This window comes from Eulemur rufifrons, chromosome 30 (assembly GCF_041146395.1).
Source record: "Eulemur rufifrons isolate Redbay chromosome 30, OSU_ERuf_1, whole genome shotgun sequence".
In the NCBI taxonomy this organism is placed as follows: Eukaryota; Metazoa; Chordata; class Mammalia; order Primates; family Lemuridae; genus Eulemur; species Eulemur rufifrons.
The window spans coordinates 63055220-63199398 of NC_091012.1; the positions used below are offsets into that span (position 1 = coordinate 63055220).

The following is a 144179-nucleotide window of genomic DNA, read 5'->3' on the forward strand; positions in this document are numbered from 1 at the left end:
TGACTAGGATAGAATTATAAGTTCACAATGATTTTCCCATAACACTTTAAGATATTTTTCCATTGTGTTCTAACATTTATTGTTGCTAATGGAGAGCCTGGTGTCAATCTGGTTGTTATTCCTAATTAGGTAAATCTGGTTTTTTTCCTTCTCTCTGATAAGTTAGAATTTTTTCTCTATACTTAATATTCTAGGGCTCCTCTATACTTAATATTCTATATACCCTATATTGTACATAAGGGTATGTGTGTGTGGTGGTGGGGAGAGGGTTCTCTGCTTGTACTTGGTGGCCTTTTTAATCTGAGAACTCATTTTTCTTCAGTTCTAGCAAACTCATTTATTAACCCTTTGAATATTATCTCTGCCATTCTATTTTCTTTTACATTTCTTCTGGATATATATTGGAGCTTCTCTTTCTCCTTATCTCTTAATTTCTTTCTTCTTTCCCATCCCTTTATCTGCCCTGTGGTTCTGGCAGATTTCATCTATTCTTTCATGTAATTCACTGATTTTTTTCTATTCAACTGTCTAGTCTATTATTAAAATTTATCTCTTGAGCCCTTTTATTTCTAATACTGATGTCCATTTCTGGGATTTCTTCTTGGTTCTTTTTCACATTCACTTTTTTTAATAGATGCTATGTCTTTCTTGAGCTCTTGAAACATATTGAACATATATTTTAATGTGCTATTCATATTGTTCTATTATCTCTAATTTCTTGGATGAGAATTCACTCATTTTTGAAGTCTAAAGATGACTTAGATATTTTGTAATTCTGTCTCCGGGTTAATCGTCTGGGGGCTTTTTTGACCATGTGTGACCTAGGAAGTGGAGATGTCCCTGTTGAGTGATGCCGTGGGCAACCTGTCTGGACCCTGAAGGTTTTATCCACTTCTACCCAGTTTTTATGATAACATCTTAGCTTGAAGTTTCAACACCACAAAGGTAAATTGAATTTGAGCCATCTGTGCATATCTTCTGTACCAGCTTGGAGTTCTCGCATGTCTCCATTGTCTTTTCCATCTTCTTGTAGATGCTTCCCAGATTTAAGCTTTACTAGGTCTTTGCTGATTCAGGAGCCTGTGGTCTTACCCTGTGGCCTTAAATTGTACCCACAATCCAGCATTATATTTCCAGCAGTTAAGGAACATAGCTCATTCAAGTTATCTTCTTGAACTAAGCAGATTTAGCTTCTGCTCATAAATACGAATTCCCTCCTCTGATACTTGGAAAATTGTCTTTCTGAAAAAAACTTTGCTTTGTCTTTTTTTAAAAATGTTTTTATTCAATGATTTTTAACTGGTATTTCTGGGGGTTTGCAGTATGAGGGAGTGATTCGAGTGTGGCTTCTTCTATCTACCATCTTCACTCGGAGATCTTGTTGAGATCTCTAAATTTTTTTCTTCCGTTCTCTTATCCCCTTTTAGGGTTTGGAGTCATGAGCAGGTTTAATTTTAGATGAACTGGTACCCCTTCAGGTGGGTTCACTTTTGGCTCTGCAGAGACAACAACTGCCACTTCAACTACAGGGTTTACTTTCTCTACACTTAGTATAGGAGGGATTGGGACTCTGTCCCAACCAGTTGCAAGTATCTCTTCATCTTCATCAGCCTGTTCTCATTCAGTAATCCAGCTCCAGCCACACAGACTGCAGGATTCAGCTTTGGAACAGCAGTTGCATCAACTCCTGCCCCAGTAAGAACTGGATTTTCTTTAGGGAAAGAGCAATACAGTTTCTGATTCTTTTAGTGGTTATAAAGGTAATTGTCTCTCAAAGACAAACTTTAAATTTAGAGCATGGACTGAGTAAAGAAATGGCGTGGTGTTTCTAAGTCAACTATTTGCAATTATGCTACTCATTCCCAAGATAGTTTAATAAGTTGAAGCCATCTCAGATTTGAGGTACAAGGCACATTGAATTTTAATTTGTGTTTTCCCTTCATTTTTGTGAGCCATAGGAGGAGTACTCACTGAGTTTCAAACATATATCATTTTGAAATTAAGCTGTTTGATTAATAAGTGTCTCTCTCTACAGAGATCTTTACTATAATCACCTTGATTGTACAGTTTTCCTTCCTACATCTCAGGATTTTAAAGGAGATGGAAACTTGTTTAGTGCCTTTGTAGGTAAATCCATTTAGATCCATGTCTTTTAGTATAGCACCTGATAGCCTCATGAAAGCTAGGGTATCCCCTCTGGAATTCTCCCTTATCCTGTTAAAATTATCTAATAACTTATAATTGAGTGCTAAGTAATCTTTCTTAGGAGGTGTAATTTAAATATTGAAGCATTTTTTCATGGCTCACAAAATGCATTTAAACATTTCTAAAAAGTCTATTAAAGGAATGCTTCTTGTTCAACTTTGTGATTCCATGTCTAAAACAAAAACTTATGTTGTTTAATAAACTCTGCTGGACTGGTAGAAAGAGGAAGTATAAGTCCTTTTGTCTCTACTGAAAACAACATTTTCTGAACTCCTAGTGGATCAAATTAGATAACCTTTATCGATGAATGAGAAATATGGAGCTGTGTACATGTGTTTCTATATTAATATCTGATTGTCTTTCTTTCCATATTGAGGTGAAATAACCTATAGAACAAAATCTTGTAAACCGTTCATATGTAAAACTTACTTTTACAGGAGCTAGGTTATCTAGCTGCCATTTAGTGTCAGAGAAATGTTATGCTGATTTTTTTTTCCTTTTTCTATTTAGAATAAATGCACCAGAGTTAAACTTGAGCAACACTGCTTCTACAAAACTTACAGTGATTACAACGCCTTTGGACGGGGTACCAGCACCCTTACTATTACTAATGTTGTAACAAGCAGTGCCCCATCACACTTGGTAACAGCATCCCCTCCTTTTGCTTTTGGCTCTGCTACCACCTCTGTTACTCAGGCTTCTGATTCATCAGTGAAAGAAAGCACACCTCAGACTGGGAGCACCAGTTTCAGTATTGTCTCCATGGGGAATGCTGCTCAACAAGGAGCAATTTGCAGGATTACCCCTCACTCCTGCTGATGGAATAATTGCTATACAACCAATTTCTCCTTTCAACTTTGGCAGACAGTAAGGTTTGAACTCTGCTCTCTAAAGGAAAAGCACAATATTCAAGAATGATTTTGAGATTCTTACTTGATTGACTCAGATCCGAATGTGGTCACTTCTCTTGTTGGAGGTTAGTGTTATTTATTGATGAATGAGGTTGAAAGTAAATACAAAGAGCCCCTTCTGGTTTGTAATTTTAGCTTTAGAACCAATCAATGTTTATTTTGGAAAAAGCTACAAACTTCTGAGAACCAATAGTTTGGACAAATTGGCATATAGTAATAACAGAGTTACACTGAAATGTTTTGTTCAGTTGTTTAATGCTTGTGTTTAACAAGTCTGTTGATACTTTTTTTCCTTTTTAAAAATAAAACTTCTGAAATGAAATTTATCAGGAAGTACAATAGAACAGGAAAGAACATCTTTAGAGTAGTGTTTTAAAATTTTAGAGAACATTATAATAATGTAATAATAAATCAGTTACACGGCATGGTTGAGGAATGGTATATTCCTGCTAAAATATCTTGGCTAGTAGAGACATCTTACGTGGGTTACCACTTTCCAAATTATTAGGATTCAGTAAAATAAAATCAAAATGCAGTTGATAAAGAGTTCTGGTTTATAAGCCATACAAACTTGGTTTTATTATTAGATGCCTGGGATATTTTAGAACTTGGGAAATACACTGAGTGAGATGTTAATACATTTTACTTTGCAATATATTTTATTATATTAGATATTCATGGTTACCATTTCAGAGGTTTTAAAAATAGCCAAAAAGGAAAAATATTTTCAAAATTATAGATAATATAGAAATAACTTCTTTTTTATTTATTTATTTTTTTGAGACAGAGTCTCACTCTGTTGCCCAGGCAGTGGGCAACAGTGCCGTGGCATCAGCCTAGCTCACAGCAACCTCCAACTCCTGGGCTCAAGCAATCCTTCTGCCTCAGCCCGAGTAACTGGGACTACAGGCATGCGCCACCATGCCCGGCTAATTTTTTCTGTGTATTTTTAGCTGTCCAGCTAGTTTCTTTCTATTTTTAGCAGAGATGGGGTCTAGCTCTTGCTCAGGCTGATCTCGGACTCCTGAGCTCAAACGATCCGCCCACCTCGGCCTCCCAGAGTGCTAGGATTACAGGCGTGAGCCACCGCGCCCAGCTGAAATAACTTCTTTATAATTCGTAGTAGGGATAATACCAATTTTGATTGGTTGGTATGGCATTGTAGGACATAGGAGATGAAATGTAGCATTGAAGTAATTATGATGCTAGAATATTTGGTCGCTACCTTAGGAGGGCACCGCTGGTCATCATTTTAATTGTGTATGAATGAGTTTTTTTGATGTTACAAATAATGCATATCTTTTATTTAAAAAAAGCCACCAGTAAATAAATGTTTGAGCCTTGGCTCTGTCATTTACTAGTCCTACGACCTTGAGCAAGTTATTTTAACCCCTCAGTGCTTAAGTTAATATAGGTAAAATGCTTAGAACCTTGCCTGGCATGTAATAGGCACTCAGTGCATGTTAGCTAATTGTTTTCATGAAAGTGTACATTTCCCTGCAGTGTTGAATACTTTGGATGTTAATCTCTATGTTTATTTTTTAAGCTTTGGTGGCTTAACAGTGAAAATAGTATCATCATCTTTATTTACATTTTCTTGATTAGCAGTAAGGCTGAATTCTTTTCAAATTATTTATTGATTATTTATATTTGTATGTGTGTGAGAGAGAGAGAGAGACGTGGGAGTTGGGGACAGAGAGAGGAGAGAGAAAATGAATTAATTCCCTGTTTGTGTCATTTGCTTAGTTTTATAATATGGTGCTTATCTTTTTCTCACTGATATGCAATTGCAATATCTTAACCCTTTGACATTTGTATGAGAATTATTTTTCTTAGAGTTTTATAGATATCTAAAAGATTTTAATTTTTTAAATTAAGCTTTTTATTTTGACATAATTGTGGATTCTCAGGCAGTTGTAAGAAATAATATGGAGAGATCCTACATACCCTTCACCCAGTTTCTCCCAATGTTAGTGCAGTAACTATAGTACAATATCACTATCAGAATATTGATATTGATGTAGTCAAGATACAGAATAGCTCTATCACTACAAGGATCCCATCCTCATTTTGCCCTTTTATAGCAACACCCACCTTTCTCCTGCACCCACCCCCTATTTAATCTGGCAACCATTAATTTGTTCTCAATTACTATAATTTTGGCATTTCAAAAATGTTATATACACTGAGCCATACAGTATGTAATATTTGGGGAATGGCTTTTTTTCACTCAGGATAATTCTGTGGAGATTCATCCAGATTGTTATATCTATCAGTTGTTTCTTTTTATTGCTGCATACTATTCCATTGTATAGATGATGTACCACAGTTCATTTAACTCTTTGCCCATGGACGGATATTTGTATTGTTTCCACTTTTTGTCTCTTATGATGAATAAAGCTGTTTTAACATTTGTGTGCAGATATTTTGTGAGTGTAAGTCTTCATTTCTCTGGGATAAATACCCAGGGGTTCAATTTCTGGGTCATATGGTAGTTGCATATTCAGTTTTATAAGAAACTGCCAAACTGTTTTCCAGGCCGTCTGTACCATTTTACATACCCCCAGCAATGTATGTGTGATCCAGTTTCTCTGCACCTTCACTATCATTTTGTGTTATCATTATTTTTTATTTTAGCCATTCTCATAGATAGTGATACCCATATTGTGGTTTTAATTTGCAATTTCCCTGATGGCTAATGATGTTGAACATCTTTTCCTGTGCTTATTTGTCATCTTTTATCCTGTCTGTTCATGTTGTTTGTTTGTTTTTTGCTCTTTTTAGTCAAAAAAAGAAGCATCCAAAATAGCTATGTATTATATGGGTCCTTTTTTGTATAGGAATTGGAGTAATGTCAGCAGATAATGTGATTTTACAAGACAAAAGTGCTGTTTGACTGGATTTTTTTCCCTCTTGTTAAATTTATACCTAGGTTTTTTTTTTAGCTATTATACATAATATTGTATTTTTTCATTTAGGCGTTCACTTGTTTATTGCTAGTATATAGAAATACGATTGATTTTGTATGTTTATCTTCTATACTGTAACATTGCTGAACTCATTTATTTTAAGGAGGTTTTTGTAAATTTCTTAGGATTTTCTACATAGACAATCATGTCATTTACAAATAGGAACTGTTTCATTTCTTCCTTTCTAATCTGGTTGCCTTTTTTTTTTTTTCCTTGCCTTAGTATAATAGCTTAGAACTTCCAGCACTATTTTAGATAAAAGTGACGAGAGCAGGCATCCTTGCCTTGTTGGGGGGAAACATTCGGTCTTTCACCGTTGAATATAATCTTGGCTGTAGTTTTTTTGTAGGTGCTCTTTATCAAGTTGAGGAAGTTCCCCTCTATTCCTATTTTTTGAGAGTTTTTACTGTGAATGGGTGTTGAATTTTGTCAAATGCTTTTTCTGCGTCGATTAATATGATCACATGATTTTCTTCATTATCCTGCTAATATAGTGGATTACATCAATTGACCCTAAATATAACAACCTTGCATCTCTGAAATAAATCCCAGTTGGTCGTGGTGTATATAATTCTTTTACATACTGCTGAATTCTATTTGGTAATATTTTGTTAAGGATTCTTGCATCTATATTCATGAAGGATATTGGTCTGCAGTTTTCTTTTTTCTATTGTCTTTGCCTGGTTTTGGTCAGTGTGTAAGATTGATACGAGCTTCATAAAATGAGTTGGGAACTGTTTTTTCTGTTTTATTTTCTGAAAGAAATTCTTCTTTAAACATCTAGTAGAGTTCTCCAGTGAAACCGTCTCATCCCAGACTGATTTTTGGGGACTTTTAAAATTATGAATGCAAATTCCTTAATAGTTATAGGGATATTCAAATTATCTTTTTCATATTGATGTATTAAGGTAGTTTGTTTTTTGAGGAGTTGGTTCATTTCTTCTAAATTATCAAATTTGTGGGCATAGTATTCTTTTGATATCTGTACAGTATGTCATGATATCCTTTTTCATTCCTGATATTGGTAATATGTGTCTTCTCTCTTTTATTCTTTGTCAGTATTACTAGAGGTTTATTAATTTTATCGATCTTTTCAAGAATCAGCTCTTTGTATCATTGATTTGTTTCTATTTTTTAATTTAATTGAGTTCTGATCTTTATTATTTTCTTATGTTTGCTTTGGGCTTATTTTGCTATTCTTTTTCTAGGTACTTCAGTTGGGAGCTATGGGTTAGACTTTTCTTCTTTTCTAATGCGTCCACTTAATGCTATAATTTTTCTTGTCAGTACTGCCTTAACTGTATCCCACAAGTTTTGATATGATGTATTTTCATTTTCATTCAATTTAGTATATTTTAAAATTTCTCTTCAGACTTCCTCTTTGACTCATGGGTTATTTAGAAATGTGTTTAGTTTCCAGATGTTAGGAGATTTTCCTGTTATCTTTCTCATTTTAATTCTTATAAATTTGTTAAGGTTTGTTTTATGGCCCAAAATATGATCTATCTTGGTATTTGTTCCATGGGCACTTGAAAAGAATGTGTATTCTGATTTGCTGGATGAAGTGTTTTATAAATGTCAATTAGATCCTGAAGGTTAATAGTGTTTTGAGTTTTTCTATAGCCTTGTTTTTCTGACTAGTTCTAGCAATTGGTAAGAGAAGGGTGTTGAAATTAACTCTTAATAGTGAATTTTATCTACTCATATTTCTCCTTTCAGTTTTGTCAGGTTTTGCTTCAAATATTTGGAAGCTCTGTTGTTAAGTTCATATATACGTGATTGCTAAGACCTCTTAGAGGATTGGCCCCTTTATCATTTTGTAAATATCCTCCTTTGTCTATGGTAACAGTTTTTGCTCTGAAATCTACTTCATCTAATAGTAACATCTACTCCTGCTGTCTTTTGATTAATGTTGCATGGTATATAGTTTTCCATCTTTTTACTCTCAACCTGGCTATGTTATTATTTTTGGAGTGTGTTTACTGTAGACAACATAGTTGGGTCCTGTTTTGTAATCCCCTCTGCCAATCTCTCTTTTAATTGGTATATATAGACCATTTACATATACTATAATTATTTCTATATTAGGGCTTAAGGCTGCCATTTATTTTTTATCTTGTTTGTTATGTTTTTTATTTCTCTGTTTTTTTATTTCTGTCTTCCTATTAGCTACTTGAACATTTTTTTAAGAATTCTATTTGATTGTGGTGTTTTTGAGAGTATCTCTTTGCATAGCTTTTAGTGGTTGCTGTAGGTATTATATAACATAACTTGTGTATATAATAGTCTATACTTGTCTAAATATATCACAGTCTACTGGTGTCATTTTACCAGTTTGAGTGAAGTATAGAAACTTTTCCTTCCTGTATGTCTCTTAACCCTTCCCCATTTGTAATGTAATTGTCTTAAATATTCCCTCTACGTATATTTAGAACCACATCATGCAGGGTTATAATTTTTGCTTCAACCATCAAACATAATTAAGCAAACTCCAGAAGAGAAACAAAGCCTATTGTGATTACCCATATTTTTGCTCTTTTATTTGTTGTTTCTCACTTGCTGAGGTTCCAAGATTCCTTCTTTAATCATTTCCTTTCTCTTTGGAGAACTTCCTGTAACTATTCTTTTATGGTGATCTGCTGGTGACAAACTCTGAGTTTTCATCTCTTAATGTCATGATTTCCTCTTCTTTCCTAGAGGATATTTTCATTAGTTCTGGCTTGATATTTCTTTTCTTTCAGCACTTGAAAAGTATTGAGCTACTTCCTTCTTGCCTCCATGGTTTCTAATGAGAAATCCTGACATTGAAATAGTCTTTCCTTTATTGGTTAGATGCCATTTTACCCTTAACTGCTTTCAAGATTTTTTTTTTTTGTCTTTAGTTATCAGAAGTTTAATTGTTATGTGTCTCTGTGTAGATTTCTTTGGGTTTATCCTTTTTGGGTTTGCTCTGCTTCTTGAGTCTGTTGGTTTATATCTTTCACCAAATTTGAGAAATTTTCAGCTATTCTTTCTTTCAGCTGTTATTTCTCTTTTAGCCCCACTCTGTTTCTCCTCTTGTCTCTGATGACATAAATGTTAGATCTATGGTTACAATTCCACAGGACCTGATGCTGTGTTAATTTTTATCAGTCTGTTTTTCTGCTTTGTTCAGATTGGATAATTTCTATTATTCTATCATCCAGTTTGCTCATTCTTCTCTCTCTATCCTCTATTCTGCTGCTGGGTTTTTCTAACGACCATTGCATTTCAGTTATTATAGTTTTCAGTTCTAAACTTTCTATTTTAGAACTTCTTTATATCTTCTATTTCTTTGCTGAGACTTTTTTCTTTTTTATGAGGCTTTTTTCCCATTTGTTTCAAGTGTGTTTGTAATTGCTTATTGATACATTTTTACCATGAATGCTTTAAAATCTTTGTCAGATAATTCTAAAATTTCTTTCATCTTGGTGTTGGCATCTATTGATAATCTTTTTTCCTTCAGTTTGTGACCTTCCTGGTTCTTGATAGGATGAGTGATTTTTGATTGAAATCTGAACATTTTCATATTATATTATGAGACTATAGATCTGATTTAAACCTTTTCCTTTAGCTGGCTTTATTTGACATTGCTTTGGCATGGGAAGAAAGAGTGTTGCCTTGTTACTGCAAGGTGGGAGGAGAACTTCAGTTTTCATACTTGGTCTCAGTGGACATAGGACGGAAGGGTCTCCAAGTTACTGCTAGACAGGGTAGGGATTCCTGCCCCCACCCCACGTGGTTTCTGCTGACATTGTGAGGATGGGGTTCATTAACTGCTGGCAGGGATGAAAAACCTGGCTCTGTACTTGGCCTTCTTTGACACCACCCTGGCCAGGATGTTGGGACACTTTACTACTACCTCACAAGGGTAGAAGTCAAGGCTCCGCACTTGATGTTTGCTGGCATAGGTGGGGGTAGGACCACAGTTTTTCCTGTGGTGTTTGATTATAGTAGAGTGGTTATCGTCTAAAAGTTTTCTGTCCTGCTAGGTTGCCCCTTTTCTTGTCCTTTGTCTAGAGAGAGTAGGCTTTTTTGTTGGGGCTTTATATACTTATTTATTTTGGTTTGTACCCATTGGCATTTCTGGGTTGCCAGCCTCCAAGCATGGGAAATATGAGGCAAAAAGAAAACCTGAGGAACTCACCACCATATTGTTCCTTTGGTCTTGAAATCTCTGGCCAGTGTGCCTTCTCTCCACCTTTCAGGGTCTTCTTATGTTTGTTTTATATATAATGTCCAAGGATTTTAGTTGTATCTAGTGGGAAGAAGTGAGAAAAGCACATCTGTTCCATCTTCCTGGAAATGGAAGTCCTTAAGATTTAAATTTTTGTTTTCAGAGACCGGGTCTCGCTCTGTCCCCCAGGCTGGAGTACAGTATCATGATCGTAGCTCACTGCAGCCTCAAATCCCTGGATTGCTCAAGCGACCCTCTTGCCTCAGCCTCCCGAGTAGTTGGGACTACAGGTGTGTGCCACCAGACTTGACTAATATTTTGAATTTTTCATAGAGATGGGGTCTTGCTATGTTGCCCAGGCTGCTCTCAAACTCCTGGCCTCGAGTGGTCCTCCCACCTTGGCCTCCCAAAGTGCTGGGATCACAGGCATGAGCCACTGCACCTGGCCACAATTTTAATTTTTATATTGTCAAATCTTTCATTCTTCAGGGATTTTCTCTCTAATCTTATTTATATAGGCCTTTCCACTTCAATATTCTTAATTCTTTTTGGTTTCTTATGGTTTATATTTTTAAGAATCTTATTTTTTTTCTAAATGATTAGTAAGTTGAAGCATTGTATTTTATTAAATAGACATCCTTTCCCTATTGGTTGGAGTTGCTGCCTTCCTGATATACCAAATCAGTATATATATGGTTGACTCTGCTTCTGGATTTTCTATTCTGTTCTATTGATCTGTCCTTTCTTGTTCTAGTATCACCATTTTAGTTATTGTGGCATCCCCCACCATCTTGTAATGTAAGGCCGCCTTCCCCCATTCTGTTAAAAAAATGTGGGCTATTTTCTAAGATAGTTGGCATTTTCTTATATTCTTAAACATAAAGGAATTAAGGCTGATTTTGGTATCCTTATAGCACTAGATGGAGTAAATTATGATATTGAACACTTCCTCAAGTCCAATGATTCTCAGCTGGAGACAATTTTATGCCCCCCCCCAGGGGACCAGGGGGGATATTTGGCCATATATGGAGAAATATTTTGTTATCAAGTCTGAGAAGGTGCCACTGGCATCTATTGGGTAGAGTTCGGGGATGCTGTTGAACATCTTACATTACACAGCACAGTCCCCCACGACAAAGAATTATCTGGCCCAAAATGTCAGTAGTGCCATGTCGAGAAACCCTGATCTTGTTCTATGATTAGGAAACAGACTTTGTCTCTTAAATGCTTTTCTATTTAAGAACAAGACTCATTTAACTTAAAAGCAAATCATGTTAAGTGATATTTGTGTCCTTAGTTATCTCTGGGTATGTGATTTAAGGTCAGGCCCCTGAAATTAAGCCAGTATCTGAGACAAATGATCAAGATTTTAAAATATGGGCATAAATCAAGTGTAAATTTAATTAGAGGTAGTAAGAGGTCTCGGTAGTGTGGCCAGTTACAAAATAAATAATACAAAATCAATAACTCTCCCATGTTTAAGCAATAGTAGTTAGGAAATATAATGGAAAAAGATGCCATTAATAATTTCAACCAGAAAGTATTAAATGCCTAGGAATAAACTTTAAAAAATGCACATGACCTAAATGAAGAAAACCAAAAATTTTACTGAGGAATGTAAAAGATGATGTGAGTAAATGAAAAAACCCACTGAATGTACAGATTCAATAATATGAAGATGTCATTTATCTCCAAATTAATCTATAAATTTAATGCAATTATTGTAAAACCATAATGGGTATCTTTGGGGAAGATAAAGGAGCAAAGGACTTGACAAGATTCTAAAGTTCAAATAGGGGAAGAAATGCACGAGACTGGCCATCTCCATTGTTTTTAAGGAAAATAATGATGAACTATTCGCAGGAAAATACATGGAAATGTGTTATAAGTTTATTCTCTTCCTTCAAGTTTAAAATATTATGTAATATAAAAATAAGTGAATTCTAGTGCTACAATAATTGAGATTCTGGTATGGAATAGGGATAGAAAGAAAAATCAGTGAAATATTTTAAAGTGTGGTACAGAAACAAACCTGTGTTTATGAAGGTGACACTTCAAATCCGTGGGATAGAGGATAGAGTAGTGAATAAATAAATTGCAATAGCTGGCTAACCAGGTATTAGGGGTAAGGGGATTGATTTTTGCCTAAAAAGATTAACCAAAAGAAATCCTAGGTGAATTAAAGGTAAAAAATGAAATCACATTTTTAAAGCATAGGTGAATATAAAAATATATAAATAATATTTCTCACATTAGGGAGAAGACCCTTTATTTATATATAATTTTTAAATAATGTAGTCAAATAGTTCACAAATAAAGCTATAAATAGTATAAATAGTTATATTATCTCCCATCTGCACTGTATTACTCCTGCCCCTTTCTCACACTCAGCTACCCGCTATAATTTTATGTACCCTTCCAGAGCTTCTTCATGGATTTGTTAGTAAATAAAAATACGTATTCTTATCCCTCTACCTTTTTTGGCATCACCTTGTTTTTTAAACTTATAAACTTTATACACTTATTTTAAACATTTAGAGTTTTTCACATCAATCAGCATATAGAGAGCTTCCTTAGTATTTTTTATAGTATCATAGTATTCCATGGTCCGGATGTGCTATAATTCATATATCCAGTCCCTTACTAATAGGCATTTGGGTTGTTTACTCCTTTGGTAATACAAACAGTAATGCCCATGGATATCATTTTACATGTCATTTTACAGACATACAAGTACATTTTTGTGGATAAGTTTCCAGAAAAAGTATTGCTGGTTCAAAAGATAGATGCATTTATGATTTTTAAAACATTGACCACTTGTTTTCCATAGTAGTTGTACCAATTCACACTCCTATTAGGAATCTGTGAGGCCGCCTGTTTCTTTATAGTGTCCTTAACAGAGTGAGTTACTAGTTTTGACTTCTTGCCATCTGTCATGTGAAATTATTCTCAATGTAATTATAATTTTCAATTTTCTCTTAAAAATGAGGTTGAACGCCTTTTGATATGTTTAAGGGGGGATGTCTTTTTAAACATGATGTGGAGACATAGACCATATTGGAAAAAATGATGGAAAGATTTAACTACATAAAAACTAAAAACAAAATGAAAAATGAATGACAAACTGTTGTAGGAGAATTTTTGCAACATATGACAAAATGAACAGTCTAGACATACATTTTTATCAAAAATCAGTAATAACAGTATTCTTTGATAAGAAATTGGCAGATGACATGAATAGGCAATTTCAAGTGAAGAAATTAAAGTAGCCATTAAACCCATATTATTATAAAACTTCAGCCTCATCACTTGGTAATGAATAGTAAATTTAAATTCATTTGCTATAAAATTGGTTATTTCTTTAAAAATATACATGTGATACTTCTCCTAAATGAAACATAGGGCTACTCCACTCTACACATTTTAAGTATAATGGTTTTAGGTATGTGGTAAAGTTCACGATTCCTTCCCAGCATCTCCCCTCTGCCCCTTTCACCCCGCTGTGGGCCCAGATGTTTTGGATAGCAGAGTCTTATGTCATATGTTGCCATGAATTGCTTGACAGTTGGATGCAGGCAGTAATAGATGCAAGTGCAGTTACGTATTAAGCACTTTTACCTTTTAAAGGGGAAATAGAATATCTGTAATTATGTGTTAGGGTCTAGAAAAAGTTGGTTCAGCTCAGCAGAAACATTGAACACTTACTACCATGTGTACAATGATCCATAGTGAGGGTGAAAAGATATGAACTTTGTCTTCAAGTAACTCATTAATCTTATTTTTGTCTTTATGCACTTAATTTCAACAGCTTTATAGTTTCCTTTTTAAATTTTAAAGTAAGAGGCAGGTAATCTGCTTTCTGAAAATTTATTCCAGACTTCTGTTTATTATTTTTAATCGCAGTTTTATTATGATATAATTCACATACCGTACAGTTCACCCATTTAAAGTGCACATTTCAGTGGTTCACGGAGTTATGCAACCATTACTATAGTCAATATTAGAACATTTTCATCATCCCCCAAAGAAACCCATTAGCAGTTACCACCCATTCCTCCCTTCTCCCAGTCCCTGGCAACCACTAATCTACTTTCTGTTTCTGTAGATTTTTTTATTATGGATATTTCATATAAATGGAATCATGCATTATTGGGTCTTTTGTGACTAGCTTGTTTCACTTAGCATCATGCTCTCAAGGCTCATCCATGTTGTAGCATGTATTAGTAAATTTTCTTTCATGGCAAATACAATTCCATTTTATGAATATACCAAAATTTATTTATCCATTCATCAGTTAATGGACATTGGGGTTGTTTCATCTGCTATGAATAACGCTGCTATGAATATTCATGTACACATTTTTGTGTGGATATATGTTTCATTTCTTTTTGGCATATGTATACTTAATAGTGGAATTGCTGGGTCATATAGTAACTCTATGTTTAACCCTTAGAGGAAATGCCAGCTTTCCAAAGAGGCTACACCATTTTACATTCGTACCAGCAGTGTATGAGATTTCCACTTTCTCCATATCATTGTCAACACTTGATATTATCTCTGTTTTTTATTATAGCCATTTTAATTGGTATGAAGTGGTATCTCATTGTGGCTTTGATTGGCAGTTCCCTAATGACAAATGACATTGAGAATGTTTTCATGTGCTTGTTGACCATTTGATCCAGCAACTTTGCATCTTTCTGACCATTCTTTTGTAGTCACATCTACCTCTGACCACAGCCTGGGAAGGTTCTCCACTTTAAAGGATTCATGCCATTAGATTTTCTCACCTGGATAACTCAGGATAATCTCAAGATACTTAACCTTAATCTCATCTGTAAAATCCCCTTTGTCAAGTAAAGGTAGTATTTTCACAGGTTCTGGGTATTAGACCATGTTTGGAACCATTTTTTCTATCACACCATCTTAACAATATTAAGTATTTTGATCGATAAACATGAGTTCTTTCCATTTATTTAGGATGTCTTTCTTTCAGTGATGTTTTGTATTTTTTGTGTACAGTTCTTGAAAGTCTTTTGTTAAATTTGCTCTGAAGTATTTTATTCTTTCTGAGCAATCATAAATGGAGTTACATTCCTAATTTCATTTTTGGGTTGTTCATTGTTATAATATAGAAATGTAATTTACTTTTATATATTGATCTTGTATCATGCGACCTTGCTGACCTTGTTTATTGTTCTAATAGATTTTTTATGGATTTGTTAGAATTTTCGGTATTCATGATCATGTCATCTACGAATAAAGATAGTTTTACATTTTTCTTTTCAATCTAGATGCCTTTTATTTCTTTTTATTGCCTAATTGTCCTGTGTAGAATTTCCAATGTATTGTTGAAGTGGTAAGAGCAGACATCCTTGTTTTCTTCCCGATGGTAGTAGGAAAGTATTTAGTCTTTCATCATTAAGTATGATGCTATTATACTATGGATTTTTCATTAATGCCCTTTATCATGTCAAAGAAGTTCCCTTTTCTTCCTAGTTTTTTGAGTATTTTAATCATAAAAGGGTGTTGGATTTTGTCAAATGCTCTTTCTGTTTCTATTGAGATGATAATGTGTTTTTTTAATAACAGCGTAATTGAGCTATAATTCGCATATCTTAAAAGTCACCCTTTTAAAGCGTACAATTCAGTGGTTTTTAATATAGTCATAGAGTGAGCAACCATCACTGCTATGTAATTTGAGAACATTTTCATCACCCTAAAAAGAAACCCTGTACCCATTAGCAGTCACTCCCTATTACCCCTTCCTCCCAGCCCCTGGGAATCACTAATATACTTTCTGTCTATGGATTTGTCTATTCTGGGCATTTCAAATAAATGGAATCATACAATATGTAGCCTTTTGTGTCTTGCTTCCTTCATTTTATATAATGTTTTAAAGATTCATCCATGTTGTAGTACATATTAGTACTTAATTCTTCCATTCTCAAGACAGCTCTTTGCAGCTTTTTCCCCCCTGGTTATGTCTGGTAAACTAGCTGACTTACAGCCTAAATTGTTACTCTCATGAAGCTACCTGCTTCCTCTTAATTGCTTATTACCAAAATCTCCAATTTTTTAGAGCAAGTTTTTTGGCTTGAAGGTCCTCACACTGTTTCAAACAAAGTCATTTCTTTTGGGGATAGCTTGGGAACTCTGTTGTTATGAACAGACTTTATCTCTGAGCAAAGTCTTTGAGCCAGTGCTTTTGAGTACTGGGCAGTGAGTGGCATTAGCCACTGGTCTTTCTTACCTCTTCAGGCATGTACCTTTGCCCTACAAGTGAGCTGGGTGAGGCAATCAGAGGGTGATTGAGGCCCCAGTATTCTCAGCCTGATGTGCCTGGGGTAGAGCCTCTGCCTTATGAGTGGGGGCTAGCTGAAGAAAGGGAGCCCCTGGACTCTTGGCTTTACTCACCAGGAATTTCACCCCTTCAACTCTGTGTTGAAGATCATGAGAAATGCTGGCTACCTGTCCCTCCCATTGAGATACTGTATCCCTTTGATTGGGAACTGGGGGCAGAGGGAGTCCAGTCTTCTTGGCCACTCCTGCCTGGAGTGTGGCTTCCATCAAGGTGAGCAAGGGTATGGGGGAAGGAGGGAGTTCCTTAGCCTCTCACGGTTAGATTACTAAGTTTTAGCAGATTTTCTTGAATAAATATTTCTTCATTTGCTGTATTTATTTTTAAAACAATTTCTAGCCATTTTAATTTTTTAAAAAATACTTTTTGCTTGTTATGGATGTTTTACTGGCTAACATCTGTCCATGTCAGGAAATACAGATTACTTTATTAGAAAATCATCCTTGCATAAAGATATGTTCCTTTATAGGAAGGACTCTTTGTTTGTTAAAATTTCTTTCTGTCTTGAATGCAGTAGTTACTCAGTAATTGAGGGAATTAATCAATAAAGGGAATCTATTGGTAATATCATTCATTTTCAACATTTCTGGGGAAGGATTTCCTTTCAGATAAGATTTTTATTTTCAGATGAAGAAAATGGTGACTTATGGCTGTAAAGAATGGCACACAGGATCCAATCTGTAGTCTCGCCAGTGTTATGATAGTGACTCCAGGGCTTCTTTGTGATTGAGCATGGTCTTCCTCTGTTGTGCTCATTTCACCCTCACAAGAGCTAACACAAAGAATGGGAAATTATCATAAGGATCCTGTGTCCAAAATGGAAATGGAATTTTATGGCAGTCTAATACAGTCGTTGCCATGGCACTGTTATCTAAAGGAAATTAGAACTTAAGAGTTATTCTTAAGGCAGCTTTGGGGACCTCCTAACCATAATTGTTATTCTCCTTTTGTTTACTTTTTTCTTTTCTAAAACTTCCCATTGGTTTCCTTACCTCTTTTTCTGCCTTCCTGTTTTACCTTGTTCTTAATTTTGACATGCTTATGGCTCCTTATTTCTATTTCATGTCTTTCCTCTGTCATTCTTTTCAACTCCCTCTACCTACAGACTGATTCTTTTAGAAATATTTCCCAGTATCTGCCCAGAGTCTGATTCTTTGCATATTTCTACCTTGAGTCCATGGGACTTGTTATGCTACAATTCTGGAAGTGGATTCCCCTCCTGTGACTACTTTTTCAGTGAATCTTTGTTATGATGGCGCTAGAAAGCTGGGTATGCTAAGCAGTACTTATGAACTATTTTTTTAATCAGGCTTTTGTTATACCATGTCTTATTTATTGGGTTTCAGATACCTGCTTTCTCTTGCTTTGTTTTTATTTCTCCATATAAATGAACCTTGTTATAATGATGTTTTACTTTTAAAAATTATTTTTGGTGACATATTCTTGTGCTTGTTACTTTGATTTTTAGGTTTTGGCTTCAGCATCTAGTCTTGCCAACACTACTAGTTCAAGCACCATGCTGTTTACTTCAGTATCAAATGCTTCTACCTCTACTGCTGCTACTGGGCCCTCACGTAAGTTACTCATTCCAAAGAAAATGCTATTATTTCCCATGAGACCACCTTACTCAATTTGCCAATATAAGCTATGGATCTCCTGCATCTCAGAAATTATCATTATTCTTAAACCAATCTATAACTGCTGATGTCAATAATAGCTTTGCTTAAGAGCCTAGTGGTCATGGCTTTAGCTATGAATTTTTTAATTAACATAGTTATTATAGCTTAAAATGATAACTTTAAGCATATAATCTATTAACGTGATGTTTTGAAACAACTTTTTGAAGCTATTAAAAATAGGAAGAGTGAGAGTTTTGCCAAGTATGTCTAAAGGGAAGTAGTCTTTACTACCCATGTGAATAAGATAAAATGGGAAATAAATGTTGGAGCCCTGCTATAGTATATTCTTCTATGCAGACCAGGTTTGTGGTCTTTACATTTTACCTATCAGAAGTGGAACATGACAAAGGACCAGCTGTAGTTTTGGGGTTCTAACTGACACTGTGTGATATCTCATGACCTCTCCCCCTGAAAAGGCACATCTGGATACTTCGAGCTGAGAGATGGAACAGTAATTATCTCATAACTCCAACTTCTTTGTTACACATCTTCCATTAGTGGAGTAATAGCAAATGGTGAAAGTATTGAATTCTGTAATGTTTTAAGCAATTCTTTCTTACAGATTCTTGTAAACTGTGCCTTCGGAGTATCTTATTCACAATGCCATGATGTTCATCATTAAACTTTGTTGTATTGTAACCCTAGCTGTAATATGGTTCCCCCCAAAGCCCTATGGTAAAAAGATTATTACTATTCCTGAGATTAAAACTTGCCAGGAAATGCTTATGCTTAGTCCAGCATGAATAGTGGCATATATCCCCATCCTCTTGTACAATTGGCATAGTTAAACATTAGTTAAAATTGTTGGTTATCACATGAGTTGTATTTTCTACAAAATGGACTTTAATTTTGAGACATGACTGATTCTAGAATCCTTTTGATATATGTAAGCAATATCCTTCTCAACTACAATAGATTTCATGAATATGACTATGGCTGAGGTATGGAGTTCAAATTATTAAACTAATTCCATCTTCAGTCAAAGACTTGCCCTCTGACCTTTGATAGACTTTTTCCTTCCTCTTGCCCCTGGTGTCTTTGCCTACAAAATGAAAAAATATCTGGATCACAGTATCTTTTAATTAACTTTAATGAGTTATAACTTACATATCATAAAATTAACTTCTTATAAGTATACAATCCAGTGATTTTTAGTAAGTTTATTGAATTGTGTAACCATCACCACATCTAGTTTTAGAACATTTCCCTTATCCCGTTAAGATCCCTCAGCTATAGACAACCACTCATCTATTTTCTATGTCCATAGATTTGCCTTTTCTGCTTTTCTGGACATTTCATATAAATGGATTGACCAGGGTTTTCTTTTCTTTTCTTTTCTTTTCTTTTCTTTTCTTTTTTTTTTTTGAAGTTTAACAAAAAGTTTCTAAAGGACTCTTCAAATTAAAAAGACTGTACAAATTCCTCACTGTTTTTGATTTAAAGGGTAATAGTTAATATTATGTTGTTCTCTGCAGTTGGTGCCCCAAGAACTTCGGCTAGAACACTTGGTGGTATAACTTTGGGATTTGGATTAAAATTACCTGGAGCAGGTGGAGCAGCTCCTACTGCATCTAGTAAGATTTTAGAATTATTGGGATGTACTGGGACACTCATTGGAAATGTACTACATAATAAGCAGTAAGTAGGTTATAGTTCTATAGCTTCTAGGGCTGGCTTAATGGTTTTGGCCATCTTTTCAGAGTCTCCAAAAGGTACACCAATATTGCCAAAGAGTAGAATGAGACAATGTCAATGGTATTCTTTCTGTGAGATGACTATAGTCAAAACTGCTGTCAGATTCTTGTCAACTTCTAAACTTAAGAATTTTTGTTATTAATCACAGTGTTTAATTGACCTAATATATTGGGATTGATAAAGATTTTTTGCTCTAAAAGTTAATTTAAGTTTTGGCCTGTGTTAAAGCTGACCCTCTCCGAAAGTTGAATACAGGAGTTTCCCTAGACCTATCCTAAATTTGTGTCTGCCAGTTAGGAGCTAGTTAAGTTGTAGGTAGAAGAAAACTTGGTTACCTATTGCCTATAGCTATTGTGAGCTGAGTGGTTAGGAGTCATTTGCTACTTAAACCTATCATTTAAGTCAGACTCCATTTTAGGGAAGTCTTGTTTGTTTTTACTTTAAAAAGTTTACTTAGGGCTGAAATGAATCTCTCTTCAGCCTGGCTTAAACTAAAATCAATCCCTTTTAAGCTTAAAGTAATTATTCCTAAACAGAGATGTATACCACCATATATCTTCTTTTACATGACCAACACTTCCTGAGTTTCTACTGTTTAATAGGCAAACTGGCCAACCTATGAGGGTGGTGAAGGGTCTGTTGTGAAAACTTTACAGGTTATCTTATTTGCAAAAGATGTAACACGATTTTCCCGTAAAATACTTAAAAAAAAAAAAAAGAACTGGTTCTGAGTCATTGAAATATGCATTAGCAGGCTCTTGGATGACTCTGTCATAACCCACCCCATATCTATCTAAGTCTCAAATTCCTTCCTGCAAACTGGTACTCTTGCCACTAGCCCATCCCTTCGCAATTTCATCCACCACTACCTTATGTATGTACTTACCCTTCTCCCTATCAGATATGTCTCAACCTGACACTCCAATTCAGGCTTGTTTTTTTCCCCTACTTACGCTTCCTTCTCTTCAAGTGTATTTACTTACTCAGATACTTCATCTCACAAACCAGCCTTGCAGAGCAGCTTTCAAGTGTCTTTATCTGCAAATTTACAGCCATTTGGGATTACTCTCTGCCCTGGGTATAATCAGCAAATTTTAAGAGAAGCTTGCTTTTTATAGTCTAAGAAGGTGATTATGTCCATTCCAGCATGAAGTAAGATAAACAGTTGTTGATCAGTGACAGGATAGGAAAATTCGATAGTAGGATCTTTTAAAGATAATTTTCACTATTTTATATAGTGATTTTTAAGACCATCAGAATGAGATTTATTTAAATGTAAATCCAAATTTGATATGCAGTTATTTTGTATTATTTATTGAACTGTGCTTCTCTTTTACTACACAGATAATGTAGAGTTGACTATATTAAGTGGTTTAGACCAAATTTGTAACTTGAAAAATCAGGTTGTTATAGAACCTTCATTCAAATCCATTGCTTATTTTGTCAATTGAAATATTATTATTTGAATATGCCAGAGCTAATTTATGCCTTTAAAATAGTATAAAAGATAAAGAACAAAAATAAATACTGTATAAAAGGTTAAAATAATCATGCCATTTTTTTATAAGACTCAAGATTCCTTTATGTTTAGGCTGACAGGTATTAATTTCCCAAAGGTATCACTCAACATCTTTGGGAGGTGCTTTGTTTGTCTATTTAGCTGTTTCTTTAGTGATGGTGATGGTAGTTGCTTTTTCTATTATAAATATATATATATGCATATGTACATATGTACATATATCATTTTCTCTAGAGAGAACAGTTTGGTGTTTATCTTTCCAGCCTTTTCCCCAACATGTACAAACACATTAGGTTTATTTGTTTTACAAAAATGGAATCATACGCTATGTGTGTGTGTGTGTGTGTGTGTGTGTATACGTATACACACAATCCTAGAATTTACAATTTACTCTTTCCTCTTAAGTATATATCTTTGGACATCTGTCCATGTCAGGAAATACAGATTACTTTATTAGAAAATCATCCTTGCATAAAGATATGTTCCTTTATAGGAAGGACTCTGTGTTAAAATTTCTTTCTGTCTTGAATGCAGTAGTTACTCAGTAATTGAGGGAATTAATCAATAAAGGGAATCTATTGATAATATCATTCATTTTCAACATTTCTGGGGAAGGATTTCCTTTCAGATAAGATTTTTATTTTCAGATGAAGAAAATGGTGACTTATGGCTGTAAAGAATGGCACACAGGATCCAATCTGTAGTCTCGCCAGTGTTATGACAGTGACTCCAGGGCTTCTTTGTGATTGAGCATGGTCTTCCTCTGTTGTGCTCATTTCACCCTCACAAGAGCTAACACAAAGAATGGGAAATTATCATAAGGATCCTGTGTCCAAAATGGAAATGGAATTTTATGGCAGTCTAATACAGTCGTTGCCATGGCACTGTTATCTAAAGGAAATTAGAACTTAAGAGTTATTCTTAAGGCAGCTTTGGGGACCTCCTAAACATAATTGTTATTCTCCTTTTGTTTACTTTTTTCTTTTCTAAAACTTCCCATTGGTTTCCTTACCTCTTTTTCTGCCTTCCTGTTTTACCTTATTCTTTTTTTTTATTCATGATAAATTATTAAGTGAACAGTGCAAGTTAAAAACAATAGTTTCATATTTTTTCCCCACCCCCCCTTTCCCGAGTCAGCACCTTCAAGTGTTACCACTCCCCAAACAGTGCGCAATGCACTCATTGTGTAGGCATACCCCCATCCCCTCCCCCACCCCCCACCTCAGTCTGATGTCCAATTGGTGTCGTTCCCAGATTTGTATTTAGGTGATGATCAGGGAAACCAATTTTCTGGTGAGTACATGTGATGCATGTTTTTCCATTCTTGGGATACTTCACTTAATATAATGGGTTCCAACTCTCTCCAGGAGAACCATAGAGATGTCGTATCTTCATCATTCCTTATAGCTGAGTAATATTCCATGGTATACATATACCACAGTTTACTAATCCAATCATGTATTGATGGGCATTTGGGTTGTTTCCACATCTTTGCTATTATTTTTACCTTATTCTTAATTTTGACATGCTTATGGCTCCTTATTTCTATTTCATGTCTTTCCTCTGTCATTCTTTTCAACTCCCTCTACCTACAGACTGATTCTTTTAGAAATATTTCCCAGTATCTGCCCAGAGTCTGATTCTTTGCATATTTCTACCTTGAGTCAGATTCTTTCCATATTGCTAAATTTTTGAAAATGAGATTCTGACCCATCTTATTCCTGTTTGGCTAGAGCTTTTTGTGCCAGACCCTTGCATAGGCTGCTAGTAGCATATGGGATGGCTTCCCATACAGCAGATGCACAGCCCTGGCCCAATCAACTATCAACCAGTAGCAAAGGACAGAGTTACCTAGAATAAAGAATGAATGTCTGAGCCTGTTCTCTCAGCAGGAATAGGATAGGATAGGCCGATCTCCCTTAGAATAGTCAGTGTGTGTGGCAGGCACCATGATTACGTATTTATCTAGTGTGACCATTAACCTGAAAATATTGCTAATGGGGAAAGCAAGGCTAACATAAAACAAACAATTGTGTACATGTTATATTTTTAAACAAATTTCTTGTTACAGGAGCAGCATTTATTAATTGTAAGAACATTTGAAAATACAGAGAACAGGCCAGGCGCCATGGCTCATGCCTGTAATCCTAACACTTTGGGAGGCCGAGGTGGGTGGATCGTTTGAGCTCAGGAGTTTGAGACCAGCCTGAGCAAGAGCGAGACCTCGTCTCTACTAAAAAATAGAAAGGAATTAGCCAAACAACTAAAAATATATAGAAAAAATTAGCCTGGCTGGCATGGTGGCGCATGCCTGTAGTCCCAGCTACTCGGGAGGCTGAAGAAGTAGGATTGCATGAGCCCAGCAGTTTGAGGTTGCTTGTGAGCTAGGCTGACACCATGGCACTCTAGCCCAGGCAACAGAGTGAGACTCTGTCTGAAAAAAAAAAAAGAAGAAGAAGAAGAAAAGAAAGAAAATATAGAGAACAAAAAAGAAGAAAATAAAATCTTCCTAGTCCCCACCAGCCACAATTTTCTGTACATTGTTCATTAAGTTGCTCAGTGTATAGTAAGAACCAAAAATGCTATAGAAGTTCAGAAAACCAACAGGAAACTATAAGTAGGAGACAAATGAGTTATAAAGATGGGGAACAAAGAATTTGAGCTAGGCTATGAAGTATACTTGGGATTTTTTATCTGAAGACAGCAAGGCATTTTAGTAGGGGTGCAACAGAAAGACATGTTGGACAGCAGTCTGGGATGCAGATAAAACTTTGCGAGGCTTTTGCCTATTAAATTCACAAAAATGTATGCCTAGTATTGGCTATGGTATAGTGAAACAGGCACTCTCCCCTTTTGATAGCGATGTAAATTGGCAAAATCATTTTGGTAGGGCAATTTGGCAAGATAGGCTAAAATTTAGAGCATGCTGACACTTTGATCTAGCAATTTCATTTCTAGGAATTAATTACACAGCTATAGTCATTTAAGTACGCAAAGATATAGATGTATCGAGATTTTGTGTAAATTGCAATTATTCTTTCCTTGAAAGTTTAAACTTACCAGTGATGGCATTTGAGTCTGGAGTTTTCTTTATGGGAAGAGTTTTGAGGATTGGTTTGATTTCTTTAATGGTTATATGGCTGGTTAGGTTATATGTTTTATTTTTCTGTGAGTTTATCTAAGATTTTTAGTTTTAAGCAGGAGGGTTAGTTCAGATTACCTGGCCTGCCATATATCATTTCATATTACAACAGTGGTGAGTTCAAATCTATAACTTTGAGTTCAAATTCACATTTTAAAAAATGCTTCTATAATTTTTAACTTGAATGATCAAGGCTAGCCAACTTTCTAATTTCTTGCTAACATTATACATTTTATTTTCCAGCTACAACTTCAACGACTACCACCACCACTGTCACCACCACCACTACTACCACAGTCACCAGTGGCTTTATCCTGAACCTAAACCCACTGACATCAACTGGGATTAATAACACTGAACTTCTTACTTCAACTGTTAAGTAAGCCTATTTATTTGAAAATTAGTGTGAGTTTCATTTTATTTATCATGTACAAGGCATGATTTGCTTATATAGTTTTAGAATAATATTTGAAAGTTAGATAAATGACTAAGTTGAAGCAACAGAGAAAGATTTCTGTAGCTTAGGAAGTTAAACAACCAATAGCACACCTTTGCCTTCTGAATACCATCATAATACAATCATTACTATGACTAAGAATAGCTACCATTTGTTGTGCAATTGCTGTATGTTTAGCAAGATGACAATGATTTACAAACATCATATCATTTAATCCTCACAATAACTCTATGAGGTAGGCACTATTTTTGTTACCGTTATATAGATGAGAAAACTGGAGCACATACAGATTTTATAATCTGCTCATGGTCATACACTTGGTAATGGTTAAGCCAGGATTAAAATTCAGGCAGCCAAACTCTGGAGCTTACATTCTTACATGCTGCTCTCTAATATTTGTTTATTTTTTTAATTAAACTTTTTATTTTGAGACAATTGTAGATTCACATGTATTTGTAAGAAATAATACAAAACATCCTCTGTGTTCTTTATGTCATTTCCCCCAATGATCACATCTCATTATACTACAATATCTCAATATTGATACAGTCAAAATACAGAATAGTTCCATCACCACAAGGATTCCTCCTGTTATCCTTTTATAGCCACATCCAGTATCCTCCCCTCCTTTCCCTAACCCTGGGCAACAATCTGTTCTTTTTTTCTATAATCTTGACATTTCAAGAATGTTATTCAGATGGAATCATATGTATGTGACCTTTGGGGATTGGCTTTTTTCATTCACCATAATTCCGTGAGATCCACCCAAGTTGTATGTATCAGTAGTGTGTCCTATTTTATTTATGACTAGTATTCCATGGTATTGTGGGTGTACCATGGTTTGCTTAATCATTCACTTGTTGATGAACATCTTGGTTGTTTCCAGTTTTTTGGCTATTATGAATAAAGCTAGTATGAACATTTGTATATAGGTTTTTTTGTGAATATGTTTTATTTCTCTGGGATAAATGCCCAGGAGTGCAGTTGTTGGATGGTATGGTGGTTGCATGTTTATTTTTTTTTAAGAAACTGCCAAACTCTTTTCCAGAGTAGCTGTGCCATTTTACATGCCCATCAACAACGTTTGAATGATCCAAAGTATCTGTATTCTCACCAGGATAGGATGTTGTCACTATTTTTTATTTTAGCCCTTTTGATAAATGTGAAATGATACCTCATTATGGCTTTTTTTGTTTGTTTGTTTTGTTTTTTCCTCTTTTTTTATTTCAGCATATTATGGGGGTACAAGTGTTTAGGTTACGTATATTGCCCTTGCCCCCCCTGCCTCCCCGAGTCAGAGCTTCAAGCGTGTCCATTCCCCAGACAGTGCTCATCACACTCATTACGTATGTATATACCCATTCCCTCCTCCCCACTCCCATCTGCCTGATGCCCAATGAATGTTATTCCTATATGTGCACTTAGGTGTTGATCAGTTAAAACCAATTTGATGGTGAGTACATGTCGTGCTTATTTTTCCATTCTTGGGATACTTCACTTAGTAGAACAGATTCCAGCTCTATCCAGGAAAATACAAGACGTGCTATATCACCATTGTTTCTTATAGCTGAATAGTACTCCATGGTATACATATGCTACATTTTATTAATCCACTCATGTTTTACGCTTCGTATGGAACCAGAGAAGACCCTGTATAGCAAAAGCAATCTTAGGCAAAAAGAACAAAATGGGAGGCATTGATTTATCAGACTTCAAACTTTACTACAAGGCTATAGTAACTAAAACAGCTTGGTACTGGCACAAGAACATGGACCAGAACTGAGAACCCAGATATAAAACCATCCTCATATAGCCATCTAATCTTTGACAAAGCAGACAAAAACATACACTGAGGAAAAGAATCCTTATTCAATAAATCGTGCTGGGAAAACTGGATAGCCACATGTAGACGACTGAAACAGAATCTACACGTTTCACCTCTCACAAAAATCAACTCACTGTGGGTAACAGACTTAAACTAAGGCATGAAACTATTAGAATTCTAGAAGAAAATGTTGGAAAAACTCTTATAGACATTGGCCTAGGCAAAGAATTTATGAAGAAGACCTCAAAGAAAATCACAGCAACAACAAAAATAAATAAATGGGGACTGATCAAATTAAAAAGCTTCTGCACAGCCAAAGAAACTATCACAAGAGCAGATAGACAACTTACAGAATGGGAAAAAATATTCACATGCTACTCATCCGATAAAGGGTTGATAACTAGAATCTATTTAGAACTCAGGAAAATCAATAAGAAAAAATCAAACAACCCTATCAAAAAGTGGGCAAAGGACATGAACAGAAACTTTTCAAAAGAAGACAGAATAATGGCCAAGAAACATATGAAAAAATGCTCAACATCTCTAATCATCAGGGAAATGCAAATCAAAACCACAATGAGATATCACTTATCTCCAGGGAGCATGGCCTTTATCAAAAAGTCCCCAAAAAATAAATGTTGGTGTGGATGTGGAGAGATAGGAACACTCATACACTGCTGGTGGGACTGCAAACTAGTGGAACCTCTGTGGAAAGCAATATGGAGATACCTCAAAGAGATACAAGTGGATCTGCCATTTGATCCAGCAATCCCATTACTGGGCATCTATCCAAAAGAACAAAAGATATTCTATAAAAAAAACATCTCCACTTGAATGTTTATAGCAGCATGATTCACAATTGCAAAGATGTGGAAACAATTCATTATGCTTTTAATTTGCATCTCTCTGATGACTAATGATATTATAAGAACTCTTTGCCTAGCCCTAGATCCCAAAGATTTTCTCCTATTTTTTCTCTAAAAGCTTCATAGTTTTATATTTTACATTTACACTCATGATCCATTTTGAATTAATTTTTGAATAAGGTGTGATTTTTAGGTTGAGATTAATTTTTTTGTCTATGGATGACCAATTTTTCTAACATCATTTGTTGAAAGGCTATCTTCCTCCACTGAATTGCTTTTGCCCCTTTGTCAAAAGGCAATTGGACATACTTGTGTCAAATGCTTTTTTGGCCTTAATTGATATGATCTTTTAAGATTTTTTTCTTGATCTTGACGAACTGGTAGATTACACTGATTGATTTTCAGATGTTCAAGCAGCCTTGTATATGTGTAATAAATTCTACTTGGTTATGGTGTATAATTTTTATACATTTTTTGGTTTGCTAGTATTTTGTTTGAGGACTTTTGTATCTAAGTTCATGGTAGATATTCGTCTGTAATTTTCTTCTTTTTTTAATGTCTCTGGTTTTGATATAAGGGTAATACTGGCCCTATAAAATAATCTGGGAAGAATTCTCTTCTGTTTTCTGGAAGAAAGTGTGTAAAATTGGTGTTAATTCATTAAATGTTGGCATTATTCTCCAGTGAAACCTTCTGGGCCTGGACCTTTCTTTTACAGGAGCTTTTAAATTACAAATCAATAATTCTTTAATGATTCTAGGACTATTCAGTTTATCTAGTTCATCTTTGATGAGCGTGGTTGTTTTTAAGGAATTGGTCCATTTTTTCCAAGTTGTCAAATTTATGAGTGTAAAATTGTCCATAGTATTCCCTTATTGTCCTTTCAGTAGCTGTAGAGATATTCCTGTTTCATTTCTGATATTGGTGGTTTGTAGCTTCATCAATTTCATTGATATTTTTCTAAAGAACCAGCTTTTGTTTCATTGATAGTTCTCTATTTTCCTATTTTCAATTTCATTGATATCTATTATTTTTTTTCCTTCTGGTTGCATTGAGTTCATTTTGCTCTTTTTCTAGTTTGTTGAGGTATAAACTTTGACTATTGATTTTGACCTTTTCCCCCTAATGTATGTATTTAGTGCTATAAATATCCCTCTCAGCTCTACTTTAGCTGTGTCCCACGTATTTTTTGTGTTGTGACTTCATTAGCTCTATATACTTTTAAAATTTCTTTTACAAATTCCTCTTTGACTCATGGATTATTTAGAAATGTGTTATTTAATATCCAAGTGTTTGGTGATTTTCTTGTTTTTTTTTTTCCATATTGATTTCTGATTTGATTCCATTATGGTCAGAGATCATGCTCTATATGATTTCAGTTTTTCAGGTTTGTTTTATGTGTGAGGATATGGTCTGTCTTAATGAATGTTTCATGGACACTTGAAAATTGTATTTTCTGCTATTAGTTGGAGAGTTCTATATATATCAATTAGATTCTGTTGCTTCATTGTAATTTCAGATTTTGTATCTCTGCTGCTTTTCTGTGTAATAGTTCTATCAGTTGTAGAGAGTGGCTTTTGAAGTCCCCAACTATAATTGTGGATTTGTCTATTTCTCCCTTTAGCTCTATCAGTTTTTGCTTCATGTATTTTGAGGCTCTGTTGTTTGGTTCCTTGCACATTTAGGATTGTTAGCCTTCTTGGTGCCTTGCTTCTTTTATCATTATGTACTGTCCATCATTGATTCTGATCATTTTCTTTGCTCTGTAATCTACTTTATCTGATATTAATATAGCCATTTCTTTTTCAAAAATTAATCTTGCATGGTACATCTTTTGCAATTCTTTTATTTTCAACCTATGTCCTTATATTTGAAGTGAGTTTCTTATAGACAGCATATTTTTTATTGTTTTCTTCACTGTGCCAATCTCTGTATTTTAATTGGTATATTTAGCACATTTAAGGTAATTAGTGATATATTAGGGCTTAAGTCTGTCATTTTATTATTTGTTTGATACTTCTGATTTTTGTCTTTATGTTTCTTTTTTTTAAACTTCCTGTGGGTTGTTTGAATTTTTTTGAGGGTTTCATCTTATTCTGTTCATAGTATTTTTTAAAAAAATATATTGCTTTGTATAGTTTTATTACTGGTTGCTCTATTTATTACAGTACACATGCATAATTTACAACAATGTGGTCATATTCACATTTTACCACTTTGAGTGAAGTGTAGAAACCTTACTTTCTTTTATTTCCCTTTACCCTCCTTATCTTTTAAGTATTAATATAATTATCTCAACTATTTCCTTCATATACATTGAACATCACATCACATAGGGTTATAATTTTTGCTTCAACCAATAAATATGATTTAAGAAACTCAGAAGATGTAGAATAGTTTCAGCAGAGAAAGCAGAGCATTGCCTGGCTCTGCTGGTCAGAGGATCAAAGATCAGCTAGCTGCTCAGCTTTATTAATATAACCTGGCAGGGGAATTGGAGTTCCTCATGGTTCTGCCCAGTGGGGGATGCTTACTGTCTTGTGTATACAGACAGGGGAATGGATCACTGACCAAGAGCTGGGGGGAGAGAGAGTCCTTTCTCTCTGGCCATACCCACCCAGAAAGGAGCTTCCTTCATGCTGAGCTGGGATGGGGAAAAGAAGGTTCAGACTGTGGCACAGACTTTATCTGTTCTTGTGGTGATTTAGTGTATTTCTTAATACGTCTTTACTTGCTATATTCCTTTAGCATAATTTCAAGAAACTCTGAGTGACTGTTTTTAATCATCTTTACCAGTTATGGTTGTTTTTTTCGGGGAGCAGGTATAAGAAACTCCTCACATACTATTTTCTTCTCTGAATCCTCCTGTGTTGTTCATTTTAAAAATCCAACCATACTTTTAAAAGTATGATCGTATCCTGCATCCTTTTATTTTTTTTAGTGCAATAGTAACTCCCGTGATGACATATGGACATCTGCAGGGTCTTACAAACAAGTGGAGCCTTGAGCTAGAGAAGCAAGAGAACTACTTTCTTCACCAGATGACCAAGGTCAATGATTGGGACTGTGCATTGATTGAGAATGGTGAGAAGGTAAGAAGATATTCTTATTAATCTACCTGCATTGTACAGGTATTTACAGATGAACACAAGAGAATAGACTTGTGTTTTGTGGTTCACTTTCTATTCCAATATTGGTGAGCTTCCTGAAAGTATTTTCCTTAGGTAATAAGTACCCTGTATTAGGAAATCTTTCATATTTGAAGTGTATTTGAAACATTAAATTGCTCTAAAATTATTAAATAAATTCAAATATTTACATTATTGTATTCTTATTTCTCTTTATAGATTACTATTTTACATAGAGAAGTGGAAAAAGTGAAGCTGGATCAGAAAAGGTAGAACCTTAGATTTCCTGGGTTGGAAGATTAAAGGCATCTTTTTGTTCAATTTTTTTTTCCTTGTTGTACTTTATTGACTTTTTTTGTTGCTCCAAATTCCTTTCATTAACCCTTCTGTTGGCTTGTTTTATTCAGGTTGGAAGTAGAAATAGATTTTATCCTGTCACAGCAGAAGGAACTAGAAGATCTGTTGACTCCTTTAGAGGAGTCTATGAAGGACCAGAGTGGGCTTGTTTATCTGCAGCATGCAGATGTGGAGCGTGAGAAGACGTAAGTAATTGCATAAAGATCAAGGAATGGGGCAGGACTTACCTACTATGAGAGTATTCCAAAAAAGGGAGAAAAAATTAAATTGGAAGGCAGGGAATAAAAATTGGTAGGTAAGGGCAAGTTTTTATACTTGACATTTATCAACTTGTTTATCTTTTCTAGATGCTTGAAAATGAAGGAATCATTCTGGCAATTTTGTTTTATAGCATTTTTGCACACTATTATTAATCTCAAGTTTATACATGTCTGCTGTAAAGTTTTTATATTTGTCAAGTTTGTTCTTAAATTAGAAACACAAATTTTATGTGTGTGGTGTCATAGTATGGTGGGATATTTATGCCCTCCTATTTATATTGACCCTTTTAAACCTAATGTTCATTCAATTGCTTTAGTGATAAGTCGTTTGCTATTTTAAAGGCAATTTGTTAATCTGGGGGCAAACTGCATAGCTTTCAAACTAGAATGATTTTGTCAATGTCTTAGGCTAGGTATATTTTATTTGTATACTATTCAGTCTTTACCTTCTGTCGATACATTGCCAAGTTTCCCACAGTAACTTTATCTCTCTGAAACTGAGATTTAGTAATCAGCCAATTTATAAAGTATTAGGAGAATTTGTATGAATGTGCTACATCATCTAGATTGAGACTAAATCGAACTCATTTTCTCAATGGCTTGTTATGAGTTAAGATTGAGCTTATTTTTTAAAGGCTTGCAAATTAACTTTTTTGTAGGGACACTAAATGTGGTAAGTATAGGTAATCTGTACTGACCCTAGTTCTCTTTCTGCTTTTGTATTTCAGCTTTTGTGAATTTTTCTTTGCATTGCTTTCTATGCATTCTATCGGTTTTTTGAAATATGTAGTTACATTTTTGGTCGTAAGATCCTTACTGTAGTTTGAAGAAAACTTTGAAACATTAGTTACTTTCCAGATGCTCTTTTATAGTCATATTTACATTATGATAAAATCTTCACCAGAATCTTTAACAATCTAGAAAATCAATTATCTATAATTACTTTGGCACAGAAAGGCAGTAGATAGTTACTAACAAATCTAATTGAATCATTTCTTTATACACATTAAGTTTGAAAAATCCTCTGGCCCTTTAATTCTCATAAACATATTTATTGACTAGGTTGGTGTGTGTGTGTGTGTGTGTGTAGTCTGGGTGGAAATCGTGAGAATTTAGGCAACTAATCAATTTGTGAACTTAGTAAATTTATCTACCTTTGATTATTGTGAAGCTCATTTATCAAAACATCTTTTGTTGCCTGGTAGAGTATATTTATATAAGGTTTTCCTTTGAAAATGTGTGTATTCAAGATCATTGAAGACATCTTAGCATTTACTGAATATTACTAAACACCAAATAACTTCTCTTATATATCTGAATGTCCTCTGGGTATATTTTGACACCTAAAAAGAGTTCCTTTGCTCTGCAAATCCCCAGAGCATTGGTCAGAGGGCAAATAGGTGACAGTAAAAATGGCACAGTGAATAAAAGTCTTCACCTTTGGGTTCTTTTTAGAATATGGTAATAATAAGGTCACAGATGCTGTATCTAGTACCATTGGTCATAACTGAGACCCACTGAGAAGGTAGGGGAATTGGGGCAAATCCAGTTGGTGGAATTATCTTTGTATGTCAATAACAATAGATTGTCGTCATAAAGAAAAAAATTTCTTATTAATCCCTTTATTTTACCTGCCTTTTCAGTTACAAATTAGCAGAAAATGTAGATACTCAGCTGAAAGGAATGGGCCAAGATCTCAAGGACATTATTGATCACCTGAATTCATTTGAAAATCCTGCTGACACTACTGACCCGGTGTGTTTACTGCTTTACGTATTTAGACAACCAAGATTTAGAATGAAATTAGCATTCTATGGTTCCTTTAGGTAGTCACCTTCTCCTGTCCTCTATATAGCTGCTTACCTGCCTCTAGAGATACGAAGCTCTTGGATGTGGTTAGTGTAGCAGGAAACATTTAGAGGCAGAAAAGGTTGTGAGCTTTCTGTGGTTATTCCTAGGAGGGTGAAAAAATGACTTTTTCTGAAATCATCAAGGTTTTCTTCCTTTTTCTTCACATAACTAAGTATGTCCCTGTACTTGTTTTTCTGTTCATTTACTCATTAGCTAGTTCATTCTTCTTTTGACATACGTATTTACATACTCATATAAATGTTAGTAGGTATGTTTGAGTCTGTTAGACATACCCAGGAAATCTTTAACTTATGGTTAGGTTATATTTTAAAAGTTTGGTAATTAACTATTTGAGATTTAACATATATTTTTCCATAGAAACTTTATTAAATATAGTTATTAGATTTCCACCTGCCCCATAGAATACTACTTAGCTCATAATATAAATGCATTATATCATTGGAAAATACAGCTGGAGCTCCAATTGAGTTGAGACACCATGAATTAATTTGGTGGTGAGAAAGAATTGTTTTTCTTTTTTCTTTTTTCTATACTCTAATTGAAGAGCTTATTTCCTGTACTTTCCCCTATTGTCTTAGCAGCTAAATGGAGTCCTCCTTTTCCCATTCCCTGTCCATAGCAGTAATGGTAAGAGGAATCTCCCATTGTGGGAGCTCCCATTGTTCTTCCTATAAAGATAATTATAATTAGTAGGGGGCCAGGATCTGAGTAGGTGAAGATGAATGACATATATAAGTGGTGATTATTCTTTGGTAAGCTCTTTGTCAAATTATGTATAGACAGTTCTTTACATACATATTACCAGCTTTTTTAATTATAAAGACACAGTGCGTTATAGCTGTGAAAGCATTAGAATTTTGTTCAAGTCCTTTAATCTTTCTGGGTCTTAGTTCCTTCTTTTGCAAAATGTCAAGGATGGACTAAATGATCTTAAGTCCCTTCCAGCTATAAAAATTATGCCATTCTCTACTTTGGGTGAATCTAAAGTTGAGCAAAGGCAAATATAAAATAATCTTGGATTATCCCTGCCATCTCCCTGTGTTCACACAGATGATCAAGAGTTTATAAAATACAGATTTTCTTTTAATCAATGCAGGGCTCCTTTTTTATTTTTACAGACCCAAATGAAGGGTCAGTGGCCATTTCTACTGGCTCTATCTTATGCTGACCTGAAGCAGAGGGAAGCTCATATATGACTTCTTCCTTTCCGCAAAAAACAGGCTTTGGATCTTCCACTAAGCTTTTTTAGGACGGAAATCCTCCGTCTCACTAGAAGATTCTGAATCAGAATGAAATAGCTGTAGAGCTTGGGTAATTGAAGAGCAGAGTTGCCAAATATGTAGAGAAATCTTTTCTCCTTTATGGAATGCTTTTCGTAATGTTTTTAGCGCCAACTGCCATTGCTGCAGCTTGAACTCATCCGACGGTGGAAACCAATCACAGTGTTTGAAAATTAAATGTAACAATTCCTCAAGATCTTTCTTTTTGGCAACTACTCCAGTCCTCTTTAATAAAGCTCACAACAATTCCACATATTAAGAAGAGATAGTCTTTCTCATTATTTTATTCTGGGCAGAATATTAATCTTAACTTACTTTGCCCTAGAGATTTTCACTTACCTCTCTCTGGGTAGACGCACACGTGACTTTTAGCCTTCTCCAGGTCCCTTGCGACGCAATACAGGAATGTTCTTCCTTTGAAGCAAAGCCTTTTGCCTTCAAGACCCTATCGGAAAATCCTGCCGACTACTCCAATTTGCGGGGAGTTAGCTACGCTCCCAGCAAAAGTTCGGGTCCCTCAGACAGGGGTCCTTGCAAAGGAGGAAAAAATAATAGGAAACAGAAATAAAAATAATACACAGAGCCAAAGATATAGATTATAAAGTAAAGATTTATAAAGATAGACAAAGCACGGTGCCTGGAAGGTTATATCCCTTTCTGCGGAAATGCAACCCAGACTGAAGTTTTACATGGATACTTACAGCACAGGTACAAGTTTTCGGTTGCCAAGGGTAACAGAATTTACATAATAACAAGTAGTTTGGTTTAGGGTCAAAGTCTTCTAAAAGGCTACTACAGATCCTTCAGCTAACTCTATCTAGGTGAACAATGAGTTATAAAATCTTCTTAGGGCAAACTTTTAAGTTTTATGGTAAGGCTATTAGTTTAGCAAAAACAGAGACATCGTGGCTCTAGTTATTGTGTATTAGAACAGAAATTTCGGAAGTAAAACATGAGCTGTCTCTTATGCTAATTACTTGAACTGCAAGGTTCTGTCTGGGCCGGGCTCGGGCAGCATATCTTACTGATCAGCTCTCATCTCCGGTGGCCTGTCTTTGTTGCTCGGCTCCGGCATGCTGGCATGCCGTGGCTCCATACAAAACCTGCTTTGTCTTTCATAGCAGGTGAGGGCCTCAAGCTTGGGATGCAGCTGCTACTGACCATTGGAATGCCCTCCTGAGGCGAGGCAGCTTTTGAGATGCGAACTAACATGTTTACATTTTCCTTTAGGGCAAAGCCTTGCAAGACTCCTCAAATCATTTCTGTCTCTAAAAATATGTGGGGCATTTCTATAAATCAATATTTCTTAGGCTCAACAAATCAAACATTAGATTACTATGACAATTCCAAAATTCAAAATTGTTTGTTGTAATAGAATTTTGATGCATAGATAAATCTATGGAGATTTAGACGTGAAGCAGAGCTGATGTATAGTCCCTCTGTGTTGAATTAATGTAATAGTATTCTCAACAGAGTAAGTAAAAGGAGACTGTAATTCTGTCTTTATCCTTTTTCTCTACTAAGACTTAGATTGTTTTACTTTATTTTAGTAGTGGGTAGTAAATGGTTTGAGTCTTTTTGTTTTTCCTGGCAGGGGTGATTGGGATGTTTAGGGTGAGTGAATAAAAGGGTAATTGCTGCCTTAATGGCAGAACAAAAGAAGCAAGAAATCAGCAATAACTCATCTCTTTTCACAGATAGCATAAATCCTTGGGCAGAAAGCTGGAAAAACATTTTCTGAACAACAAGATTCCTATTGTTACAATAAATAAGATAATGTATTGTAACCACATCAACAAAGCTTCATTACTATGGGCCATATACTAGGGTAGAAAAATAGCAGCTTTGTGTTCCAGTGTTCATGGTGATGGGATTTACCTGTTTTTATTCTCCCTTTCAGGGGTGGATGGGAGAGAACACCTGATATCTAAAATTTTTATTGAGCAAGTTCATATTATGCTCTGTGTTACTCAGTCACATTTTCTTACAAAATCCATAAAAACATTAAATCACCTATATTACCAATACCCTTCTAATATATTGGTATATTTCTTTCTAGTCTTTTTGCTATGCTGGTAAAAATACTTCTTTTGTTTTAAATAGTACTAGAAACATACCTATATAGATTTTTGTATTCTGTCTTCAATTAATATTCTTTCAGGGTCTTTTCCCAAAATTTTCACCATAGTTTGAAAACACGAGTTTTAATGGCATGCTAAGATTTTGTTAGAGGTGACTTTACCATAATAAATTTAATCATTGTTTAATTGGTAGAGAGATTGTTTCCAATTTTTGGTTGATATAAAATAGTTCTGTTTTATTTAGATTTGATTATTTCCTGTGAATAGGCTCCTGGAAGTAGAATATACTGAGTCAAAAGTTATGAATATTTTAAAACTTTTGATATATATTGTAAAAATGTACATTTTGAAAATGTAAGATGAGTCAATTTATATTACTATTGCCTGTATATGAATGTACCTATTTTTCCCACATACTTGAAAACCGAGTATTACCATTCTTAAAAAATTGCTGATTTGGTTGACAAATAGTGCTATTTTTAATTCTTTATATGAATTTCTTGTCTTGTGAAATGTTTCTTAATGTTCTTCATTTTTGTACTATGGTAGTCAGTTTCTTATTGAATTATAGGTAGCCAGTTTCTGACAGTTACAAAATAATTAGATTGAACTAATACATAAAGGTAATAAGCATTGCAAATATGAAATAGCAAAAAAAGCCATTAATATTTAGTACATTCTCCATTCATTTTTACCAGAAGAAATTGAAAGTCACTTCCTAATTTCAATTTCTTATGTTTATTTTGTGTTTACTACTTCAGAATATTCATAATCTAAAAAGTCTTGTATGTATTTTTAGCTCCAGCAGATCTGCAAAATTCTGAATGCTCATGTGAACTCTCTGTGGTGGATTGATCAGAATACAGGTGGGAGTTTATTTGTGTGCCAAACTCTATGTATTGCAAGGAGAAAATGTGATATAAGTCAGGTTGTGTGCTTCATGACCACACTCACATTAGAGTTCAGTTGTAGGAGTGTTGCTTAACTCATGGTATGCCTACATCAGTTCTGAAAAATTATAATTGCTTATTTTTATAAAATGAAACACAGATAGGATAAAATAGAAATTAATGAAAATAGAAAGTGGATAGGAATGGGATATAAGGAATAAGGATAGAAGCAGGACTTCAGAATATATCTTTTTATACAGTTTTGACTTCCATGTAAATGTTTTATATACAAATATTAGAATTAAGCCAAAAATAATGTGAAGAAAGACAAATACTAAAATTGAGTACATACTGAAACCAAACAAACCTGTGTAACTAATTTATAGCATAATCATTCAGTTCAGGTAACTTTTGAACATAGTGTGCTTGATAATGTATCCTTACTAGGATGTGGTCCTAAGAATAAAAAGAACTGCAAAGAAATCTTAAACTTTCTTAATAGGTTCATTATTAGTTTCAGAATTATAATACCATTATGACTACCATTTCATATATATTGTAGAATAAAGAAAATGCATATTAATGATAATAGAAATCAAGATTTTTCATTAAAAGATCAAAGAGATACAAACTATTTTTCCTTTCCTTCTTTTATATTTGTAATATAAATTTGAATTGAGAATACCAGTATGCATTCCTATTGTTCTGTACATGGAAAGGGCCTAGAAGCAATGACAGATACCCAAGAAGCAATGAGCATACCCAATACCTAGATCTTGGTTTCTAAATACTATTCTTACTGAAAGGAACCAAATCTTCTTGGGAAATGCCTGATTTCAGGTCTCAGGCAAGGAAGTACAGGGTGAGCTTGAGACTTATTGTGCAAGAAAGGAAACATTGTTCAAAGACTAATGAGGTTATATCAGAGCACAAGATTGTGCTTGAAAAAGGACTCCTGCTGGCCACTTAGGGTGGTTTGAACCTCAAAAAGAATAACAACAGTAACAGATTATAATACACTGAGGGTAAAAAAAAAGAGTCCACAGTGATACTCCAAAAAAAAAAAAAAAAAAAAAAGAGAGAGAGAGAGAGAGAAATGGGAGGTATAGGGATAATTATAGAAGGAATGATAGAATTAGAAAACCACCATTAAAAAACTTTCAACAGAACACTTTTATTAAGCTCACCTGGATCTTGGATACCCTACCTCATTTATGAAATATCACAACTATTAGTTATTTCTTGGCAGAAAAATATCCTAGCAGGAAATGGACCAAATACGGACTATAATTTACTGAGTTAATATTTTAAAAACAATTTTATTGAGGCATAATTTACATATAATAAAATTCACCCATTTTAATTGTACAATTCTATGAGGAAAATCGCTATTTTGCAGCCCCAGTATAATCGATTTAGACAATGCTAAAACTAATGAGTTTAAGATTGTTGGGGAATAGATATTTATGTGATCTCTAAAGTATCACTCCACAGATTATTTAATAATGACAAAGGAGAAAATGTGCCTTTACAACAGGGCTATCTGACATGCACTATTTTAATGAAGTGATCAAACCTAGCCTCCCCAATAGTAGGATAACTTGACATTATGTGCCTCATGCTGACATGATAAAAAGTACACAGCATCACTTATGTAGTATTCTTATAAAAAATGTTTAGCTTGAATCTAATCATGAGAAAATAATCAACATTCTACATGTGAGACATTCTGAAAGGTGATGTAGTATTCTGACCCAAAATGTTTAACCTGAATCTAATCACAAGAAAATAATCAGACATTCTGTGTGTGAGACATTCTGAAAGATAATTGGCTTGGACTCTTCAAAAAGTCAATCAGTGAGTCATGTGAAACAAAAAAATTCAAAACCAAAAAATTAAGAGGAAAGTCTTAGGTGAAAAGAAACATAACATTCATGTCTACCATGTTGACCTTGATTAGATACTGTTCAAAACCAAAAAGAAAATTTAGGATAATTGGGGGACTGAATATGGACTATATATTAAGTGATATTTAGGAATTGTTCATTTTCCTAGGTGTGATAGTTATTATGGTTATGCAGAAAAATATCCTTATTTTTAGAAGATACAGGCTACATTATTTAGAGAATTTTCATGTCTGTAGTTTACTTTCAAGTGATTCAGCAAAAACCATTTGCAAAGAGAAATTTAGCAATTTGTGGCAAAATGGTAACAGTGGGTTAATCTAGGTAAAAGGCATACAAGTGTGTGATTTTTTTTACTATTCTCTCAACTTTCCTATAGATTTAAAATGAAAATTGGGGGAAAATCATTTTGATAGACTTTGCCTAAATATGGAATATACTGAGACCTCGAGGGTTGAGACAGATGAGACCTAGTTAACCAATCAGGGTTACTATTTCTAAAGATGTGGCCTTAAAATCATACACATTTTTTATTTGGCATTTGGATTCTTCATTTTCCGCATTAATGAGGTTATCAACCATGAACTTCTCCCTCCAGACATACCTATATCATCATTCATCTTTACTTCCTTCTCTCCTGTGTTAGAGGAAGAAATGTCCTATCCCTTTCTAAACTGTTTTCAATCATCTGAGGGAAGTATATTGTATATTTCTTTAATATTTAAAAAAATTACCTGATAGGGAGAGGTTTCTGAATCAGATAGGTAGGGTAGGGATCAAGTCAAGGCATTACCACTTAATAGTTGTGTGACCTTTATTATGACTTAATCTGAGTCTTTATCCTCATTTTTAAAATGAGGGATAGTATCTACCTTCTAGGGGTTTTGTAAGGCTTAAAAGAAAACAATGTCAGCAAATGGTAATAGAAGAAGTGGTTACTGGTGATCAGAATTTACTATGTATATGAGGCGGGGTGAGAGAAAAGAAGGCTCACGTGGTTCAAAAGGTAGCTATTAAATTGAGTCTAGAGAAGGCAATTCCAGGTAGATTATCATTAAAAACCACTTACCTAGAGAAGTTTTAACAACAGCTGAGATATGGGAGAATGTCAGTAAATGAAAAACATTGAAGAATGAGATTATACAAAGTTTGACTCATTTATCTTCCTGTCCGTTGCATGTTTTTCTATGGTCAGCAATGTTTCTTGGGTGGAGTTGAGGGGGGTTGTCAAAATGTAATTTGGGCTATAAAGAAAAATTATAGTGATTTTTCTCTTGCTGGGGATCCTCATCATAAATGAAATCTCAAGGCTTTCAACCAGTGTTTCCTTAGTAAAATTAAGGTTGTTAGCGTTGAAAGGGACTATGTCATTTAAATGAAGAAACTGTGGTCCAGAGAGGTTGAATGACTTCCTTAAGAACATGGTTAATTAGTGGCATAACTAGGACCAGGATCCAGGTTTTCTTATTACCAGAATGGTATTCTTTCTTCTGGTATGCTCTGCATCACACAATGTAAAAAAAAATCTTAGTCATGTACCTAATAGTAGAGGACAAAAATTTTCAGAGTATGATAGTACTTTGGGTGGGATATAAGTTTTAGGTGTCTGGGTAAAGAAAGTTCTCAGTCAACATAGGATCAAAAGAATAAGATGATGGAGTGTAATGATTACTGGGAGTTACTTTTTTGCTAAATATTCATTTGAGCTGGAGAACTGATGAAATTTCGTATAGGTTCTCAACTGACACAAAGGAGGCCATGATAAAGAACGGGGAAAAGCCTGCTGGGCTCCTTTTTGTCATTCCCACTCAAGGAGCCTTTCTTTTTCATATCAGGAAATGACATGATCAAGAAATGGAGAGAGGCAGGACTTAATTAGGGTGTCTAAGAGAGGTTGTTTTTGTTATTTTATTTTGCTTTTTAACAGTTATTTGGATCATGCCTGCTGAAATGGTCTGTGGGCTGAAAAGTTTTAAGATTAAGCTCAATGAATCCATTTATTCACATTCAAATAATAGTTATAGAAAAGCTAATGAATGTGTTATTTTAACAATACAAATATTACCTTTTTTACTAAAGAAAAATCTTTAACATATATGAAGTCAAATCTTTATCTCAAAACATTTCGGGGCAATGTTTTTATGATTTAATATCTTTAATGTCAATACAAATTTTTTCCATCATAAAACATAGCAACTGTTACACTAATAGGATCACATATTTAAATAAAACATCAGCTCTTTCAAAGTGAGTTGGAAATGAAACATTATACTTTAAATATATTAAAATATTACACTCTCAAGCAACTTTTCAATGTCCATGAATAAGTTACAGAGAATCAGGCCCCTTTCTTCCTCTAACTCATGTGGAAACCAACAGTGATGGGACCAAAGTAGAAAGGGATCAGAGACAAATGTAAGAGTATTGAATTAAGGAATGAACATGTGCAGATAGTGACCAGTTTTAAAATTTGATATTTATCCATTAACATTGTTGGTACGTCTTTTCCCCCTGATTAGTGTAGATAATTGAAAGTTAATAGTAACTATAGTCAAATACCAGTTTCCCCTCTTGTCTTTCTCATTATAAAAATTTACAGTATTATTTCGAGGTTGGCTTGATGGCAATGCTGCAGTCACATCTGTCTTCTCAGTTGGCAGTCATTGAAACGGCGGCAACTCCAGCTCTTTTGGGACCACTTATGACAGAGCTGGCAATCCATCTGAGCCAATTCCTTACTTTTTTTAAATATATGGAGCTACTTCCCCTAGAGAGGAGAGGTGGGGTAAAGGATATGCATTTTCTGTTTCTTCATATACCAAACCATTTTCGTGTTCATTAATATTTATCAAACACCACAATGAAGGAATGGGCAATGGAAAATCTTATACTTGTCATTATTTGAAAATTCACTGAGTGTTTTCATGGCATTTTACCTCTTTCATGAAGTGTCTCAAAGCTTCAAGACTAAAATATATTTCATCTGTAATCATTGCAGTCTCATATGGAATAGAACCACATGATTATTTGATAGCTGCTCACAACATTTAGGCTGCTATTTATGGCACAAAGAATTACTCCTTAGAGTAACTAAAAATTCCATAAGGGATCTTGTAATATTTCCAAAATAGAGTCCCATTAGTACTGGGCTGAATGTCTATGAACACCTTATTTTTTAATTTTTTTTGAGACAGTCTTGCTCTGTTGCCCAGGCTAGAGTGCCGTGGCGTCAGCCTAGCTCACAGCAACCTCAAACTCCTGGGCTCAAGTGATCCTCCTGCCTCAGCCTCCCGAGTAGCTGGGACTACAGACATGCGCCACCGTGCCCGGCTAATTTTTTTCTATATATTTTTAGTTGTCCAGCTAATTTCTTTCTATTTTTTTAGTAGAGACGGGGTCTCACTCTTGCTCAGGCTGGTCTCAAACTCCCGAGCTCAAACAATCCACCCGCCTTGGCCTCCCAGAGTGCTAGGATTATAGGCATGAGCCACCGCGCCTGGCCAACACCTTATTTTTTTGATGTAAAACATTCTTAGTCATCTATCATGATATAACTAATTCTTGCATAAAATGCCTTTAGGATTATTTTAGAGAAGCAGCTTTGTGTGATATGTCATAATCATACATCTGTTTTTATCCAATTAATATTGTTTGAGGAGATCGTTTTAAATTAGATATTTTTGGTGTTGGATTTTTTATTAGAAGCCTTGGTCAGACAAGAAAGATTTTAAAAATATTAATTACTTTCAGCTTTCTCGTATCTGAAGAGTATCAAATGCTGAGATCCCAAATGCTGTCAATTAAATTTCGATTAAAGTGTTTTCTTCCTCTTTCATTTTCTAGAATAGAATCTGATTTTTACTGATTTACTGATCAAGTTTTTTTCATTTGTTTGTTTTTTAACCTCTTCTTTTTCTTAAATTCTTCGGGAAATTCTGGTGGTGTTGGTTGATTGGTGAGGTCATCTCTTCTGTTCTTGAGTGTAATGTTCCATTTCAGATACCTGAGAAGCAAATGCCCTTGTTCTGCCAGAGGTGTGGCAGCAACACAAAGACATCTCTGTTTGTGAGGTTCATTTTTAGGGTCTCTTATGCTCTAATAGAGACACTTGGTTCTTCCCATTGCAGTTAATTAAAAGGTGTTTTATGTCTTTTCATTGTTTAATGAGCCACTTGCTCATGTCTGCTCCCCTTTACAGACAAAATAGATTCATTGTCATACCTTTGTCCCTTGATTCTGAAGAACTTCTTGTAGGTTAGATTAGGGTACTAAGATTAGAATGTAGCAAGTCTTCAGCTTCTGTTAGGAAAGAGTATATGATGGTTAACATTCTCAGAGCTCCACTTCCCAAACTTCCTTTTCTGTATGTAAATCCAGATTTGAAATACACTCAATACATCTGCAAAATTAGATTTCTCACTAATCCTACTTATGTACATTTTGTGCCCAAGTGAATTTCCTCAATCTGGAGAGCCTCCCCAGATGAATTATATGTAACATAATTTAAATTACTCCCAAATAGCAGAATATATATTGTTTGTGAGAAAGATAGATTTTTCTTGAAAGCAATTTTCTTCCTGTTAGTGACTAAAAAAACAAATTTAGTACACTGGAGCCTTACTATAATGCTGTTTTGGGGGCCTATGCTCAATGACCACCTCATAGATAAAATGACCTGGATGGTATTTCACCAGTTAAACCTCCTCAGATGGAATTCAGCTAGGCTAGTCTCATTCTGAGCACTTCAGCGTTTGAAAGGACAAAAAATAATTGTTGTCCTTGTGCTTTGGTGCCAGTTAGCTCAGCATAGTACTTTTTATTTAAAAATTTCACAGAACTTGACAAACAGGTGCACTGTGATAGAAAAAGCACTGTTAGATGGGGGTCTAACGATACAGATCCTAGTATAAATTCTCATTAGCTTTGGCCTTTGAGAATTTACTTAACCTTCCTGAGTTTTTAATTATTTGCTCCATCCCAGGGTATTGTAGGAATCAAATAAAGTAATGTGTAGAGGCATTTGAAAATTGAAGTGCTGTATAATTGGAAGGTGTTATTTTATTTTATTTCATTTTTTATTTTTTGGAGGTAGAGAAAGGGTTTTTTTTATTTTAAAATACCAAGGGGGTACAAATGTTTTTGTTACATGGCTTGAGTCGGGGCTATAAATGTGCCCATCACCCGAATAGTGTTTATTGTACCTGTTAGGTGGGTTTTTACCCCCCTTCCTCTCCTCTCTCCCCTGCTTGATTTCCAGTGACTTTTACTTCCCTCTATTCGCTTGTGTGCCCATCGGTTAGTTCCAATTTATTAGAGAGTACATGTGGTGTTTATTTTTCCATTTTTGAGATACTTCACTTAGGATAATGATCTCCAGTTCCTTCCAAATTGCTGCAAAAGGCATTAATTAATCCTTTTGGTGGCTGAATAGTACTCCATGGTATACATATACCACATTTTGTTAATCTACTCATGAATTGATGGGCACTTGGGTTGATTCCACATCTTTGCAATTGTGAATTGTGCTGCAGTAAACATTTGAGTGTGATAAAATGACTTCTTTTCCTTTGGATAGATACCCAGTAGTCGGATTGCTGGATCAAATGGTAGATCTAGTTTTAGTTCTTTGAGAAATCTCCATACTGTTTTCCATAGGGGTTATACTACTAATTTGTAGTCCCACCAACAGTGTATAAGTGTTTCTTTTTCTCTACATCCACACCAGCATCTATTTCTTTTGGACTTTTTAACAAAAGCCATTCTAACAGGAGTAAGGTGATATCTCATTGTGGTTTTAATTTGCATTTCCGTGATGATCAGTGATGTTGAACATTTATTCATGTGTTTACTTGCTATTTGTCTATCTTCTTTTGAAAAACTTCTGTTCACATCTTTTACCCACTTTTTAATGGGGTTGTTTGTGGGGGTTTTTTTGCTGATTTGCTTGAGTTCTTTGTAGATTCTGGATATTTGCCCTTTATTGGATGTGTAGATTGTGAGTTATTTTCTCAGAAGGTATTATTTTAGATGCAAGTTGAAACCAGAGTAGTTGTAACTCTAAATACAAAGCACCTACTATGTGCCGAGGCACTGTGTTACTCAATGTAGGAGGTATAAACATCAGTGGCACCTCTGCCTTGAACAGGTACAGAGTGAGTGGGTGGAGTATGGTAAAAGAAAGACAAGAAAATCTTTAGTTCGTTTCCTGGAAGAGATCAAATTTGAAATGAGATGAATAAGTAATATTTCAACAGGATGACTGAATGAAGACCACTTAAAATGTAATAATTCTACTACCATGACTCTGCCTCCAATAATTCAGAATACTGTCTTCATCCTTTCCTTTTATACCCTTCCTTGAAATGTATTTTTTATTAATGTATTTTTTTATTAAATGTATTTTTATTATTAATTTTGCATGAAGGGCAGTGCTGTACACAGGGTATCTTGTCACTACCTTAATGTATCAGTGGCAACACCCAGATGTGAATTCTCATGACAGAGATGGAGTTTTGTACATCTCCATAAGCACTCTTCTTCACATTCAGAGATAGTTAGCACTAAGAATTCAAGTATATTTTTTTTGAATGTTACTTTAATTTTTATAAATTGGATATCTTCTTAAAAGTAGCTATGACTACTGGGAAAATAGTTTCTCTCTCCCCCGTTTCCTCTCCACCCCCTCATCCCTTCTCTCCTCCCTCTCACCCTCTTCCCTCCCTCCCTTTCTGAATGAGAAATAAACCTTAATTATGTTAAGTTCCTAAGATTTCAAGATTGTTTTTAAACAGCTGCATACCCTAACTAATATAGAAGGTAGATTCTACAGTAACTAAAACCTTAAAATGTAAAATTGGCTTAGCAGGCAGGCAACAAAAAATGAGGGAACATGTGGTGAAGGCTGAAAAGATGGCCTAAGCAATGAGAACAGATTTGGTAAAACTGTTGCCTGACATAAATTGGAGGTCATATTATGTGGCTATTGAACTGGCACTTCTAGGAGAAGAGGTTGGGAATCAAAACCTTATTTGTGTGTGTTGGTCTTTTTTACTTTGTGTGTGTGTGTGTGTTCTGTACAGTTTTATTACATGTGTAGGTTTGTATTATATATCAACCACCATAGTCATGATACAGAACAGTTCCATACCATACAGTTTTCTCATGTTCCCCTTTTATCACCACATCCACCTCCCTTCCACCACATTCCCCTGCCCCCCAGTTCCTAACTCCTGGCAACCACTAATCTATTCTCTATTCCTAAAATTTTATCATTTCAAAATATTATATAAATGGAATCATATAGCATGTAGCCTTTTGGGACTGATTCCTCCCACTCAACATAATTCCCCAGAGATTCATTGAGTTGCTGTGTGTATCAATAGTTTGATCCTTTTTATTGCTGAGTAGTAGTCCATGGTATGGGTTTACCACAGTTTGTTTAACCATTTACCTGTTGCAGGACATCTGGGCTGTTTTCAGTTTTTGGATATTATGAATAAAGCTGCTATGTGAACATTTATTTATAGGTTCTTATGTGAACATAAGTTTTCATTTCTCTGGGATAAATGTCCAAGAGTGCAATTGCTGGGTTTTCATGTGTTTAGTTTTATAAGAAACTGACGCATTGTTTTCCAGAGTAGCTGTACCATTTTATATGCCCACCAGCAATGTATGAGTGACCCAGTTTGTGTCCTCACAAGCATTTGGTGTTTTTACTATTTTTCATTTTAGCTCTTGCGACAATTGTGTACTGATATCATTGCAGTTTTAATTTGCATTTCCCCAATGGCCAATGATGTTGAACATCTTTTCCTGTGCTTACTGTATCAGTATATCCTCTTCAGTGAAATGTCTGTTCATGTCTTTCAACCATTTTCTAATCGAATTTTTTGTTTTTTGAGACAGAGTCTTGCTCTGTCACCCAGCTTAGAGTGCAGTGGTGCCATCATATCTCACTGCAACCTCAGACTCCTGGGCTCAAGCAATCTTCCTGCCTCAGCCTCCCAAGTTAGCTGGGACTGCAGGCATGTGCCACCATGCCCGGCTAATTTTTTTTAAATTTTTTGTAGAGACAGGGTCTTGCTATGTTGCTCAGGCTGGTCTTGAATTCTGGCCTCAAGTGATCTTCCTGCCTCAGCCTCCCAAAGTACTAGGATTATAGACATGAACCACTGCACCCAGCCCAAATTATTTGTTTTTTACTGTTGAGTTTTGAGAATTCTTCATATGGTCTAGATACAAGTCTTTTTCAGATATATGGTTGGCAAATATTTTCTCCAAGTCTGTAGCTTATCTATTCATCTTCTTAATAGAATTGTTCACAAAACAAAATTTTAATTTTGATGAAGTTGACTTCATCATGGACTTATCCATGTTTCCTTTTATGGATCATGCTTTTGGTATCAAGTCTAAGAACTTTTTGCCTAACCCTATTATCCCAAACATTTTTTCCTATATTTTTTTCTGCAAGTTTTATCATTTTACATTTTACATTTAACGATGTGATCCATTTTGATTTAATTTTTATATAGGATAGAAGGTTTAGATCAAGGTGGGGTTTTTTTTGTTTTGTTTTGGGGTTGTTTTGCCTATAGATATCCACTTGTTCCAGCACCATTTGTTGAAAAAGCTATCCTTCCTCAATTGAATTGCTTTTGCAACTTATCAAAAATCAATCTGTTTTTCCATTCTTGAGATACTTTGCTTAGAATAGTGGTCTCCAGTTCCTTTCAAATTCCTGCAAAAGGCATTAATTTGTCCTTGTTTATGGCTGTGTAGTACTCCATAGTATATATACGCCACATTTTGTTAATCCACTCACTAACTGATGGGCACACAAGTACACAGGGGGAAGTAAAAGTCATTGGAAATCAAACAGGGAGGATAGGGGAGGAGGAGAAGGGTAAAACCCAACCTAATGGGTACAATGAACACTATTCAGGTAATGGGCACATTTATAGCCCTGACTCAAGCCATGTATCAAAAACATTTGTACCCCCTTAACATTTTGAAATTTTAAAAAATCAGTTGGGCATATACGTGTGGGTCTTTTTCTGAGGTATCTAGTCCATGGATCTATGTGTCTTTCCCCCAACCAATACCATACTGTTTTCATTACTGTAGCCATATAGTAAGCCTTAATATCTGGTAGAGTGATTCTTCCCACTTTAGTTTTCTCTGTCAAGATTGTTTTACCTTCCTTAAAAATTTTCTGAGATTTGATAGGAATTGCTTTTAACCTATAGATCAATCTGGGGAGAGTTGACATCTTTACTATGTTGAACCTTCCCATCCATGAACATGGTATGTCCCAAAATTTATCTAGGTCTTCTTTGATGTCTTTCATCAGTATTTTGTAATTTTCATTATTCACATCACGTACATGTTTTGGTTTTGTTAGACTTGTACCTTAGTATTTCATTTTCTTTGTGGTGCTTGTAAATGGTATTTTGTTTCACATGTTCATTGTTAATATGTAAAAACACAATTTTTGTGTGCTGATCTTATATTCTTTGACCTTGCTGAACACAGTTCTAGGAGTTTTGTACATATGTGTGTCTGTGGATTCCTTGGGATTTTCTGCACAGGCAGTTATGTCATCTGCAAATAGGTACAGTATTATTTTTTCCTTTCTAATCCGTATGCCATCTATTTTTTCTCTTGCCTTTTTGCACTGGCTGGAACTTCCAGTACTATGTTCAATAAGAGTGATGAGAGCAGACATCCTTGCTTTGTTCCTGATCTTACATGGAAAGCCTTCACACTTTCACCTTCAGTATGATGTTAACTATAGGTTTTTTTGTAGATGCCTTTTATAAGATTGAGTTAATTCTCCTGTGTTCCTAACTTGCTGAAAGTTTTTACCATGAATTTTCCACTGGATTTTGTCAAGTGCTTTTACTGAATCAATTGATATAATCATATGCTTTTTCTTCTTTAACTCATTGATATGGTGGATTACATTAATACATTTTAAATGAATCAGCTTTACATATGTGGAATAAATTCTACTTGTTCATGGTTTATAATTCCTTTTACATATTGTAGGAGTTGGTTTGCTAGTGTTTTGTCGAGAATTTTAAATGTATGAGAGATTTTTATGTGTTCATGAGATTTATTGGTCTGTAGTTTTGTTTGTTTTTTTGTACTATCTTTACCTGGTTTTGGTATTAGGGTAATACTGGCCTCTATATTTTAGAAGGATTTGTAAAGAATTGATATTAATTCTTCTTTAAATGTTTGGTAGAATTCTTCAGTGAAACTATCTGGTCCTAGATATTTCTTTTTGGGGAGTTTTTAAATTGCAAATTGAATTTCTTCAATGTTTCTAGGACTATTCAGATTATCTGTTTCATCTTGGCTGAGTTTTTCAGCTTGTGGTTTTTTTAGGAATTGGTGCATTTCTGCTAAATTGTTGAATTTATAAAGATAAAGTTGTTCATAAGATTTCCTTTTTATCTTTTTAATGGCTATACAACATATAGTTGTATACCCTGTTTCTTGATATTGGTGATTTGCATTTTCACTATTTTACTTTTTTTCCTGTCTTTCTACAGGTTTATTAATTTTATTGATTTTTTTCCCAAAGAATCAGCTTTTTGTCTCATTGATTTTTTTTTCCTATGGTGTTTCTGTTTACAGTTTCATAATATCTACTCTTTGCTTTATTATTTTTTTCCTTCTGCTTGCTTTGGGTTAATTTTGCCCTTTTTCTACTTTCTTAAGGTAGGAATTTAGATTATTGATTTTAGACATCTCCTTTCTAAATAGTTCAGTAGTCCCCTCTTATCCACAGAGGATATGTTCTAAGACCCTCAGTAGATGCTTGAAACCGCAGATAGTACTAAACCCTATGTATACTATGTTTTTCTATACATACATAACTATGGTAAAGTTTAAGTTATAAATTAAGCACAGTAAGAGATTAACAATAATAGCTAATAATAAAATAGAAAAATTATAATGATATGCGAGCATCACTCCTCTTGCACTTTGGGACCATTATGAAGTAAAATAAGGGTTACTTGAACATAAGCACTGCGATACTGTGACAGTCAATCTGATAACTGAGACAGCTACTAAGTGGCTAACGGATGAGTGGGTAGTATATACAGTGTGGATATGTTGGACAAAGGGATGGTTCACATCCTGGGCAGTACAGAGCTGAACAGTGCAATATTTCATCACGCTACTCAGAATGGTATACAATTTAAAACTTATGAATTGTTTATTTCTGGAATTTTTCATTTAATATTTTCTGACTATAGTTGACCACTGGTAACTGAAACCACAGAAAGCAAAACTGTGGATAAGGGGGGACTACTGTATTCTCTCTCTTTTTTTAATTTTTGACTCTTATTTATTTATTTTTTAATTTCAGAATATTATGGGGGTACAAACATTTTGGTTACATATAGTGCCTTTGCTATGCCCAAGCCAGAGCTACAAGCGTGTCCATCTGCCATACAGCGTGCTCTACACCCATTAGTTGTGAGTTTCCCATCCCAACCACCCCCCCTACCACCAGCCCGGCACCTGATGAATATTACTTCCATGTGAGTGCCTAAGTGTTGATCAGTTAGTACCAAGCTGATGGCGAGTACATGTGGTGCTTGTTTTTCCATTCTTGTGATACTTCACTTCGAAGGATGGGCTCTAGCTCCACCCAGGATAATGTAAGAGGTGCTAGTTCACCATTGTTTTTTGTGGTTGAGTAATACTCCATGGTGTACGTATACCACATTTTATTATTTTTTAATCCCAGTTGCCATCTCCAACTACCAGTTTCACTAATGGTTCTTGTACTATCCATTACAAAGCTCCATGTTAACAAACATCTACATATAGACATACCGAAGGCACCTCAACTTACATTTTTCTAAAACTAAACTTATTATTTTCACCCTCTTCTGTTCCTCCCAGATCTGTAACTCCTTTTCTTTTTCTCAGCTAAAGATTACAACTATGTACTCAGGAATCTAAAGCAGGCTATTTTTATTTCTTCAGTAAGTAATGATTATACTTCCTAAATAACTCTTGAATCCTTTCTTTTCAGTAGATTCCCACAGCCATGTTTCTATTTCAAGCTTTCTTTGTCTCTTACCTTGAAAGTAGAGTAATTTTTAAGTTTATGAAAAACATCAGCTCTTTGTACATACTCCATTTTCCCACTCCCCAGGGGCAATTATTTTATTTTGCCCCTGGGGCAAATAAATTGAAATAACTTTCAATTATTTTAGCTGGGTTTTTAAAATTTTGTATATCTCTAAATATCATGTATGCTGTTACTTTTTAGTTTTTCCATATTAGGCCTTCTCTACTGACTTTCCAAAATGGGAGGTAAAGATCTAACTCTTTTATATCATACACAGACACACACACACATGTATATGTGTGTTCTATGCACATACACACATATTTTCCTCATTGTTCCTATATATGTGTGATAAATTTCACATAGATCAATATTTAATATTTGAATTACGATTACACAAATATTATTCACAGCCTGATTATGTAGCATACTATATCCTCTTTCTTTTACAAGTTTTGGTTTTCCTTTGAATTTTATTTCCTCGTTTGCTTAGTTTTCTGCATACTTACCAGTAATTTATTTTCCAACTCCCTGCTATTAATATAAATCTATCAATTGCATCTTCTTGGATTCATCTCTCCCAGAGTCCTCTAGTCTCTATTCTTCCATCTGTAATTGCTGCTCTCTTGACCTGCTACTCAGCTAGGGTCTCGTTTCCACAGCATTCTTGTATTCTTTCTACTTTCTTTGCTGGCTCTCCAGTTTCATGGCTCTCACACTTCCTGTTTCTTGGTTTATTCCCTTGTTTCTGATATAGCCCATATTCCAGCAGCTCTAGAGAGAGTATATGGGAAGTAAATTTTTGAGACCTTGCATGTCTGAAAATGTTTATTCTACCCTCACACCTAATTGATCATATTGGGTATTGAATTCTAGCTTGTAAATAATTTTTCCTTGAACTTTTGAAGTTGTTCTGTCATCTTCTAACTTTTAGGGCCATTCTGATTCCTGAACCTTGTATGACCTCTTCATTTGCATGCTTTATTTTTCCCATGGAAGATTTTAGGATCTTCCTTTGAGTACTGAAATTTCAGATGATGTGCTTTAGTGTGGATCTGTTTCATCCACTGAGCCTGGTACTGGTGAGTTAAGGAACTCGTTTCTTACAGGTTGGGTCTGTTTTCTTGAATTAGATTTCTGCTAATTTCCTTCCCTATGTTATCTCTATTCTTTCCGGAAATCATCTTAATCTAATGTTTGATGCCCTGGACCAATCTGAATTTCTTTTCTGCCCTATTTTCTCTTTATATTTTTGTTAAATTTTCTAGGGTATGTACTCAACTTCTATTCCAATCTTTCTTTTGATCTTTGATTTCTGCCATAATTTTATTTTGCAAGAGCTTGTTGTGTTTTATGATTATATATGTGTATGTGTTTTTTAAATAGCATTCTGTTCTTATTTCATGATTTCAGTATCATCTCTCTGAGGATATTAATGAATTTTTAAAATATATCCATTTTATTCTTTCCAAATTGTTTCTTTCAGCTTTCTTTATGTTTTGTTTTGATCTTTTTCATGTTAGAGGCTTTCCTCAATTGTCTGGTGATTCTTGGTTGTCCTTTTATATTTAAGAATGATACACTAAAACATTTTGTAGGTGGGGCTTATTAACTTATAGGATAATTTGGCTAGACCTTTTCATTGGAGGACCTCTGACTATTACATTTAGCATTTGTCTCTTCAGCTGGTCAAATACTCTGAAGAAGAATCTTCCAGCTCCTGGTTAGAGATTAATAAATCTAGTGGTTTTTTTTATTTCAAAAACTTATGAGGGTACAAACATTTAGGTTACATATATTGCCTTTGCACCGCCCGAGTCAGAGCTACAAGCATGCCCATCTCAGACAGTAAGTCAGTGTTCTGGAAACTGTTAGAGAAGGGACTGAAGGCTTTAATGTAAAACTTATAGGCTTTCACGTAATTCCTTGTAAGTGTTCACTTAATTTCTGGTTTTGGTACAGAATCCTTGCCCTCAGTTCTGCCTGGTGTCCCTGATCTGGAGCTTATTTGGTTCACCCTCTCCAAAGAAAAATCAGCTGCCAGACTTGGGTAGGGAAAATCACCCAGATGTAGGATATGAAGGAGAGAGGAGTCTGCTTCTTCATTCATAATCCTGTCTTCAGCTCCACTTTCAGCACCACTTTGAATTTCCTAGTTCTACTAATTCCATATCTTTTCCAGGGTTCTTCAGTATAAATCCAGTTGCAATTTTTTTTTTTTTTGAGACAGAGTCTCACTCTGTTGCCCAGGCTAGAGTGCCGTGGCATCAGCCTAGCTCACAGCAACCTCAAATTCCCAGTCTCAAGCAATCCTTCTGCCTCAGCCTCCCGAGTAGCTGGGACTACAGGCATGCACCACCATGCCCAGCTAATTTTTTCTATATATTTTTTTTAGTTGCCCAGATAATTTCTTTCTATTTTTAGTAGAGACGAGGTCTCGCTCATGCTCAGGCTGGTCTCGAACTCCTGACCTCAAGCGATCCTCTCCCCTTAGCCTCCCAGAGTGCTAGGATTATAGGCGTGAGCCACCACGCCTGGCCTCCAGTTGCAATTTTCAAAAGTTTATTATTGTTTCCTTTCTTGTTGTCTTTTTTTTATGGTTGCTTTTATCTTTTTCCTCTTTTTATTAATAAAATCGATTCACTGCTATTTTACAGGTGTTTTGAAATGTAACAGTGGTAAATGCATGTGTCTAATCTATAACTAGAGACCTTAGTGGTCTCCTTCCCCCAGTCCGCTTTTACCCCATTCAAATTCACTTTCAAAATATTGTCAGTGTGATCTTTATAAAATGATACTCCATTGTAGTCATCCCTTTATTAAAACCCCTCACTAGTTCCCATTGCCCAATGATAAATTCTGGTTCTTTGCATGTTATATACAAAGTACCCAATATAACCTAACCGTTCCCTGTTTCTCCAGCCTCAACTCTAAGAAGTATTTATGGTTTTGTAAACACCTGATGTTCTTTTCATCTTCCATATTTTTGGATATTCGGTTTCTTTTGCCTGGACTACACTACCTGTCATTGTCTGCCTTGTAGCTGCTCCCTTGTTAAGATGTAGTTTATAAGCTATCTCTTCTCTGAAGCCTTCATTTATTCATCATTCTAGTAGTTATTTATCCCCTTCTTTGTATCCATGCCATATTCTATATAATATAGTGTCAGCATTTATCATATAGTATTGCAGTTATTTATTTACATGTCTGTTTACTGGAATTTGAGCTTCTTGGTAAGAAAATGTTTTAATTATTTCTGTATCTTCAGAATTTAGCAGTGCCTGGCATGAGCTTGGGGTCTAATATATGTTTTTTATTTATTTGTCCTCTGACATGTACACAGCACACTTTATTCAGTTTTTGAGGGAGAAAGAGATACAAAGCTGGCAGACTTGTACCTGAATATCTTCCCATGTTATTAAATATTATACATTTTAGTGGCTGCTAAATATTGCATTATATTGATATACCATGATTTAATAAATAGCCCGTTGTTACGTATTGGATAATGTTTCCAACTTTTTGCTGTTTTAAATTACACTACAATAAACCTAGCTGTAGGTAAATGTTAAGGTATATCCATGATTACTGGACAGAAATAAAATTCTTAGAAGTTAAGATGCTAAATTAGGAGTAATGTCTGTTTTAAAGGCTTTAGATATATATATTTCCTTCCAGGTAGGTTTCACTGCTTTATATATTCGCCAGAAATTCATTAGGGTACCATTTTTCTATACTCTTTCCATTACTACTACTTCTATAATCACCAGCACCACCATCACCATCATTATGATCATTCCTTACCAAAATTTATAGGTGAAAATAATATTTTCCTAGTTTAATTTGCATTCTTCTGGTTACTAATGATGTTGAGCATTTAAAAAATGTTTATAAACAATTTGTATGTCATTTTATAAGTTGCCTGTTTGTGTTTTTTGACTGTTTTTCTGTCAGGATATTTTTTTCTCCTACTGTCCCAATTGTTTTTCTAGGAGAATAAGAAATATATTATAGCATTGTTTGTGGGAGTACATTATTTTTATGTTATCTAATAACATTTACAACTTAAAAATAAAAAAATTAATTACAGTAGAAAGCTGTATTTGGGTTTAATGACTAAATCTCTTTTTATAACCTTTGAGTCTTTACCTAAAATATTTGCAATAGGCTAAGCTGATGAAAACACCTAACCCCAAAACAGAATGGGACTAGCTGGAAGCAGTTTCACCAAAATCTTTTGGGGGTAATAATAATTTTTTCAAATGCTTTCAAACACATAAATATGTCATCTTAACCAATGGCTCTTCAGCTAAGGCTATAGAGTTATGCAAACATCACACAATCCAGTTTTAGAACATTTTCATTATGGCCCAAATTTTCTCTTGCCTGTTTGTGGTTGTTTCTCATTCCTAACTCAAACCTCAGGCAACTAGCAATCTACTTTCTGTCTTTAGAGATTTGCCCTTTCTGGACAGTTTATATGAATTGAATCATATTACATGCAGCCTTTTGTGTCTAGTTTCTTTCATTTAATGTAAAATTTTCAAGGTTCATCTATGTTGTAACATGTATCAGTACTTTATTCCTTTTTATTGCTGTGTAGCATTCCATTGTATAGTCATACCATATTTTGTTTATCCATCAGTTGATGGACATTTGTTATTGTTTTTTAAAATACAGTTTTTTTTTGTTTTTTTTGTTTTTTTTGTTTTTGAGACAGAGTCTCGCTTTGTTGCCCGGGCTAGAGTGAGTGCCGTGGCGTCAGCCTAGCTCATAGCAACCTCAAACTCCTGGGCTTAAATAAAATACAGTTTTAACTCTTACATTTAGGTTGATAATCCATCTTGAGTTGATTTTTGTATATAGAAGTGGGGGTTCAATTTCATTTGCATGTAGATATCCAGTTGTCCCAGCACCGTTTGTTGAAAAAGATTATGCTTGCCACCACTGAATTGGCTTGGTACCTTTATCAAAAATGAATTGACTATAAATAAAAAGTTTCATTTCTGGACTTCGTTTCTGTTTAACTGATCTCTATGGGTATCCTATGCCAATACCGCACTGTCTTGCTTACTAAGTTTTAAAATTGGATAGTCTAAGTCTTACAGTTTGTTCTTCTTTTTCAAGATTGTTTTGGCTATTCTGGATCCTTTGCCTCTCCATATACATTTAAAATAACTATTTCTATAAAAAAGAGCTTGCTGGCATTTTCACAGGAATTATGTTGACTCTGTAGATCAATTTGTGGAGAATTGCCATCTTAATATTAAGTCTTTCAATCTATAAACATGGAATATCTCTCCATTTATTAATATTTAGATATTCTTAGTGTCTCTTAGCAACATTTTGTAGTTTTCAGTGTACAGGTCTTATGCTTTGTTTGTTTAGTTTATTCCTGAGTATTATAATTCTTTTGATGCTATTGTGAATGGAATTATTTTATTTCCATATTGTTAGGTACAATTAATTTTTAATGTCAAAATGTGTATGGCATATTACTATCATTTTACTTCAAATATGATGTATAATTTAATATGCTGGCAGGAACCAATCAATCAGTTATGTTTATCATGGGACCAGAACTCTGGGCAGTGAGTGCCTAGGTGCAGTTTTTGCCCTTAAAGAATAAAAGTCCTAAAAAATTTAAACTATATTAATACAGGAGTAGTCCTGGGAATTCAATTAGAAGACATGACAAATATTTATAGTAAGGCTCTCTTAATACTGCTGACTTGTGTTTCTTGACATTTTATTGATTTTTTAAAATTGTTATAAATATACTCCTTTGCATTTAATATGTATCAATCAGCAAATTAGTAAATTGTGCTTATGTTGACACTTCTGGTATCAAGTTAATGGTTTGTTGTAGTGCTCATTTGTGCTTCCATCACATTAAAAAATGTTATTTAGGGAAAAAAATTGCACCCTGCAGTTATTTATTACAAAAATAGGATTTATTTTGCCATGCTCAACATACACTGTTCTTCTGGCCTTTTAGTAGACAGCCAACATTTAAATCACTTGTTCCTAAAGCATGATCTTGCACAATGTCTCTATGTTATAAGACAGAATGAGATATTATACTTTAAAAACTGAATACCGTTAGAGTTTTTCCAATTGGCTGAAGAAAATTAAATAAAGTACAATTGACCTTGAACAACCCGGGAGTTAGGAGTGCTGACCCTCTACACTGTCGAAAATCCGAGTATATTACTTTTCATTCCTCCAGCAGTTAACTACTAATAGCCTACTGGTGACCAGAAGGCTTACTGATAATGTAAACAATCAATTAACACATATTTTGGTATATGTATTATATATTTATTCTTACAATAAAGCTAGAGAAAAGAAAATGTTATTAAGGAAATCTTAAGGAAGAGAAAATATATTTATTATTCATTAAGTGGAAGTGGATCATAATAAAGGTCTTCATCTTTGTTGTGTTTACAATGAGTAGGCTGAGGAGGAGGAGGAAGAAGAGAGGTTGGTCTTGTTGTCTCAGGGGTGGCAGAGGTGGAAGAAAATCCACGTATAAGTGAACTCATGCAGTCCAAACCTGTTGTTCAAGGGTCAATTGTATATTGTTTAAATTTTTTAATTTTTCTCTTGTAAAATTTTTCTTTCTTCTTGGGTACCAGTTATTGCTTATTCACTTGTAAGCATTAACAGACACTAAAGCAAATGGCCAAGTTTATTTGTGCATGTTAATAGAAAAACTCAGATTATCATGCTTACTTCAACAGCTTATTTTTACTAGCAGAAAATTACTGTTTTATATGGTAAAACTAATGGTATTTTGTGGTCCTCTGCCCCTGAGCAAATTTAAGAACCACCAAGTTAAATAAATCATTAGAAAGGAACAGAAATATAAATATAGTCAGTGTACTTGTTTGCTTATAGGTAGCTAAGACCCACCAAAAGCTATACCCTCAAAGTAATGACCACCCTGTATGGCACTTTTAGGCTGTAATAAGTAAAAAAGCAGTTAACACTTCATTCCAACAAAACATAAATGTCAAGTAGGCTTATTTTGCCTGAAAGTTAGGGAGAGCATAAAAAGAACAGTCTTGGCCACTGCTTTCATAGTTCAAACAGATAGATGAATGCTTTTTTCCCCTGCTGTATTTTCTAAAACTTAATGCTATTAAAATTGATACATAAAATTTCATAAATTATATGTTGAGGGGAGAATGTAAGTTATTATGTTTGTGGGATATTTTGACCTCAGATTAATGATTGTGTGACTTTTCCCCCCGTATACAGGCATGCTGCAAAGGAAGGTAGAAGAGGTAACACAGGTTTTCGAGGATTGTCATCCCAAGGAGCGGAAATACAATGTCAAGATTGCTTTTGATTGAATACCTTCAGCATGTTGTTTTTGGATTATGTATTACCTACAAATCCTGATGTTAAATAGAGTAGTATTTACAGTTACTATTTACTCTTGCTTGCAATGAAGCATGCCTGTGGGTTTTTTTCATTTAAATATTGTGCTGTTGAGAATTATACTGTAGTTTTGCTTTTTATATTAGTAAATCACAACTATATTAGCCCCCTTTTCTAGGCAGCAATCTATTAGATGTTGACCCTATGTATGTAATTTATATCACACTCCTAAGTTCCACATCCTACCACCAATACACATCGTCCTAGAGCCATGTTTACCAAAATTACATGACAACCAGTCTTTACTGTATGCCTGTTACATCCTTGTATAGTGCTAGATACTGTGAAGTCTCTTCTCCTCAAAGTAACTTACTGTCTGGTTTGAGATATAATTAATGCCTGTCTGTATAAAAACAATTTAGACAATACAAAGAAGTGTGTTATGAATTATAGAAAGTGTGTTACAGAAATTCAGAAAAGGGAGGAAAAGTAAGGGTAGATTTGAGACTTAAATTCGGTTATTTTTTAAAGTGTAAAAGGTTCAATGAATTCAGTTATTTTTGATGTACAGATATCTTGCTGTTTTATTTGGTTTTAGCATATGATTTATAGTTTTTGGGCTTTGTGTGTTTGTTTTCTTATTTGTTTTTCAAGAAAAAGCCTTGTTATTAGCTTTGCAACAGTCTGGTCTCTTGTGTTTCATGTTTCACGTAAGTCATAAATAAAGGTTATGTTCTAAAAAAAATAACAGTGTAACACCAAAATAAACTACTTAAAATTTTTTAAGTGACTAGAGCTCAATCACCTATAATGACTGAGCAGATTTTCTGTTGTACTCACTGCACATGACCATTCTTACCAGAAGAAAATATTTTTGGAATGAATAGTACCAATGATTAGTCTTATGAGTAGACTAAATATCACAACTTACATGGCCTCTGTTTTTCCTACCCAAACTTTTCCAAGTAGCAGCTTCTTATCAGGTAAGTTTTTGTTAACACTCAAAGTTATAGAATGTGAAAATAATCTAGAGACCACATAATCTTGCAGATGATTTCTGTAGATAACACAACTTTTGAGTATAATCTTGAGTAGTACCTAATTTTTAAGCTCAGTATTGTTACTATTATACCCTAGATAAACACATTTTTCCCATTGGTTTTAGAGATTTAACTCTTGTAAAGTAGCTCCATGCTTAAGTTCCACATTCAGTAAAAAGAATATAGTGTATTGGAGAAAGCACCAATTCTAGTCTTGCCCCTGCCTAATTTGGATGGACAAATAATCTCATCTTGGGCATTATCTTTATCCATAAAATGAAAGAGTTGGGACCATATTGTGGTTTTTTCCCAACTGTTCTGTGAGAAGAAACTAGTTTTCATTTCTCTGAAGTTTTGAGACTCCTCTGTGCTTTTTCACTATTAGTGAAGTGCTTACTGTAAATTCCTAAGTAAAATAAAGAAAGAAGAGGCTGCAGTACTGCTTGCACTATCTTACTGTTGCATTATCTTCACTGGGAGTTCTAGTGTTTTTTCCAGTACATAGAAGATGCGAGAAGATGGCAAGTGGCTTCCAGATTAATCTAGTAATTCTGTAAGATTTCATGGGGGATCTCAATGTACTGTATAGAATCTGGAGCCTTGGTCTAAATCATCTCTAAGGTTCCTTCTGACTAGTTCTAACGTGTCTAGAAGACATGAGATTGTTGAACAAATATTAATTAAAAGATCAGAAATAACCCATTTTGCCAGTAATGTTAATGCACCATTTATTTTAGGCACTGGAGTCTTGAGTCCTTCCTAATCATCATTAACCAGCTAAGATATTAGCTCAAGGGGAATTCTTAAATTTGCATTGTTGACACTATCCCAGTACATAACCTATCTATCTTTTTTTGTCCTTTGAAAAGATGCTGTATTTATTCTCTATAACAGCATTTATGCTATCTCATTTGGGAAATTTGAAAGACATGCACAGTTGTTTACTCTTAATACTGGATGAGTAGATTCAAAAGATTTTTGGTTTTAACATCTTCTTCCATATCTTAGAATTATAATTGCTTCATAATGTATTCATCAGAAGTGTGCTGTGAACAAAGCACCTAAAAAGAACAAACTCTGAAAATGTGTATATTAAGGAGGAGCTTCTAGCTTAATTAAACTAACCTTGTTAAATTGTCAGAAAGACGAATGAGGCATATTTTTCAATTTGTCAGAAATTCTTCTAGGGGTGAAATTGTGAAATTACCTCATGGTAAGATCTCTGTGCCCATGTATAACATATAGAGGATCTCAAAGCTTTTTACACACTGTCTGATACCTTTTTAAGGTGGGGAGAGGGATGTTGTGGGAAATGGATTAGCTATTATTACACAGGTAGTAAGTTTGGCAGAGCTAGAAATAGCCTGATTTCCTTCTAGTGCAATTTTCTGAATGTTTATCCCTTTGTACCTACCACTTGGGCTGGCTTCAATCATACACAGGTACTTAGAGTACTTCTTATGACCTTACTTTCCAGTTGCAATTCCACGGTTATGTAAGTATGTCTTTTAGCCATTCATTCTCCGCTCATTCCACCTAGTGGATTTGTAATGTAGTGTGTGTCACTTCAGTACCCGTTAGGCTGTATATTTTATTAGAAGTTGTACACAAATTTGGTGTGATGGTTTGGTCAGTGTGTTATTTGTTCCACCCTTTGCCACCTTCCCAGGGACAAGTCCACTAGCAAACTTGGTGTATTTTTCCATTTCCTTATTGACAAATGTGTCAATTTGGTTGAGCAGCAATATTTAGCTCTACCACCACATAGGCTTTATCTGACCACATTTTGTTTATGCTTACATTCAGCTCTTTGCCAAAGCCATGGAGTGGTACATGTTATGTCTACATTCATTCATCTATTGTGCTTCAAGAGAACAGTCATTTGCATATGACAGCTTTTGGGTAACTAATACTTACCACAATATTTTCAGTCTGCTAGAATTTCTCAGGAAGTACTAAAATGTTTTCCAGTAGCCGCTCTTTGGTCTTTTGCTCTAACTTGAGCATGGCAATACAAAGCAGTTTGAATAAGTCTGAACCTACTGGATAATCTTGGAATATTTACTCATGGATGACCACCCAATCATGGAGTGACTTTAAAATCATTCTTTTGTATAATGCTTTACAGTAACCCTATTCTTCCAAAGAATTTTACTGAAACTCTCATAATCTCATAACTTGCCAATACCAAAGTTCAAGTCCAGATTGCCTCCAAAACCCTACAGTGCTATATTGTCAATAACTGAGAATTGAGATTCAAATCTAAGCAGGGTGGCCTGCCCTCCCACCCCCAAAATCTTTTTTCCCCAAGCTCCTTGTGATATAAAAAGAGTTCTCTTTAATTAAAAAACTATTGACTAGGTAATATAGTCATGTGGTTCAAAATTCAAAGGGCACAAAAAGATACAGTGAAGAGTTCTTCCTGCCCTTGTCCCTTGGCCATCGAGTTCCCCTACCTGGAGATATTGACTGGCCATTTGTCTGTATGTTCTCCCAGAGATATTTTGTGCATATACAAGCAGACACACACATATATATCTGGAAGCATACTATACACATTTTTCTGCACATTACTGTTGTACTAAATTTATTTTGGAGATTGTTCAATAGCAGTCCATAGAGAACTCTGTCATCTTGTACCTGCTACATGGTTTTTCAACGAATGATACCTTTTCATAATATCATGTTCTTGGATACTTGTTTCCAACATTGTTATAAATGATGTTATAATGAATAATGACACATATGTACTTGAGGATACTATTCATAGACGCTGAATTACTGCTTTAAAGGGAATGTGCATTTATGATTTCTACACTATCCTCAAGTTGCCCTCCATAGAGGTTGTAATAATTTATATTCCTATCAGCAATGTATTGAGGGTAGTTGTTTACCCACAATCTCAACAAGTGTGTTATCAAACTTTTGGATCTTTTCCAATCTGGCAGGTGAAAAATGTTATTTTGGTGTACTTTTAAAAAATAAACTTTAATTTTTAGAACAGTTTTAGATTTACAGAAAAATTGCATAGTACAGAGTTCCATATACCTATGCTCAGTTTCCCTTAGTGTTAACATTTCATAACACTAGTACATTTGTCACAGCTAATGAGCCTTATTATTAATTAAAGTGCACAATTTATTCACATTTCCTTAGTTTTTACCTACTGCCCTTTTTCTGTTCCAGGATCTCATCCAGGATACCATATTACTCTAGTCATCATGTCTCTTTTGCTTCTTCTTGGCTGTGACAGATTCTCAGACTTTCTTGTTTTTGATGACCTTGATGGTTTCAAGGAGTACTAGTAGTCAGTGTACTTTGAAATTTTCATCTCACTTATAAGTGAGATTGGACATCTTTCTTTTCATGTACTTAAGGATATTTGCATTTCCACTTCTGGGAACTAAGAGCCCGAGCTTTTAACCACTATGCTATACCTCTCTCTCGATTCACCATAATTATCTAAAACATTCAAGGGCCTGCATACATACAGACTTCTGATTCTGAATTGAGAGAACTCAGAAGTCTCTGTTATAGATAAAGGAGAACCATTAGTACAAGAGATATGGTCAGACTCCGTGTCTGATAGCTTGGCTACACTGCAAAGGATAGACAAGAGGCTCGACTGGAAACAGCAGGTAGGCCAGATAAATCCTTGAAAGAGAAGCAGTGTTGATAGGGATAAATTCGAGAGAAACTACAGAAGAGCCAGGATTTAGTGATACTGGATAAGAGAGTCAAGAAGTCAAATCTGACTCCTAGGTTTATAAGCGGGATAATTGGGGCGTTCTCTCTAACCTAGATGAGAAATTAAAGAGACATTCGGACAATTTACAACATACCGGTCACTCAATACCTAACCTTTTCTTTCCATTTCTATAGCTCTGTGCTACTACAATTCCCAGAGCCCCACGCTCCACCACAATCTCCTTAGAGTTCGCCGCACAGAGTTCTGGGACTTGAGGTCCGCGGCCAATTTCCCAAGTTAGCGCTAGGGGCCTGTGGAAACATGAAGAGGTAAGGGCTTGTCTGGGGAGCAGGCGGCAAAGGGAGCTCTTTTCTACCTTTTACTTTGAAAATGGCTTTTGTTACTTTCTGTTTGGGGTATGTCGTGTTCTCGTGATGCGGTTTCGTGTGAGCGGGAAGACAAAGGGGAGGGGAGGAGGAGAAACGGGCTAGACGGGCCTGCAGCGTGAAGTTCAGGAAGGGCCGCCGCCGCCGGGCTGGTTTCCATAGGAGTGCCCTCCTGGTCCAGGCCCTGGGAGCTGGCTGGGTGCTGTGGCTTCTTCCTGTTTCAAACGGACCGGCCCAGGCAAAAGGGTCTTGGTAGACAGATTGACCGCGCTGGAGATTCCCAGGCCATCTCCTCCCGGTCCCGCCCTACCTCCACCTCAGCCTTTGAAAGGGGGTCAGGGGTGGGCTTGTTTATTTGCAGTGTCTGTGTGTTAAAGAAGACTTGCTCGGGCCCCGAAACCATATAGCGCTTTCAAGTCTTAAAGTAAGAAAGTGGTACTTTTATTTCTGCAAATTTAGAAGGAAAGTACAAAACTGGGTCGATGTATCAATAGGATATAGGAATATAAGAAAGGCATTGCTGCAAGGGGTTCCCCCTACTGGTTCTGCAGTAAAATGGCCGTTTGAACCTAGGTGGTTATTGTTGGGAGCCAGAGCCTCACGATTACTGACAGTACAAAAAGCCTTTTTAAAGGATCCTCATTAAATTAGTTTTGTATTCACTGCGCAAGTAGAATCATCACTCTGGAGGAGTGCAGTGCATTTTAAATACTTACCGATGTGCTCTCCTGCACTATCAGTTCCTTGTGTCTTTTTACAAACCATTTCTGATTTTTCCTGCCTGAAAATAATCTTTAAACATTTTTATGAGGCTATATCTCATCCATGCAAAATAATTTATATAATGTGTATATACAGTTTAAAGAATAATAAGAAAGGCGTGCATCCACTGCAAGCTTAAGAAGTAGGACATAGTTCCTTATAAGTCCCCTGTGTCTCCTCTGTGATTACTTCTCTTCCCTCCCTTCCTTCTCCCTGAGGTGACCACTATCTGGACTTTTGCATTAATCGTTCCCTTGTGCTTTTTTGTTGGTTTGTTTTTAAAAAGTAGGTTTTTAGCACATATATAATTTTATCCCTAAACAAAATGTTCCTAGTTTTATCCATTTATCAACTTCATACAAATGGACACATATTGTATGAATTTTTCTGTGACTTGCTTTTTTTTAACTCAGTATTTCTTTTTGTGATTCATGTGTGTTGATGTATAGAAACTTTAAACTTAGCAAGAACTTTTTGAATTTGAAGTAATAAATAAAAATTGAGATATTGAAAAAGAATTTTTTAAGACCTTGGGTCTAAAGATATTTTAGAATTTCCCAAAATAGGGCCAAGTCTTTCTAGAGCATGGGAATCATGTTTATAATTATGGGGGTTTGTTTTTCTAGGCCTTATAACCCCACTACGAAAGGGCTATTTTATAAGGAAGGTATTTAATATCTATTTTTTTCATGGAGTTAACTCATTTTTTGTGTTTTTTTTTTTTTTATAATCTGTTGTTGTGTGCTTAAATGGCCCTGTTATTTCATTACACTCTAGTTTTCAATTATTTGGGGTTAGTTAGTTCATGCTAGCCGTTACCTAGATTTCTACACCGTAGTGCCTAGGCTATAAAATGTTATGACACTCTTCATATTTCTTTCTATACTCTCCTCTTTGAAGATATTTTCCTCTCTCATAGCTCCAGATCTTGTCAACACAGATGACTCAAGATTTCCACATTCAGCCTCAGACTCTCAGCTATACAACAATTCTCTCATCTCTCACTTTCCTTTGAGCCAATCACTCATTCTGTACCCTCAGACTCAATGTCTTGGAAGTATTCCTGATACTTCATGCTGGTGTTTCAATTGTAAAAGGTAGTTGACTCAACATGGCTATAACAATACTGACTTTCCCTTTCCCAAACCATTTATTCCATCTGAAGTTTTTTCTTTCCTTCTTTGGTACTATCGTCTTAGTTACACAGCTTGAAATTTGGGGGCTATCTTTGACTTGCTTACCCCACTTTCAAAAGGCCTCTCTCATCTAACCCTTCCTTTCCATTTCCACTATTACCACTCCAGTCTGGACCTTCATCTCCTTATACTTCAATAGTTTCCTAACTCGTTCTTCTGGTTTCCTCCCTTCAAATCCATATGACATGTTATAACCACATTTATTTTCTTCAACCATCACTTGCACTGTGTCACTTAACTGCCTGATAAATTACTTTCTAATACCTATGCATTTATTAATAGGTCCAGGCCCCTTAGTTGGTGTATTTAAGGCCATTTACTGTCTGAGTCTAATTTACCCCTACAAGATCATCTCCCAATACTCCCATAAATGAATGCCAGACAAATGGAACTTCTCATTATCTCCCAGTAAATATTTTTATCTCTTCATACTCTCTCTCCCTGCTCTCCTTTTCTTCGTCACACCCAATCCTTTTGAAATCTTCCTTTACCACCCTAGCTCCCGATTATCTCTTTCTTCTGTGAATTCCTACTAATTTGGCATATGCTTCTCTGTGTTACTATTCATTTGGTGTTCTCTCTCTCTCTTCCCCTCTCTCCCTCCCCGCTCCCCCACCCCCCAAGCACATGCACACATCACATACACACACATATATTTCTTCTCCTTGAATAGATTGCAGGCTTCTTGAGGATAGGGACTATGACTTGAATATCTTTGACTTCCATCAGTACCTAGCACAGTGCCTCTGTGTAAGTAGGTATTTAGTAGTAAATGTTTGTGGAATGAATGATAAAGGGCAATGAATATTTGGAGAAGTGTCTTTAAACAAATGGGGTCACTAATGGTAGATAAGAAATATATTTTGAGACACTATCTCTTCTACTTTCTGTATATATTCTTATATCTACTCCAGGGTAAACAGCTGTGTGAAGAGTGATGAGCATGTCCTGGAGGAGCTGGAAACAGAAGGGGAGAGGCAGCTGAAAAGCCTCCTTCAGCATCAACTTGATACCTCTGTCTCCATTGAAGAGTATGTATTGATTTTGCAGATAGAGAGTATCGTAGACCCTCACCTCCAGGTGACAGATCCCTCTTAAAGCCGGGAAGGAATGATCCTCTCCCACCACCCCCTTCTTTGGCAAATTTCTACTTATTAGGTAGGGTTTTGTTTCTGTGTCACTTCCTCTAGGAAGCTTCCCATATCCCACAAATTCTGGGCCAAGTACCTTGCCTATGTCTTCCTACAGCACCCTGTATGTCCCCTAACATAGCACTTAAAACCCATTATTATCATTGCCTATTTCCTTGCCTCTCTTACATTGTTTTTCCACAAAAGCAGGAGCCATTTTTATTTTTTTTCTTAAACTAATGAAGCCTTAGTACCTAGTACAGTGTCTGATGCATAGTGGGCACTCAATAAATACTTGTTGAGTCAGTCATTTATTACTCCTGGATGAGGGGACTATCGGTGGAGTTCCACCTTGTTGCAGTGGTACTTCAGTTTAGAAATAGGATGTGAGAGAGAAATTACTGATGAGTTTCTTTGTACCTCTAATAATGGTGAGCCCCCATTTCTGTGAATTGTAGTAACCTCAAGATGTTCTTACTCTCCTCCTGCATGTTTTGCAGATGTATGTCTAAGAAAGACAGCTTTGCTCCTGGTACTATGTACAAGCCCTTTGGGAAGGAAGCAGCTGGGACTATGACTTTGTCCCAATTCCAGACTCTGCATGAGAAGGACCAGGAAACTGCTTCTCTCAGGGAACTAGGGCTTAATGAAACAGAAATCTTGATCTGGAAGAGCCATGTTTCAGGTGAAAAGGTGAGTGGGGCAACTTTTTTTTTTTCCTAGAGAATACACAGCAGGATCTCTTCATTTTGGCATTGAGAATCTTTTCATTTTTAGTTCTCACAAAACTGAGCTTTGTGTCTGAATCTTCTTTGGTTTTTAGGATAGGGACATTGGTAAAAGAGAAGCTGTTCCTTGACTTCTTAGGTAACATTTTCTATAAATGTTCATTTCTGGGCCCTGATCATCTTCTTTCTTGCTTGAGGCATCAGATCATCACTTTCAGGGTATATTCTCTATGATATATGCCATCTCATTTCTCTGATTGTAGAGGACAAAACTGAGGGCAACTCCTGAAGCAATACAGAACCGTCTTCAAGATATTGAAGAAAGGATCTCAGAGCGTCAGCGCATCCTTTGCCTGCCCCAGAGATTTTCAAAGAGCAAACAGCTGACTCGACGAGAAATGGAAATAGAAAACTCTTTATTTCAGGGAGCTGATCGTCACTCTTTTCTCAAGGCACTTTATTACCAAGGTATGTAATCCCCACTGACTTTGATATGTTCTTTCACTGAGAGAAAGATTTAACAGCAGAGCATTAAATATGAAGAGTTAGTGAAGGGAGCAGGGGAAAGACAAACTATCACTACTCTTGAGGAATGTACAGTCCCATGAGAGAGACAAATATGTACACAGTTATTTGCATGACAACATGAAAATTGCTATTATGGAGATTTGAATAAAATGCTGAGGGAGCACAGAACACAGAGTGTTTAAGTCTAGTTGGGGGAGTCAGAAGTTCACATTGCTACTAAGTCTTGTTGGATTAATAGGCATTTGTCAGGTAAATAAACAGGAAAGGGCATTACAGATAGCGAGTGAATAGGAACAGGATTCTGAAAGAACCTGGTGTGTCTTGGAAATAAGGAGAAGTTCAGTGTGGCAGGAATACAGGGCATGGCAGAGAATGACAGGGGATGACACTGGAAAAAGAGGTGATGCTAAATTGTAAAGGGTCTTTAGGCTGAACTATAAACTAGCACAAAATAGATAGATAAATAGTACGTGTCTTAACCAGAAAGAATTAGTTTAACAGCTAAGTTTTACTAGGCACTGTGGAAGGTGCACAGTTTATGAAATGCTTCTGGAGCTTGTGCCAAGTACGGTCTGGTTAGAGAGAGAAACATAACATTTAGTAACAATGCTAGATTTAGTTGCTAAGTGCTGTAGGAGTTCAAAGGAGGGAAAGGCCACTGTGTATTGACGTGGTTGAAGAAGGCCTCTCAGAGGAGGTAAAATTTAAATGTTCTTTTAATACCACCTATTCTTTAGAAAGAAGAGGGAATGGCATTTCACTTGCAACAGATGGTGTGAGCACTATGGAGTGTTTGGGGGAGTTGTGAGAGACAAGGGTAGAAAGGTAGCTAAAATTATGAATTTTATTTGGTGGGTAGTATAGACCTATACAGAGTTAGTTACTCAGTTAGTTAGTTTCAATATAGTTAAAGGTTTTTGATCCAGGAGTAACATGATAAAAGCCATATTTGAAAATGATTAATCTGGTGGCAAATAAATAGGATTGGAGAGAGGAAGAACTGCAAGCAAGGAGAATGATTAGGAGGTATTACAGTCATTTAGGCATGAAGATCTGGACTAGAATGATGGCAGTGGAATTGGAATGAAAGGTAGATTTAATTGTAAGAGATACTACAAAGGAAGAATTGATAAAATTTGTTTACTGAGAATGAAGGAAGAGGGTCATTGAAGAGGAATGTGTCAAAGATAATCCAGGTGTTTCAAGGTTGTGTGACTTAACAATGAACAAAATTAAGAAAGCTTTTATGGGGAAATTTTGAGGAAGGATGATGAGTTTTATTTTAAACATGTTGAATTTGTGAGAATGTTAGGATCATTAAATGTAGATATTGAGGAGACAGTTGGAAGATGCAATAGTGAAACTCAGGAGAAAGGCCAGAACTAGATGGAATTGGGAATCGTCTATGCGTAGATGATAAGTTAAAGACATGAGAACATTTAAATGATTTATTAGAGACAGAAGACCATAGACATGGCAGAGCAGTGGTGAAGGAAGGAAGGAATGAACAAATGAACAGCCTTCTGTGGAGAGACATTATAGCATACTGATTAAGAACATAGGCTCTGGAAGCAGACTGCCTGGGAAAATCCTGGCTCCCTCACTTACTAGCAATAAGATACTGGACAAGTTATCTCTCTATGCTTCAGTTTCTTCATCTGTAAAATGAGAATATTAATAATAGCTATGTTTTAGGCTTGTTAGGAGGATTAAGTGAGGTAATACATGTAAATCACTTAGAGTAGTACCTGTTATTTGGGGTGGTGGGGTGGGTGGTGTATGGATCTGTTCTGTTTCCTATCTTTGAAACTCCTTGCTTTAAACCTTCACAGCATACCACAAAAAGACAAGTGCAGACAAGTACATGACCTCAATGAAGAGGAAGATAAAATTAGGCACAAAAGGCAAGTCGAGAGTTTTCTTACAGTGTTAGATTTAGGAATGTAACCTAGGGTCCCAGACTTCTAAGTTGAGCACTTATTTAATTCCAGTATATGACAATGTTTATAGGAAATGATCCAGAGGGAGCATATTATGCTGATACAGAATATTAAAGAGAGGAGTTAGTAGAAGTTGTAAAGCTTTTACATTTAGTGTTGTTGTTTTTTTCTCTGTACCTTTAAGTTATTATACCAAACATAAATTGACCTTAATGATTTTTAGATCCTATTTCACAAGTAATTCTAAATATTTTTATTAATCAGCAAAGTATACTTATTTATGATGATGGCAATGATAAGAGCTAATATTTTATTTTTGAAATGAACTTACAATAAAATTGCATGGGGCTTTTTTTTTGGTGTACAATTCTGTGAATTGTAAATCATGTAGATTCATGTAACCACCACCGCAATCAAGATAGAGAACAGCTCCATCCCCCTAAAACACTCCCTCATTGTTATATGTCATTTTATAAGTTGCCTGTTTGTGTTTTTTGACTGTTTTTCTGTCAGGATATTTTTTTCTCCTACTGTCCCAATTGTTTTTCTAGGAGAATAAGAAATATATTATAGCATTGTTTGTGGGAGTACATTATTTTTATGTTATCTAATAACATTTACAACTTAAAAATAAAAAAATTAATTACAGTAGAAAGCTGTATTTGGGTTTAATGACTAAATCTCTTTTTATAACCTTTGAGTCTTTACCTAAAATATTTGCAATAGGCTAAGCTGATGAAAACACCTAACCCCAAAACAGAATGGGACTAGCTGGAAGCAGTTTCACCAAAATCTTTTGGGGGTAATAATAATTTTTTCAAATGCTTTCAAACACATAAATATGTCATCTTAACCAATGGCTCTTCAGCTAAGGCTATAGAGTTATGCAAACATCACACAATCCAGTTTTAGAACATTTTCATTATGGCCCAAATTTTCTCTTGCCTGTTTGTGGTTGTTTCTCATTCCTAACTCAAACCTCAGGCAACTAGCAATCTACTTTCTGTCTTTAGAGATTTGCCCTTTCTGGACAGTTTATATGAATTGAATCATATTACATGCAGCCTTTTGTGTCTAGTTTCTTTCATTTAATGTAAAATTTTCAAGGTTCATCTATGTTGTAACATGTATCAGTACTTTATTCCTTTTTATTGCTGTGTAGCATTCCATTGTATAGTCATACCATATTTTGTTTATCCATCAGTTGATGGACATTTGTTATTGTTTTTTAAAATACAGTTTTTTTTTGTTTTTTTTGTTTTTTTTGTTTTTGAGACAGAGTCTCGCTTTGTTGCCCGGGCTAGAGTGAGTGCCGTGGCGTCAGCCTAGCTCATAGCAACCTCAAACTCCTGGGCTTAAATAAAATACAGTTTTAACTCTTACATTTAGGTTGATAATCCATCTTGAGTTGATTTTTGTATATAGAAGTGGGGGTTCAATTTCATTTGCATGTAGATATCCAGTTGTCCCAGCACCGTTTGTTGAAAAAGATTATGCTTGCCACCACTGAATTGGCTTGGTACCTTTATCAAAAATGAATTGACTATAAATAAAAAGTTTCATTTCTGGACTTCGTTTCTGTTTAACTGATCTCTATGGGTATCCTATGCCAATACCGCACTGTCTTGCTTACTAAGTTTTAAAATTGGATAGTCTAAGTCTTACAGTTTGTTCTTCTTTTTCAAGATTGTTTTGGCTATTCTGGATCCTTTGCCTCTCCATATACATTTAAAATAACTATTTCTATAAAAAAGAGCTTGCTGGCATTTTCACAGGAATTATGTTGACTCTGTAGATCAATTTGTGGAGAATTGCCATCTTAATATTAAGTCTTTCAATCTATAAACATGGAATATCTCTCCATTTATTAATATTTAGATATTCTTAGTGTCTCTTAGCAACATTTTGTAGTTTTCAGTGTACAGGTCTTATGCTTTGTTTGTTTAGTTTATTCCTGAGTATTATAATTCTTTTGATGCTATTGTGAATGGAATTATTTTATTTCCATATTGTTAGGTACAATTAATTTTTAATGTCAAAATGTGTATGGCATATTACTATCATTTTACTTCAAATATGATGTATAATTTAATATGCTGGCAGGAACCAATCAATCAGTTATGTTTATCATGGGACCAGAACTCTGGGCAGTGAGTGCCTAGGTGCAGTTTTTGCCCTTAAAGAATAAAAGTCCTAAAAAATTTAAACTATATTAATACAGGAGTAGTCCTGGGAATTCAATTAGAAGACATGACAAATATTTATAGTAAGGCTCTCTTAATACTGCTGACTTGTGTTTCTTGACATTTTATTGATTTTTTAAAATTGTTATAAATATACTCCTTTGCATTTAATATGTATCAATCAGCAAATTAGTAAATTGTGCTTATGTTGACACTTCTGGTATCAAGTTAATGGTTTGTTGTAGTGCTCATTTGTGCTTCCATCACATTAAAAAATGTTATTTAGGGAAAAAAATTGCACCCTGCAGTTATTTATTACAAAAATAGGATTTATTTTGCCATGCTCAACATACACTGTTCTTCTGGCCTTTTAGTAGACAGCCAACATTTAAATCACTTGTTCCTAAAGCATGATCTTGCACAATGTCTCTATGTTATAAGACAGAATGAGATATTATACTTTAAAAACTGAATACCGTTAGAGTTTTTCCAATTGGCTGAAGAAAATTAAATAAAGTACAATTGACCTTGAACAACCCGGGAGTTAGGAGTGCTGACCCTCTACACTGTCGAAAATCCGAGTATATTACTTTTCATTCCTCCAGCAGTTAACTACTAATAGCCTACTGGTGACCAGAAGGCTTACTGATAATGTAAACAATCAATTAACACATATTTTGGTATATGTATTATATATTTATTCTTACAATAAAGCTAGAGAAAAGAAAATGTTATTAAGGAAATCTTAAGGAAGAGAAAATATATTTATTATTCATTAAGTGGAAGTGGATCATAATAAAGGTCTTCATCTTTGTTGTGTTTACAATGAGTAGGCTGAGGAGGAGGAGGAAGAAGAGAGGTTGGTCTTGTTGTCTCAGGGGTGGCAGAGGTGGAAGAAAATCCACGTATAAGTGAACTCATGCAGTCCAAACCTGTTGTTCAAGGGTCAATTGTATATTGTTTAAATTTTTTAATTTTTCTCTTGTAAAATTTTTCTTTCTTCTTGGGTACCAGTTATTGCTTATTCACTTGTAAGCATTAACAGACACTAAAGCAAATGGCCAAGTTTATTTGTGCATGTTAATAGAAAAACTCAGATTATCATGCTTACTTCAACAGCTTATTTTTACTAGCAGAAAATTACTGTTTTATATGGTAAAACTAATGGTATTTTGTGGTCCTCTGCCCCTGAGCAAATTTAAGAACCACCAAGTTAAATAAATCATTAGAAAGGAACAGAAATATAAATATAGTCAGTGTACTTGTTTGCTTATAGGTAGCTAAGACCCACCAAAAGCTATACCCTCAAAGTAATGACCACCCTGTATGGCACTTTTAGGCTGTAATAAGTAAAAAAGCAGTTAACACTTCATTCCAACAAAACATAAATGTCAAGTAGGCTTATTTTGCCTGAAAGTTAGGGAGAGCATAAAAAGAACAGTCTTGGCCACTGCTTTCATAGTTCAAACAGATAGATGAATGCTTTTTTCCCCTGCTGTATTTTCTAAAACTTAATGCTATTAAAATTGATACATAAAATTTCATAAATTATATGTTGAGGGGAGAATGTAAGTTATTATGTTTGTGGGATATTTTGACCTCAGATTAATGATTGTGTGACTTTTCCCCCCGTATACAGGCATGCTGCAAAGGAAGGTAGAAGAGGTAACACAGGTTTTCGAGGATTGTCATCCCAAGGAGCGGAAATACAATGTCAAGATTGCTTTTGATTGAATACCTTCAGCATGTTGTTTTTGGATTATGTATTACCTACAAATCCTGATGTTAAATAGAGTAGTATTTACAGTTACTATTTACTCTTGCTTGCAATGAAGCATGCCTGTGGGTTTTTTTCATTTAAATATTGTGCTGTTGAGAATTATACTGTAGTTTTGCTTTTTATATTAGTAAATCACAACTATATTAGCCCCCTTTTCTAGGCAGCAATCTATTAGATGTTGACCCTATGTATGTAATTTATATCACACTCCTAAGTTCCACATCCTACCACCAATACACATCGTCCTAGAGCCATGTTTACCAAAATTACATGACAACCAGTCTTTACTGTATGCCTGTTACATCCTTGTATAGTGCTAGATACTGTGAAGTCTCTTCTCCTCAAAGTAACTTACTGTCTGGTTTGAGATATAATTAATGCCTGTCTGTATAAAAACAATTTAGACAATACAAAGAAGTGTGTTATGAATTATAGAAAGTGTGTTACAGAAATTCAGAAAAGGGAGGAAAAGTAAGGGTAGATTTGAGACTTAAATTCGGTTATTTTTTAAAGTGTAAAAGGTTCAATGAATTCAGTTATTTTTGATGTACAGATATCTTGCTGTTTTATTTGGTTTTAGCATATGATTTATAGTTTTTGGGCTTTGTGTGTTTGTTTTCTTATTTGTTTTTCAAGAAAAAGCCTTGTTATTAGCTTTGCAACAGTCTGGTCTCTTGTGTTTCATGTTTCACGTAAGTCATAAATAAAGGTTATGTTCTAAAAAAAATAACAGTGTAACACCAAAATAAACTACTTAAAATTTTTTAAGTGACTAGAGCTCAATCACCTATAATGACTGAGCAGATTTTCTGTTGTACTCACTGCACATGACCATTCTTACCAGAAGAAAATATTTTTGGAATGAATAGTACCAATGATTAGTCTTATGAGTAGACTAAATATCACAACTTACATGGCCTCTGTTTTTCCTACCCAAACTTTTCCAAGTAGCAGCTTCTTATCAGGTAAGTTTTTGTTAACACTCAAAGTTATAGAATGTGAAAATAATCTAGAGACCACATAATCTTGCAGATGATTTCTGTAGATAACACAACTTTTGAGTATAATCTTGAGTAGTACCTAATTTTTAAGCTCAGTATTGTTACTATTATACCCTAGATAAACACATTTTTCCCATTGGTTTTAGAGATTTAACTCTTGTAAAGTAGCTCCATGCTTAAGTTCCACATTCAGTAAAAAGAATATAGTGTATTGGAGAAAGCACCAATTCTAGTCTTGCCCCTGCCTAATTTGGATGGACAAATAATCTCATCTTGGGCATTATCTTTATCCATAAAATGAAAGAGTTGGGACCATATTGTGGTTTTTTCCCAACTGTTCTGTGAGAAGAAACTAGTTTTCATTTCTCTGAAGTTTTGAGACTCCTCTGTGCTTTTTCACTATTAGTGAAGTGCTTACTGTAAATTCCTAAGTAAAATAAAGAAAGAAGAGGCTGCAGTACTGCTTGCACTATCTTACTGTTGCATTATCTTCACTGGGAGTTCTAGTGTTTTTTCCAGTACATAGAAGATGCGAGAAGATGGCAAGTGGCTTCCAGATTAATCTAGTAATTCTGTAAGATTTCATGGGGGATCTCAATGTACTGTATAGAATCTGGAGCCTTGGTCTAAATCATCTCTAAGGTTCCTTCTGACTAGTTCTAACGTGTCTAGAAGACATGAGATTGTTGAACAAATATTAATTAAAAGATCAGAAATAACCCATTTTGCCAGTAATGTTAATGCACCATTTATTTTAGGCACTGGAGTCTTGAGTCCTTCCTAATCATCATTAACCAGCTAAGATATTAGCTCAAGGGGAATTCTTAAATTTGCATTGTTGACACTATCCCAGTACATAACCTATCTATCTTTTTTTGTCCTTTGAAAAGATGCTGTATTTATTCTCTATAACAGCATTTATGCTATCTCATTTGGGAAATTTGAAAGACATGCACAGTTGTTTACTCTTAATACTGGATGAGTAGATTCAAAAGATTTTTGGTTTTAACATCTTCTTCCATATCTTAGAATTATAATTGCTTCATAATGTATTCATCAGAAGTGTGCTGTGAACAAAGCACCTAAAAAGAACAAACTCTGAAAATGTGTATATTAAGGAGGAGCTTCTAGCTTAATTAAACTAACCTTGTTAAATTGTCAGAAAGACGAATGAGGCATATTTTTCAATTTGTCAGAAATTCTTCTAGGGGTGAAATTGTGAAATTACCTCATGGTAAGATCTCTGTGCCCATGTATAACATATAGAGGATCTCAAAGCTTTTTACACACTGTCTGATACCTTTTTAAGGTGGGGAGAGGGATGTTGTGGGAAATGGATTAGCTATTATTACACAGGTAGTAAGTTTGGCAGAGCTAGAAATAGCCTGATTTCCTTCTAGTGCAATTTTCTGAATGTTTATCCCTTTGTACCTACCACTTGGGCTGGCTTCAATCATACACAGGTACTTAGAGTACTTCTTATGACCTTACTTTCCAGTTGCAATTCCACGGTTATGTAAGTATGTCTTTTAGCCATTCATTCTCCGCTCATTCCACCTAGTGGATTTGTAATGTAGTGTGTGTCACTTCAGTACCCGTTAGGCTGTATATTTTATTAGAAGTTGTACACAAATTTGGTGTGATGGTTTGGTCAGTGTGTTATTTGTTCCACCCTTTGCCACCTTCCCAGGGACAAGTCCACTAGCAAACTTGGTGTATTTTTCCATTTCCTTATTGACAAATGTGTCAATTTGGTTGAGCAGCAATATTTAGCTCTACCACCACATAGGCTTTATCTGACCACATTTTGTTTATGCTTACATTCAGCTCTTTGCCAAAGCCATGGAGTGGTACATGTTATGTCTACATTCATTCATCTATTGTGCTTCAAGAGAACAGTCATTTGCATATGACAGCTTTTGGGTAACTAATACTTACCACAATATTTTCAGTCTGCTAGAATTTCTCAGGAAGTACTAAAATGTTTTCCAGTAGCCGCTCTTTGGTCTTTTGCTCTAACTTGAGCATGGCAATACAAAGCAGTTTGAATAAGTCTGAACCTACTGGATAATCTTGGAATATTTACTCATGGATGACCACCCAATCATGGAGTGACTTTAAAATCATTCTTTTGTATAATGCTTTACAGTAACCCTATTCTTCCAAAGAATTTTACTGAAACTCTCATAATCTCATAACTTGCCAATACCAAAGTTCAAGTCCAGATTGCCTCCAAAACCCTACAGTGCTATATTGTCAATAACTGAGAATTGAGATTCAAATCTAAGCAGGGTGGCCTGCCCTCCCACCCCCAAAATCTTTTTTCCCCAAGCTCCTTGTGATATAAAAAGAGTTCTCTTTAATTAAAAAACTATTGACTAGGTAATATAGTCATGTGGTTCAAAATTCAAAGGGCACAAAAAGATACAGTGAAGAGTTCTTCCTGCCCTTGTCCCTTGGCCATCGAGTTCCCCTACCTGGAGATATTGACTGGCCATTTGTCTGTATGTTCTCCCAGAGATATTTTGTGCATATACAAGCAGACACACACATATATATCTGGAAGCATACTATACACATTTTTCTGCACATTACTGTTGTACTAAATTTATTTTGGAGATTGTTCAATAGCAGTCCATAGAGAACTCTGTCATCTTGTACCTGCTACATGGTTTTTCAACGAATGATACCTTTTCATAATATCATGTTCTTGGATACTTGTTTCCAACATTGTTATAAATGATGTTATAATGAATAATGACACATATGTACTTGAGGATACTATTCATAGACGCTGAATTACTGCTTTAAAGGGAATGTGCATTTATGATTTCTACACTATCCTCAAGTTGCCCTCCATAGAGGTTGTAATAATTTATATTCCTATCAGCAATGTATTGAGGGTAGTTGTTTACCCACAATCTCAACAAGTGTGTTATCAAACTTTTGGATCTTTTCCAATCTGGCAGGTGAAAAATGTTATTTTGGTGTACTTTTAAAAAATAAACTTTAATTTTTAGAACAGTTTTAGATTTACAGAAAAATTGCATAGTACAGAGTTCCATATACCTATGCTCAGTTTCCCTTAGTGTTAACATTTCATAACACTAGTACATTTGTCACAGCTAATGAGCCTTATTATTAATTAAAGTGCACAATTTATTCACATTTCCTTAGTTTTTACCTACTGCCCTTTTTCTGTTCCAGGATCTCATCCAGGATACCATATTACTCTAGTCATCATGTCTCTTTTGCTTCTTCTTGGCTGTGACAGATTCTCAGACTTTCTTGTTTTTGATGACCTTGATGGTTTCAAGGAGTACTAGTAGTCAGTGTACTTTGAAATTTTCATCTCACTTATAAGTGAGATTGGACATCTTTCTTTTCATGTACTTAAGGATATTTGCATTTCCACTTCTGGGAACTAAGAGCCCGAGCTTTTAACCACTATGCTATACCTCTCTCTCGATTCACCATAATTATCTAAAACATTCAAGGGCCTGCATACATACAGACTTCTGATTCTGAATTGAGAGAACTCAGAAGTCTCTGTTATAGATAAAGGAGAACCATTAGTACAAGAGATATGGTCAGACTCCGTGTCTGATAGCTTGGCTACACTGCAAAGGATAGACAAGAGGCTCGACTGGAAACAGCAGGTAGGCCAGATAAATCCTTGAAAGAGAAGCAGTGTTGATAGGGATAAATTCGAGAGAAACTACAGAAGAGCCAGGATTTAGTGATACTGGATAAGAGAGTCAAGAAGTCAAATCTGACTCCTAGGTTTATAAGCGGGATAATTGGGGCGTTCTCTCTAACCTAGATGAGAAATTAAAGAGACATTCGGACAATTTACAACATACCGGTCACTCAATACCTAACCTTTTCTTTCCATTTCTATAGCTCTGTGCTACTACAATTCCCAGAGCCCCACGCTCCACCACAATCTCCTTAGAGTTCGCCGCACAGAGTTCTGGGACTTGAGGTCCGCGGCCAATTTCCCAAGTTAGCGCTAGGGGCCTGTGGAAACATGAAGAGGTAAGGGCTTGTCTGGGGAGCAGGCGGCAAAGGGAGCTCTTTTCTACCTTTTACTTTGAAAATGGCTTTTGTTACTTTCTGTTTGGGGTATGTCGTGTTCTCGTGATGCGGTTTCGTGTGAGCGGGAAGACAAAGGGGAGGGGAGGAGGAGAAACGGGCTAGACGGGCCTGCAGCGTGAAGTTCAGGAAGGGCCGCCGCCGCCGGGCTGGTTTCCATAGGAGTGCCCTCCTGGTCCAGGCCCTGGGAGCTGGCTGGGTGCTGTGGCTTCTTCCTGTTTCAAACGGACCGGCCCAGGCAAAAGGGTCTTGGTAGACAGATTGACCGCGCTGGAGATTCCCAGGCCATCTCCTCCCGGTCCCGCCCTACCTCCACCTCAGCCTTTGAAAGGGGGTCAGGGGTGGGCTTGTTTATTTGCAGTGTCTGTGTGTTAAAGAAGACTTGCTCGGGCCCCGAAACCATATAGCGCTTTCAAGTCTTAAAGTAAGAAAGTGGTACTTTTATTTCTGCAAATTTAGAAGGAAAGTACAAAACTGGGTCGATGTATCAATAGGATATAGGAATATAAGAAAGGCATTGCTGCAAGGGGTTCCCCCTACTGGTTCTGCAGTAAAATGGCCGTTTGAACCTAGGTGGTTATTGTTGGGAGCCAGAGCCTCACGATTACTGACAGTACAAAAAGCCTTTTTAAAGGATCCTCATTAAATTAGTTTTGTATTCACTGCGCAAGTAGAATCATCACTCTGGAGGAGTGCAGTGCATTTTAAATACTTACCGATGTGCTCTCCTGCACTATCAGTTCCTTGTGTCTTTTTACAAACCATTTCTGATTTTTCCTGCCTGAAAATAATCTTTAAACATTTTTATGAGGCTATATCTCATCCATGCAAAATAATTTATATAATGTGTATATACAGTTTAAAGAATAATAAGAAAGGCGTGCATCCACTGCAAGCTTAAGAAGTAGGACATAGTTCCTTATAAGTCCCCTGTGTCTCCTCTGTGATTACTTCTCTTCCCTCCCTTCCTTCTCCCTGAGGTGACCACTATCTGGACTTTTGCATTAATCGTTCCCTTGTGCTTTTTTGTTGGTTTGTTTTTAAAAAGTAGGTTTTTAGCACATATATAATTTTATCCCTAAACAAAATGTTCCTAGTTTTATCCATTTATCAACTTCATACAAATGGACACATATTGTATGAATTTTTCTGTGACTTGCTTTTTTTTAACTCAGTATTTCTTTTTGTGATTCATGTGTGTTGATGTATAGAAACTTTAAACTTAGCAAGAACTTTTTGAATTTGAAGTAATAAATAAAAATTGAGATATTGAAAAAGAATTTTTTAAGACCTTGGGTCTAAAGATATTTTAGAATTTCCCAAAATAGGGCCAAGTCTTTCTAGAGCATGGGAATCATGTTTATAATTATGGGGGTTTGTTTTTCTAGGCCTTATAACCCCACTACGAAAGGGCTATTTTATAAGGAAGGTATTTAATATCTATTTTTTTCATGGAGTTAACTCATTTTTTGTGTTTTTTTTTTTTTTATAATCTGTTGTTGTGTGCTTAAATGGCCCTGTTATTTCATTACACTCTAGTTTTCAATTATTTGGGGTTAGTTAGTTCATGCTAGCCGTTACCTAGATTTCTACACCGTAGTGCCTAGGCTATAAAATGTTATGACACTCTTCATATTTCTTTCTATACTCTCCTCTTTGAAGATATTTTCCTCTCTCATAGCTCCAGATCTTGTCAACACAGATGACTCAAGATTTCCACATTCAGCCTCAGACTCTCAGCTATACAACAATTCTCTCATCTCTCACTTTCCTTTGAGCCAATCACTCATTCTGTACCCTCAGACTCAATGTCTTGGAAGTATTCCTGATACTTCATGCTGGTGTTTCAATTGTAAAAGGTAGTTGACTCAACATGGCTATAACAATACTGACTTTCCCTTTCCCAAACCATTTATTCCATCTGAAGTTTTTTCTTTCCTTCTTTGGTACTATCGTCTTAGTTACACAGCTTGAAATTTGGGGGCTATCTTTGACTTGCTTACCCCACTTTCAAAAGGCCTCTCTCATCTAACCCTTCCTTTCCATTTCCACTATTACCACTCCAGTCTGGACCTTCATCTCCTTATACTTCAATAGTTTCCTAACTCGTTCTTCTGGTTTCCTCCCTTCAAATCCATATGACATGTTATAACCACATTTATTTTCTTCAACCATCACTTGCACTGTGTCACTTAACTGCCTGATAAATTACTTTCTAATACCTATGCATTTATTAATAGGTCCAGGCCCCTTAGTTGGTGTATTTAAGGCCATTTACTGTCTGAGTCTAATTTACCCCTACAAGATCATCTCCCAATACTCCCATAAATGAATGCCAGACAAATGGAACTTCTCATTATCTCCCAGTAAATATTTTTATCTCTTCATACTCTCTCTCCCTGCTCTCCTTTTCTTCGTCACACCCAATCCTTTTGAAATCTTCCTTTACCACCCTAGCTCCCGATTATCTCTTTCTTCTGTGAATTCCTACTAATTTGGCATATGCTTCTCTGTGTTACTATTCATTTGGTGTTCTCTCTCTCTCTTCCCCTCTCTCCCTCCCCGCTCCCCCACCCCCCAAGCACATGCACACATCACATACACACACATATATTTCTTCTCCTTGAATAGATTGCAGGCTTCTTGAGGATAGGGACTATGACTTGAATATCTTTGACTTCCATCAGTACCTAGCACAGTGCCTCTGTGTAAGTAGGTATTTAGTAGTAAATGTTTGTGGAATGAATGATAAAGGGCAATGAATATTTGGAGAAGTGTCTTTAAACAAATGGGGTCACTAATGGTAGATAAGAAATATATTTTGAGACACTATCTCTTCTACTTTCTGTATATATTCTTATATCTACTCCAGGGTAAACAGCTGTGTGAAGAGTGATGAGCATGTCCTGGAGGAGCTGGAAACAGAAGGGGAGAGGCAGCTGAAAAGCCTCCTTCAGCATCAACTTGATACCTCTGTCTCCATTGAAGAGTATGTATTGATTTTGCAGATAGAGAGTATCGTAGACCCTCACCTCCAGGTGACAGATCCCTCTTAAAGCCGGGAAGGAATGATCCTCTCCCACCACCCCCTTCTTTGGCAAATTTCTACTTATTAGGTAGGGTTTTGTTTCTGTGTCACTTCCTCTAGGAAGCTTCCCATATCCCACAAATTCTGGGCCAAGTACCTTGCCTATGTCTTCCTACAGCACCCTGTATGTCCCCTAACATAGCACTTAAAACCCATTATTATCATTGCCTATTTCCTTGCCTCTCTTACATTGTTTTTCCACAAAAGCAGGAGCCATTTTTATTTTTTTTCTTAAACTAATGAAGCCTTAGTACCTAGTACAGTGTCTGATGCATAGTGGGCACTCAATAAATACTTGTTGAGTCAGTCATTTATTACTCCTGGATGAGGGGACTATCGGTGGAGTTCCACCTTGTTGCAGTGGTACTTCAGTTTAGAAATAGGATGTGAGAGAGAAATTACTGATGAGTTTCTTTGTACCTCTAATAATGGTGAGCCCCCATTTCTGTGAATTGTAGTAACCTCAAGATGTTCTTACTCTCCTCCTGCATGTTTTGCAGATGTATGTCTAAGAAAGACAGCTTTGCTCCTGGTACTATGTACAAGCCCTTTGGGAAGGAAGCAGCTGGGACTATGACTTTGTCCCAATTCCAGACTCTGCATGAGAAGGACCAGGAAACTGCTTCTCTCAGGGAACTAGGGCTTAATGAAACAGAAATCTTGATCTGGAAGAGCCATGTTTCAGGTGAAAAGGTGAGTGGGGCAACTTTTTTTTTTTCCTAGAGAATACACAGCAGGATCTCTTCATTTTGGCATTGAGAATCTTTTCATTTTTAGTTCTCACAAAACTGAGCTTTGTGTCTGAATCTTCTTTGGTTTTTAGGATAGGGACATTGGTAAAAGAGAAGCTGTTCCTTGACTTCTTAGGTAACATTTTCTATAAATGTTCATTTCTGGGCCCTGATCATCTTCTTTCTTGCTTGAGGCATCAGATCATCACTTTCAGGGTATATTCTCTATGATATATGCCATCTCATTTCTCTGATTGTAGAGGACAAAACTGAGGGCAACTCCTGAAGCAATACAGAACCGTCTTCAAGATATTGAAGAAAGGATCTCAGAGCGTCAGCGCATCCTTTGCCTGCCCCAGAGATTTTCAAAGAGCAAACAGCTGACTCGACGAGAAATGGAAATAGAAAACTCTTTATTTCAGGGAGCTGATCGTCACTCTTTTCTCAAGGCACTTTATTACCAAGGTATGTAATCCCCACTGACTTTGATATGTTCTTTCACTGAGAGAAAGATTTAACAGCAGAGCATTAAATATGAAGAGTTAGTGAAGGGAGCAGGGGAAAGACAAACTATCACTACTCTTGAGGAATGTACAGTCCCATGAGAGAGACAAATATGTACACAGTTATTTGCATGACAACATGAAAATTGCTATTATGGAGATTTGAATAAAATGCTGAGGGAGCACAGAACACAGAGTGTTTAAGTCTAGTTGGGGGAGTCAGAAGTTCACATTGCTACTAAGTCTTGTTGGATTAATAGGCATTTGTCAGGTAAATAAACAGGAAAGGGCATTACAGATAGCGAGTGAATAGGAACAGGATTCTGAAAGAACCTGGTGTGTCTTGGAAATAAGGAGAAGTTCAGTGTGGCAGGAATACAGGGCATGGCAGAGAATGACAGGGGATGACACTGGAAAAAGAGGTGATGCTAAATTGTAAAGGGTCTTTAGGCTGAACTATAAACTAGCACAAAATAGATAGATAAATAGTACGTGTCTTAACCAGAAAGAATTAGTTTAACAGCTAAGTTTTACTAGGCACTGTGGAAGGTGCACAGTTTATGAAATGCTTCTGGAGCTTGTGCCAAGTACGGTCTGGTTAGAGAGAGAAACATAACATTTAGTAACAATGCTAGATTTAGTTGCTAAGTGCTGTAGGAGTTCAAAGGAGGGAAAGGCCACTGTGTATTGACGTGGTTGAAGAAGGCCTCTCAGAGGAGGTAAAATTTAAATGTTCTTTTAATACCACCTATTCTTTAGAAAGAAGAGGGAATGGCATTTCACTTGCAACAGATGGTGTGAGCACTATGGAGTGTTTGGGGGAGTTGTGAGAGACAAGGGTAGAAAGGTAGCTAAAATTATGAATTTTATTTGGTGGGTAGTATAGACCTATACAGAGTTAGTTACTCAGTTAGTTAGTTTCAATATAGTTAAAGGTTTTTGATCCAGGAGTAACATGATAAAAGCCATATTTGAAAATGATTAATCTGGTGGCAAATAAATAGGATTGGAGAGAGGAAGAACTGCAAGCAAGGAGAATGATTAGGAGGTATTACAGTCATTTAGGCATGAAGATCTGGACTAGAATGATGGCAGTGGAATTGGAATGAATGGTAGATTTAATTGTAAGAGATACTACAAAGGAAGAATTGATAAAATTTGTTTACTGAGAATGAAGGAAGAGGGTCATTGAAGAGGAATGTGTCAAAGATAATCCAGGTGTTTCAAGGTTGTGTGACTTAACAATGAACAAAATTAAGAAAGCTTTTATGGGGAAATTTTGAGGAAGGATGATGAGTTTTATTTTAAACATGTTGAATTTGTGAGAATGTTAGGATCATTAAATGTAGATATTGAGGAGACAGTTGGAAGATGCAATAGTGAAACTCAGGAGAAAGGCCAGAACTAGATGGAATTGGGAATCGTCTATGCGTAGATGATAAGTTAAAGACATGAGAACATTTAAATGATTTATTAGAGACAGAAGACCATAGACATGGCAGAGCAGTGGTGAAGGAAGGAAGGAATGAACAAATGAACAGCCTTCTGTGGAGAGACATTATAGCATACTGATTAAGAACATAGGCTCTGGAAGCAGACTGCCTGGGAAAATCCTGGCTCCCTCACTTACTAGCAATAAGATACTGGACAAGTTATCTCTCTATGCTTCAGTTTCTTCATCTGTAAAATGAGAATATTAATAATAGCTATGTTTTAGGCTTGTTAGGAGGATTAAGTGAGGTAATACATGTAAATCACTTAGAGTAGTACCTGTTATTTGGGGTGGTGGGGTGGGTGGTGTATGGATCTGTTCTGTTTCCTATCTTTGAAACTCCTTGCTTTAAACCTTCACAGCATACCACAAAAAGACAAGTGCAGACAAGTACATGACCTCAATGAAGAGGAAGATAAAATTAGGCACAAAAGGCAAGTCGAGAGTTTTCTTACAGTGTTAGATTTAGGAATGTAACCTAGGGTCCCAGACTTCTAAGTTGAGCACTTATTTAATTCCAGTATATGACAATGTTTATAGGAAATGATCCAGAGGGAGCATATTATGCTGATACAGAATATTAAAGAGAGGAGTTAGTAGAAGTTGTAAAGCTTTTACATTTAGTGTTGTTGTTTTTTTCTCTGTACCTTTAAGTTATTATACCAAACATAAATTGACCTTAATGATTTTTAGATCCTATTTCACAAGTAATTCTAAATATTTTTATTAATCAGCAAAGTATACTTATTTATGATGATGGCAATGATAAGAGCTAATATTTTATTTTTGAAATGAACTTACAATAAAATTGCATGGGGCTTTTTTTTTGGTGTACAATTCTGTGAATTGTAAATCATGTAGATTCATGTAACCACCACCGCAATCAAGATAGAGAACAGCTCCATCCCCCTAAAACACTCCCTCATACTATTGCTTTATAGTCACTCCCAACCCCCATCCATATTCCCTGGCAATCACTGATCTGTTCTCCATCACAGTAATTTTATCTTTTAGAGAATGTCATATGAATGGAATCATACAATATGTAACCTCTGAGACTGGCTTCTTCCACTCAGCCTAATGCCTTTGAGACTCATCCAAGTTGTTGTGTGTATCACTAGTTCATTCATTTTGCTGAGTAGCGTTTCATTGTATGGACATTCCAAAATTTGTTTATCCATTCACCCATTGAAGTGCATTTGGGTTGTTTCCAGGTTATGGTGGTTATGAGTAATATTGATATGAACATTCTTGTACATGTTTTTATGTGAACATAAGTTTTTATTTCTCTAAGGTAAATATCTAGAAGTGAGATTACTGGGTCATATGGTAAGTGTACATTTAACTTTATATGAAACTGCCAAATCATTTTCAAGAGTGGCTGTACCATTTTGCATTCCCACCAGCAATGTATGAGAGTTCTAGTTGCACTACATCTTTGTCACCACTTGGTATTGTCGGTATTTATTTTTAGTTATTCTAATAGATGTGAAGTGGTACCGCATTATAGTTTTAATTTGCATTTCCTTAATGGCTAATGATGTTGAACATCTTTTCATGTGCTTATTTGCCACCCTTATATCCTGTTTGCTAAAGTGTCTGTTCATATCTTTTGCTGTTTTATAATTGAGTTGTTTGTTTTTTTTCCTGATGACTTTTGAGAGTTCTTTATGTATTCTAAACACAATCTTCTGTTGGATATGTGATTTAAAAATATTTTCTCCCAGTCTGTAGCTTGTCTTTTCATTCTCTTAATAGTGTCTTTTGTAGAGCAAACTTTTTTATCGTGGTAAAATATATATAACATAAAATTTACCATTTTAACCCTTATAAGTGTATAGTTCTGTGGCATTAAGTACATTCAGGTTGTTCTGCAACTATTGCCATCATCCATCTCCAGAAATTTTTCATCTTCCCAAACTGAAACTCTCTGTCCATTAATCACTAACTACCCATTTCCCCTTCCCCCAGCCTCCGGCAACCACCATTCTACTTTCTGTCTTTATGAATTCGACTGTTCTAGGCCATTCACAGTCTGAGTCAAATAAGTGGAATCATACAATATTTGTCCTTTTGTGACTGGCTTATTTTAGTTAAGATAATGTCTTCAAGTTTCATCCAGCTTGCAGCATGTGTCAGAATTTTCTTCCTTTTCAAGGCTGAGTAACATTCTATTGTATGTATATACCACATTTTGTCTGTTTATCCATTGATGGACACTTAGGTTGCTTCCACATTTTAGCTATTTTGAATAATGTTACTGTGAACATGGGTATGCAAACATCTGTTTGAGTACCTGCTTTTAATTCTTTTGGGTATATACCCAGAAGTGGAATTGCTGAATCAGATGGTAATTCTATATTTAATTTTTTGAAGAATGGCCCTATCATTTTCCATAGAGACTGTACCATTTTACATTCCCATCAGCAATGCACAAGGATTCCAATTTCTCCACACCCTCAGCAACACTTGTTATTTTCTGTTTTTTCCAATATTAGCTGTCTTAATGGATGTGAAGTACTATCTCACTGTGGGTTTTGATTTGAATTTCCCTAATGATTAATGCTATTAGTAAGCATCTTTTCATATGCTTTTTGGCCATTTGTATATCTTCTTTGGAGAAATGTCTGTTCAGGTCCCTTGCTCATTTTTTAAAGGAGTTACTTGTTTATTTGTTGTTGAGTTGTAAAAAGTTTTATGTATTTTTTTAGATGTGAATTCCTTATCAGATAATATGATTTGCAAATATTTTCTCCATTCCATGGGTTGCCTTTTCACTCTGTGAATGGCGTCCTTTGATGCACGAAGTTTTAAATTTTGATGAAGTCCAATTTGTCTACTTTTTCTTTTGTTGTCTCTACTTTTGGTGTTTTATCCAAGAAATCATTGCCAAATCCAATGCCGTGAAGCTTTTTCCCTATGTTATCTTCTGAGAGTTTTATACTTTTAGCTCTTACATTTAGGTATTTGATTCATTTTGAGTTAATTTTTATATATGATATAAAGGTACCATTTTTTACAAGTTAATATCCAGTTTTCCCAATACCACTTGTTGAAAAGACTGTCCCTTGTACTCTGAATGATCTTGGCACCCTATTGAAAAATCATTTGGCCATACATGTCTGTCCTTATGCCAGTACCACACTGTTTTAATTACTGTAGCTTTGTAGTAAGTTTTGAAATCAGGAAATGTATTTAATTGAAGTCTGTTAATAAGGATTTACATCTGTCATTTTGCTTTTTGTTTTCTGTATGTCTTGTATCTTTTTTTGTTCCTCTGTTCTTCCATTTATTCCTTCTTCTATGTTAAATAGATTTTTCTAGTGTGCCATTTAATTGCCCTGGGGATTACAATTAACATCTTAGCTTAAATAAATTAGTTTTTTTTAATACCAACTTAATTTCGATTATATTAAAAAACTTTGTTTAGCTTTGTTTTCCCCCTCCTTTGTAGTAGTATTGTCATACCAGCTACATCTTTATAGATTTTTAAAATCCTAGTTTAAAGGATTTTAAGATCCTTCTCCTAGTCACCTAGGAGGAGGAAAAGAGTTTCAACAAAAAATACACTTATACTTTTATGTTTACCTAGTAGGCAACTTTACTAGTGCTCTTTCTTTTTTTGTGTGGATTTGAGTTACTGTATAGTATCCATTTATTTCAGCCTGAAAGACTCCCTTTAGTTTTTCTTGCAGGGCAAATCTTCAAGTGATGAATTCTCCCAGTTTATGTTTATTTGGGAATGTCTTAATTTTTTCAGTTTTGAAATATAGTTTTGCTAGACATAGAAGTTTTGGTTGTCAATCTTTTTCTTTCAGCACAATTGACTATGCCATCTCATTTCCTCCTGGCCTCCATGGTTTCTGATGAGAAGTCAAGTATTAATCTTATTGAGGACCCCTTGTCTATGATGAGTCTCTTCTCTCTTGCTGCTTTCAAGATTAATTTTTTGTCTTTCACCTTTGACAATTTGGCTATATGTCTAGGTATGTATCTCTTTGAGTTTATCCTACTTGGAGTCTGTTGAGCATCTTTGATGTGTAGATTAATGTTTTTTGTCAATTTTAGAAAGTTATCAACCATTACCTCTTCAAATACTCTTTCTGCCCCTTTCTTACCTCTTTTGAGACTCTTTTGTTGATATCCCACAGGCTTAATGATCTCCCACGGGTCTTTAAGGCTCTGTTAATTTTTCTTCATTCTTTTTTCCTTTCTTTTTTTTTTTTTTTGAGACAGAGTCTCACTCTGTTGCCCAGGCTAGAGTGAGTGCCGTGGCATCAGCCTAGCTCACAGCAACCTCAAACTCCTGAGCTTGAGCGATCCTCCTGTCTCAGCCTCCCGAGTAGCTGGGACTACAGGCATGCACCACCATGCCTGGCTAATTTTTTCTATATATATTTTTAGCTGTCCATATAATTTCTTTCTATTTTTAGTAGAGATGGGGTCTCGCTCTTGCTCAGGCTGGTTCATTCTTTTTTTCTTTCTGCTTTCCGGAGAGGGTCATCTCCTCACACTAGGTAGTTGACCTATCCTTGAGTTTGCTGATTCCTTCTTCTGCCAGCCCAAATCTTCTGTTGGGCTCCCCCAACTGAATTTTTTATTTCAGTTATAGTACCTTTCAACTCCAGAATTTCTATTAGGTTCTTTATTATAATTTCTGTTTATTTTTATTTCCTATTTTGTAAGACATTCTGTAACTTTTGTATAGTTTTTTATACATGGTTTCCTTTAGTTGTTTGAAGAGCTTTTAATAACCATTTAAAATTCTGTTTAGTAAGCCCAACATTTTCCCTCAGGGCAGTTTACTGACTTTTATTTCTTGTGTATGGGCCATGCTTTCCTATTTCTTTGCAATGTCTTGTATTTTTTGTTGAAAATTTGACATTTTAAATAAGATAGTGTGACCATTCAAGAAATCAATCCACTCCCTCCCCCCAGGATTTGTTGTTGTGGCTGCTTGTTTAGCAACTTTCCTGCACTTATTCTGTAAATTCTGTATTCCATATTTTCAGTTAGTGTAGTGGTCCTCTAATGATTAAAGAGAGTTTTCCTTAAGTGCCCTGAACTAGAAAGTCTGTTAAGCTTTGCTGAGGAGCTAGCTGTGTGCATATGTTGGAGGATTCTTTCAGTGTTCAGGCAGACAATTTACAAGTCTGCCTTAGGCTTCACTTCCTGCTTACACAGAGCCTCAAGGTCAGCCAAAAGTTACACATTAGGGTCTTTTCAGGCCCTAAGTTTCCTGGGCATACACACAGCCCTGCACATGTTTGTTACCTTCTAGAGTCTCAGGAATATGTCTGAACTTTTAGAGCTTTTATGGACATCTCATTACCTATTTTTCCTTTTTAAGACTTTTTGTCAGCCTCTTTTATCCCAACTGTTAATGCCATTTCAAGCAGCTGCAGTGTTAAACAATCCCCACTGACTGGTTTTGACAAGTACCCTAAGGGATAGACTATTCCCACAGAGTAAGATATGAGCCAGGTTAAAGACAAGCCCTCAGAATGTAGCTTTTCACTGGGGTGCCAGACAGGTCATATAGTGAAAATTCTCTGAGGATTGGGATATTGGGGAACTCCAGACTGTTCTGCCCCCTACAATGTCAGCTGGGCTGCTGGTTTTTACATCTCCTGTAGTTGGTGAGGTTGTTGGTTTTCAAGGCTACTATGAAGCTGAAGAGAGGGAGATGGGATTATGGAAAGTTGAAATGCTACAAACCTCACTGTTGTTACTGAGATTTAGCTGTTTTTCTTTAATAACTGCTCCTTGTTTTGTTATAAGCCTTCAGTTTCCAGACTTTTCAAAAATTTGATTTTTGATAATTTTTGTGAGTGTTTTTTTTCTTTTATAGAAGAGCAGATTTTCAGAGGTTCTTATTCCAACATTCCATAATTACCTTCTTTACATCATTTTTCTCTAGCCTATCTATATTATTATTTTGAAATGAGTTTCTTATTTAAAAAAATGAGTTTCTTATAGTATGTAGTTAGATCATTATTTTCACTGCTTTATCATGTTATCATTTTACATACCATAAAATCCACTCATTTTAAATGTATAATTCAGTGATTTGTAGAAAATTTACAGAGTTCATTAACCATCATCACAATCTAGTTTTAAAACATTTCCATTACCCCAAAGATTGCTCTCAATCCCCATTTCTGGCCGGGCGCGGTGGCTCACGCCTGTAATCCTAGCACTCTGGGAGGCCGAGGTGGGCGGATCGTTTGAGCTCAGGAGTTCGAGACCAGCCTGAGCAAGAGCGAGACCCCATCTCTACTAAAAATAGAAAGAAATTATATGGACAGCTAAAAATATATATAGAAAAAATTAGCCGGGCATGGTGGCACATGCCTGTAGTCCCAGCTACTCGGGAGGCTGAGACAGGAGGATCGCTTGAGCTCAGGAGTTTGAGGTTGCTGTGAGCTAGGCTGACGCCACGGCACTCACTCTAGCCTGGGCAACAGAGTGAGACTCTGTCAAAAAAAAAATAAAAATAAAAAAATAAAAAAAATAAAATAAAAATCCCCATTTCTACTGCCAGCCCAGGTAGCCACTAATCTATCTGTCCTTGTAAGGATTTGCCTATTTTGGACATTTCATATAAATGGAATCATACAATATGTGGCATTCTCTAACTTTATATAATGTTTTCATTATGTTTATAACCTGTACTTTTCCCAGTCTTTACTGAGGGGTTCTGTGTGCATGCTGAGCACATCTTCAACACTTAGCCACATAGTTTATAATTCCATTTTAGTCCTCACTTTCTCCTTGTGCGGCCTCAAGGTTAGTCAGAGATGAGACCTTAGGGCCTTTTCGGGTCTTTCCTAAGCATGCACCTATAGCTAAGCATGTAGATAGCCCTACACACGTGTGTGGCCTTGATTAGCAGAAATATGTTGGAGCTTCTTAGAGCCCCCTATGGGCATCTCATTCCAGATTTTCCTTCTAAGCTTTTTGGTTAACCTGTTGTTTACCCCAACTATTGTCTACCACCTCTGGTAACCATGAAATTCAACAACTGCCTCTGATTGTTTTTGATAAAAGTTCCTGGGGAAAATGCTATTAGTAGTTGGCGAGCTTTGAGTCAGGTCAAATAAAGAGAGGGTTGCTTGTGGGATTTTTCCAGGAAACACCAGACAGGTCAAGTAATGATAATTCTCTGGGAATGGTGCATGGAAGGGGCTCCAACCCCGTTCTCCCTATAGTGGCTTCCAGGATGCTAGTTTTCTCTTTGATTTCAGATCAGTGATTTTCGAGTTTAACCACAACCTGGGAGAAAAGAATGGAAGAATAGAGCAAGTTTAAACCCTACAAAACTCATTATTTTTACTGTGATTCAACTGTTTTTCTTGGTTAATTCCAGAGTTCTGAAAAAGTTGATTCTGATAGTTTTTGCCAGTTTTCTCATTGCTTTTTTGGAGATTCTGACTCCACCGTTTTCACTGACATCACCTCTCTCAATGGCATCTTCTGAAGCTCTAAAGGTTGTGATTTTGACAAAATCTAATTTATTAATTTTTTTATAACTTCTGCTTTTGGTCCTGTAATGAAGATTTATTTATAACCCAAGGTCACAAAGATTTTCTCATATGTATTCTAGAAGGTTTATAGTTTTAGCTCATACATTTAGGTCTGTGAACCATTTTGAATTAATTTTTGCATATCTATCCCAAGAATGGAAAAATAAGCACCAGATGTACTCACCATCAAATTGGTTTTAACTGATCAACACCTAAGTGCACATATAGGAATAACATTCATCGGGCATCGGGCAGATGGGAGGGAGGAGGAGGGGATGGGTATATACATACATAATGAGTGTGATGCGCACTATCTGAGGGATAGACACGCTTGAAGCTCTGACTGGGGAGCAGTGGCAAGGGCAATATACGTAACCTAAACATTTGTACCCCAATAATATGCTGAAATAAAAATTTTGCATATAGTATAAAGTTAGGGTTACATTCATCTCTTAGCATATGGATATCCAATTGTCCTGACACTTTTAGTTGAAAAGACTACCCTTTCCCATTGAATTGTCTTGATACCTTTGTGGAAAATCAGTTGACCATAAAGGTAAGGGTTTTAATTTTTTTTCTTTATTTTTATCAATTTGATTATGTCATGTCTGGGCATGAGTTCTTTGTTATTTCCAATTCTGGGCTTCTTACTCGTTCTACTTGCTATCATTTACTTTTCATGGCCTTTAAATGTACCATAAATTCTCTCTGGGTTTTATAAGTTTATTCAACAGGAGAGACAGGGTAAAGTGTGTTTACTTCATCTTACCCAGAAACGGAAGTCCTAATAGCTAATAGTTTTTGAGGACTTATTTGTGCAAGTCCTTGTGCTAAGTATTTTTACACATTAATGCATTTAAACCTTACAAAAGCCCTGCGAGATAGTACAGTGATTATATCCGTTTTACAGATAATTAAATTAAGCTTCAGAGGGGATAAGTGACTTTCTCAAGATCACAGTTATTAAATGGCCATGCTAGGACTTAAATCCATGTCTCTTCTTACACAAAAGTCTGTGCTCTGGACTATAGCGGTTGTATATGTGATTTGAAAAGATGTATTGGTTTATTGAGTGTGATTTTACTATGTCTTGAGACAAACGTTTTTTGGAGTTATATATATATATCCCATTTTCTAACCTGAAATCAGTGAGAAAACAACATATATTATCCCTAGAAATATACTTCCTTTGAAATCTTAAACTGCAGTATAATACCCTCTCTCTGACCCAAACCTTTCCCTTATCCTTCTGGCTCTCATAACTCTCTTACATCCATCATACCATCTCTTCAACCCTGTTGAAATCTCTAGTTCCTTGACCTTTTTATTTTCTCCCAATCTGTCAGCCCCTTCTCATTTCTTCTTCTTTTGAAATCTCACTTAGACTTCATCATCCATTATTTAACCACATTCTTGACAATGAATCATTCTCCTTGCTTCCTTGTCTATGTGTCACACCCACCCAGCAAAAACCTCAACCTCAAATCAGTGCAGCTAATTACCTTCTCTATTTCTGCATCATGGCTTCTGGGTAAAACTAGACAGAAATAATATAACTTGGTTGATGAATGCCTGTACACGTTCCTCATCTCTGCAGCCTTAAGGCAACATGTGGCCTTCTAGGTCCTTAAGTGTGGCCTTTTGACTGAATCCAAATTTTATAGAACAAATTCTTTTATTAAAAGGGGTGCAGCGGAGAAAGATGAAGCTTTTCTTGCCTCCTTTGGTGCTTAAAAAAGAACAATCTTGAAATCAGAAGGCTGCAGGTTCCCCACTCCTGGTCTAGAGCCTTCTCCCTTGTTCAGCAATCTATCTCCTAGTCCCTAGTCAGCTCTCTGTTTCATCCCTTATAAATACTATTTTAGATCTTCATTACTCTTTCCTATCCTACTATTTAATCATTTTTAACAGATAGTCTGACATCCTATTTCAAAGGAAACCTGCCATCAGCAAGAACTTTCATCCACTTCCTGCTTCACTCTGTGCTAACTTCTGCACCCTAACTCTCATTTTCTTCCCTCTTGACTCAGTGCTAGGGAAGTCCTTCCTGCTTAAGGCTAATCTTTATACCTTTGTGCTGCATCCTATCCCTCTTATCTTCCGAGGGACCTCAGTCAGTTACCCCTAGTATTACCTCTTTCATTTAACGACTTTAACATGGTTTGTATCATTTGCCAGTTTCCATGGTGTACATATTCCTACCATGGACTATCTAAAGCAAATGATAAAAATTACAAATGCCCTTCAATTGTTTAACTACTTCAGCAAACAATACATTTAGATCTCTCCTTTCACTATATAGCATAATAAGTAGCAGTTAATTTAAAAAATGAAATATAAGAATTTAAGCCCTAAAAAATATAGTATGAAATACATGTTAATATTTTTTGATATTCAAATGGGAAAATATTTTTCATTCTTTTTTTTCAATGAAAATTTTCAAACATGGAGAAAAGTTGAAAGAATTTTATCACAAACAACCATTATATCACCATGTGGATTCTACCATTAATATCTTATCATATATCTACCTATTCCTCTATCTATCAATCCATCTTACTTTATTAATGTATTTTAGAAAATTGGTGATATAAATGTATCTTTGTCTGTAAACTTTGCATGCAATTAAATGCACAAATCTTAAGTGTTCATTTGCCGACTTTTCACCAATATATAAATCTGTGTAGTCATGTACTGATAAATGTTTAACAACCAGCCCTCCAGAAAACAAGGCCCTGATTTGTATCATTTGCTAGTTTCCATAATGTACATATTCCCATTGTGTCTAATTTTAAGCTGCCAATGTGCCATCACTGAACATGGAGTTGGGAATAGATGCACACAATCATGGGACCATCTCCAGTACACACTACATCTGTGCAACCTAACCTCTATCAACACAGAAGATTATCATCACCCCAGAAAGTTCCATCATACTTACTTCCAGTAATTTCCACTCCAACCTCCCAGAGGCAACTAGTGTTTTGATTGTTTTTCCACCATAGATTAGTTTTGCCTTTTCTAGAACTTCATATAACTGGAACCATACAGTATATATTCTTTGTGTATATATTTCTTTAGTTCAACATAATGTTTTTGAGATTCATTCATATTGTTGTGGGTACCAATAGTTTGTCCTTTCTATAACAAATTACCACAAATCTGGTGGCTTAGAATAATAGAAATTTATCTTTTCTATAGTTCTGGAGGCCAGAAGTCTGAAATCAAGGTGTCAGCAGGGCCATGGTCTCTCTGCAGTCTCTAGGAGAGTATCCTTCCTTGCCTCTTCTAGCTTCTGGTAGTTGTTGGGAATCCTTGGTGTTCCATGACTTGTAGATGCATCATTCCGATCTCTGCCTCTTATCACATGGCAATTTCCCTGTGTGTCTGTATCTGTCTTCACATGGCCTTCTTATAAGGATACCAGTCATTGGATTTAGGGCCCGATTAGTGTGCACTAATTGAGTATTACCCTTACCTTAATTCAACTACAACTGCAAAGACCCTATTTCGAAATAAGTTCAGTCTGTGCTCCATATGAACATCAATTTTGGAGATATACCATTCAACCCAGTATAGTTCGTCCTCTGGCCTCCAAAAATTCACATCTGTCCACATGTATCACAATATCCCCAAAAGTCTTAACCCATTCCAGCATCAAATATAAGTCCCAAATTTCATCTAAAAGTTCTAAGTCTCATTATCTAAATCTAAATCAGGTATGGGTGAGGTTCTGGATGTGGTCCATCCTGGGGCAAAATTCCTCTCCATCCAGAGACCTGTGAAACTGGAAAACAAGTTATCTGCTTCCAATATACAATGGTGAGATAGGCATAGGATAGACATTCCAATTCTGAAAGGGCAAAAAAGGAAAAATAAAGGGGTTATTGGTCTAAAGTAAGTTTTAGACCAGCAGCATAAATTCCATTGGTTTTCAAGGCCTGAAAGCTCAATGCTCTGTCCTCTGGGCCCACCTTTCAGCCCACCAGGGCAGCTGCAGTCCCATCCTCTCTGACCACTCCATCTGTGTGGCTTTGCTCTTGCAGTCATCCTTACTTCATTTTGTCCTTTCTCTGTCTCTTTCACACCAGGCTGGCACTGTGTCTGCTGGTGTAAAATTCTCAAAAACCTTGTCAGTCTCATATATGTCAAGAGATCCACACCATTAGACATGAGGGTTCTCTACAGATTCTTCCTAGATAACCCCATCTCTATTCCTGGCTTCTGCTGAGATGGTTGATTGGATCCAAGAGTCACACACCTAATCTTGTTGGTGTGTCCAGTCACACCTTTGGCCCTGTTTCCAGAGTATGCTATCTGGATAATCTGAGAATTTTCCCAATCATTAAGTGCTGTTTCCTTTTTTCTTAACAGTTCCTTCCTCAATTTACCTCTTTCCCCTCTCATTTTATTATAAGCATCAAAGAGAAACCAGCCTGCATATTCCACACTTTGCTTCAAAATCTCAGCTAAATATCCAAGTTTATCACTTTTAAGGATTTTTCACACAACAGCAGAACTCAATTTAGCACCAAGTTTCTGCTACTTTATAACAAAGATTACCTTTCCTCCAGTGTCCAGTAACATGTTCTTCATTTCTTTCTATGGCCTCACCAAAAGCACCTTTAACATTCATATCTCTAGCAACATTTTGTTCATGGGGTGTGTGTGTGTGTGTGTGTGTGTTCTCTAAGATGACAGAAGTTTTCTCTATTGTCCTCTTTACTTCCTTCTAAGCCCTCACAAGAATCGTCTTTAACATCCATATTTCTGCCAACAGTCTCCTCAAGCAATGTAAGCTTTTACTATCAAGCACCTCAAAATTCTTCCAGCCTCTACTCATTACCCAATTCCAAAGCCAATTCCACATTTTTAGGTATTTGTTACAGCAGCATCCTACTTTCCAGTACCAAAATCTGTATTAGTTTCCTAGGGCTGCCATAACAAAGTACCTCAAAGCAAGCGGATTAAAACAACAGAAATTTATTCTCTCTCAGTTATGAATACTAGAAGTGTAAAATCAAGGTGTTGACAAGGTTGGTTCCTTCTGGAAGCTCTGAGGGAGAATCTGTTCCATGCCTTTCTCCTATCTTCTAATGTTTACCAACAGTCTTTGGCTTGCAGATGCATCACTCCAGTCTCCACCTCCATCATCACATGGCATTCTCCCTGTGTGACCGTGTCTCTGTATCTTCACATGGCCTTCTAACAAGGATACAAATCATTGGACTTAGGGCCCACCCTAATCTGTGACCTCCTCTTAACTAATTATATTTGCAAAGACCCTATTTCCAAATAAGGTCATATTCTGAGGCTCTGGGTAGGCATGAATCTTGGGGCATATACTATTCAGCCCAGTATTTTTATTTATTGCCACTTTCTCACCCCTTATTCACTTTTTTGCAAGCCATATTTCTTTTATAATGAGATGGATCATGCCAAACAGTGCTTAAGACATGTTTAATCAGATCAAGAAACAGAACATTGCCAATACTCCAAAAGCCCCTGTATGCCCCTCACAAATCACAACCCTCTCCCCACCAAATATAACTAACCACTGCCTGACTTGTGATAATAATTTCTTTGATTTTCTTTAAATTTATACCACCTGTACACACAGCAATAGATAGTGTTTAGTTTTGCCTGTATTAGCTTTGCACAGTGGCAGTATTGTAGCCAACGAGGTTTATCCAAGGTACAATTATTGCTAATTGAAAGCTTCTCCCAATACCCCACTGTGACGACTTGCAATATAGTCTGCATTGGCAGTTTTTGACAGTCCCTACGGGGACTGAGTTTTAAAATAAATAAATAAATAAAAGTTTTGCCTGTGTTTAAGCATTATATCAATGAATTATACTGTGTGTAATTTACTGTGTCTTTCTTTTCTACTTAACATTATATTTGTGAGATTTATCCATATTGCTATGTGTAGCCATAATTCATTAATTTTCATTGAAGTATAGTATTCCTTTATATGAATATACCACAACTTATTTATCTATTCTACCATAGTTGGACCTTTGGGTTATTGCCATTTGGGGGGCTATAAGTATCAGTCTTGCTACTGTGATCGTTCTTGCACGTGTATCCTGGGACACATGTGCAGGAGTTTCTCAGAATATTGTCTAGGAGTGGAATTCGAGGGGTGAAGAGTTCGCACATCTTCAACTTTAATGGATATTAACTGATTTCCGAAGGGATTTCCTCAAGTTAAAATTCTACCAACTAGGTAGGAATGTTCAGGTTGCTCCACATCCTTATCCACACTGGGTATTGTCAAACTCCAAACTAATGAGTATTTACTCATATTTTATTGTGTTCTCTTTTTCCTTTTATTAATAGTTAACATTTATTTATATTACTCTTTATTTTTAGCCTAGTTAAGTGTTATTTTCGTCAACCTTTTTTTTGAAAAATTTCAAATGTGGAGAAAAATTGAAAGAATATATCCACACCCTTCATCTGCATTTACCAGCTGTTGACAACTTGCCACATTTGCTTTACCTCTCTCTTTCTCTATATGAATATGTGTGTGTATAGTTTGTTTATTGCTAAACTATTTGAAATAAGTTTCAGGCATAAAAAGGTTTTACTCCTAAGTATTTCATTATGTATCTCCTGAGAACAAGGACATTCTCCTATATAATCGTAGTACTATGATCACCCTTAAGAAATTTAACATTGTTACTCTAATATTATCTAATATACAGTTTATAATCAGGTTTCTGAATTTTATTTTTATTTTTTTAATTAACATACCCTCAAGATTTTATTGTCTTCATAACAAAACAGAAGACACTTAGAACTGGATCACTTGGCCCATTCTCTTCTTATCTCCTCTCAGTTCAAAATGCTTGCATCTCTTAACAGCCAGCATTCTCTTAGATCTGTAGTTGGGCTCCACACACTCAAGCTTCAGCACAATCTTATTTGTAGTTTTAGCCTTTTTCTGGAAAATCGGCTTAGTCTGCCCACCATAGTCACTCTGCTTCCTATCATAACTCCGCTTTCCCTGGGCATACAGAGAATCCTTGCCCTTCTTGTACTGTGTCACTTTGTGGGGTTGGTGTTTGCCACATTTCTTACAGAAAGTCCGGCGGGTTTTAGGAATATTCACCATGTTTGCGTGTGCGCTATGCAATCGGCAACGAAAGAAAGAGCATATTTCTCAATTTTAAATCCAAGATACAATCAGGGATCACACATTGCATTTAGTTTGCTTTAGAACAGTTCCCCCGCCTTCAATTCTCCTGCCTTCATGTGTGTGTGTGTGTGTGTGTGTGTGTGTGTGTATACACACGTGCGTGTGTGTGTGTGTGTGTGTGTATGTGTCTTCGTTTTAGGATGTGGATATTTTTTCAGGAGTCCAAACTTGTTTGTTTGTTTTTTTGTGGTTTTAATTTCATTTTCTTGATAACTAATTATGTTGGGTACCTTTTCACACATTTATTGACCGTTTGGACAGCTTCATTTGTGAAATGGCTATTCAAATCTTTTGCCCATTTAGCAAATGTGAAAATATCTATCAGCTGCCTGAATGTCTTTCCATCTGTTTGTATCTTTGCCCAGATGTAGTCTTGGTTCAGAGGTCACTTAATAGCTCAACCCAAAAGTCTTAAGATATAGCAGATCTCAGTGATTACTGTTATACCTTCCTACAGTGCTCCTACAGGGAGGAGCGAGCCAGGAAACTGTTGGGGTTATACATTCTGAATATTTTATCTCCAATTTTCTTATCTAATTTTAGGTGCATTTTCTAATAAATTTGTAAAAGTGTTTTTATTATTGCAGATACTTGTTCTTTATTGGTTATATATGTTGAAAATGTCTCCTCCCATTCTGTAGTTTATCATTTCACAACCTTTATGGCCTCTTTTGATGAACAGAAGTTCTTCATTTTTTATGTAATATGATGTACTAATTTTTCCTTCATACTTAGTGCTTTTTGTGCTTTGGTTAATAAATCCTTCCCTACCGTGAGTACAGGAATATATTGCTCTTTATTCCAAAAGCTTTATGTTTTTTGTCTTTCATATTTAAGTCTTTAATCTACCTGGAATTGATTTATATATATGGTATAAATAAAGGTTTCAGTTTCTTTTTCTCCTCATATAGATAGCTCTTTATTCTATCTATTGAAAATGTCCCTGTGCTGTTACTGTATTGCTGCCTCTGTCATATATATCAGGTGTTCGTATATGGATGGGTGTTCTTCTGGATTTTCTCTTTTGTTGCTTTGGTCTTTTTAGCTATTCTAGAATGAATATCATATAGTCTAGTTTTCTAATGTTTTGATATCTGGTACAGCAGAATAATTTCTTCCACCTTGTTCTTCTTCAGAAGTGTTTCAAAAGCTTTTAATACTTTGTCTTTCCATGTAAATTTTAGAATCAGTTTGTCAAATGACACCTGCACACAAACCTTTATATGATTTTGATTGGGATTCCATTTAGTGTTTAAATCAATTGAGGTTAATTGACCTATTTATAATGTGAGTCTTCCAATCTTCAAATGTGAACATGCTATCTTTCCATTAATTTAAGTATTCTTTAATGTCTTGCAGTATATTTTTTGTTTTCTATTCCTTCTCACATTTTGTGGGACTGAATAGTGTATTTCTAAACATTGTTATTGAGGTATATAATTTACATATGATAAAATTCACCTACTGTAAGTGTTCAATTCAGTGATTCTTAGTACGTTTATAGAATTGTACGATGGAATCCACAATCCAATTTTAGGACATTTCCGTCACCTGGCAAAATTCCCTTGTACCTACTTGCAGTATATGATTCCACATATATCTCAAGCCTCTGTCTGTATAAATTTGTCTTTTCTAGATATTTCATATAAATGGACTCTTACAATATGTGGTCTTTTGAATCTGGCTTCTTTCAGGTAGCATAATGTTTTTGAGATTCATCCATGTTGTAGCAAATCTATAGCAATTGGTTCCTTTTTATTGCTAGTTTTCTATTTTATAGACATACCACATTTTTTAATTTCTTTACCACTTTATGACATTTAGGTTGTTTCTACTTTTTGGCTCTTATGAATAATGTTACTTTGAACATCTGTGTACAAGTTTTTGTGTGGATGTGTTTTCATTTCTCTTGGATGAGTGGAATTTCTGTATCATGTGGTAATTCTGTGTATAACCATTTGAGGAACTGCCTAACTGTTTTCTAATGTGGTTGTACCATTTTACTTGTTATTATCTGTCTTTTTATTATAGCCATATTAGTGTGTGTGTACTGATACCTCATTGTGGTTTTAATTTGAATTTCTGTAATAAAAAATTATCTTGAATACCTTTTCATGTGCTTATTAGCTATTAATATGTCTTCTTGGTGAAATGTCTGTTCAAGCCTTTTGCTCATTTATTTGATTGGGTTGTTTTCTTACTATTGAGTGATAAGAGTTCTTTGTGTATTCTGAATACAAGTCTTCTATAAAGTATATGATTTGCAAATGTTTTCTTCTAGTCTGTAGCTTGTCTTTTTGTTTTCTTAATGCCTATCTTTATGCTCTAAATAAATCTCTTTACTATACCGTTATATTAATTGTAAGTTTCAAAATTGGGTAGTGTAATTCCTCCATATTTCTCTTTTTTAAAATCAGTTTTTCTATTCTAGGTCCTTTGTATTTCCATGTAAATTTTAGCAGCAGCTTGTCAATTTTGCTACCAAAAAAAGCCTACTGGAATTTAGTTGAATCTGTAATTCCATTTGGGGAAAATTACATTTTAATAATGAATCTTTTAATCCTTGAACATGGAATGTTTCTTCTTTTATTTAGATCTTCTACAATTTATTCCACATTGTTTTGTAGTTTTTAGTTATGGTTCTTTTATTAAATTTAATCCTATGTTTTTATTGAATTTATTTCTAAGCATTTTATTGATCTTGATGCTCTTGCAAATATAATTGTTTTCATATTTTATTTTCTGATTGTTATATGCAAGCATATAGAAATATAGTTGATTTTTGTATATTGATTTTATATCATGTGACTAAACTCTTATTAGTTCTAATAGTTTTATTATGGATACCTTAGATTTTTCTATAAAAACAATCATGTTTCCTGTGAATAAACACAGTTTTACTTCTTCCTTTCCCATCTGGATGCCATTTTTTTTTTTTGTCTCCTTGTACTGTCTAGACCCTTCAGTACAGTGTTGAATGGAAGTGGTGAAAGCTAACATACTTGCCTTGTTCCCAGTCTTAAGGGGAAAGCATTCAATTTTTAACCATTAAGTATGATCTTAGCTTTAGGTTTTCTGTGCATGCTCTTTGGCAGTATGTTACTTTCCTATGGGTGCTATAACTAATTACCATAAATTTAGTGTTTTAAAGCAATATAAATTTCTTCTCTTACAGTTATAGAGGTTAGAAGTTCTAAAGTCAAGATATTGACAGGGCTACACTCCTCCTAGAGTCTCTGGGTGAGCCTTGTCCAGCTTCTAGAGGCCACCTGCATTCCTTGACTCATGGCCCCTTCCTCACATTACTCCAACTTCTACATCCATCATCACATCTCCTATCTCTGACTTTAATGCTTCCTTCTTATAAGGACTCTTGAGATTACATTGGCCCTACTGCATAATCCAGGATAATCTCCCTATCTCAAAATCCTTAATGTAATTACATCTGCAGATTCCCTTTTCCTACATAACTTACCATTTTCACAAATTCCATGGATTAGGACATCTTTTGAGGGGGGCATTATTCAGCCTACCACAGGCAGATTGAAGATATTCCCTTCTATTGCTAGTTAATTGAGGTTTTTTATTATTATTAATATTATGAATGGATCTTGGCTTTTGCTTAACGTTTTTTCTGTATCTACTGTGGTGATTATGTGGTTTAAGGTTTAATCTATTAATAATGGTGTATTGTATTAATTGATTTTTAGATATTACACTAATCTTTCATTCATGGGATAAGTCCCACTTATAAGTATATAATCATTTTGTATGTTGCTGGATTAGGCTTGCTAATATTTTATTAAGTATTTTTGCATCTATGTTCATGAAGGATATTGGTCTGTGGTTTTCTTGTGATATCTTTGTTTAGCCTTGGTATCAGTGTAATACTGACATCATAGAATGAATTGGAAAGTATTCCCTCTTCCTCCATTTTCTGTAAGTGTGCAAGACTGGTATTATTTCTTTAAGCGTTTGATAAAATTCACCAGTGAAGCCATCTGGACCTGGGTTGTTCTTTGTGGGTAGTTTTTTGATTACTAATTCAACCTCTTTACTTGTTTTTTTTTTTTTTTCTTGTTATAGATTTATTCAGCTGTTCTCTTTCTTGAGTCTGCTTTGGTAATTTGTAGCTTTCTATGAATTTGTCCATTCAAATAAATTTTCTAATTTGTTGGCCTAAAGTTAGTCTTAATATTCCTGCATAATTGTTTTTCACTTCTGTAGGGTCAGTAGTGATGTTTCTTCTTTAATTCTTGATTTTAGTCATTTTTGTCTTCTCTGTTATTTTCTTGGTCATTCTAGCTAAGGGTTTGTCATTTGGTTAAACTTTTCAAAGAACCAGCTTTTGGTTTCATTGATTTTCTTTATTTTTCTGTTTTCTATTACAAGAAAAGATTATTCCTTAATCTTTATTAGTTCCTTTTGTCTGCTTGCTTTGTGTTTAGTTTACTCTTTTTATAGTTTCCTAACCTGGAAGATCAGATTACAAATTTGAAACCATTCTTCTTTTCTGAAACAGGCATTTAAAGCTATAGATTTCTCTCATATGGATACAGCAATGTTTTCGCTGCATCCATAAATTTTGATATATTGTGTTTTCATTTTCATCCAGGTCAAAATATTTTTAAATTTTCCTTTGTAAGTTATTTGACCCATGAGTTATGTAGAAATGTGTTGTTTAATTTCCAAATATTTGTGTTTTTCCATATTTCTTACTATAGTGGATCACTAATATAAGTTCATTGTAGTTAGAGAATACTTTGTATGATTTCAGTCTTGTTAAATGTTTTGAAACATACTCCCACCTTGGGCCCTTGCTCTAATATCAGCATGATACATGCTCTTACTTTCCTCAGGTCTTCACTTAAATGTCACCTTCTCAATGAGACCTATCCAGACCAACATTAAAATTGTAACCATCATTACTACTGCCCCATAGCTCTTTCAATCTTACCCTACTTTATTTTTTTCTTTTTCATAGCATTCATAACCTTCTAACATACTATGTAATTTACTTAGTTCTGTGAAGGTACGGCTCTTTATTTATTGATGTATCCCAATAACCCATAGTAATGCCTGGCTCAAAATAGTCGCTGAATATGTATTTTTTAGTGTATACATTAGTATTTTCATCTACTTGGACATATGTAGCTGAAATTTGCTACTTATGGGTTATAGTATTTCATTATAGAAACTTACCAGAATTTTATAATTCTTCTTAGACATTTGTATTTTTGCTAGTTCCAGGCAATTATAAATAGCATTGATCTGAAAATTCTTCTTATCATGTCCTCATACATATATGCCCACATTTTTATAAGGTATATATGTGGGAGTAGAATTGATGGGTTGTATGTTGAACATACATACATTCACCATTAGTAGATAATATCATACTGATTAGCACTGTGGCTACACATTCCCACCAGCAATATATGAGGGTAGTAGTTGCTCTTCAATCTCACTGACATGTGATATTAGCATTCTTTTTAATTTTTGCCAATATGTCAGTTTTCTATCAGTATCTCATTCCTTTCCTAAATTGCATTTCCCTGAATTCTGACGTGGTTGAGCACTTTTGCATATATTTATTAGCTATGTGAAGTTCTTCTTTTGTGAGACATCTCTTCAGTATTTGCCAATTTTCCTAATGGTCATCCATCTTTTTCTTATTAATTTGTAGGAGTTATGTATTCTGGATTGAAGTTCTGTAATAGTTTTTTGTGTAGCAAATAACTTTTTCTATTCTTTGGCTTTTCTTTTCCATCTCTTTATGACATTTTAATGAACAGAAGTTCTTAATTTTAATATAGTTGAATTTATCAATCTTTTCCTTAAAGATTAGTGCTTTTGTGTCTTTTTTTTTTTTTTTTGAGATAGAGTCCTGCTCTGTTGCCCAGGCTAGAGTGCCATGGGGTTGGCCTAGCTCACAGCAACCTCAAACTCCTGGGCTCAAGCAATCCTCCTGCCTCAGCCTCCCGAGTAGCTGGGACTACAGGTGCACACCACCACGCCTGGCTAATTTTTTCTATTTTTAGTAGGGACAGGGTCTCACTCTTGCTCAGGCTGGTCTCGAACTTCTGAGCTCAAGCGATCCTCCCACCTCGGTCTCCCAGAGTGATAGAATTACAGGCGTGAGCCACCACACCCGGCCTCTTTTTGTGGCCTAAGAAATACTTCCATCACTACTCCTGTGCCTTGCTGGTGGAAATACAGAATAGTATAACTCCTACAGAGTGAAATTTAACAATATATAGAAAAATTACATATACATTTACCTTTTGTATCAGCAATTCCACTTCTTAAAATCTGTTTCAAAAATATACTGGAAAAATACCAAATCCTGTGTGCAGAAGGCTGTCTGTCAGGGTATTATTCATAACAACATAAGATTGGATACAAGACCAATGTGTATCAGTAGGGGAATAGTTGAATAAACTGTGGTACATCCACACAATGGAGTACTTCACAGACACAAGAAGAAGAAGAGCTCTACACGTTAATATGGAATTATCTCCAGGATATATTGTTCAGTACAAAAAAGTAAGTTGTAGAACAGTGTTTATAGTAAGTTACTTTATGTAGGAGAGAGGTGTAACTAATGAATTGTGTGTGTGTGTGTGTGTGTGTGTGTGTGTGTGTCTGCGCCTGTTTGCTTATATTTTCAAAAAAGAAACAATAAAACCATAAGCTAAAACATAATAAATATATTATTTATGGGAAAAGAAGGGAAGGGGATGAAGGAGCCAGAGATGGAAGTGAGACGTCTGTGAAGGTACTGTATAACAATTTTCACCTTAGATCCATGTAAATGTTTTGCAAAATTAAAAAATTTAATCAGAAAGGTAAAATAATCCCTAAAATTCAAAAACTACCTGAAGTAAATGAACCTAATGATATATAAAGTTGGTAGCATAACCACACAGAGAAAACAGTTACTTATAGTGAATTTAAAACAACATTTGTATATTTCTAATGAAATATAATCTAAGGGCAAAAGTAACTGCGAGGAAATATAAAACTGTATTTAGTAGTTTTATTGTTGATGGGCATATTAGTATTGTTGACATTTTAAAATTCTATAAGTATATTCTAGGAAGAAGCTAATAGATAATTTTGCTAATGTTATTTTAAGCATACAGATAAAGTCCAAAATCGAGGAATTTAAGAAAAACCTTGTGATCTTAAATTTGAATTGGAAATACCAATATGAACTCATTATTTATTTTTCTCTTAAAAAATGTCCTGACTTTATCCACTGAAAATGCCTAGAAGCAACAACTCAACAGCAGTGAGCACACCTAGCAACACACTGTCATTTCTAAATACCGCTTCCCACTAAAAGGAACGAGGGGTCCTTGGAGAAATATTCCAGGTTTGGATTAGGAAGTATGCAAGATGAGCTTTGGATATCTTGCTGTGCCAGAAGACCAGGAAGCAATACAGGAGCCTATATGAAGGTCCTAAGTGGGATAATTTAGCCATTATAAAGAATATTGACTACATTTAATTGACATACATGAAATATTAATTGACATACATGAAATATATGAGAATATTTGGTCACCATTGGACATTTCTAAGGTACCAACTGATTACTCTCATAATTGGTAAATAATGGAAAGAATCAAGCATTTATTCTGCCTTTCCTGTATGAACTGCATTTTAGGAAACCAAATAGTTGATGACGGTAAGTTCATTATAGAATTCCAGATAATAAACAAAAAAGAAATAATAAAATTAGGAAAACCCCATTTTGTAGCTCTTAATAAATTAATAGATCTAGGCAATGGTCATCAATGGATATAAAACTCATTTGGTGAAAGGTGAATGGGAGAACTTAATGGAGGGATGAAAGTAACACCACCTGCCTCCACTGATCAACTTCAGCATCACTAAAAATGGGACCACCAAACATTTATATGCCTTATGGCATGATGCAATAGGAAATACATATCTGTCTATGAAGGATTCTTGCCTAAAAATACTGAACTTACATCTAACCAAACCTCTAGATCAGCACTATCCAATGCTACTTTCTGCAATAATGTAAATAGTTTTTTCTGTCTGTCCAATATGGTATCCACTAGCCACATATGGCTGTTGAGTACTTGAAATGTGGTAAGTTTGGCTGAAGAACTGATACTTTAAAATTAATTTAAATGGACACATGTGACCAGTGGCTACTGTATTAGATAGCATAGTTCTAGATTTAACTGCCAAGAAATAGAAGGGATTAAAGGAACAAGTTAAACAACACTCATCAAGAAATAATTCATCAAATTCATGTGTTCATAGAATAAATGTGGCTTCTCTAACAAATCAATGGATGGGAGGGAAATGAGCTAGAGGGGTGGGAGGGAAGAGGTACTATTTTAAAATAAAAAAGACTTAAATATATTAGCCAAAGGCTGGTTTAGAACCTAAATCAAATAACCAAATGTAAAACAATATCTTTGAGATAATCAGGGCAATTTGAATATGAACTTGGTATTAGATGATGATAGGGAATTATTATTAATTTTGTGAAGTATATAATGCCACACTGATTATATTTTTAAAACATCCTTATCAATTAGAGGTGCATATACTTGCATGACCCTGAGTCTTAGGTGCCTCACCATAGTTCTGGCCTTGCTTGAGATTTAATGTAATAAGATAGCTATATACTATTGTCATTTGTCACAGGTTGTAAAGATCTGCCCCAGCAGAGTTTCTATATCTGAGATCTAGGATTTAATTTTTATTAATTTGTCAAAGGTTGTTTTGGTAGGCGTTGTAGAACTTCCGTGTCTCTTTGTCTTGATCCAGATGAACCCCAAAGGAAGAACAAAGGTGATCCCATGAACAACCTGGAAAGTTTTTACCAAGAGATGATAATGAAAAAACGTCTTGAAGAGTTCCAACTTATGAGAGGTGAACCCTTTGCTTCCCACTCACTGGTCTCAGCTACATCAGTGGGTGATAGTGGCACAGCTGAGAACCCGTCATTACTCCAGGACGAGGGAAAACAGGCAGCACAGGGTAAAGGTCCCAGTCTCCATGTGGCAAAAGTTATTGATTATTCACCTGAGCAGTGTTGGACTGGGCCTAAGAAGCTGACGCAGCCAATAGAATTTGTCCCAGAAGATGAGATCCAGAGAAATCGTTTGTCAGAGGAAGAGATCCGAAAAATTCCTATGTTTTCTTCATATAATCCAGGGGAGCCAAACAAGGTATAGGCCAAACCAAGAAAAACAACATGGGTTGTTTTCACTTTTATTTACCTCTACCTAAATTAATACTTTTAAATTAGCTTTGATTATACCAAAGAATCGTGACATAGGTACAGTGATTATGTTTATCCTTGACCTTGATTATTCCTTCTCTGCATACTATATAAGTAGCATATTTCCTATAATGTTCTTTGTGCTTTCTAAGATCCTAAACTACCCTTAGAATTTTAAAGAAGTCTTGATGAGACTCTAGTCTATACCTACTAGAAGCCCTGAATTGAAGGAAAAGTAACCTCCAATTTCCTAGGCTAGTAATAATCAAGTAGTATTCATAGGACTATCATAGCTGGTAGCCACGGTGCCTTTGGAATTAGTCAATAAATAAATTGATTGCCTGATTGTGAGTAAGGTTTACTATTACCACATGAGCTTTCTCTTCAGAATGTTCCACCTGGCTTTCATATGACATATGACTGACTTTGCTATTAGCAAAACAGCAAAGTAAAAGCACAGGTCCTCTAAGCTTTGGGAAATTGGAAAACATGTAACCAAGTAATATTGTAAAAAATCTTTGTTTTATTGATCAAATCATTATTTCACATTCATGCTATATGTTACATCTGGAATGGAAAATTCTTCATTACCATGTTACCCAAAGAGGCAACACAAGCCCGTGGAGCATACACTTTGTTGTATCTAATTTAAATAGTTTCTAACTGTCCCTGAATTTTTTAAAAAAACCATTGTAGAAGAAGGATATTAAAATAGTTTCCTTTGAATGATTGAATGTCTAATATATTCTTGCTGTTAGTTCAAGGGTAGCTTGATTTTTATTTACTTTTTATTATGAAATGTTACTAATATACCAAAAGTTATATAAAATAATATAGCAAACACCTGTATACTCAGCCAGTCTTTACCAATCTTTATCAATTCCCAGTAGTTTCCATGTTTTAGTTAAAAAAATAAAGCATTATAGATATACCTGAAGACGTACATGTATCCCTCACCAATCCCATTCTCCTTTCTCCTTTCCAGATGTAACCACTATCCTGAATTCAGTATTTACCATTTCCATACACATTTTTATATTTTTTACTATATAACTGTATAGTTTTAAAAGATACTGTTTTATACATTTTAAAACTATATAGATCATATACTCTACATATCTTTCTATAACTTGTTTTTTTGAATCAATATACATAAAATTTTTGAAATTTGTTTCAAATGATATAAGGAACTATTTAGTATTCCATTGTAGGAATAGACCAATATTTATTTATCCATTTTCCTGAAGATTTGTCATTTCTATTATTTTGCTATTACAGATAATTCTGCAACAAATATTGTACACATGTCTTGTTGCACATATGCAAGAGTTTATCTAGGGCAGTGTTTTTCAAACTTAGGTTACAGTCAGAAGTTTAAAACCAGCAGATTTTTTGTTTGTTGTTTTATGAAATGAACTGGAATAGAATAGAAATATCAAAATGCATTCCATACAGTTAGGTTAATTACTGTTTCTTAAATCTTTTATGTGTGTCTGTATGTATGAGAGAGATGTGTATGGGCCACAATGTAGTTTTTAATTCTTCCTGTAGATCTCAGTAAAAAATGTTGGGAAAGTGTCACTCTGTTGCAGTGGTTCTCAAATGTTAGTGTGCATCAGAATCACCTAGAGGACTTATTAAAACACGCCGGGCTCTACCCCTAGAATTTTTGACTCAGTAGACCTGGATTGGGGCCTGAGAATTTGCATTTCCAGCAAGTTCCCAAGAGATGCTGATGCTGCCGGTCTGAGAGTAACATTTTAAGAATCACTGTTCTGGGTCATATACCTCAAAGTGGAATCACTGTGTATAGGGTATGTATATCTTCAACTTCCAATGAGCAGGGTTTAGAGATTCCTTTCACATTCTTGCCAAAACTTTGGAGTATTAAACTCTTTATTTTGCCAGATGAATATGTTTAAAAATGTATGTCATTGTTTTAATTTGCATGTTCCTGATTTCCAATGAGTTTATGCATGTATTCATGCATTTTTTTAGCCATTCAGCAACACTCTGTGAGTTACCTGTTCCATTCCTTTGCCCATTATTTGATCATGTTTGTTTTTTCATATTTATTTATAGGGATTATTTTAAAATTCTGGGTATAAATCCTTGTTATTTATTTAGCAAATATCTTCTCTCAGTGGATGGGTAGTTTACCTTTTAACATAATTTCTGATGTCTTTTGTTGAGTAGAAGTATTTCATTTTAAAGTTATCAAATTATCATCATTTCATTCAATAGTTTGTGCTTTTTGAGTCATTTTAAGGAAATCCTTCCCTACAAATCAATAAGAAAAACACAAAAAACCCAATAAAAATGGGCAGAAGGTACAAACAGGCAATTTACAGAGGCAAAAACATAAATGGCCAATAAACTTAATAAATCTCATTAGTAATCAAGGAAATGCAAAATAAAACCACAATGATATATACCATTTAACACTCAGGATGTTGGTGTGTATTTAAAGCCCTAACAATGTCAAGTATTAGTGAACATATGGAAGAATAAAAACACTAATAAACTGCCAGGGGGGATGTAAATGAGTACGACCACCTTCAAGAAATATTGTGGCAAGGTGGGCACTCTGACTCACACCTGTAATGCCAGCATCTTAGGAGGCCAAGGCAGGAGGATTTCTTTAGGCCAGGAGTTTGAGACCAGCCTGGGAAACATAGTGAGACCCCCATCTCTACCAAAAAAAAAATTTTAAAAATTAGCCAGGCATGGTGGCACTTGCCTATAGTCCCAGCTACTCGGGAGGCTGAAGCAGGAGGATCACTTGAGCACAGGAGTTTGAGGCTGGAGTGAGTTATGACTGTCCCAATATACCCCAACCTGGGACAGAGTGAGACCCCATCTCTAAAAACAAAAAGAATATTTTGGCAATAGATAGTAAAATTGAACATGTTCATATACTGTCAGTCAGCAGTATCACTCCTTGGTGTCGATCCTAGAGAAACTCTTGCGCATGCACATTAAGGGATGTTATAATGATGCTTGTTGTAGCATTGTAGTATTGTTGTAGCATGTATGTTTTTAAACAACATACATATTCATCAGCAGGAGAACAGATAAAGCATGGTATGTTCATAAAATAGAATACTACACAGTAGAGAAAATGGATAAAATAGAATTATAGGTATCAATGTGGACGAAATTCACAAACATAATTTTGAATAAAAATGAAGTTGTAGACCTCTCTTTTCAGCTTCAACATGTAAACTGCTTGGAAGTCATCACTCTGTCCTACAATAAGAAAAACAGCTGAACAAACTAAAAATCAGTGACTTTACTTGGACCCATCAGAAAATTGAAGTCACAGAGACAAGTGCAACACCAAAATATGGAGAGACAGGCAATAAGAAAAAATCGCATCCCAGATCTGCTTATCGGGAGGAGAAGGCACTGGAGCTGTAAACTGGTAGGAGCACTTATGCAGTAACTTTGACAAATTGCTGGAGGCAGAGCATAGACTAGCATGGGAGTGACAAAACTCCTGGGGGCTGCAGTCTTGAAGGACTTTTACTTCTAGGAACCCCAGCAGGTTCTCAAGCTAAAGAGCCAAAAAAAAAAAAAAAAAAAAACAATCTCTTGTTTCTGGCATAGGGAGAGGAAAAGTAATCATTTTGAAGTGTATTCAGAGTTTCTACATAGCAAAGGGCTACCCAGCAAGGAAAACAACTTTACTAAAGCCATATCCAACTCTAGGCTCTTCTAGCCTTCCTATCGAGGGAGGGAGAGAGGGAGAGAGAGAGAGAGAAGCTATGAAACATTGGTGAAGGTTACAGGCTGGAGACACAGGCACACTAAAAGGTTGAGACTTAGTCATAGTATTACAGAATGCCTCCCCATCTCCCACAACTAGCTACCACATCAACAGGGCTTCATTATTATAACTGGATTACAGCTGAAAGACCTGCAAGGTTCAGACTCTATTTATTCAGTTTTTAAGGAAACCCAAAGGAAACAAGGGAGACAAAAGACACTAGAAGAAATTGAAACCTCTGACACCTACAGCTAGAGCAAACATTAAGCACAGCCCAACTCCTGGCCAGATTAACATAAAACCTCACACTAATGGCCTTTTTGGCTCAATTCCTATTATTTGATAGATCACGTCCAGCTTCCAACAAAAAAATTACAAGGCATGCTAAAAGAAAAACCACAGTCTGAAGAGATAAAACAAGCATGACAACCAAACTCAGATATGACGCAGGTTTTGGAATTATCAGATAGGGAATTTAAAATAACCATGATTAATATACTAAGGAGTCTACTAGTAAAAGTAGACAACATGCAAGTCCAGATGGCTAATGTAAACAGAGAGATAGAAACTCTAAGAAAGAATCAAAAGGAGATGCTAGAAATAAAAAAAAAAAACTGTAACAAATGAAGAATGCCTTTGATAGGCTCATCAGTAGGTTGGAAACAGCCAAGGAAGGAATCAGTAAGCTTGAAAACATGGTGATAGAAACTTCCCAAGCTGAAATACAAAGAGAAAAAAGACAGTAAAAAACTGAAGAGACTAAGAAGTAGGAGATGATTTCAAGGGGTGTAACATATACCTTACTGAAATACCAAAAGAAGACGAGAAAAAGGAGGGAATATTTGAAGTAATAATGGCTGAGAATATTGCAAAATTAATGATAGACAACAAGCCACAGATCCAGGAAGCTCAGAAAATACCAACCATAATAAATACCAAAAACTATACTTAACCATATCATATTCAAACTACAGAAAGACAATGAAAATTTTTGAAAACAAAAAACACTTTACTCATATGGGAACAAAGATAAGAATTACAACAGGCTTCTCATCAGAAACCATACAAGCAAGAAGACAATAGAGTGAAATACTTGTGTTGAAAGAAAAAAAAACTCATCTACCTAGAATTCTTTTTTTTGTATCCAACATTTTATTTAATTGCCATGTTTGCATTCCTTTTGTCATATCAAATTCTAAAATAAATCTGAATTCAGTTATTTCATAGTTATATTAAACATATAGGTTTACATATGTAAGCATGACAGTGGGTATTTATAGAACTTTTTTTTTTCATTTCAGAGCATTACAGGTATACAAACATTCTGGTTATATAAATTGCCTTTGCAATACGCGAGTAAGAGCTACAAGTGTGCCCATTCCCCAGACAGCAGGCATCACACCCATTAGGTGTGAATTTACCCATCCCCTCCTCCCCTCTCCCACCTGCTGGACACCCTATGAATGTTACTTCCTATATGTACACTTAGTGTTGATTGATTAGTACCAATTTAATAGTGAGTACACGTGGTGTTTGTTTTTCCATTCTTCTGATACTTTACTTAGAAGAATGGGCTCCAGCTCTACCCAGTATAATATAATAAGGTAGTTCACCATTTTTTTATGGCTGAGTAGTACTCCATGGTATACATAAACCACATTTTATTAATCCACTCATGTATTGATTGGCACTTGGGTTGTTTCCACATCTTTGCAATTGTGAATTGTGCTACTATAAATATTCGCGTGGAGATGTCTTTTTTATAGAATGTCTTTTTTTCCTTTGGGTAGATACCCAGTAGTGGGATTGCTAGATCAAATGGTAGTTCTTTTAGTTCTCTGAAGTATATCCATACTACTTACCATAGATGTTGTACTAGTTTGCAGTCCCACCAGAAGTGTATGAGTGTTCCTATCTCTCTGCATCCATGCCAACATTTATTGTTTTGGGACTTTTTGATTAAAGCCATTCTCACTGGAGTTAAGTAATATCTCATTGTGGTTTTGATTTGCATTTCGCTGATGATTAGAGATGTTGAGCATTTTTTCATATGTTTGTTGGCCATAAGTCTATCTTCTTTTGAAAAGTTTCCGTTCATGTCTTTTGCCCAGTTTTTAATGGGATTGTTTGATTTTTTTTTCTTGCTAATTTTCCTGAGTTATATATAGATTCTAGTTATCATCCCTTTTTCGGATGTATAGTATGCAAATATGTTCTCCCATTCTGTAGGTTGTCTATTCACTCTAGTGATAGTTTCCTTGGCTGTGCAGAAGCTTTTCAATTTGATCAGGTCCCATTTATTTATTTTTGTTGTTGCCGTGATTGCTTTTGGGGTCTTCTTCATAAATTCTTTGCCTAGGCCAATGTCTATAAGAGTTTTTCCAACATGTTCTTCTAGAATTCTGATGGTTTTATGCCTTAGATTTAAGCCTGTTGTCCATCGTGAGTTGATTTTTGTGAGAGTTGAGAGGTGTGGATCCTGTTTCAGTCTTCTACATGTGGCTATCCAATTTTCCTAGCACCATTTATTGAATAGGGGTTCTTTTCCCCAGTGTATGTTTTTGTCTGCTTTGTCAAAGATCAGATGGCTATATGAGCATGGTTTTATATCTGGGTTCTCAGTCCTGTTACGTTGGTCTGTGTCTCCTGTTCTTGTGCCAGTACCATGCTGTTTTGGTTACTATAGCCTTGTAGTATAACCTGAAGTCTGGTAAATTGATGCTTCCCAATTTGTTCTTTTTGCTTAAGGTTGCTTTGGCTATACGAGGTCTTCTCTGGTTCCATACAAAGCATAGAATTATTTTTTCTACATCTGTGAAAAATGATGTTGGTATTTTAATAGGGATTGTATTGAATCTGTATATCACTTTGGATAGTGTAGACATTTTAACAATGTTGATTCTGCCAACCCATGAGCATGGTATGGTTTTACACATATTTATGTACTCTGCTATATCCTTCCTCAGTGTTTCATAGTTCTCCCTGTAGAGGTCTTTTACCTCCTGAGTTAAATATATTCCTAGGTATTTTACTTTTTTTGTTCCTATTGTGAAAGTTATTGAGTCTTTGATTTGGTTCTCAGTTTGACTGTTCTTGGCGTATGTGAATGTATTCAGCAAAAATGATACTGCAAAGGTGGAGGAAAAATAATAAAGACTTTCTCAGATAAATAAAAACTGAGGGAATTTTTTACCAGTAAACCTGCCTTGCAAGAAGAAATATTTGAAAGAGAAAATTCTCCTGAGAGAAGGAAAATTATATGAGTCAGAAACTCAGATGTGCATAAAGAAAGGAAGAGCATAGGAGAATACATGAAGGTAAAATAAAATCTTATTTTCTCATTTTTAAATGATCTAAAAGATAACTTTTCAAAGTAATAAACATGTTTGATGGTTATAACATATGGATAAGTGAAATGAATAACAGCAGTGTTATAAGGGATAGGTTGGAGGAATTAGTATATATATAGATATAAATCTGTCTGTATATCTATGTATCTGTTATAAGGTATCTGCACTACCCAGAAAGTGGGATAGTGTTATTTGAAAGTAGACTTAGATTAGTTGTAAATGTGTATTGCAAACTCTAAGGCAACCACTAAAAAATTATAAAAAGAAGTACAATTGATATGCTAAGAGAGGGGTGAACATGGAAGCATATAGAATAATAGTCATTCTTTACAATCTTTTCCAGAAAATAAAAGTAGAGGGAACACTTCCTAACTCATTAGCTTAATACCAAAACTAGAAAAAGACATTACAATGAAGGAAAGTTATAGACAGTATCTCTCATGTGCATAGAAGCAAAAATTCCAAATGCTATGAAAATCAAAACATTTTATTTAAATATTTTAATTGAAAAATCAAAATACTAGGGAATCAAATCCAACAGTGTATAAAAAGAATTATATACTAGGATCAATTGGGATTTATTCCAGGTATCCAAGGCTGTTTCAACATTTGAAAATCAATCTACCACATTATACTAAAGAAGAAAAATCATATGATCATTTCAATTCATATAGAAAAGGCATTTGAAAAAATCTTAACACCCATTCATGATTTTAAAAAACTCTCAGCAAACTAGGAGTAGAGGAGAACATCCTCAACTTGATAAAGAATACCTACAACATCTTACAGCTAATATCATACTTAATGGTGAGAAACTGATGTTTTCCCCTTTGATCAGGAACAAATCAAGAATGTCCTCTTTCCCCACTCCTTTTCAGCATTGTATTAGAGGTACTATCTAATGCAATAAGACAAAAAATGGAAATTAAAAGTATATAGATTGGGAAGGAAGAAATAAAATTCTCTTTGTTCACAGGTAACATGTATATCTATGTGGAAAATCCCAAAGAATCAACCAAAAAACCAACAAACAACTCCTGGAACTATAGTGAGTGAGTACAGGTTGGAGGATACAAGGTTTTTATGTAAAAGTCAGTTGCTTTCCTGTATACCAAAAATGAACAATTGGAATTTGAAATTAAAAACAGCACTGTTTACAATAGCACCAAAAGAGAATTAAATACTTAGGTATATTAACAAAATATATATAGGATCTATATGCAGAAAAGTATAAAACTGATGGAAAAATTAAAGACGATCTAAACAAATTCAGAGATATTTTGTTTTCCTGGATTAAAAGACTTAATGTTGTTAAGATATCAGTTCTTCCTGAATTAATCTGCAGATTCCACACAATCTCAACAAAATCTAGCCAAGCTATTTTGTGGATATTAACAAACTGATTCTGAGTTTATATGGAAAGACAAAAGACACAGAATATCTAACATAATACTAAATAAGAAGAACAAAGTTGAAGGACTGATACTATCCAACTTTAAAACTTACTATAATTAAGTAGTGTGGTATGGTGTTGGTGGGAAAAAAAGACATATAGATCAGCACAACAGAATAAGGACTCCAGGATTAGACCCACATAAATATAGTGAACTGATCTTTGACAAGGGAGCAAAGGCAATTCAGTGGAGAAAGGACAGTCTTTCAACAAATGGTGCTAGAACAACTGAATATCCACATGCAAAAAAATAAATCTAGACAAAAACCATATATCCTTCATAAAAATTAACTGAAAATATAAAACACAGTAGTATAAAACTTCTAGAAGAAAACAAGAGAAAATCTAAGTGACCTTGTGTTTGATGATACATTTATGAGATATAACACCAAAAGCACAATTTATGTAAGAAACAACTAATAAATCAGACCTTTGTTAAAAATATAAATTTCTGCTATGTAAAAGATACCTTTAAAAGAATCAAAAAACAAGCTACAGACTGGAAAAAAATATTTGCAAAACATATGTCTAATAAAGGACTTGTATCCAAAATAAACAAAGATCTCCTAAAACTCAGCAGTAATAAAATGAACAAACCATTTTACAAACGTGTAAAAGATAAGAACAGACACCTCACCAAAGAAGATATATACATGGTAAATAAGCATATGAAAAGAAGCTCATCATTATTTGTCATAAGAGAATTGCAAAATGGAACAATGAGATACCATTATATATCCACGAGGATGGCTAAAATCCACAGTAAAACCGACCAACAATACCAAATCGGGTTCAGGATACTGAGCAACAGGAACCTCTTATTCATTGATGATGGGGATACAAAATGTTACAGCCTCTTTGGAAGACAGCTTGGCAGTCTCTTACAAAGCTGAACATTGTTTTAATGCACAATCCAACAACTGCACTCCTAGTTATTTACCCACTTGATTTGAAAAAACCTGTGTTCACACAAAAACACAAATGTTCATAGTAGCTTTATTCATAATTGCCAAAAATTGGAAGCAGTCAAGATGTCCTCCAGTGAGTAAATGAGTACATTCACCTGTGGTAGATCTATGCAATGGAATATAATTCTGCAATGAAATGAAATGAACTATCAAGCTACAAAAAGACATAAAAGAACTTTAGATGCATATCAATAAGTGAAAGAAGCTGATATGGAAAGACTACATATTGTATGATTTCATTATATGACATTCTAGAAAAGGAAAAACTATGGAGACAGTAAAATGATAAATGATTGCCAAGAGTTTGAGGGAAATGGGGAAAGGAGAAATAGGTGAAGCACAAGGGATTTTTAGCAAGACATGCATTTGTCAAAACCCATAAAACCAAATAGCACTAAGAATAACCCTTAATGTATACAAATACTAAAAAATCATTTAGGAGGTTGGGGAACCCCAGGAAAGAATGCAGACTGTGAGAAGAGAATATAACTTTATTACAAATACATAAAACAACTTCATTGAAAGGATTGAGGAAAACATGCTGACCTACATATATGTGGACATGTGTGAAGTCTGGAAGACTGAAGGCAAATGGAAATGCACATAGGCACTGTTGATAAGGTTGTGTTCCATGGGGGTACTGGTTAACAATTCTGATATTGCTATACATGCATAATGGAGTGGGACAATTAAGTAAATGGATGACAGATGGTGGCAGCCAGGTTTCTCACTGTTGGAATTTGTAGATAAGTAAAGGGAGGAAGCTAGATTGATCCATGTGGTAATGGTATAGAGTTGGAGACATCAGTATGAACTCCTGTTTAACTTGCTATAGATATGACTGGTTACGTATAGAAATATTTACATGTTATATATATGGATTGGTATAAACATATCTTTTACTCTGTCAGCTGATAGGGCTCAAATGAAAGGACACCCAAGTAGCAAAAAACTTGCTCAGCATCCAGATCTTGGTTTCTAATACCATTCTCTAATAAAAGGAACCAAAGTTCCTTGGAGAAATGGCTGCTTCTAATACTGGAACAGGAAATATACAAGATGAGCCTTATGTATCTTGTAGTACCACAAAGTAAGAAAGTGCTAAAAAATAAAATAAAATTATTATGTTGTTCTTTGACATTGGGGGTATATCAAAGAAACATAGAAGCCACATGAGAGAACTTTCAGTGACCAAAGCTGGAACAACTTATGCAACAAAATAAATTAATGCTGGATAATAATCCCAAGTATAGGATAAATATCTGTGAGTCCAAGTGATGTAAATAAATGATTGAGTAAATAAATAAATGGAGAAGAGATAAATCTCCCATAAAAAACAATTCCAAATAATTTATGTAGATACTCTACCTCAAGGAAGGAGAGCATAACTCCCCACTCCTTAGTTTTGATCTGCTTATAGTAACTTCTTTCCAAAAAAGTACAGTATGAGAATGCAGGAAAAAAAAAAGAGTAACTTTAAAATGGAGAAACCTGATAAACCCTACCTCAACCAGGTGATCAAGGCCAACATCAACAGTTATAAATCATGTTGACTATATGTATGCTTAATATGATGTGATCACAACTGTACTTTTCAAAGCACTGTGGTCTTCTTCCCAATAATCCATAACCCCAGTCTAACCATGAGAAAAACGCCAGAAAAAATTCCAGTAGTGGGGCATCCTACAGAATACCTGACCGGTACTCTTTGAAACTGTCAAGATCATTAAAAACAAAGGAAGTCTGACAAACTGATATAACTAAGAAGAGCTTAAGGACACATGACAACTAAGTATAATGTGGTAACCTGCATGGGATCCTGGAACAGAAAAAGGACATTTGGTAAAAACTAAGGAAATCTAAATAAACTATGGACTTTAGTTAATAATAATGTATCAATATTGGTTCATTAATTGTAACAAATGTAACATGCTATTGTAACATCAATAGCGGGGAAACTGGGGAGTATATGGGAGCTCTCTGTACTATCTTCTCAACTTTTCTGTAAATCTAAAACTGTTCTAAAAAATAAAGTTGAAGAGATTATCTTTTCCTTGTTACATGTTCTTGACATACTTGTAGAAGATCACTTGACTGTAGATGCATAGATCTATTTCTGGGCTCTGTATTCGCTTCCATTGATCTATGTATGTGTCTGGTTTTATGCCAGTACCATATGGTTATGATTACTGTAGCTTTGCAATATATTGTGAAATAAGGAAGTGTGCATCCTCTAGCTTTGTTCTTTCTCAAAATTGTTTTGGCTTTTGCTTATTTGACTTTGATAGAGATGCATTGATTGTATTGAGTAGTATGGATATCTTTTTTTTTTTTTTTTTTTACAAGAGGGAGTGGGGAGGAGCAGAAGGGGAAGAAAAGAGCTAGGAGAAGAGAGAATCTAGTATGGATATCTTAATATTAAGTCTTCTAATCCATGAATGGTGTTCAGTATCACTGTAAGATAATTACAGTTAACAATAATATACTATATAGTTATATAATATAATAATATATTATATAATAATATAGTTACATAATAATATATGTAATAGTGCTGCTGCTAGTATAAATGGGTATGCAGATGTCTCTTCGATATACTGATTTTCTTTCCTTTGGATAAATGTCCAGTAGTGAGATTGATGGATCATATGGTAATTCTATTTGTAGTTTTCTGAGGAACCTCTATACTGTTCTTCATGGTGGCTGTACTAGTTTACATTCCCACCAGCAATATATAAGAAATCCCTTTTCTCCACAACCTCACCAGCATTTGTTATTTTTTGTCTTTTTGATAATTTTTTGTCATCCGAACTGGAGTGAAAATGATACCTCATTGTGGTTTCAATTTCCTTACTCATTGGTGTGTTTTGATTTTCTATTTCTATTTTCCATGATTCAGTCTTGGTAGGTTGTATATTTCTAGGAGTTTATCCATTTCTTTTAGGTTGCTCAACTTGTTGATGTATAATTTTTCATAGTAGTTTCTTGTAATCCTTTTTATTTATGTGGCATTAGTTGTAATGTCTCCTCTTTTGTTTCTGATTTTGTCTATTTGAATCTTCTTTTTTTCTTAGTCTAGCTAAAGGTTTGTCAATTTTGTTGATCTTTTCAACAAAACCAGATCTTAGTTTTGTTGTTTTTTCTATTTTTTTGTATTCTCTATTTTCTTTATTTCTGCTCTAATCTTTATTATTTCTTTCCTTTTCCTAACTTTGGTCTTAGTTGATTCTTCTTTTCCCTACTTCCTTGAGGTGTAGAGTTAGGTTGTTTATTTGAGATCTTTCTTCTTTTTTAATATAGTTTTTATTGCTATAAAATTCCCTGTTAGTACTGCTTTTTCTGCATCCCATAAGTTTTGGTATGTTGTGTTTTTGTTTTCATTTGTCTCAATATATTTCCTAATATCCCTTTTATTTCTTCTTTGACCCATTGGTTGTTTAAGAGTGTGTTGTTTAATTTCTACATATTTGTAATTTTCCAATTTTCTTCTCTTAATTGATTTCTGTTTTCATTCCATTGTGGTCTGAAAAGATACTTAGTTTTATTTCAATCTTTTTTAATTTGTTAAGACTTCTTTTGTGACCCAATATGTAATCTATCCTGGAGAATGTTCCATATGCATTTAATAAGAATGTATATTCTGTTGCTGCTGTATAGAATGTTCTGTACATGTCTGTTAAGTCCATTTGGTCGGTAGTGTTGTTCAAGTCCTCTGTTTCTTTATCAATCTTATGTATGGATGTTCTATCCATTATTGAAAGTAGGGTATTAAAATTTCCTACTATTATAGTGATGCTGTCTATTTCTCCCTTAAGTTCTGTTATTGTTTGTTTCGTATATTTATGTGCTCTGATGTTAGGTGCCTATATGTTTATAATTGTTATATCTTCCTGGTGAATTGACCCTTTTATCATACTATAATGTCCTTCTTTGTCCCTTGTGACAGTTTTTTTTTTTTACTTAAAGTCTATTTTGTCTTATATAAGTATGGCCACCCTTTTTCACTTTTGGTTACCTTTTGCATGGAATATCTATTTCCATTCTTTCACTTTCAGCTTATGTGTGTGCTTAGATCTAAAGTGAGTCTCTTTTAGACAATATATAGTTGGATCTTGTTTATTTTATCCATTCAGCCACTCCATGTCTTTTGGGGAGTTTAATCTATTTATATTTAAGGTAATTATTGGTAGCAAAGGACTTACTACTACCATTTATTAATTGTTTTCTGTCTGTCTTATAGATCTTTTGGTCTCTCCTTCCCTTTTAGCTATATTCCTTTGTGGCTTATTATTTTTTTGTAGTGGCATGCTTTGATTTCTTTCTCATTTTTCTCTGCATATTGTCTGTAGGTATTTTCTTTGTGGCTACCACAGGGCATACATAAAACATCTTATAGTTATAACAATCTGTTTTAAACTGATGACAACTTAAGTTCAGTCACATATAAGACCTCCTTTTTGTTCTCTTGAATTTTTATAGCATCCCATTCCTAATAAATAGAATAGTTTCTCTTATTTTCCTGAGGATATTAGTTATGGTTTTTTGAAGTTTTTTTCTCCCTCCATAGTCTTTGTTTTCTCTCATTTGCTTTCTTTTCTGTTTGTTTGTTCTGTTCTTGGTCTTTCACATTAGAGGCTTTCCTCAGGTGCCTAATAGTCCGTGCTCAACTTTATTAGTAGAGAGTAAAAAGCCGATTGGAGGTTTTGAGTACATGAGTGGCCCTTGTTGATTTTGCGCTTCACTTTAAAGTGGCTTGGCTGGGCCATTTGTTGGAGGAATTCCCAATCCCAAGTCAGTATTTTTATATCTTTCCTCTAGTGTCCCCAAAGAAGACTGTCCAAACTCTCTCTTGGAAGGATAAGAGCATTCTAGGAGCCAAGTGGTAGAAAAGGTTTGGGAGGACCTCAGCATTAAGTGTGCATTCTTTCTCTTAGTCTCCTTGCTTTGAGAAACAGTATTCATATCTTCAACTGTGTATGGCATTTTCCATCTTCTGACAGTGAGCCTCCAGTATTTTACCAGGATTGGCGAGTTGCCTTTACCCAGTAGCATATTGTGAAGGAGGGTATTTAAAAATCAAATTAGGTTTTTAAATAACCTTTAGCTCACCCACCTTATTTTAACCCCATCCCTTCACATGTGTTTCCAGTGGTACCTGAAGCTATCATTTCCTAAACTATTTGAGGATTCTTAAGTGGAGATTGGGTGGGTTCTTGGCTTTCCTCACTGCTAGTTTAAGATTTATTTAATAGCTTTCTTGAATGTGCTGAGTTAGTTCCTAATCATCCAGTTGTTTTCCAGCTTCCAGAGTATTATTGCTATTGCCTCCTTATCTTGTTCATTTGTGTGTGTTTTTTTTTAAGTTCCTGTAGTTTTAGGAAGTTTTCTGGATAGAGTGAAATTAAATCAGTGTGTTCAATCCACCATTTTTATCTGAAATAAACTAATTCTAACCATAATGAAAGAGTTGCCTTACCTCTGTTATGTGATATTTCTTTTGCTCTTCAATTTGTATTAGGTGTTATACCTGAAGAACCTTAGCCCTCAGGTGACTGAAAAAGATCTGGTCTCATTGTTCGCTCGATTCCAGGAGAAAAAAGAACCTCCAATTCAATTCCGATTGATGACTGGACGAATGAAAGGGCAGGCTTTCATCACCTTTTCCAGTAAGTAGCTTCATGTAGATAATTACTCAGTTGCAGCCTCAGTTCACTAAGAGAATACTGATAACCTCTCTAATTTAGATATAGTCCTTTGATTTACCCACAGCACATGAGAAGAAGGAAAGTAAGGAAAATATCTTTTCAGTGTTATTCTGTCTCCCTTTCTGTGCTTCCTCTCCTCCATTGAAAGTATATGACCACTTTACCCTAGTGTCCTTAATTTTCTCCAGTCTTGGCAGTTCCTTCTTACCCTACCAAAATCTTTCCCTTTGCTGACAATAGCATTTCTAATGTAAGTTATAATTAGATTACTCATTAATTAATATGTTGGTATTCTGATCGAAACACACGTACTTGCCTTATGCCCTAGTTCTTTAGGACTGAGTGCAAGCTAATATACTAATTCATAATTAGTGGATGATACATTCTTCTGAATATTGTTTGCATGTTAATGCGTGGCTCCTATGTTCTAAGCCAAAGGGAGGAATAATGTAGGAATCTCAGTTTCTGTGCTAAACAAAATAGTGTCTTCTTTTTGGTGGGGAGACTGGGTAGGATCTGTAACTCTCATTGTCCCTAAACTATCATCATTGCTTAACAGCCTACTAATTGATGTACAGGCAATTGGTTTAACACAGAAGTACTGTCAAACTCCCCTCCACTGCTTTCATACAGTCTTGTACCATCTTTCCTATCTTACTGAAGGTTTGTAAGTCCTCTATACCAGTGGTTTTCAGTCTTTTCAAGTACTAGCACCCCCTTTAAATTTAAAAAATATTTAGTGGACCCCCATGTAATATCCATTAATTGAAAAAATACCTAATAAAAAGCTTTATAAACGAAGTACTTTTAAATGTATAGCTGTTTTACTAGTCAAAACAATAGCTATACACTTTTGAAAATTTATAGTACATACATGTGAAACAAAAATTGATTCAGTCTAAAGACATTGTTTACTTATGATTCCACACAATTCTGGCCATAATTCACCCCCTCCTTCTTTCCTACATCCAGGCACTGAGACCCATAAGGTAAATACTCCTGCTGTATGCTATATATTTCATACCTCAAGCTTCCATGTGCCTACAAGAGTTCTTAAACTTATTTATCCCAATAAGGGCTTTCAGAACCACTCTCCCACTGAAAGAAAAAGTAGCAAAGAAAAAAAATAAGTTCTTTCTATTGTCCTCAAGGCATAGGGCAAAAGAAAAGAAAAGAAAAGAAAAGAAAAGAAAAGAAAGAATAACTTCTTTCATTGTGTTACCTATTTTGAAAATGATCCGGTTTTCATGATACTTATAGTCGTTATCTAAGATAGAGGCTTGTGTATAATTAGTAATAGCTTAGACTTCCTTAGCGTACAGTTTATATCCTTGTTTCTTTACCTATGTCTTTGAATTAGGAGCCACCCTCAAACATCCATTTTGAGTTTTTTTGTGATTATTTTTAGCATTAATTTAATCTTGCTAAATTATGCATATTGGAGATTATAGAAAAGATTATAAAATCAAATAACCGTATGGCCTTATAATTTACGTTTAACTCTAAAGCAAAATAACCTAAACTAGACTTGGAATAGAATTGAATTATTAAGCCCTATGTAAATTGTTATTTTTTCTTTCTCTTTTAGATAAGGAGATAGCATGCCAAGCATTGGATCTACTAAATGGATATAAACTACGTGGGAAAATATTGGTGATAGAGTTTGGAAAGAACAAAAAGCAACTGTCAGATCTCCAAGCTGCTTCTCTCATACCATGTGCTACAGATGGTACTACAGAAATCAGTGGTAGCTAGAATATATATAGATTGTGGGTCCTGGATGGTCTTTCTTGCATCCGAATCTTGGATCTAGGATTTGTGTACAGATAGCAATTTATTTGGAGTTGAAGAGGAGAAACTAACTGAGAGAGAAAAAAGTAATTGGGATAATCCCCTTCAGCTTTTGGATAGAATTGGTAGAAAACAATTTCTATAATCAAAAACTATGTAGGACAGATAATATACTAAGTATGAAGGGTAGTGTATAAAAAGTATTGTTTTCTCAGGATAACATTACAAAAAATTATTACTGGGGATTTTTCAAAATCCTCATAATTTTGCTGGAGTCTTCAATATTTGTCCCTAGAGATAGCATTCTTTCCAAGACTGCCTCCTATATACAGACCTAAAAAACTAAATAAATTTTGAAATATTTATTCACTAGAGCCCACTTGTCCCTCATTTTATCCACCAAATAAATAAAAAAGCAGGACCCTAGGCTTAAGCATCAACAAATGCTGTTAAGTCAGAATTATCAGCAGTAACAGTAGATAGTTTCATAAGTCAGTCAACATACTTAATGAATGCTTCCCCACTAAGTTATCAGAGCCTTCAAAAAACTATATATTTTTCTAATGAAATATTTTAGATCAAAATATTGGTGTTCTCATGACCATTTAAGCTAGCTACCATTGAGTAGTCATTGAGTTCAAAGCAATAAACATTGAATAAGTATTTAATATATGTTAAATACTACACATATGAATTTTACAAGGGGAATATACTAGCAAAGAATATAAAAAAGAAGTGGGAAGAAAGAATTCTCTAGAAGAGAGGAAGCCAATCTCAAATTCTCCAGTTGTTTGTTTATGGTTACTGGAGAATAAAAAGACAACATAGTATAGAGGAAGTGGTACAAACTTTGGAGTCAGACCTATATTTGAACTTCACAGCCACATTTAGCACTCCATGATCTTGGCAAGTCACTTAATCTTAGCCTCAATTTTCTCATCTATAAAGTAAGAATAATCTACTTACCTCACTGGGTTGTGAGGATTAACTGATATGATATTATCCAGGCTGAGGAACAGAAAAATTAAATAATAAAGTCAAACAGAGTATAGGACCTCTGAGACACCATTGAGCACCCCAACATATGTGCAACGGGAGTGCCAGAAAAAGAAAGGAGCAGAAAAATAGTCCTAGAAATAATGGCTATAAACACCCCAAATTTGGTGAGAAACATTAATCTACATATCCCAAAAGCTCAACAAATCCCAAGTAGTATAAATAAAAAGAAATCCACAAATAGACATATCATAAGAAAAATGCCAAAACCCAAAGACAAAGAAAATCTTGACAGCAATATGATAAAAATGAACTATCACTTATCAGGGAACCCCAATATGATTTACAGCTGTCTTCTTTTCAGAAACAGTGGTGGTGGCAATAGGCACAAAGGAGGTGGGTGGAAGCAAAACTGTATTATACTAAAGAAGTGACTCTAGGTGGTAACTCAGATCCACAGGAACAAATGAAGTGAGTAAGAAATGGGAAATAAGGTTAACATAAAAAATCTATAAATATATACTTGCCCTTCTTTTTTCTCTCAGCTTCTTTTAAAGACACAAAATTTTATTAAGTAATAATTATAATGTATGTTGGGTTTGTAACATAGATAGAAATAATTGCCACCAATAGGATAACATATTCAAAGTGCTGAAAGAAAATAACTGGCAACCAAGAATCATCTATACAATAAAGCTAGTTTTCAAAAATAAAGGTGAAATAAAATATTCCCACATAATCAAAAACTGAGAGAATTTGTTGCTAGCAGACCTAACTTACAGGAAATACTAAAGGAAGTTCTTCAGGCTGAAAGCAAGTGACCTCAGATAATAATTTGAACCTAAACACATATAAAAAAGAGCACAGGCAAAGGTAATTATGTAATTATCAAAGACAGTCTATGCATTTTTCTTTCTTAATTTAAAAAGCAGTTGTATAAAATAATATGTATATATAGATGCATTGTTTGGCCTATAACATATAAAATGTATTTGTCAATAACAGGACAAAGGAGGTGGGTGAAAGCAAAGCTGTATTATACTAAAGAAGTGACTCTAGATGGTAACTCAGATGCATGGGAACAAATGAAGTGAGTAAGAAATGGGAAATAAGGTTAACATTAAAAATCTATAGATATATACTTGCTCTTCTTTTTTCTCTCAGTTTCTTTTAAAGACACAAAATTTTATTAAGTAATAATTATAATGTATGTTGGGTTTGTAACATAGATAGAAATAATATATATAATAATACCACAAAAGGGGAGAAGGAATGAGTTTATATAGGAATAAAGTTTTTATATATCATTGGATGTAAGTTAGTATATCTGAAGCCTATTCAGTTTAGTTAAGGTATATATGGTAAGCCCTAGAGCAACCACTAAGGAAATAACTTAAAAAAATAAAAATATGATTAAATAAATTTAAATGCCACACTAGAAAATACTCAATGCAAAAGAAAACAGAAGGAGGAATGGAGAAATAAACAAAAAAGCCTAAGACAAATAGAAAACAAACAGTAAAATGATAGTCATAAATTTTCCCATATCAATGATAACAATAAATGTGAATGAATTAAACAATTCAATCAAAAAGCAGAGAATGTCAGACTAGAAAAAAAACAAGATTCAACTTTATGCTATTTATTGGAGATATACTTTAGATCAGAAGACATTAAATACAAAGAGATTGAAAGTAAAAGGATGGAAAACAAATATATCATGCAAACAGCACCCATAAAAAAGCTAGAGTGGCTATTCTAATATCAGACAAAAAAGATTTTAAAACAAAAAAAATTACTATAAATAAAAAGTGATATTTTATAATGATAAAAGTGTCAATCAATAAGGAAGATGTAACAGTTATACATATGTATGCATCTAACAACAAGGCTCCAAAATACATGAAGCAAACGCTGATATAAAGAAAAGGAGAAATATACAAGTCTATAAAAAGAGTTGTACTATTCAATACCCCATTTTCAATAATAGAACTACTAGACAGAAAATAAGGGAACAGGGACTCAAACAGTATTATAAGTCAAAATTGACCTGAAAGATATCTATAGAACATTCTACCCAATAATATCAGAATATATATTCTTCTCAAGTGAATATGAAACATCTTTAGACGAGACCATAAGCTAAACCATGAAACAAGCCTTAATAAATAGTGGACCGAAATCATGCAAAACATGTTCTCTGACCACATGGAATAAAGTTAGAAATCAATAACAGAAAGTTGGGAAACTCACAAATATGTGGAAATTAGACACACTTTTAAATGACTAATATGTCAAAAAAAATCACAAGAGAAATTAGAAAATCCTTTGAGATGAATGAAAATGAAGACACAACATACCAAAACTTATGGGATGCATCTAAAGCAATACTTAAAGGAAAATTTATAGTTATAAATGCCTGTACTTAAAAAGAAGAAATATCATAACAATAACCTCACTTTATACCCAAAGACCCTGTCAAAAGAAGAGCAAACAACACCTACAGCAAGCAGAAAGAAGGAAATAAAAAAGACTAAATGAGAAACAAAGAGAATATAGAGAAATTATAAAGAAAAATCAACCCAAAAGTTGGTTCTATAAAAAGATCAACAAAACTGACAAACCTTTCATTTCACTAGATTGACCAGAAAAAAGGAGACTCAAATTACTAGAATCAGAAATGAAGGAGGGAACATTACTACTGAGCTTGTAGAAACAAAAAGGATTATAAAGGCCTGTTATGAACAATTGTATGTCATTAAATTAAATAAAATAATGAAATGGACAAATTCCTAGAAAGACACTACCAAAACCAACTTGAAAAGAAATACAAAATTTGAATAGACCTATAACAAATAGGTTAAATTAGTAATTTAAAAAATACCCACAAAGAAAAGCCCAGGCTCATATGGCTTCTTAGATGAATTCTACTGAACCTTTAAAGAAAAATTAATACAAATTCTTCACAAACTCTTCCAAAAAGTAGAAGGGCAGTGAACACTACTAACACATACTACAATATGGAAGAACCCTTAGAATATGCTCAGTGTGGCCAGGCATGGTGGCTCATGCCTGTAATCCTAGCACTCTGGGAGGCCGAGGCAGGAGGATCGCTTGAGCTCAGGAGTTCAACACCAGCCTGAGCAAGAGCGAGACTCCATCTCTACAAAAAATAGAAAAAATTAGTCGGGGATGTTGGCGCATTCCTGTAGTCCCCGCTACTAGCTCAGGCAACAGAGCAAGACTCTGTCTCAAAAGAAAAAAAAAAAATGCTCAGTGAAAGAAGCCAGTCACAAAAGACTACATATTATTATGATTCCATTTATATGAAGTGTCCAGAATTGGCAAATATATATAGACATAAAATTCATTAGTGATTGCTTAGGGCTGGGGCAAAGGGTGGGGGGAATGGGAACGGCTGGGGGTAATAGCTGAAGTATATGGGGTTTCTTTAGAGGTTGATGAAAATGTTCTAAAATTGTGATGATTTCACAACTCTGAATATACTAAAAACCACAAATGTCACAAAAAATAAGTGAATTATGGTATATGAATTATATCTCAGTAAAACTGTTACAAAAGTAGGAAATTGGATATAACCCAAATATCCATCACTAGGAAAATGGGTAAATAACTTACAGCATGGCCATTTACTAGAATACTATGCAGCCATCAAAATAGTGGAGTATATCTATGAATATATTCCAACTTGTACTCATGTCTGATTTTATATTAAGTTTTAAAAAGATGCAGAAATATGTATAGTATGAATACATTTTTAAGCAAAAACATTCATATATATATGGTGTATGTGTTTATAGGTATTTCTAAATAAGTTTAGGAAAAAGCTAGGAAATATACCAAATCGTAGACCTTTAGGAGGTGAGATTGAGTATACTGAAAGGGGACTTTTACTTTGTAAACTTTTTAAAGTGGTGTGATTTGGTGTGATTTTTACTTTTTTCAGTATTTTTTAAATTAAAATTTTTAAAAATACTCTGCCAATGGCATGGCTTCTAAAATATTTGTCAGATCTACTCTGAGGATATCATCTGACCATACTCAGGACAAACTCCTATTCCTTCGATATACTTCCTACTTAGGATTAACTCTGCAATTTTAAATATAATTTAAGGGACAAGAAGTAAATTATCCTGGTATAGCCTCTTGCACATGTTACCCAGGGACATACTTCTAAGCTGGACTTTTCAGAAGAAAGTGCTTCCCATTAGGTGGGAAATCTCACCTCTGCCCTTTACTAGACCTACAAACCACTAACAATAGAGGAACATAAAATGGAGTATATCCTTCAACTGGTGCATAAAGAAACTGTAGTATATCCATACAATGGAATCCTACTCAGCAATAAAAAGTAATAAAACATACATGCAACAACTTGAATGAATCTTAAATATATTTTGCTAAGTAGAAGAAGCTAAACTCAAAAGGCTACTTACTGTTTGATTCCATTTATATGATTTTCTGAAAAAGCAAAACAATAAGGATGGAGGAAAAAATCAGTGGATGTCAGGGGTTAAAGTGGGATATTCCTTGACTACAAAGGGGTAGCACAAGGGGTTTGTTTTCATAATGGAAATTTTCTGTATGTTTGTTGTAGTCATATGAGTATATACGTTTGTTAAAACATAGAATTGTATACCAAAAAGGATGAATTATACTGTATGTAAATTTTTTAATAAATGTAATTTTAATGGAGGAAAGAAAAACTTGTAGAGACAGTCATTTCCATTAAGTAGTGTTTCTATTCTGAGGTCTTTTGATTACTGTTGAAAATTTAAAGCCACTTTGCTATTTGTCCTTAGTTTCTGCCCATAGGTCAGCAGAAATCATCTGCGTACACATACACAAATAAACCCACCATTAAAAAAAAGTCAAAAGGCAAACCGGAAAATACATTTATCGCACACAAAGAGCTAATTTCATAACATACAATGTATATAATTTTTTAGAATACAAAAGTCAACAATCCAATTAAAAAGTGGGGAAAAGAAAATTTATAGAAAATATAAATGACCAATAAACTATCACACATATTCAGAGTAGTAATGCAAATTAGCAGTGGGCCCTCACTTTTTAAAAGCTTTTTAGATTTTCAGAAAAGTTGCAAAAATAGTAAGAGACTTACCATATATCCTTTACTCAGCTTCGCCTAATGTTAGCATCTTACTTAACTGTAGTACAATTATCAAAGCCAGGAAACTAATATTGATACAACACTCTTAACTATATTAGACCTTTTTTAATTTTGCCAGTTATCCTGCTAATATCCTTTTCTGATCCAGGATCCCACATTGAATTTTATTATCATGTCTCCTTATTCTGTTCCTATTTGTGACAGCTCTCAGTCTTTGTCCTTGATGATTATGACAATTTTGAAGAGTACTGGTCAGTTATTTTGTGGAATATTCTTAATTGGGATTTTTCTGATGTTTTGTCATGATTAGATTGAGTTTTTGCATTTTTGGTAAGAATACCACAAAAGTGATCTTGAACCCTTTTTTGTGCATCATATCAGGAGATATATGATGTTGATAATTCTTTTTTTTTTTTTTTTTTTTTTGAGACAGAGTCTCACTCTGTTGCCCAGGCTAGAGTGAGTGCCGTGGCATCAGCCTAGCTCACAGCAACCTCAAACTCCTGAGCTCAAGCGATCCTCCTGTCTCAGCCTCCCAAGTAGCTGGGACTACAGGCATGCGCCACCATGCCTGGCTAATTTTTTCTATATATATTTTTAGCTGTCCATATAATTTCTTTCTATTTTTAGTAGAGGTGGGGTCTCGCTCTTGCTCAGGCTGGTCTCGAACTCCTGAGCTCAAACGATCCGCCCACCTCGGCCTCCCAGAGTGCTAGGATTACAGACGTGAGCCACCGCGCCCAGCCTTGATAATTCTTAATACTGGTGATGTTAATCTTGATGACTTGGTTAAGGTGGTGTTTGCTGGGTTTCTTTACAGTAAAGTTATGATTTGCTTCTTTATAATTACTATATATCTTCTGGAAGATACATTGAGACCATTCAAATATCCTGTTTCTCATTATACTTTTGCCTACTACTTTTAGCATTTATTAATGGTTTTTGATAGCGGTAATTATTACTGTAGTGATTGACCTATTGGTGATTGTCTTAGTCTGTGCTGCTATAACCAAAAAAAAAAAAACCAGACTGGGTAATTTATAAAGAACAGAGATTTACCACATGTTCTCACTTATAAGTACCAGCTAAACTATGGGTATGCATGATCATACAGAGTGGAATAATAGACAATGAACACTCCCAAGCTGGGAGGGTGGTGAGAGATGAAAAATTACCTATTGAGTACAATGTACACTATTTGGGTGATGGGTACACTAAAAGCTCAGACCTCACCACTATACAATATATCTATGTAACAAAACTGCACTTGTACCCCCTAAATATATTGGGGAAAAATACAAGGAACAAAAAGAACAGATTTATTTCTCACAGTTCTAGAGGCAAGGAAATCCAAGATCAAGGTGTCTGGTGAAGGCTGCTCTCTGTTTCCAAAATGGCACCTTGTTGCTGCATCCTCTGAAGAGGAAGAACACTATCAAGGTCATTAATCCCAGTCATGAGGTCTCTGCCCTCATGCCTTAATCACCACCTAAAGGCCACACCTCTTAATACTATCACATTGATGATTAAATTTCAACATACGAATTTTGGGTGACATATTCATACCATAGGAGTGGTTTTCTATTTCTTGTATTGTTTCTATATTAATTGAAATTCTGTAAAAGAGATTTCCCATCTCCCACTAATTTATTCATGTATTTATATCATCATGGACTCGTAGATGTTTATTTTATTCTGTGACTTATAACGTAATACTATCATTTTTTTTCTGCTCAGATGTTCTTTGGCCATTGGGAGTTCCTTTAGGTTGGCCTCTCTGTCCTTTTGACATGTCCCCATTTTTGCCCACTTCCTTATTTTCTGGCACTGCAAGCTGTTCCATGTTCATTTTGTATTTTCCCTGCCCCATCACTGTAATTAACTATTTCTAAATGAATCCATACTTCCTTTTATTGGAAAAATGATTTTTAGAAACCTAGATCTGGGCACTAGGTGTTGACCTGTCATTTTTTAACCTGTCAAAATGTCAAATATAAAGATTGATAAATGTTGCCAAGAGTATGCAAAATAGACACATGTACACTTCAGATGGGACCATAAGTAAGTATAACCTTTGGGGAGGACAATTTGGCAGTATCTATTAAAAAATGTAAATGTATAGATCTATAAAATCTACTTTTAGGTATCCATTTTATAGAAATACTTATATGTGCTGAAAGATACATGCACAAGAATATTTGTTGCAGCATTGTAATAGCAAAACCCTGGGAACAACTTTAAAGTTTATCAATAGGAGACTTATTAGTTAAAAAAGTACAATACAACCATACAATTAAATATCATGTTGGCAATTAGATGAGAACTTTGTCATTGTTATGGACTGAATGTTTCCCCCCAAAATTCGTATGTTGAAATCCTAAACCCCAATGTGATGGTATGAGGAGTTTTGGCCTTTGGGAGATAATTAGGTCAGGAGAGCAGAGTCCTCATGAATGGGATTAGTGGCCTTATAAAAGAGACCCCAGAGAGCTTTCTCACTCTCTTTCTGCCATGTTAGGATAACAGGGAGAATTCAGAAGTTTGCAACCTGGAAGAGGCCCTCACTAGAACCTGACCATGAGGATACCCTGATCTCATATGTACAGCCTCTGAACTGTGAGGAATAAATTTCTGTTGTTTATAAGCCACCCAGTCTATAGTATTTTGTTATAGCAGCCTGTACTGAGACACTTATCTTTTCAACACAAAGCTACTATCTACTTACATTTGTGCCTACACTCTAGCTTCTTCCACTTACTGAATAGCATAATTGTTAAGGGCATGGTATCTAATGCCGTATTCCCAGTGTATGGCTCTACCATACAGTGGCTTTACCATTTACTAGCTATGTGACCAATCCTGGCTACCATTTACTAGCTGTGTGACCCTAAGTTGTTTAAACTTGCTGTGCCTTAGTTTTCTAATGTTTAAAGTGAAGGCAATAATAGTATCTATCTCACAGGGTTGTTGTGAGGATTAAATGAATAACATGTAAGGTGTTTTAAATAGTGCCTGGTACATAGTAAGAGCCCAATAAATGTTCGATTATCATTATAATGGATAAAGTGTCCTTGCTTTGATCAAAGACCATCCCCTTCATTTGTGCTTTCGATTCCAGTCCCCTGATTTCTCAAGGACTTCACACCTGCAATTGTATTGCTGTCTTCTCACTTCATCACCAATCTATCATTCTTGTCAGCATATGAACATGTTCTAGGATGTCCCATTTATTTGTTTAAAAAAACTTACGTGACCTCACATTCCCATCAAGCTACTGCTGCATTTCTCTGTTCTTCACAGCATCATTTCATAAGTTCTCTATGGTCATTGTCTCCACTTCTTCCATTTTCTCCTCCATATGCTTCAATAAGCCATTGCTTTTGACAAGGTCTTCAGTAACCCACCCTCCCATCTTGCCAAATCAATGGCTATTTCTCTGTCCTAATATTTTTCAACTGCTCAGATGTATTCAATGCAGTTTACCACTCCCTCTTTCTTGAAACACTGTATTCTCTTGGCTTCTATGAAACCATAATCCTGGTTTTCCTCCTACCCCCAGTGGTAACTTCTCATTCTCCTTTATTGGCTCCTTGGTCTCTACTTCTCTAAATGTTATTGTGCCCCAGGGCTCTCCTTGGACTTGTCTTTTCTGACTTCACTCTCTCCCTAAAATCTCTCAGCTAGTCTCATAACTTTGTATTACTCTATAAGCTTATGACTACCAAATCTGCCTATTTCCAGCTCAGACCCATCTGGTGAGCTCTAGATTCTTATATCCAACCATCTCTTTGAAAAGGCCACTAGAATTTCAAAAGCATCTCAAATTTAACAAGTAAAAAATATAACTTGAATATCTACCTCCCTCAACCCATTATTTTTCTAGTCTTTCCCACTTCAGTAAATGGTATTTTCATCCAAGTTCTAAATTATATTCTTTGTTCTTCTCACTTTTCACATAAGCAGTCCTAAAGAGTAATCTCCAAAAATATACCAAAAATCACCCATTGTTTTCTCCAATTTAACTACCAATATAATCCACCCTAGACCAATGCACCATTGTCTCTTGGATAGACTACTACATAAGTCTCCTAACTGGTGTCCTTCCATTCTTGCCTCTTTACAATCCAGTCTCCAAATAGCAGAGAGAGTAATATTTAAAAAATAAAACTTTTATTCTGTAACTAATTGGCTTAAAACCTTCTAATATCTTTCCATATTAGTTAGAATGCAAAGCAGATTTCTGAGAGTGATGTCACTGAAAATGGAGGATCAGGGGACTCCAGGGGCCTATCCCTCCACTAATGATTAAGCTGGCAAAAACTGTCAGAACCAACTTTTGTGGAATTCCAGAATCTAATTTAAAAAAAATAAAAGCACAGGGCAGTGCTTAATAAACAAAGAGGCTGCTGAATTTCAGTAAGAGCACTGTGGCATTTTTACTTACCTGCCTACCATTCCCCAATCACCAGCTAGGTGGCAGCCATGGAATGGCAGACTTGTTTCTGGTTCAGCCTGCTGGAACAAAAAGAGGCAATACAGATCCTGTTCTCAAAGAATTGTCATGCATTTTGACCTGCCTCATGGTTTCCCAAATGATCAGCTCAGGGACATGCCTTTGTTCTTTGTTTTGCCTGCCACCCATTCCCCTGCACACACACCCCGCCCCTGAATTTTCAGGACTGGAGTGGCCTGCTGGGTAGCAATTTTTAAGTCATTTTTTCATTGTAGTGAAATGCTCATAAAATTTACCATCTTAACCATTTTTTAAGTGTACAGTTCAGTGGAATTATGTACATTCATATTGTGTAACCATCACCACTATCTATGTCCAGAACTCTTCATATTGCAAAACTAAAACTCTATAAATGATAACTTCCCTTTCCCCCCTCCATCCAGCCCCTGGCAACCACAATTCTCCTTTCCATCTCTATAAATTTGACTATTCTAGGTACCTCATATAAGTGGAATCATGCCATATTTGTCTTTTGTGTCTTGCTTTATTTCATTTAACATAACATCCTGAAGATTCATCTGTGTTGTAGTATGTGTCTGAATTTTCTTCCTTCATAAAGCTGAATAATATTGGCAAAATGTAGTGTACTTATATGTCACAGTTTGTTTATCAATTCCTTCATTTGTAAACACTCTGTGCTACAGTGCTGAGGCTCTGCTGCTCTGCTGGGTCCAACCAGTTTTGTGCCACTGCAGCCCTCCAGGTAGACATGGGGGTAGGAGGAATGTCAGCAGGGATCCCGGGATGTGGAGATGCAGAAGCTGCTGGGCCCCAGGGCAGGATGCAATCTGGTGAGGGCTAGGCTCCCAAAATGGTACCATGCTGCAGCTGCTTAGTACTTGGGGTGGGGAGTGACCCTGCATGAGCTCCCTCTCTAGAGCAGTGCTGTCATGCAGTCTCCAGGAAAGTCCCTATGCTATTCTCAGGGTCTGTGAGGGGTTGTCACATGGGTAGGGTTGCAGGAGTCCATAGTAGGAATGTGAACCACTGGGGATCTCTCACTGACCCTTTCCCCATACTGGAAAGCTTCTCTGGCCTTCCAGCCAATCCCATCCAAGCTGGCTGCCTCTCTTCCCTCTCCTGTGCCTCAGATGTTTCCTGTCACTTCTCTATTGAATTCCAGTGTTCTCTCTTAGATGCTCTATTTGAAGTGTGATTATCTACTTGTTGTTTGGTTCTTCTTTATGGAGGAGGTGTATGTTGGATGCCTCTGGTCAGCCATCTTGAAGTCCCTCCTCCGGGTTTTGTATAGAACAACTAAACAAAGATTTACTTTAGTAGTACATAGAGGACTTGAACAACGTTATAAGCCAGTTAGACCTAATAGACATCACAGAACACCCAACAACAACAGAATACACATTCTTCTCAAGTGCACGTGGAAGATTATTCTCCAGGATAGACCATATGTTAGGCCACAAATCAAGTATCAATAAATTTTAAAAGATTGAAATAATGTGAAGTGTCTTCTCCAAACCCAATGGAATGAAAGTAGAAATCAAGACCAGAAGTAAAACTGGAAAATCCATAAATGTGTGAAAATTAAACAACCAATTCTACAAAAAGAGACAAAATAAAAATACAACATACCAAAAATTAGGAGATACAGTGAAAGCAGTGCTCAGAGGGATATTTTTAAGGTGTGAACACCTAAAGTTAAAAAAAAGAATGATCTCAAATTAATAACCCAACTTTACACCTTAAGGAACTATAAAAAGGAAATCAACCTAAACCCAAAACTAACAGAAGGAAGGAAATAGTAAAGATTAGAGTTAAGATAAACGAAATAGGGAATAGAAAAACAATAGAACCATCAAAATGAAAAGATGGTTCTTTGAAAAGATCAACAAAATTGACAAACCATTACCTATACCAACTAAGAAAAAGAGAGTAGATTCAAGTTACTTAAATCAGAAATTAAAATGAGGCTATTACTACTGACTTTACAGAAATAAAAAAAGACTATAAGAGAATTCTATGAATAATTGTACACCACGAATCAGATAACCTGGATGAAATAGACAAATTCCTAAAAACACAAACTACCTAAATTAAAAAGTAATATTCAAGACCAGCCTGAGCAACATGTGAGACCCTGTCTTTACAAAAAATAGAAAAATTAGTTGGGTGTGGTGGTCTGTGCCTATAATCCCAGCTACTTGAGAGGCTGAGGCAGAAGGATCACTTGAGCCCAGGAGTTTGAGATTGCACAGGCAACAAAACAAGACAAGGAGAGGAGAGGAAAGGAGAGGAGAGGGGAGGGAAGGGGAGGGGAATAGAAAATCTGAATAGATTTATAACAAAAGATTGAATCAGTAATCAAAAACCTCCCAAAAAAGAAAAGCCCAGGATGAGAAGTTCTCGCTGGTAAATTATACCAAATATTTAAAGAAGAATTAATACCAATCAATCTTTCTCAAATTTTTCCATGAAACAGAAGAGAAGACAAACTTCCTAACTCACTCTATGAGGCAATATTATACTACCACCAAAGCCAGAAAAATATACCACTTTTTGAAATGAAAACTCAGACCAATATCCCTTATGAATATAGATGCCAAAGTCCTCAAGAAAATACTGATAAAGCATATTGAGCAGCATATTAAAAGAATTATACACCATGGCCAAGTGGGATTTATCCCAGGAATGCAAGGGTCATTCACATAAGAAAATCAATGCATTATAATAAATCACATTAACAGAAAAAAAAAACACAATATCATCTCAATTGAAAAAGTCATTTGACAAAACCTAATACCCTTTCATGAGAACACTCAGCAAAATAGGAATATAAGGGAATTTCCTCAACATGATAAAGGGCATTTACGAAAAGCCCACAGCTAACATCACATTCAGTGGTGAAAGACTGAAAGCTTTTCCCCTAAGATCAGGTACAAGACTAGGATGCCTGTTTCTGCAACTTCTATTTAACATTGTACTAAAAGTTCTAGGCAAAGCAATTAGGCAAGAAATAAAAAGGCATTCAAAGTGGAACAGAAGAAGTAAAACTATCTCTATCACAAATGGCATGATATTATATCTGGAAAAATCTTAAAAATCCACAAAACACTGTTAGAACTAATAAATGAATTCAGCGAAATTTCAGTATACATAATTAACACAAAAAATCATTTGTATTTCTACATTACAGCAATGAACAATCCATAAAGGAAATTAAGAAAATAATTCCATTTATTGCAGTATCAAAAAGAATAAAATACTTAGGAATAAATTTAACCACAGAAGTATGAGACTTGTGCACTTTAAACTACAAAAGATTACTGAAACAAATTAAAGACCTAAATGAATGAAAAGACAATCTGTGTTCATGGATTGGAAGTCTTAGTATTGTGAGATGGCAATACACTGAAAGTAATCTACAGATTTACTGCAATCCCTATCAAAATGCAAACAGAATTTTTTTAAGAAATGGAAAAGCTAATCCTTAAATTTATATGAAATTGCAAGGGATCCCAAGTAGCCAAAACAATCTTGAAAAATAATAAAGTTGGCAGTTTCACATTTCCCAATTTCAAAACTTACAACAAAACTGCAGTAATTAAAATGGTGTTGAATTGGCATAAAATTAGAAATATAGATGAATATAACTGAGACTCCGGAAATTAACCCATATGTCTGTTATCAATTGATTTTTGGCAAGGGTGCCAAGACCATTCAATGAGGAAAGAATATCCTCTTCAATAAATGGTGCTGAGAGAACTGCATGTCCACATGCAAAATAATGAAGTTGGCAAAAGCGCGCTTAACCCACAGGTACCTTGCAATTTTAACTTACAATACAGTTTCAGTGTAAGGAATAAAGTACCCATGCCATTTAGAAACACCCAAATTCTACCTGTTCAGTATAGCTGCTGCCTTCATTAAAGACAATTTCTCAGAGACTGTAGCTCTAGTTGTACCGAGAACTGTCATTTTTAATTATTTTATATCTTGTGGCCATTTGTCCTATAGGTTGCTTCTTAGTCTCTATAATTTTTGACAGTGGAAAATGCATGCTTGTACCTTTAACTACTGCTGGTCTAAACTTACTTTAATGAAGAAAATTCTGGCTCTAACTAAAACTCCTGTAAACTTTCCATTTCACCGTGATGTTTTCTTTCCTTGGATTCAACACAAGTCTTTTCTAATCTAAGAAACGGCTCTTAAAGACCCTCCACACATGTTTGTTTTCCAATTTAAGAGTGTCTCTCTGTACTTACATAAAATATTAAAAGCTTCAGTGATGTGTCCAAAGTTGCTCTAAGCTGGGAATAGCAGATCTGACCCTCCACCATCCCCACACAGGCCCCGCCTCATAAGTGTGGCCGAGCAAGATCTTGCCCCTCGGTGTCCGCTGCAACTTTTCTTCCTTGAATTCCAGTTTGATAAGCTCACATGCTTGGACTCCAACTCTTAACAGTTTATCACCAGTATCCATATATTTCATTTTGTTTTGTTCCATAATAGTTAAAACTGCCTAGTTGTGAAAATGTTTCAAGCACTTCTACATGTTTTGTTTTAGTGATTTTTCTCAGCATCAATGTGAGAACAGAGAGGACTAGGAAATTTCAACTATTCTTTATGAAAGAAAGGTATTTAAAATAACAAATATTTTGTGATTGGTTCAAGATCTTATAGTGATGGCAGAAGCAGAACTAAAGTACCAGTGTTCAGACTCTCGTCAATATGGTGAATTCATCCTACTACCCTCTGCTATGAATATACACTAAACATAGATGGAACCTGAACCACTTAAAGAGGGGCAGGGAAGAAAGAGAGGCAGGGCAGGGACTTGAACAGTAAACTATCTCACTAGACAGGTTCTTCTTTCTGACTATGCCCCTACTGACTCAGGATAAAGAATGAAAACACAAATCAAATCCTACTAATCTCTGCCCAGTATTGAAAACTTCCATTTCTTTGTGTGACTACAAAGGACTACTAAGTCCTTTTAGTAGTCATGTTCTCTAGCTGTAGCAGTGGGTCCATGCTATCTGGTACACTCTCCCATCAACTATGACTTTATGTACTCATCCTTGTCATAGCATCCCATTCAAAGTCAAATAAAATATCTTATAAAATAAAAACATAGTAAAGTTGGACCCTTATCTTGGGCCATATACAAAAATTTACTCAAAGTGAATTAGCAACATAATTATAAGAGCTAAAACCATAAAACTCTTAGAAGAAAACGTAGGCATAAATCTTTGTGTTCTTACATTTAACAATGGATTTTCAATTTGACACTAAAAGCAGACATAACAAAAGAAAAAAATAGATAAATTAGACTGCATCAAAATAAAAACTTTCATGAATCAAAGAACACTGTCATAGAAGTGAAAAGACGATACCCAGAAAGAGAGAAAATATTTCTATGTCAAATATCTGGTAAGAGTCTAGCATTCAGAATATATTTTTTAAAACTATTACAACTCAAAAAAAGAGACAACTCAATTTAAAAATGGGCAAAGGACTTGTGGAAACATTTCTCTAAAGAAGATATACAAATGGCCAAAAAGCACATGAAAGTATATTCAATGTCACAAGTCATTAGGGAATTGCAAATCAAAAGCACAATGAGATACCACTTCATGCCCACTAGGATGAGTATAAGAATAATTTTTAGAAAGGAAAATAGCAAGTGTTGGCAAGAATGTGGAGGAAATGGAACCCTCACACATGTCTGGAGGGCACGGAAAATGGTGCAGTTGCTGTGGAAAACAGTTTGGCAGTTATTCAAAAAGTTAAACATAGAATTACCAGATGATCCTTCAAACAAAACTTGTACTATAGTGTTTGTGGTAACACTATTCGCAATAGACAAATGGTGGAAACAACTCAAATATCCATCAGCTGATGAATAGAGAAACAAAATGTGGTATAGCCACATTTTATGCAGCCATAAAAATGAAGGGAGTACTGATACCTGCTACAATACGGTTTAACCTCAAAAACATTATGCTGTGAAATAAGCCAGACACAAAAAGTCACATAGTATATGGTTCGATTTATGTGGAATATCCAAAATAGGCAAATCCATAGAGACAGAAGATTAGCGGTTTCAAGGGTTGGGGAGAAGAAAGAATGAGGAGTTTCTGCTTAATGATTACAGGGTTTCCTTTTGGTATGTTGAAAATGTTCTGAAACTAGATAGAGATGATGGTTGAACAACGTTGTTAATATACTAAATGTCACTGTATTGTGCACTTTAAAGTTGTTTAGATGGTAAGTTTTATGTTATGTGTTTCCACTTATGTGTTATGTTTTCCACTTTAAAAAAAAAGCAAAACTCTTACCGCAGTCTACAAAGCTCTATACCAGATCTGATTATTGACCACCTCTCTGACCTCTTCTCATACCACTGTGCCCTTACTCATTATACAGCAGGCATGTTGGCATTCTTTCTATTCTAAGAACAAGTCAAGCTTCTCCTTACTTGACATCTTTGTTTCCTTTGCCTAGAAAGTTGCCCCCACCCCATATATACACACGGTTGCCTCCTTCGTCAGATCAAATGTTACTTCCTCAGAAAAAAACTTTCTTTGGCTACCATATTTACATATTTCATCAACTCTACCCTTAGTCACTTTCTATCTCTTTACCCGGTGTATATCCTTCATACCACTCAAAATTATGTGAATTTATCTTACCAATTATTTTCATACTTATCTATTCCTCCATTAGAATATGACCTCCAAGAGAGCAGAAATATTGTTTTTAATTGCTATGTTTCAAGCATCTAGAATAGTGTCTGTCACATAGTTGCTTAATAAATAATTGTTGAATTAGTGAATGAAAAGATATATTGGACAGATTAGCTAATTCTCAGAGTCTTTCCCTTTACCTACAATGATCCTAGTAAGAAAACTCACATGCAAAAAATTATTTCTCCTGTAATGCCTGGGCAACTATGGATGCCTTCTGTTCTCTGGTAGGATAAGCTTGCGCATAGCAAATACGGTGGTCAGTCACCACAAGTACGCTCACAAAAGTATGAATTTCTTTCTCTGAGAATTTGACTTTCCTTTTTGGCTCAAACTTAAATAATCAGAACATGAATACTAAAAGTCCTAAAATTATATGGACTACTCTCTGCAAAATTCAAAAGATTCTTATGGTAAGATAATAATA

At 35.2% G+C, this 144179-nt stretch overlaps 4 protein-coding genes and 1 non-coding gene across 5 annotated transcripts; 4 read left to right on the forward strand and 1 right to left on the reverse strand.

Annotated features, from left to right (window-relative positions):
* The first annotated feature begins 17890 nt into the window (after positions 1 to 17890).
* NUP62CL (nucleoporin 62 C-terminal like) lies at positions 17891 to 63418 on the forward strand. The gene is made up of 10 exons (XM_069464225.1): positions 17891 to 17908; positions 18107 to 18212; positions 19793 to 19891; positions 24917 to 25052; positions 30763 to 30913; positions 31169 to 31218; positions 31357 to 31491; positions 33210 to 33321; positions 37599 to 37665; positions 63300 to 63418. Exons 1-10 carry the CDS (start codon positions 17891 to 17893, stop codon positions 63416 to 63418), a joined length of 993 nt encoding a protein of 330 aa, XP_069320326.1.
* A 672-nt stretch (positions 63419 to 64090) lies between these two features.
* Positions 64091 to 74388, forward strand: RBM41 (RNA binding motif protein 41). The gene is made up of 6 exons (XM_069464226.1): positions 64091 to 64130; positions 67060 to 67176; positions 67776 to 67968; positions 68267 to 68471; positions 70364 to 70435; positions 74294 to 74388. Exons 1-6 carry the CDS (start codon positions 64123 to 64125, stop codon positions 74386 to 74388), a joined length of 690 nt encoding a protein of 229 aa, XP_069320327.1. The 5' UTR covers positions 64091 to 64122.
* Positions 74389 to 79433: 5045 nt separating this feature from the next.
* LOC138378052 (RNA-binding protein 41-like) lies at positions 79434 to 126578 on the forward strand. The gene is made up of 8 exons (XM_069463313.1): positions 79434 to 79473; positions 82403 to 82519; positions 83119 to 83311; positions 83610 to 83814; positions 85707 to 85778; positions 108892 to 109295; positions 124407 to 124554; positions 126182 to 126578. Exons 1-8 carry the CDS (start codon positions 79466 to 79468, stop codon positions 126346 to 126348), a joined length of 1314 nt encoding a protein of 437 aa, XP_069319414.1. The 5' UTR covers positions 79434 to 79465; the 3' UTR covers positions 126349 to 126578.
* On the forward strand, positions 98521 to 98661 carry LOC138379208 (U4 spliceosomal RNA). Its single transcript, XR_011231994.1, has one exon. It is a non-coding gene; the product is annotated as a U4 spliceosomal RNA (small nuclear RNA).
* Positions 99673 to 99993, reverse strand: LOC138378703 (large ribosomal subunit protein eL42-like). Its single transcript, XM_069464067.1, has one exon. It carries the CDS (start codon positions 99991 to 99993, stop codon positions 99673 to 99675), a length of 321 nt encoding a protein of 106 aa, XP_069320168.1.
* Positions 126579 to 144179: the final 17601 nt, after the last annotated feature.

What these genes read in the sequence shown, in the direction of transcription:
- RBM41 (XM_069464226.1), top strand. An exon ending in ACCTCTGTCTCCATTGAAGA is followed by an intron (nt 67,177 to 67,775) that starts GTATGTATTGAT and finishes CATGTTTTGCAG; the next exon opens with ATGTATGTCTAAGAAAGACA. An exon ending in GCCATGTTTCAGGTGAAAAG is followed by an intron (nt 67,969 to 68,266) that starts GTGAGTGGGGCA and finishes CTCTGATTGTAG; the next exon opens with AGGACAAAACTGAGGGCAAC.
- NUP62CL (XM_069464225.1), top strand. An exon ending in AGCAGCTCCTACTGCATCTA is followed by an intron (nt 19,892 to 24,916) that starts GTAAGATTTTAG and finishes TTTATTTTCCAG; the next exon opens with CTACAACTTCAACGACTACC. An exon ending in TGATTGAGAATGGTGAGAAG is followed by an intron (nt 30,914 to 31,168) that starts GTAAGAAGATAT and finishes TTCTCTTTATAG; the next exon opens with ATTACTATTTTACATAGAGA.
- LOC138378052 (XM_069463313.1), top strand. An exon ending in GCCATGTTTCAGGTGAAAAG is followed by an intron (nt 83,312 to 83,609) that starts GTGAGTGGGGCA and finishes CTCTGATTGTAG; the next exon opens with AGGACAAAACTGAGGGCAAC. An exon ending in GATAAAATTAGGCACAAAAG is followed by an intron (nt 85,779 to 108,891) that starts GCAAGTCGAGAG and finishes GTCTTGATCCAG; the next exon opens with ATGAACCCCAAAGGAAGAAC.
- LOC138378703 (XM_069464067.1), bottom strand. Translation starts at nt 99,993, where the DNA reads ATGGTGAATATTCCTAAAACCCGCCGGACTTTCTGTAAGAAATGTGGC.